The following is a 131,194-nucleotide window of genomic DNA, read 5'->3' on the forward strand; positions in this document are numbered from 1 at the left end:
TCATAATATTCAATAATGAGCTCACACTCCCTTTGTAGCTTCCCAATTTGGTCATATCAATCTTCATTGTGCTGAAAATGATGTTTTCATGTACACAGAAATGCAGCCTCATGTTACAAAATGATGGTTGCACATAAGAAAATAATTGTTGGGTGCGTTCAAGCTGAAAGTGTTTCATTTACATTTTCTGTTAGAATAACATAAGACAAATGAAATAGTGACACAATACTTTAAATCTCTGTATTATCTCAGGTACATCTCCCATTTTTTTGTTGGGTTTTGTTGTTACCCCCCCCCCCCCCCTTTTGGGATTTGAGGGTAACCTCCTGTTATATATGAAGCTCATTTGTTATCTGCTTCAACAGTATACCATAAACATTACCTACAAAAATTCCACTGCCTGGAGCAATACAAGGTTTGGCTATTCCTTATGACCTTCAGCGACCACTTCTACAGGGGGTCCTTCCTATTCAGCTAATTATGCTTCCTCTGGTACTTAGTCCTCCAACCCATGACCCAGAAATCAATTGAGATCCACCATCATCAAGGATGTTCCAGCTACTTAAATGTGTCTCTGAAGAGAGCAAGAGGAGAAAGAAAGGCTTCCAGAGTAGAACCAAATGTGTAGGTGGAAGTTTTCTTACTGCAAACCAACACCCATACCATCTGAATAAACTGATCCAGTCACTGCAGAAACAGCTTCAGAGTATTGTAAGAATGCGTGCCATACCTGACAAAACCATTGCAGCAACAGTTGGGTACAGTATTCATATACATTTATAACAAAATGTAAAACAGAACAAAGATGAATCTAAACCTGTTGCTACTTGTGCTGTGATGATTGTTCTTAGTCCAGTCAGTATTCAGGTACTTACTGTACCAGCAGTGTTACACAAATATCATTCGGTAAATGTCCCTCTTCAGTGGACATGTGAGTACGGAGAATATGGTCAGTCTCCAGTCTCACTCATCTTTTTTGGCTGCTAACACTGAATCTAAGCTCTGATTTTTCAAAAGCATCATCTGCTGCATCGCCCCGTGGCATAGATAACATCGCAGAACTGACTGCCAAATGTTGGACCAAATGCAAGGTCAGGTCTTAGGCCAGTACTGATGAGCTCTGGCAACGCTCAAGATAGTTTTGGCTAAGGTTGGGATATATTTCCCATTTGCTGGCCTAATATAGTTATCTAATGTCTACACTGTGATAATCCCTGCGGGCTTCCTGTATGTCTACAGAGCCAAATGTTGTTGCTAAATGTTTTGGATGGAGTACCCATAGTGAAGCCAGGAACAAACCCAAAGATTACAGAAAGTAAATAATATCCTACACAGAGATCTGGTGCGATTTCTATACACATACGGAGAAATAATATTATTCACCAAGTCAATACAGACATAAATATTCAACTTCTGTCTGGTTAATACACACAAGTTTAACAGTAAAATGCAATATCTTTGGAAACAATCTCAACCTGAATGACAAATGATGACTTAATCCAGATATTTGAAATGATTAAACACTGTATTATTTCATCTCCTATCTGTCCTCCCATTAAATGATGGTGTGTCTGAACTCTCTTTTTACTTGGACACTAATTGAGGTTTAGGTTGGTCACAGACTTTCATTGAAGTGCTAAATTATCCAATGTATCCAATGTTACTCTTCCTAACATGAAAACTTGAGACATGAGAACTTTTTGCTCAGTTTTTTAGAACACCACTTGTTTCCATAACGATTCTCTCCATTTACAGGCACATGTTGACTGCTTTGTCTTGAATTGTCTTTTCAACCATTTTAGCTGAGTGTAGCTGGTATTCATCATAGGAAACCAGGTTACTTTCTCCAAATACATTGTTCTGTACACTCCTGATCATTTCTATGAATTGATTGCCTTTAAAGACAGTGCTACTGCTTTCCTCCTCCACACCCCTCTGTTCTTCCCACATTCCCTTCTCCTCAGTCTGCCAGACTTTTCATGCATAACAATGTGAGACCACGTTTCTGTTCCCACCACTAACCCCTTTCTAAAATTTATTCAGAATTTTTTTCCCCCTTTTTCTTTGCTTCTCATTCTCTAAATCCCCACACTGTATGGGTATTAAAATATTCGCTGCAAAAGGGAGTGAGAGAGAGAGAGAGTGAAAGAAAGGGAATGACACAGGAATGTGCATGCTTATGAGTGTGTGCAAAAGACAGTCAGGATGTTAGAGAGTGAAAAGACGAAGAGATGCCATTTGCTTACGACAGCCTGTTGGAGAGACAGGATGTTCGAGTCAAGGAGGCAGAGTGGGGAGAGGTGGGAAGCAGACTTGAAGCGAGCTCAGTCCTCCCTCGCTAGCTTGTTAATCTCCCTGGACTTGACATTTGAAAACCTCCATCCCTCTCTCCTCCTCCTCTCTCCTCTTCATCACCCCTTATCCCCCCCACCCCACTCCCAATGCACCCATGTGTGTAAATCCAGCGCTACCACTGAATAGACTAAACTTCTCCTTGGCTCTAAATCCCTCCTGAAACCTGGTAGGACAACTATTTCTCAGTGGTAAAATTCACCTTGAACAAATGACACTGGCTTTGCACAGAGACCATAATACTGTAATAGGGCAAATTATAGGCAATGACATGCAGGTAATTTTTGGACATGAGCAGTGTTGCCTTCCAGCCCAAAGTCCTAGAGGAATAACATTTATATTGCAGACTCTGCAGGATGTAGTGTGCCATTTATGTAGAGAGGCAGAAATTAAGGGTGTGGTGGGTGGGATGCACCACATTTAACTTTCATTTTAGAGATTAAAGTTTGCATCTACCACAGACCAATAATTAACTTTATTTATTGATGTATACACACATATTGACATATTTTTTTGGCACCTTAAATGGCACTGAGATCCCACAGTAACATGTAGACTGACCCACTTCTAAAGCTGATACTCTCCTCTAATTGTGTTTATTTCCTCTCAGAGTCTACATTCTGCAGGTCACTACACAGTCACTCATTGTGCCTTGTCACATTTTTTAACTATAGTTTGCGTGTAAAAACGTCTACACCCTACCACACCCTAAAAACGGAGGTACTGTAAACTTAGATGGGAAAATTGTAACTAGTTGTTGTCTATTATAATATTAGTGATAAAGTCTAACAACACATATCCCTGGATGAGCACTTACCGTAACCCTGCTTAATAGCAGTTACCAAAAATGGCTGCAGGGTTTTGGAATTCCCCCCCTAGTACACACACAGAAACATGACGGAGGTGAAGGATGTAAAGTTAGCAAGAGCCACAGAGTAACAGTAAGCTCATTAACTGGAAATATGTGCCAAAATGTGCCAAAGTGCCATAGCCTCCAGTGTTTTGGTACTGTTATTGATCCAATAATATGCATGGTAATTATCTGCTTTTGTTTATAGTACTTCCCTTCAACATATTCTCTCTCTCTGTCTCTCTCTCTTTCTCTCTCTCTCACACACACCATATATCATGTCATATACTAAGGCCAAGTTACTGGCCTTCCATCAGGAACAACTTTCTTTGGAGTTTCTTGCCCAAGGACCCTATCATGTCCCTGAGCATCAAGCTACACTTTTTGAGCCTTCACCTGATGATTTGAAGCCATCATACAAATAGAAAATAGGTCAGATGCACAAAGCAATGCTGTTATCAATATAGGCAACAATGCAAAAGACAGTGAACCACTCCACCTCCATCATCAATCTTCATAGCTGACTCATTCCATCTTCAGTCACATTTTACTAACACTGTTTCAGTGACAGCCATGGTCTGATCTCTGCAGCTACAAATTACACTTCACAGGAATTACTTTTTAACTTTCACTTCATTAATGTGTCAGTTGTCGCTGTATAATTTGTCACTTTACAGCTCATTGCTTCTGAATGAATTTACTGAATTAACTGTTGTTATTCTGTTAGCAGCCCAGCTAAATTACAGACTCAAAGTTAAAAAAAAGCTCTTGTTTTAAGTAAACCCACAGGAGATTGTTTGGATTTGGAAACAAAAGTTTAGTCCTAGAGAGAGCAGACGACAATTGAAACAAGAAGCTAGGTTAGGATTCATCTGAAAGACTTAAAAAAAATAGTGGATCTATCCTTTACAGTTTTATAAAACAATATTTTTTGGTTTAGCTTGGCTCAAGATAATAAAACATTTTCATGTCTATGTGGAAGACAATATTGTTTTTCTGTGCCAATACAAATACAATATTGGTATACAAAATTGAGAACGTGAACTTTGTGCAGAACTCTGCCCACACGTAATGCATTTTCAAGATATACCATAAGTCATCTGTGCAGGAAAAGCATGAAGGCTTTGTATGTGAGCAGAATTTAAAGGAATGCTGATCAGAATCCTGCTGTAGATTCAATCAGCTCAGAGCTGTGATGGGTTATAAGAAGTGGCAGTCAGCCTGAATTGATTCCATAGGTTGCATCTGTGTGTGTGTGTGTGCTCGTGCACGCTTCATCTTTGACTTACAATGACCTAGTTACATAAGCAGCATAATAATGACCGTGAATATTGTAAGGCCTGAATGTACCGTACAACCTGATTGCAATCATGTGACTCCACACACAAACGCCACATCATACACAGCTGTCAGGTACACTACTGATACTGCAGATCTCAAATTACTATACTTTCAGCTAAACTGCCCTAAACTTTCAACAGAGGGATGCTACTTGAGTTAACTCAGTGTCTCTCTGTCTCATTCCGTCTATGGTTTATATCTGCAGCAGCTGGATGCCAGCTGTCAGTCACTCAGTTATCTGGCCTGGTCACATACACACTTAGCTCTGGGTGGTCCTGTGTGTGTGTGTGTGTGTGCATGAGAGATAGATAGAGAGAGAAGCCAGTTGTTTTCCATCCAGCTGAAGTCACTGGCCCTCACCCTGAGACATCCATCACTAGACAGATTGAGATAGAGATCTAGCCAAACATAGAAGGAGACAGAGAGAGAGTCAAGGGCTACTAAATGGTTGGACAGAAGGAGACAGGGGCTGGAAAGCAGAGAGAGAGACAGAGAAGGAGGGAGAGAGAGAGAGAGAGAGAGAGAGAGAGAAAGACAAACACTGAGTGGGACAAACAGTGAAGTTTGTTTACACTTTCCTTGTGCAGTTTAGGGATGCACATTTTTCTAAAGGGTTATTGTTAATAGGTTTCTCTAAAAGTTCAGCTGCAAAGTGGTGCTATCTTCCAGCTGGTGTTTGAAGGACCTAAATGTCATGCTATAAATAACTATTACTATTATCAGTATTTGTGCTAGTGTGTTTGATTTATATGATCAAGCATTCCTAGAGATGACAAATGTTTATCTACCTTGTGTGTACGGGTGAAAGACACAAAGGAGAAGTACCGAAAGAAGTACTTAAGTTCAGAATGAGACAACAACAACAGCTGGGTAATCATGTTTGAATATTTAACTGTAAAACTGAAAGAACATGTTCGGAAATGACCCAAAACATCCGGCTTATTAACCACAGGAGATAGCCAGGGTGGGTTTGACTTAATGACATCAATATTGCACAAGCCTAGTACTTCCACTGAAAGCCACACTGCTCCACAGCTCCCTGTACACTGCACCTTCTTTTGTTAGCAAACATCACAAAAGTATCTCATTGTAGAACCGGAGCAACGGTAACACACTGACCAAAATATGTCTCAATCAAACTGACCTATTTCCAACTACAGAAAAGGACCACATATATAAAACATTTGTGCTGGTTTGTTACATCTGAAAAATTGCGCTCCATCTTATGAAGACATCAGACAATTGCATGCTCCCAACCTACAGAAAGTTTTGAATTATGGGTCCTTAATGTAGCTAGGCAAGTGGGTGCTTTCAAGTCCATTTTCAACAAGCCTTTCAGAGTTAGTCAGCCATTAAAGTGTTTCATTAGTACAGGTGAACCTGACAGAGTTTCAGAAGGTCTGCTGCCTGTTCTGAAACTGTAGAAGAAATAGTTTCATAATGAGGGACGTTGACTTTTTGCTGTCCCCTGAGGCTTTTGCTGCAAAAAGAGCCCCCTTTAAAATCAGGACATTTTGCCTATCATCACTTCAAATGGTAATCCTAAAAGATACCAGCATACCCAGCTGTACTCTAACACTACAAGGGCCAACAGATCTTTTTTTTTGTTTTTTTGTAAACAGTTTTGTCCATATTTATACTTAGCTGTGATTGTTGCCGTTAGCATTTATACATTCAAATGACCATGCTTTGTATAGATTTTCAATAGCAAAACTGTCTGAGAGATTCATCTTTATGTTATATTTTTTAATCACTGGCCCTTTGGCTAAAAACAAACAACCAAAAAAAACTGTTGTACTTTTGTTGTGGCATTTTCTTCACCCATCTGTTATACACGGTGATAGTGTGCTTGTGAAGCAAAGCATGGCTGGAGGAACATGTGTAAATCTGCTTACTGAATAAAAGCACAAAGCTGTAAGACACATCAGGTAAAAGGGCAGACACACACGTGATGCTTTCACTACTTATATCACACCTCACGAGACTCCATAACAATATAAACTTCTGATTCGATTTTCCAATTGACACTCATACTATTCTGGCATTTTTCCTTTAGTAGTGGCTGCCTGACATTTTCTCACAGTCGTTGGCTGCAATGAGAGGGATGAATACTAATGATTTTTTTTACACTGTGCTGGGGTAGTCTGTGTCTCAGAGAAAATGTTGACACAAAGATGAATTAGAACTGATAAAAAATGACTTAAGATAGCTGAATCACTCCTATACTGAACAAAGATTTCTTCCAGGCTTTTGTGCGGGGGGGGGGGCTCTAATGATTTTACATTGTCCTGTCATCTGATCAGCGGCCCATGGCAGGCTCATGTAGCCAACATTGCCGTTTTTATTTATATACTAATTTGTGTGTATGTGTGTGTCAGAGAGCTGGGGAAGCGCGTGACTCCTTATGAGGATCTACGTGGCAGCTTCATAAGTCAACCAATTCCGCAGTGGGTGGTTGTGTTATGGTATTGTGTTACAAACATGACAAATGGCCGACTCACTGCTCGCTAATTGTCCCTTGAGTCTGAAATACAAGTGCTTGTTGTGAGCTAATTGTCACCCAAAGGGAATACACAAATGCACCGAAGTGAGCTGAAACGATACGCGTACGGTTCAATCACTTATTAAAAATAAATCCATAATAGATTACTGATCACCTGAAAACAAATTTGAACCGCTAATCCACAAGGGATCAGATAGATTGTTCAAAGCTCTTACTGTAATACAGTGGGTTTGGATGGATTGACCCTAAAAAAATTAATTGAAGTTGAGGTTGGCTGAACAGTTTCATATAATTTGCACTCTCATTCCAGGCATCTAAAGTGGTAATTAAATGCAGCCTGTTGGGAGCAGCCTTATTGGAAGTAGGAACAGTTGACTTAAATGCTGTGTGCAAACAAAAGCAACTCATCCTCAACATAACCCATGCAAACTGTATGCTGGTTTTAAAGCATAATATGCTTTGAACCATAAGGTTCAAGTTATCATGTAGATGTGATTATTCTTCACCTTTCCCTGCTTTTTTTTTTTTTTTGCAGTCCTGTATTCCAAAAGAGGGAAGCTGTTATATTCACATATGAAATTTTAATCTTCCAATCTGTCCTGTGGATGCAACTGAGATTGGTTATTTAAATAACAGGGTTCACCTTCCTCAACTGAATTATACATCAATTAAAATTACAATAAATATCATGCACACGTACACAGTAAAAAAAAAAATAATATCTGTGTTATAATATATTTTTGGCACTTGTTATTTTCTGTTCTTCAGCCTGTTTTTATATTCCCCACACAATCACTCTCCTCCCTGTAAATGTTGATTTTGACCCTGAGATATCTTGCTGTTTGTTGTTCTTAATAAGTGTGTGGCTGACTGCCTGCATGTGTGAGCGTGTCTACAATTTGGTGGTATCTTGCTGTTAGCTCCTCTAGATGTGAACCTCAGAGTGTCCGTCTGACTCATCACCTCATTAATTATTCGTTGCCATGGCATCCCACACAGAAGCCCCTCTTGATAAAAGTGCAGTTCACTAATTAAAGAATAAACAAAACCACAGGGCTGAGTCCAGAGGCTTTCTGCAAATTGCGACAGATGCTACTCGTTGTGTTACCTTGTCAGACTTTTAGATTCACAAAATATCTGCACTTGTTTCTGAGATTCTGTGATTTGTGCTTTCCTTTATTTCCACAGTGTGATAACATCTATGCTGACAGCAGCAACAAGAGACTTAAATATTTAGGTAGTTCTGATACCTCTTACTTTAACTGATGCAAATCCACATATACTTAAATACTTAAGGGTTTTTACTGATATAATGCATACCTGTAGCCCATACTGTGACAGATACCAAACAAAAACTTCACCTTCCATCCTCAGTAACCTCAGTACCTTTACATGCTTGATATCTGGTAGCACAGGTGGCTGTGATATAGTTCTACATAGAGAGTTGCATTTAGTCTGTTATGATGGTAGAAGCCACATGACATTGTGTCTGTTACAGGAAGACTGCGGAGGGTCCTTATCACAAACAAACAACTAAGGCCCCGTTCACATTGGAGAAAGTCATTCCAGCTAGAGTAGGATTGAGCCCAGACAGCCTTTAAGCTGGATGCGTTCAGACCTATTTTCAAATCTGGCTAGCACACATTTGTGTCCGCACTCAATCCGGCTTAATCCAGCGTGTTTGCTGTCCTCCAAACCACTAGGTGGCGCCTCATAATATACAGAGTCCGTTCAGGCCGTGGTAGGACCACGTGTGCGCATGTGTCGTGCGGATTTTTGTCCTGTGTCGCGCCCAGTGAACCGGAAAGAGCACATCGCTAACCGGAAGTAGCATGACGCTAACCGGAAGTACCACGCCGCTAGCCGGATTCGCTAGCCACATTTGCGTTCACACCTGAGCCACATTTGAGCCAATCGGGCTTGATCCACCTCTCGTAGGTGATGGAAGTGGAAAAGCTGCTTCAGGTGCGCAGAATTCACACAGGTGTCTGCCAGACATATTGTTCAATCTATTGCTACAAGCATGCAGGTTATGTGGCCACCTCCCTGAACATTACCGGCTTGATATCATCCCTCGTCCAGGTAAACAGAGGGCAAACAAGCAAAATCGGGAAATCACAAATAGCAACAAATTCATCCTGCTCCCCCGCTTCAAACATGTTCGCCTAAACTGCTGTTTCTGCCATTGTTTAGCAGAGAAACATCTTCAAAACCTGTGTGTGTGTGTGTGTGTGTGTGTGTGCAGGGCAGTATGAAAAGTTCTAAAGTATGAAGTATTGGCTGAAACAAACTTTGTTTTTGTTCTTGCCACCTCGATAAGACAAAAATCTATCTGTTCTCGTGGACTATGTAAAAAGGCTTAACTTTGTACCCATCACCAGTACAATACCTGTGTAGGACTGTGAATTATTTATTGTATTGCATTCCTTCTTTTACCGTTGGCAGTAAAAAGTTTAAATTTGTCTTTGACAGAGTAGAAATGTTGGTCTGGCTGTAAAAATAAAAAGGAGTGTGTGAAAAAGTAACTTTAGTTAAAGTGTGTTTGAAACACACTAGTGCAGTTGCTTAGTGGCCAGCAAAAGTAGGCAGTAGTTGTTTCGGGCAGTGATTTGCAACTTTACCCTCTGCAAGGACAACAAAGGGTCTTGGAGAGAAGAAAGGGGGTATACTACTGTAACTGTCCATGAACAAAGAGTCAGGCAGAGACAAGGCAGCCAGCCTAAAAGAGATGCACAATAAAGTGGAGTTGCACCACGGTGTCTGCGTTTACTCAGTCATTTTCTTTATCAGCCCCTCACATACATATGCAGGCATGCCCCACTCAGTCATCAGTGAGGGATAAGATAATGACAGGAGATGGACGAAGAGAAGTGCCCCGCTGTGAGAGGAGATGCAGAAAAAACACAGCAGTGTCTGTGAGAGTGTGAGTGAGTGTGTGTGTGTGTGTGTGTGTGTGTGTGTGTGTGTGTGTGTGTGTATTCAATTTGGCCTGTGCTCAGCAGGGGTTATGTCTAAAGAAAACAGAAGTGGTTTTCACACATTAGCCAGTAACATACAACACAGACACACAAGGAAAACACAGGAGGCTTTCACACGTTAACTAGCCTAGTGGAAAATCAGATTTAAGGGGCTGTTTTGCCACATAAAAAAGGGGAAAAACTGGTTTAGCATTGTGATAGTAATTGCTACCTTCGAATTAATGAATTCAGTAACACGTCCTGATCTATATTCTTAACAATAATTTCAGATAGAGAATACTAATTTAGGTTAGAAACAACAGTGATCACACGGTTGCCTATTTGTGTCTCTTCAGGTGTAAAGTGGATTAAATCTTTAATTATCTTTGCTGTTTTTATAAATGATCTGAAATCCCAGCATAAACAAAACACCACACTCCCCCACTGAGAACCAAAACACACTCTTCACACCCTCATACTGATAGACGGAGAGCTTGATACAAGACCATTAGGTGTGTGACAGCTGAGTGTGAGGTCTGCTGGATTTCAAACCCGGCTCGTCGGTTTTGCGAATCACTAGACGGTTTGAATTTAGCCCTTTGGTATTTATTGATGAAGGCAAGAATCCCCCCTAAAGGGAAGAGTGTCTTAGTGCAAACGTCTTTGTCTCTAAGCTATTTGTGATGGCAGGGTTCATAAATACTGACTTGCACTTATCCGGACTGATACACAGTGTCAGCTGAATGCCTGAAAAGCAAATGTGCTTACCATCAGCTGGATGGGAACATACTCTTAGTAAGCAAAGCATCGGTTTGACTTAAAGTGTATGCCTGCTGTGAGTTTTAACACCAGCTGCAGGTGACACAGTAATGGATAATATATACAGTATAATGATATATCAGTGCTGCTTCACACTGAGCCACTTCTTCCTGAAATTTACACACATATATGGCTTTCTGTTTCTGCATGAGCCTGATTAACTGAACTGATTATTACCCATGAGTACTACAGAGTCATTTGACAACGAGTAAATCACACTACTACTGAGAACAACATGGATATGTTGGCAAGTACTCACACGAACCCTGTAATAAATAAGCAAAATGTGGGACCCTGTTTGTCTCATTAGATGCTGTTACGGTTTTGTATACAAAAAAACATAATTGATTTGTCCTGATTTATTCAAATTCACATTATGTTAAAGTAACAGAACCAGCCACAGAAGAAGCCACAAACAAAAGTTTTGTTTTCTAAGAATATGAGAACTATCAGCAGGACTGAGCATGTCCATGGGAATCGAGAACTGGCAACTGTGACCAGATCAATTTGCTAAACATTTACATCTCATTTGTTTCTGGCTTCTACCAGAGGAAAAAAAAAGTGTCTGAAAGCTGCTGTCCTGTAAACAGTCAACCTTTGCTGTAGAAATGAAACAAGTCAAGAGAAACTGAAGAGCGTAAACGAAACAGCTTGCATTCGGTTTACAGAGTGAAACACTTTGGTTCCCCGTTGACAATGACTACCAAATGCAAATAGGTCACAGCTGCCGATTTCTCAAGCACAGCAGCATGAACACACTCTGGGTGTCTTGAAGAAAAAAAAGTGAGGTTGCATTAACGGGGGGGGGGGTCATCATTGTTAGGGATATGTTTGTAGGAATTTTGAGAATAAAAAAATGCCAGTGACAGACCCATTGCTTAACTGCAGTGTGTAACAGCAGCAATCCCCTGTCAATATGTTCTAATTGGAATGAATAGAGGTAGAATGTGGTAAAGGGCATGCTGTGTCTGTGTGTGAGGAGGAGAAAGGCAGAAAAAGTCAAAGACAGAGAGAGAGGAGAGAGAATAAAACAAGGAGAGAAGGAGAGTTGTTATGCAGAGAATGATTCTTAAACTGTGAAATCCAATAGTCAATATTTTGTCAGAAGCCTAATCTCCCATGTCTGGTGAATGTGTGAGAATGCCATTTCGTATGATGTGATGTGCTTTGCTTGCTGTGTGTGTGTGTGTGTGTGTGTGTATGATGGTGGTTTATAATGTCTGTGCCTGTTCTCTCCCTCTCTGATGTTGTAAGAAAGCCAGTTCTGGTCAGAACCTCTTGTGAAAGAGTTTGAAATTCCTGCAAAAGAAATGTTATTTTTACACGTTACTCTGTGTCATTTTAAATAATTAGACCTCCAATGTGCCCGATGTGACAAATACAGAGAGAGTTGCCATTGTAGAATACTTTGATGTGTGAGAATACATATGTAAATCATAGGGCAGCTTCCCGCTGTTTAAATCAGAAAGCATTGGCCTAGTTCTCATCACAGTCTAACCAGCCATAACGTGTTGTTATAGATAAGAGAGGAGAGAGAGAGAAACGGTTAGATGGGAGATTGAAGTGCAAAGGGTGGAGCAGAGGCTGACTTCAACTAGCTCTTTCTTCTTCTCTCGACTTTCTAGTTGAGCTTTCTCAGTACAAAAACTGTTATTAGCATTGACAGGATACGGAAACATTCTGAATCAATTAACAGCTAAATATTATCATAAAGACCTTGTAGAGACCAAAAGCAGAGCTAATACTGAGTGAAAATTGGACTCACCAGGATCCCTGAAATACTTATTACATGCTATATACCGCAACATCCGAAATCACAAGAGATTAGTAAAACGACAATTCAACCCCTAGAACAATGGAACTCAGTCTGCAGGTGAGTGTGTTTGTAGCTTGTGAAGTTTACTAAATACCTTTAAAAAAACCTTCTTGAATCCATGTTAGCAACATAGCTAGTGTTTTTGTCATTTTGAGAAAATAGATGATTTCTATGTTGTTGGCTTGCCTTGTTGCTAGGTTGGCTTGGCTCTGATGCCAGAGGCTGAACCCCAGACAGGGGCTGACCCACTGGACGAGAGAGTGGTAGCGGTAGAATACAACATGCACGTCAACAGTGTTTCCGTAATAGCTTGCTACCAAAAGGGGGAGACATACATTCTGTAGCGTTTGCATCAGGGATCAAATGTATATAATATAGTGACACCCTCTCTATCTTTTTTTTTGCTCTCTATTTTTGCCACACACACCCTTACCCCCACGTTCCTCCCCTGTTTACTCCATGTCTGCTGCCTCAAAACAAGTTGCCTTTCCTTTCTTTTCACTTCTACCTCCCCCTTTTCAGCAAGTGGCAATGTTTCAAGACAGGGTAAAGAAAAAAGTTTTCCTTTTTTCCTTTCTGTCCCTTTTATTCGTTCTTATATATGCCCTTCCACTGCTGCAGACGCTGATGTATAAAGAGAAGTCTAATGCACAAAGTTAGAGTTTGGATTAAATGAGTCTAGAGTGTAGGAGGCGAGCTAATGTTTAGCGTTGTCTGGCTGATTAAAGCATAGCAAACAAGTGATTGCTATGCAGCTCTGCTCCTCACTGCTAACTCATACACAAGGCTGCTCTCTGTTCCCTCTCTTTCTCTGTATCCCTCCATCTCTAGCTTGCTCTCTTTAACTATCTTTGCCCCTTTGCATCACCCATTCTCTCTGTCACTCTGATTTGCTATCCTAAGAAAAAAACTTCAACCAGGTTTGTTCCAATGAGTTCTTTTTTTTCCATCGGAGTGGGCCACCTCCACATGAATTTGAATACATAACAAACAAGTATGGATCTTCCTTTCTTCACATTCTCTCCATGTCTTGGCCTGGTGTCTCATGTTTTTCAGCCTTCCTGTGTTTTTTGGTCTATCTCTGAATTCCATCCCTTTTCCATTCTCTGTCCCCTTAACACGGTCCCAGCACCCTCAATTTCCCCCAGCTCAGTTACCGTGCTGACAGCCCAAATTCAATTACTGCAGACTGTGTGATAATCCCAGGCCACTGATTGGTCACTGCAGGCCTCCATTAAGTGAACGCAGCAGGAAGACGGCGTGACAGGAGAGAGGGTTAATATGCAAAAATATTGAGTGGGGTAAAATGTGAAACATGACAAAGAATAGAGGAAAGATGGTGGGAATGTAAAGCTTTAGACATAGGTTAAAAAGAGTAAAACATATACTGCCCTCTTTTTTTATCCCATCAAAGCCTCTGGTAACCTCCAGGCTCCAGCTTAAACAAACAACCTTGCTCTTAAAAGCCCAGTCCATAATCCCAGTGTAATCACTCAGGCGACCCCAGCACATATACCCAAAACACAAGGATAAAAACTCCAGATATATGTGCTTGTATAAGATGAAATGCCTGGATTTAAATGTAGTTTGAAAGCTGCAGTTTTGTTTCCATCTGAAAAAAAGGAGATTAGGTCATTAAGTCATTAGGATCTTCCAGGAGTCAGTTCCCACAAGGGAAGAGCTTTTTCTCAAGAGTGCAAACTGTAAAAAAGACACCTGTCTGGGTAGATAGATACCCAGACACTGCCTCAACACAAGGGGCTTCAGATGAAGAGCAAAGGTCTGTTCTCTTCAAATACACTTTGAAACACATTTCTACCTTTTGTATCAAAATAACAACCCTCGAGTATTTGGTCTATGACAAACTGTGATGGAATATTATTGTTTGAGTGAAACTAAAATTTGCACAAATGCACTTTGATGGGAAACCACTCAGCATCATACTAACCTGCACCTTGAACTTGTTCCCAAGGGCTTAGAGCTTTTATGCAAATAAACTCAAACAGGACAAATTTGTTCAGAAATCATTTCTACCAAATAAATAAAAAAAAGAGATATAATTTCCTCTTCTTCCTTCAGCTTGAATGACTGCATTCATTAAATATATACCTCCAGGTTAGTGACAATATTGAACATGTCAAGTCAATCCATCCATCAGTGTCTAACAAATTTGTTTTCAATAGGTTACAAGGATCGACAGATTAGTGACACTGAGGCTGTTGGTGCCAAAGTGTGATTTTAACATTTTATTACTGGATCAGATTTACTCAAGACATGCAAAGAGCATAGCCTTCTGCGAAGTATCTGCACATTTCAGTACATTTATAGACAGTTCAGCTGTAAAATGAAACTATTTACAACAGCCGAGTGTAACGCTTATATATTCCCAGATATGACTGTCAGCCTACTGCACACAAAGACCAACCATAATCATGTTTAACCATCAGTGCTGCTTGTGAAAACACAAGCATGCACAGCAACATAACACACTGTACACACCACTAAATTAGTGCATTAGGCAGCAATGTCTGTATACCAGCAGTTAGGTGTTAATACTTTATAACCAAGCAATGACATCACCAAGGTGATGCAGGAAATATCTCTTGCTAAATGTGTCACTTTGTCACTTCCTTTCCAGGTTTTTTATTTTTGCAGTTTTGCAATATTTCTTTTGTTTGAATTGATTTTTAGCTTGTGTGTCTGTTATTTTCAATAAGTCCTTGTGTCTGTGTATTTATATGATTGTGTGTGTGTGTGTGTGTGTGTGCATCCTGTGGGTGGCCCAGCTCACAGTGAATATTCCCTTACTGTTTGGGGTTTGTGGGTCATCGTGTACAACAACAGACTCGTCTTTCGACTCCAGACCTCTCAGAACTGCTGCCTCAGCTGATTGTTTACAACATGACACGGCAGGCTTTCATTGTGGCCACTGCATACAGCATTACTATATATACACATAATGTTTTATGCAAAAATGCAATTTAATGACATGGATAAGTAGAAGGATCATGCACAATTAGGGGTTTAAGAGTGGGCTTGTGGTCAAACGGTAGTGCTGAGTTAAATCATAAGGTAAATACCAACCTGTTGAATGATTTTCACAAAATGCGAGCCATGATCAAGAAAATCCAGCTCAGAGTGCCCTCAGTACATATTTCTGTTTTATTTACCATAGCCTTCTGGAGACATCTCACTTCAGTGTGTCTTTCTTTAAAAGTGTGACTAATCAGCTCAAGCTCACACACAGACACAACTCCATCACACAAGCTGCCTGATAAATTATAACCACCAAGATTTCTGAGATCAGGAGCTTATTGCAGCAGAAAGGCACTGCAGCTTCATCATGACTTACCCAGGACATTAAATGTTTAACTAACAAAGAACCAATTTAGTTCTTGGCATCACTGTTTAGAAACCAACTGACACATTTTGACCCAGCGCCGGTTTTGGTATGTTCTGGACCAAATGTTCTTTCCATAATAAAGCCTTGACAAACTTAAAAAGCAGAAGGATTCTAATGAGCCATCTTGTCAAGCTTGTATGGTGTGTTTTACATGTATGAATGTATGGTAACAATAGTGGAGGGAAAAAAAAACAACTCAATTACAATCCAGTGAGATTCTGTCAAGCAAATATTCCCTGATTACAGCTGATTTACTCCTCCTTTCCTTCACAAATGAGTTATCCAATCCACAGCTGCTACTGCTGAGTCGAGAATACATGTAAATGTAATTAAAAAGGCTGTGAAGTCAGGTGCATTCAATTTTTCCCTTTAATATTGAAAGTAAAACAAGCTTTCGGGTTGCTTCACATAAACGTGCTTATCTAAAAAATGACTCGATAAATCAATGTTTGAACACTTGTGTTTTCTGGCCTGCATGATTTGTTGGGTGAAAATCGGTGGAACAGTTTTATCGTCACTCAGCACTGGCGAGAAAGGCGAGTGTGCATAAAAGCTTTAAAAAGCCATGAAACTCTTCAGTCTTTGAAGCATTTTCTCACTGTCTGCGGCACTTGCGGGCTGCTGCTGGCTTGAAGGAGTCATGGGTGATGTAGCAAAAGTCGTGTGCACAGAGAATTTCAAATACGTGCAAAGACTGATTTATTTATTGAAACTAATTGTAATGTGTCACTTTACCAGACTCCCTACAATGAAGAGACTGTGAACAAAAAGGCTGCAGTTGTTTACATGTTCATTCATTATGGCAAAAACTACCCTCTAATTACATTTGACAACCTGCCCTTTATCTTAATCTAATTATGTCATTTTGCATCCACAGTAATAAAGGCCTGCTGAATACCATAATGAAAATATGTATTCTCATCTACTGTTCCCAGGTGAATGAAGACCTCTGAAAATGAGCCCTATTTCAGACCTTTTTCAAACCTCCACCATTAACACCCAAAATACAGAAATTTACAAAAGAAGCCATTCACGACCAGTTCCAGACATTGCTGCTTTGTAAAACACGTTTCCTGAAATATTTTCAATGTGGAGCTCAAATGAAGTGCACTTTCTGTCGCAGCAAGGGTTTACAGAGCGCGGCAATGATATGATTTCCATTTTGTGCATTGTTATTTTTTATAATAGTCACAAGAACATGCAAAAGAGAATTCTTTTCTATCAAAGTCCAAAACTTTCCAGCGTTTGTCTGTTAAGAAATAACTCACCGTGGTAGCAGATAAAACAATGTACAGAATGTGAATGACACATGTATGACAATAACTCAAAGAAATAATGTAATGATGTTGATGTACTTTCTGTGTAGAAGACAGTTCATGTTTCAGAAAGTGGTGCATGACAAAATGACATTGAGACAACTGCAACCACTGAACTCTGTCTTCATATTGGAGACATGAAGAAACAATATGTCTCCTGAGGGGGGGGGGCATATAAAGTGGACAGCAGACTTCCTGTGCAACCCAAACCCCCTTGGCTTACATGGAAGCTGAAGACTCTGGGGATGTGTCCAAAATCACCCCCTACTCAAAATATATGGCCCTGTACACTATCTTTGCCATTTTGTAGTGCTTTCCGAATGTGTGGTGAGAATGTTTGGACCTTCAATGTATCCCACATTGCATCATGAGAAGTATTGTACAGCCGGTGGTCGCCACATTGGCATCATCCTTTGCGCAGACTGGCAAGAAGAGCAGAAGCGACCTGTCTTACAAATATAATGATCCGTTTAACCAATGAAACATGACCCGTGATGTTTGTTTTATGATTTCTTGCCATGAAGAGTTTTTTTTTTTTTTTTTTTTTAAATAATTTAGCCAATAACGGCACAAAACGGAGATAGTGTCTGAAACCCATCAAGAAGTGTTTTCTGATGAGTTCATTACATGGTGTCCGATATTGCGCTCCTCATATAGGGAGTAGGGAGTGAGTGATTTCATAAACAGCCTGGGTGTATTGTTCTAGCTTTATATGGGTTCATTGGAGACATTTTTTTATGGAATTGGTCAGGAGCAAATAGCAAATCGTCTCCTGGCATGTGTTAAATCTGCTTCTTACTGGGCCTAAGGGGACCAGTAAGTAGGAGGGACCCAATCATCCCCATGGGGAGTTTGTTGTGGATAAATTTAAACTATAATCTCCAATGTCCTTTTGTTTTATACCAAAACATATCAACCTTGTACGCTGTTTATCTGCCTTGGCTAATATCTGTTACAGAAAACAACTAAAAACACATAAACAAACAAACAACTCTATAGTAATGGTAAATTGTGGCCAAACACATATTAAAACAATGCTGCGTGATATTATGACAGAGTCATAAACCAGTTTCCCCACACTTCGTTCCATTGGCTGGGATATATTTTTTAAATTGGACTTTTATGGAGCCAATAGCCTTTCCAAATAAAGAGTGGCCACCCATCCCTCCACCTCCTCCTCTCATTGGCTGCCTGTGAAACTCTAAATCTGCCCTGGCAGCGGTTAGAAGCTGCTCTCAGCCAATGAGGAAAGAGCAACTGTTGCATTCATTTTTACCCTCCAGCAGGGCTGCTGCTGCTGCAGACTGGATTGTGCTGAGAGAAGGGGGCACAGTGTCACAACAAAGAGAGGAAATACGGCAGCCTCAACGCAAGACATGAGCACGATTACTCAAAACACAGAAAGAACATCAAATTGTATATTGTTTCCAACAACGGTCTTACTGTCTTCAAAGTCAGTCTTTTCAAGTGACAAATAATGACTGACAAAACTATGAGGTATTAAGGATTACTACAGCAACCCGCACAGAGAAAGTGAGAGAGGGGAGAGGGTTACTCTAGTTTCCAACGCCCTCCATCGGTAGCGACATCTCTCTCTCTCTCTCTCTCTCTCTCTCTCTCTCTCTCTCTCTCTCCCTCTCTCTCTCTCTCTCCCTCCCTCTCTCTCTCTCCCTCTCTCTCTCTCAGCTGCTGCTGCCGCGCACCCGTTCAGTGTCCCCTCACATCGCTTCCGAGGCTCTTGGAGGGAGAACGGATAAACGGCGCTGACGGTACCGGATTTGATATCCGAAGAAGGGAGGGATGCTACGGTGATTTCCCCACTTTTCTCTGCCGACACCGACTTCCACCCCACTCCATCACTTTAACCCCTGGACCTTATCAAGACGTACCACTACTCCGTTTATCTTTTTTAAGTCATCTTTGAATCCTCTTGCCTGGTTTTGGTATTTCTGCCTCTGCGCTTCAGCGGGGACCTGACTTGGCTCTGCTTTGATTTTTTTTAACCCCCTTTCGTCTCCAAGCGCACACAAACAGAGAAAAAAAAAGAAACTGGGCTTTCAGTCTGTGGATGTTCTGGACATCTGGTAAAAGAAGCAATACTTGAGAGTAGTGACCGTGTCTCTGCTGGCTTGTATGTATTGGTGAAATTTCCTTGGAGAGACGGGCTGCGCACGGAATCTCTCACTTCCCAGGTAAGAGCTGCTTGAGTTTAAGGACTGTGATTTCTGGCCGTTGATACATCAACACAGGCTCTCTGGTGTGTTTTCTCCCTCCTCACTATCCTCACGTCTCTCTCTCTCTGCGGAGGCTATGCTGAGCGCAAAACGGGCGACAGGCAAACCAAGTGAAATGTTTTGGTTCTTGGGATGCTGGGGACATTCTGGCTTCAGTCTGTATTGAGCCAAACACGGGGTTTTCCACAGAAATGCTGCATAAATGTTATGTGAGAAGATGCCACTGTGAGAGGTTTTGCGTAAAGGAGAACTGTGTCATGTAAAGCGCACAGATCCGCTGCGCATTGACGGTGATAACAATATATTAAAACTGGTGTATTTGCTGTGCTGCCGGCTGTAACAGTGCAGACTTTCTTCGGTCCTCCGAGCCACTGGATGACGGTTGGATTTGTGCGGTTTTCACATAACGCAGCCTCTATTTTCTCAAGTTTCAGGCGCAGTGTGCGTGTGTGTGCACATTTGGACTTATTTGGTGTTCGCGCGTCTGCGAGCGCATCTGACTGCGTGTGTGTCTGGCCACGTATAGTGGTTAATCGTAAACTCTCCTTTTATATCTTGGTGCCTCCCGGCAGCTCCGCGTAACGGGCGACGCACAACTTTTCTTGGATCACCGTCAACGCGTGACGGTAAAATCACATCAGTGGGTACAAAAAAACAAGTATTTTAATAAACACGCTGAGACAACGTTACTCATTGGTATGACAACTATATAAAAACAAATTTGATCAAGCTTCTCTCAATTGGACTCATTTGGGCACCTAAACCATCAACTACAACTTATTTAATTCCTTTTCTGTTAATCTTTCGCCCTCTCGTTTTTACATCTACTGCTATTTACAATGTTCATTATCGCTTCGTGGAATTAAGATTTTGAAATGTGAATCCTCTGAGACTCCACACGGTTTAGTATTCAGTCCATTTGAATACTTCAGCACAGAGCTGCGTCCTTGCCATTTCGGTGTGCGCCAGAGCCGGTGAAACTGCATAAAAATTGCATACAGATCACTTGCCCGTAGGCTCATACTAGGCTCGTTCTGCAGTCAATTAGGTCCGTGCGTTTGGCTTATTGTCCCTGTAGGGCCACATTAGATCATTTCTTTTCTAATTGTTGCACACATATCTACTGAAAGTGTCCTCACTGCTTGGCTCTGTGTGTGCAGGTGTGGTATGAATAATAACGGATGGATGGAGCACTGAGCTGCTGCTGTTAAGCTGTTTTAAAGGAAGAGTAAGTGAGATATCGTGTATAAATTGGGCATCTGCAATTCTGCTGCGTTTTAACGGAGGGGAGCAGAGAGAGGGAGGCGTTGACTGTGGGGCTGTATAGTCTTTGGTATTCATGGCACAGCTCAAGATTGCTGCTCTCAAGCAGGCAATAATCTCTCCCCCTCTCACTTTCCACCTCTCTTTCCCTCTGTCTCCCACACTGTTGCTCTATGAAATGTCTCCCCTCTCTGCCTTTTTCACTCCTCACCCTCTTTCCCCCTCTCTCTCTCTCTCCTTCTCCTTCCATCTCTTCATCTTTCCTCTCACTGACTCTCTGAACTCTTCAGTCTTGTGGGAGCCATTGAGAAAAATCATTTGGTGCTGCTGTATTTTATTCGACAGGGGTTTCTTACCAGCCAGGCTCGGCTGGTTAGCAGAGATGTTTCTTGTGGTGCCTTTTGTTTAAGACAAATGTCTGCAGGCAACAGAAATACCAGATATCCTTCTGAGGTATAGCTCCAGTTTGTTAAACAGAAAAAAGTTTTCTCTCTGCTTTTGTGTGTGTTACTTTCAGTGAAAAATCTTTTTTTGGACTCTGTTATCATCACTGTTGCTGTGGTTTGCCGTCACAGTTCTTATGTGGTTACTTTTGTATTTCAGCCCCCAATTAGCCCACAGACCAGTCAACACTGTGGACAAGAAAAGCAGAATTCCCCCCTTTTTTGGGTATTTGAGCCGTGGTTCAGTGGCGACATCACAAGAAAAGAAAGTCCCATTTTTTTCTAGATTTGAATTGCTGCTCCTTGTGTTCATTTTATGAAAGAGCTCATCATAAGGGCCTTTGGATGTTTGCTTAATTCACTAATTAATTCTTCTAGCCACAGTACTTCATTCACATATTCAGTTAAAACAGGAGCTGGAGAGGAAAGGAAGAGAGGCAGGGTTTGAAATGAGGGAGAAGAGAAGGAGAAACAACTGGGCAGATGTTTGGAGGAGCAGAACGGAGAGGGAAAGCATGACATCTATCAGGATATGGGAAGGTGGAGGAGGGTGAGGAGGGCAGCGTGACTTCTATCAGCAGCCTTTCTTTTTATGAGAGCCACTGCTGTCTGAGCTGAAACTAGACCTGCAACTAGAAACTGCCTGTCTTCACTTAGCTATCTCAGGAATGAACAGTTCCCGCAAAAGTGTGGTTTTATGTCTGGGAAAGCGATTGTATACTTTAAAAGCCGGACAGACGCACGAAATTGCCCTGTACCAGTACATCTTTGTGCTATTTCAGGGTTGAGCCGTGCACAGAAAACCTGGCTTAGATGACAGATGAAAGCGGGGCGGGTGAGGTATCAGATTTTTCACTGATGATTAGCCAAGAAATTGAACAGAAAATGTTAAAAGAACCGGTAATGGGAATATCATGCATCAGGTCCGTGTGTGTTATAGTGAGTAAAAGGTGATCAAGCATGCGTCCTTCAGGGCACAGATAGGTGAATGTATATTATAAGTGAAGCTGAGGATTAGGTGGTGCGGACTCCCCTGATCTCTTTATTGAGATGCAGGGACTCTGCTTCCTGCTGCAGTCTCAAAAGAAATCCTCATATGTGCATCTTCTGTATTGCTTTTTTCTTCGTTCACTGACACATTAGATAATCTCATGTGATGGCTTCAGTTGTGCTCAGAGTCATGTTGATGTTTCCAAATTATTGGAATGTCAAATATTGAATTTTTAACAGCCTCGGCTACTGGAAGGAGTTTAAAGGCAACTGCTTGCAAGCACTGCTGATGTAGCTCAGAGAGGCAGCGAGACAGAGGGATTAATTTATTACACTGTAATCATTATATTTATATTTAATTAGGCACCAGCTGCTCATTCCCCTAACTCCTAGCATTGTAAACAAGTTCCTTCCAAACAGTGAAAGAAAGAAGAGATAAAGCGAGATAGAGTGAGAGCGAGCGAGAGAGAGAGGAGGGGGGGAATGACTGAGAGGAGTACATTTCTAGGTGACGACAGAGGGAGCTGTTGGGCTTTGCTGCTGCAGCATCGACTGCTCTGCACTGGTCTTTTTCCTTCTTTCTGCTTTTTTTCCTCTAATTCCTTCCCAATCTTTCCTTCTCTCTCTCTTTCTCTCTCTTTCTCTCTCTTTCTCTCAGAGGGCCGGTCAGAGAGATGGAGAGGTAGTTAGGCTCCCCAGGGATGCAGGATTCAATCTGCACACCCAAACGCACCCACCCACACACACCCACACAAACACATCTACTCTGTCTGGATAAGCATGTCCACTGTGACTGGTTTCTGTTCACATTACCTTCCAGAGTGGGGCTGCGGGGGTGGATTGAGTTCTCTTTTTTTGCCTCTGCACTATTTTATTTTGTTTTCCTCCTGTGTGCATGTCCACACATTTGACAGAAAGCAGAGTCAGTACGAACCAACTGTTTAAATGTCAGCCCTTTTCCCCTCTCTCACTCTTAGACAGCACAGTGGGCAGCCAGGTAGATGTTTCACTGATGCATAATTTTCTATGGCAGCGCGATGGGATTAAAACTCTAATCTTTGGTCTCAACCAGATTAAATGACGGAGTCAGTAATTAGTGTTTTTGACCTCTAATCCCTTTACTTGCCCTCTGGAGGGAAAAAAAGACAGTGGCTGATTTGTATGCGTTTAATGAGGGAGGGGTAGGCGGGTGGGGATGATATCTGCACATGTGAGGAAAACTGAAACAACACAGGTGGTTCAGTGTTGTTGACTCAGTTCCCTTGCAGTAGAACACACAGGGTTTGGATTCCTTGGCCACAAGTATGAAGTTTGTATGTTTTTTTTTCTTCCTTATTTTCCCTGGTGCTCATGTGGTTTCAATTATTCCTTCAGTGTTCCACATGGCAGTGGCTTAAAAATGTTCCACACTAGTTCCAATTCATGCACAATTTTCCCACTTTTCTACCTTGTGACCTGTTTCCCTGCCTTCAACCTTCTTTGGGACTGATTTCAATCTGTGCCCCTAAAAAAAGACATAAAAATGAATGAATGAAATAAACTTGGAAGTGTTTGCAAGGGACAGAAAACAAGCAGCGGCCTGATATGTGTCCCGTGCTCTTATTATTTGATAAGCAAAGTCACACTGAAGTTATTTAAGTAGTGAAGGCACCAGTCAAATGCAAAGACATGAGGACTTGGAGACAGGAAACTGTGCTACAAATAACACCAGAAAACAACAAAGAATCCTCACAGCAATTAAAACAAAAGCACGCGGCGGCATGGCACTCCAACGTCAATTAAGTGTTGAATTTTTACACTGATTTCATTTCATGGCCTCTCATCCTGTGAACATATAGTCAGACGCTTTGGGTTGTGTGTTGGCGTTGAATATTAAAGCTTTGTCGGTTATTTTCCAGAAGCTGCTGAATATCGCTCCTTAGTTTGGGTGACCTTTCCTCTCCTGCAGGAGAGCAGCGAGCCTGAGCAGACCGGGCTGTGTGGATTTACTGGCAGATGATGAGGCTGCGGTGTAGTTGCGAAAACAGTGTTTTGTCTGGATCAATGTTTAATTCAGGATTAATGGGCAATTTCATCGATTCCACTATTGATGATCAGAATACAGTGTTGAAGGAGATATTGATTGGATTACAATGAAAATTGATTACACCAGATACAATGATATTGATCAGAGCACCTTGTGTGTGTGTGTGTCTGTGAGTATGAGCCACTTAAGCATTCTCATCCAGAAAATGCGTGCCTATACACAGTGTGATGTTGCAGGTGTTGTACTGTGTAGATTTTATATGCATGTTTGTGTGTGTGTGTGAGAGCAGATCTGCGTAATCCTGTATAATTTGTTTTCTGTGACAGTTGTTAGGTGCAGTCAGGTGGTTTGTGGTCTCATGACACCAGTCACATAAGTGAAAGAAAAGCAATTTCTTTTTTTAACGGCCATTTTTAACTGCATTACTGCTTTAGTAGACACTATTCAGCAGGGAGAGAGACACAGACACACAGTCCAGGAGAGAGAGAGAAGAGACATAGGATGAAGGTCAAGAAAAGGTTTATCTTAATTATAAATTTTAAGAGATTTGCATTCATTTGGCCATGTGTTTGGTACAAAAGTCATCAGACTGAGGACAGAGAGAAAGGCTTCTGGTTTGACAAGTTCTGTATGATGTACAGCAGAGTCAGTGAGGAAGAAAGAAAGAGAGGCTAGCTTCGGCGTGCGGGTCAAGGAGAGAATTAATGAGTCGTTTGCTTCTCATTATTCAGGATAATAATTAACTGTGTGTGTGTGTGCGTGCGTGAGTTCATTTTCTCGTTCCAGCCACTGCTGAAGTGGTTGTTCATAGTGGTCCTGCCCTGACTGTCCGTCACTTCTCATCCTCTAACTCAGTTAGCATATTTTTTCCCCATGGTGGTGTTTTACTCTTTTCATAATTTATTTTAAAAACTTAAACAATCAGCTGTCAAACTCAAGCTATTAATCTCTCGTCTATTTATCGTTTGTCCTCTGTCACCTCCATCATTCTTTCTCCATTCTATCATTTATCTCCACTAAAGTTGCCAGTACATGAAATACACACATACACACACACTAAAGCAGGTTAAAGTGTGTGTTTGCAGACACTGTGTTGTTGATTACCATAATTAACATGGTTATGTTAATTGTAGAAAGTTAATTTTGCTGATGGAACACCTTTCTAAAGGTGAACTCTATGGGCAGACAGCTATGGCCTCGAGGTACAGTGTGTGTCTGCGTGTGTGAATATTGTGAGTACATATTCATACCGTGTGTTGTTCTGGGCACACGTCGGTTCCAAACAGGTGTGTATCTGCTGTAAACACAATTTATTTAGCCGTGCACATGCTGACAGACAGTGATGTTTAAACCAGAAGCTGTCTGAACATAAACACACACACAGCCTCTGTGGCCAGCCAAAAAAAAGCAAATGCAGCATTGTGCTTATCTGATTATAAGCAGGGTTGGATAGAGGACTCTGCATCGGAGAGGTGGATGAAGAGACGTGCAGATAAACAGACTGATAGTTTAACTACAAAGTGGCACCCTGGTGGCTGAGCGGTTTTAAAAAAGCATGTGACTGTGACCTCCATGTGCCCCAAAAACATTATGTCCCTCCTTGACTATATTTCAGTTCATTTTCCCACTATTTACACTAACAAGAGAATGAGAAATTAAATGGATGACAGCACAGAGGACAGGAATAGCTGCATAATGAACATTCTGAACATATAGCTCCAAGGCAGAACGCACGACAAATTGTTATGATGTGTGGTGCCCATTCATATTATTATTCTCCTTAAAAAAGGCCTCAATGCCATATTATGTGCCTCTGCCTCTTCTTCTTCCCCTAATGGCATTATTAATGACATTATCTATGGCATCTCTAGCTTCCCATTAAGAGAGATGTTGTGACTGATTGTTGCACTTCCTATAAAAGCCTTGAATGTATCTTATTTTGTAAAACCTCTTCTAGGTTGGACTTAATGGGAAAACTCGAGTCATGACTGTTTTGGTGGTGATGAGAGTGTGTTTTGCCTTCATCGCCTGTGTTTAAACGAAATGAAAGTCAGTCATATGCCATTAGAGTCCCTGCTGTGGTCCAGCTAGCAGACGATCCTATCCACATCGTATGAAGTTAAACTGGCTTCAAAATGCAGTCTATCTGTATATCAGTATCTCTTGGGCAAATTTAGGAAGAAGCTTCTTAGCCACACTTATTCAAATATTTCAAAGTGTGTATCTGCATTTTTAGCATTAACCAGTCAGCATGCTGGCAAGGACTGCTCTTGATGTCAAAGTAATGCTTTGATCACATTGGGACTTATCTAGTAGTTCTCATCCACTCCTGTCCTCTCATTCCTTCTCTCCTCATTCCTCCCCTACCCCCCCTTCTCATCCTTCTTATCTGTCCTCTTCTCTGCTGTCCTCCATTTTTCTTCTCCCCCTATCCTCTTCAGTTTGCCTCGGTCCACTCCCTCTCATCTGTATTTATCCCCACTGCTCCACAGTGACGGTTACTTTCTGAAAAAGTTCCAAAAATAAACTTGGCTCGGACAGACATTAAAAAGAGCTTTACACATACATACATACACGCTGACAAAAGTCCTAGTAGCAGCTTGCTCTGTGTCCACTCAAGATGATGTGTGCTAAAATTACCACAGAGAGAAATGCATGCATGAAGGCTATTTTCTCATTGTATTATAAGTAAGTTTAGTAATGAGCCATCCTCCCCCGACACTCTCTGTAGGTCCTAATATATGTGGGTATCAAGGTGTGCTCTCAAACACAACACTGTTCCTGTCTTCTGCTCACACACTCGCAGTGCTGCTTTCAGATTGTATAACCACGATCTTGGTTTTAGACTAAACAAATAAAGGTCTCTAAGGTGCTGATGTATAGTGGCAGATGATAGCACAGAGAGGTGCACGTGACACTGACACATATTGTTGGACACAATTCATGTTCAAAAAGCCTGTTTTCTTTTCTACAAGAGAGAGCATTACTGCAAGCCTGACCTCTTCATCATAATAAGCTCTCTTTCTTTGTCCCCTCTGTCTCTTTCTGTTTCTTACTCTGTTCTCACTTTCACTACACTTCCAGTAAACCCTCTTCCTGTCCTCCTTCCCCCTTTCCTGTCTTCCATACCTTCTCACCATTTTCCTTTCCCTCTCTCTCTCAAAGCATGCTTCATTGACCGTGACACATATAATGGTGCAATATGATTGAATATAACTGCAGCCTCTTCACTGGCCAGTATTAATTTCACTTTTTTCCCATGCAAACGGTTTGACTCCAGTATATTTCTTTGCCCACTTCATGCCCTAATCCCTGATCATGAGTCAGAGCTTTATAGAGCAGCATTTATATATAAAGTAACATCTTTTTCCTTTTTTTTGTCCTGTCAGCTCTCCTCTAAGTTTCTCTTGGTATCTCCTCATTTCTCTCCTCTATCTTTTATCTGTGAAACAGTTTCTGTTTCTGTTTCTCATTCCTTCTCTGTCTTTATCTACCGTCTCTTTGGGTTTCAGTTGCAGCTGTGACTGCAATGACCTTTTCAGTGAAAGGAGAAGAGAGAAGCAGTGAACGAAAGCTATAGCCTCCTCTAGGATTGGCTAATTGTTATTTCACTATATAAGGGCATAGCTATATATAGGGAGCAGTCCAAGATCTGATACAAGGCAGAAGAGGAATTTGTCTTCTAAAATGTAAATGGAGCACTATGCACTTGAACTGATCTGACAAGATGAAAAGTTTCATCTTACAGTGTTTACCATTAATGCTGTGTGCCACTATGTATATTAATATAGTCAGACTACATTATACTATAATATGGCTGCGGCTGTCACTGCAGTTCATTTGAAGTGCATATACAGATAATCCAGTCTGGGTTATTTTTAAATCCAGTGAAGTTGCAACTGCTTTGAGCCATTTTCATACGTCGTATGTGTTTTCAGTGTTTATGTGGAGTGACATCAAATTTGTCACAGCCATGTTTATTTTTATTGCAATGTTATGAAAGCAAATGCCATCAACATTGTTTATATTCTAGTGGCAAGGTTGAACAAACAAGGTCAGTGTGTGTGTGTGTGTGTGTGTGTCACTCCTGATGTGTCCATGCATTGGCTGGGCGTTCTCACATACTATTGCTGAAGCTGAGCAAGCAAGGTCAGTGGTAGTCTGTGTATTTGCGTGCACACTCCCCATGCACCTGAGCACGTGCATCACCTGAACAACACATAAAAGTTGTCCTAGGCGGTCTGTCTGCACGAGTTCATGTCACCAAAAGGTGAGGTCTGTAAGGCTGCCCTGGGCTCTGTGTGTGTGAGTTTAAGCATCAATCTTGCCTTGTGCTCTTATCTTCATGGGAACCACATGGCTCTATGAGCACTGAAAGACCTGGAAAATCCAGACAAGACAAGGTTCTAGTTTTGAATAGTGGACGTTAATGAAGCTTTAGTTGGGGTGTAAGTTTGTTACTGGGGATGCAGTGTGGATTAAGACAAGTGTACTGTAATAGAAGTGCACCTGTGTGTGCGTGCACGCAGGGTTAAACAGATCACTGCTTGTCTAGACAGCTGTTTTGACCTTTTTATGTGAGAAAATAGACCGGATGTTTTATTCACAGAGCATGCTAATATTTTATTCAACAACGCAATGCACCAATCTTTAAGAGCTGTTTAGAGCAATAAGAGCTGAATGTCACCTGATTTCACTCTTAAGATGAAAAGAAATACATCAAAGAAAAAAATATCTTGCTGTGACATTTTGAGGTGAAGAAAAGTGATTTATGAGGATTTCCATTTTCTATTTATATTTTAGATGCTGTATTTTTCTTATGCATTTATTCAAATCTGCTTCATTTGAGTGTGAAAGAACAGGTTCAGATGCTTAAGGACACATGACTGCAGTGCTGCTGATGTGGAGTAGTACACTTATTGCCTTTCACTGCACTTTTTCCTTAAGAAAAAAAACTGTTCTGTGTTTTCACAAAGATGTATTGGAATGCTGCAATGGAGACTTTTTTCCTGTTCACTCAGTCAGAGTGTGTGGCTGTGTGTAAAGATCAGTCAAATATGTTATCCAGGTGATTACCCATAAACAATGGGTAACTATTTTATGCATCAGTTTCAGGGACATTTGCAGCTTGGTATAGATATGCAATTCATACAGGGTCTACGACAGGAGGGAATTTTAAAAGGCAACAGTGCAGGTTTACTGAGGTATGAGATTGCCGCTGAGAACAACAAAGGGTTCTCTGTGTCAACCTGGGGAAAGAAGGGAGGGAACTTGGCTTCACCATGTGGGGATGGGGTTTGAGACGGGGGGGTTATTATCAAGTAACCAGCGTGCATTGGTTTGGAAAACAGAAAATGGGGAGGGGGATGAGAATGCAGGGAGTGAGCTGAGGGGGGGATCGTTTTGCAGGGGAGGATGTTTTGGCACAATGACCCTTGTGTCCTCCAGTGTGTCACTGAGTTGAGTGTTTGTCAGTGGTTTGTGGGTAATGGGTGGGTAATTAGGGTCATTACACATGCATGGTAGATGTAATGGTCCACAACATCGCTGATCAATTTCTACCTCTTTCCTTCATGCCCACTGCCTGTCCCCATAAAAATCACCATAAGCCTTTCATCTTTATCGTGATAATTCCAAAGTTATTAAAAACAGTTACGAAACAACTCACTAAGCTCTTTTTAAAGTCAAGGATTATCAAACCATTTCCTTAAAGTGGTGTATATTTTCAAGCTAGGCACAATGGCCATCATTCAGATCAATACCATGTTGAAATGAAGCCCCTGTGAAGTGTTGTATTTGGTTTATAAGCAACAGATCAAAGGTCAAATCCATGAAGAATTCCCCCATGTTTTTTTCTTCTAAGTACAACCACAGAAAGCAAATGTTTTGTTATCTAAATTTCTGAAGTCATAATTTTACATTCTGGATAACACAAGACAATGATGTTGATTAAATATTCCTGACATTTTAGGCTAACCAACAGGAATTTATTGATGCACATACAATTTATCATTATGAATTTGAAAGTGCTTCAAAGCTATAAATAAATACTAATGACTTCTAGGTGATCATGACCTGTCATTCAGCCAGAGTTTTGGGCCTGTAAGGTCTCCATGGGCTAATTTGAATGTAAACAGTGAGCGTCAGTTACTGGATAAATGGGATGGGGGAGTACATCCCAGACTGAAGGGTGGTCTTTAAAAGCTTAGTGGCATCCACTAAGACCCTGTGTTCTGCCCCTTGCCTCGTCAATAGAGCAAAGCTAATCTGGGTCTGCTTGGGGCTACTTCTTTCGTCTCTTGGGCGACTGTCTCTCCCTCCCTCTCGCTTGCTTTTCTATCTCATTCACGGCGATTCAGTGGCTTGCTCAAGGACACCGACTGGCCACATGGATGTTATGCACAGCAAGTGTTGACCTTTGAGCTGGAGATTCGTCTGTCAAACCACTTGGCAAAAGCATGCTGTTAGTGCACAGAGGTCTCAATGCAACTGTCTGTCTCATTCTGTTAAATGACTGCCTTTTAGTGCAATACAGATATAGTGACCTAATTACTGCTGAAGACTACAATTGTTGAAAACATTCACTCAAATATGAGCTCCATCAAAACAACAGAATGATATGTTATAATCAAAATAAAAGCAGTGTCTCATAAATGTATACATCACTCTCCCTATCTCTTTTTTGTCCCCTCCACTCACTGGCTCCCGAGGGTCATAGTGTCAGGTGCTGGACAAAAGGACAGCTGTATCCAGATCAGCCAAAGAGCTACAAGCCCCTGGGGGTGGGATTAAGCCAATTAGTAGCTGTCAATCACTGTGACATATCATGGACAGCTAGATCAATACTTGGATGCATGGAGGGAGGAGGCGGGACAGACGCATGGATGGTGGCTGGCAGTGAGGGTTAGTGGGTGTCTGGATAAAACTAAGCGGCAAGTGTGGCAGGATGGAGGGAGAAAAAGGGTGGAGAAAGGAAAGAAAGGAGGTCTGTGGGATGTAAAATTGACAACTAAAATCAAGAAGAAACCAAGTATGCATGGAGGGCTGATGGATTACAGTGTAAGATCTTCTTTCCCATGAAGTCACTGCGACAAAACTGATTAAAATAGCATGGAGAAAGAACAGGATCCATGCAGGAAGAGGAAAAAGCACGGTTGAAGGAAGGAGAGAGAAAGTATTCAGAAAAATAAATAAAGACTGGTGCATAACAAAGCTTTGCCTCAGCGCACAACCCCAAGAGATGTTTGAAATGAATAGGTGTGCAAATCAGTACCGCCTCTCTTCTTCCATCTTTCTTCCCTGATCAACACTCACTGCGTCCCATCTGTTTTGATTTTTACATATTTGTGGCTGTGTGCTCTGTATTTGACAAAAGGTTTGGAAGAGAATTTGTTTATCATGTTTGGGTACATCAGAAGATCCCATCTCCCCCAGACAGCTGAAAGGACAACGGTGGGGGAGACAAAAAAAGGCCCCAGCAGTGAATCAATAGGCCTCAGAGAGAGAGAATAGCAAGGAGGGAGGAGGTGGAGGATGATATGGGGCAGTTATAGAGGAAAGGAATCGAGAAATTAGAAAGAGGAAGGAAATAGGGATGCAGATGGTTTATAAAGAAGTTTGTGATCATATCCAAACAGAAAGGGTTTGAGAAAGACGTTAAAAATGCCTCAATACAGTCTAAAGTCAGCTAAGCCATTCGAATCAAGAGAGCCTTGAGGAATGAAAATGACGACATGAGAGGCAAAGGAAGGAAATATTAAAAACTTCTTCTTGCACATCTATCATATCCACAATATAAGGAGATAACACTGAATGGGCATGCTCTCACCAGCAGAGCTACTGTTCCTTTTAAAGTTTTCAGCTGATTGAGCTAAAAGTGAATGGACTGTAGTGTTACAGTATAGACAGGAAAGAGATGGGGCGGAAAGGGAAAGAGGAGAGGAGCTGAAGAGAAGAGGTGTTGGAAAGGAGAGAAAGAAAAGAAAGGAAGAGAAGATGGTGTACGAACATCCAAACAAATTAAGGGTGGGGGGGTACAAGGGTGGTAGATAAGAGTGGAGGATGCAAGTGACACAAAGAGAACAAAAGCAGAAATGGAACAAAAAAATAGAGAAAAAAGGAGATTTCTTAAAAAGCAATAATGATGAGATTGAGTGGAAAATTGCAAGATGAAGACAGAAATGAATAAAAGGCCAGATGAGTGAGAAAAAAGAAGGAAACGGGACAGAATAGCAGGAAAAGAAAACAGAGAAGAAAATGAGAAGGAGAGGATGTTGTATGAATATGAAGCTTGGAACATCTGGTATGACTCTCAAAAAGTTATTTGGTCTTTTGAGTTTGTGTGTGCAAGCGTGTGCGTGAAAAGGATATCGGGGTGGGGGTTTGTTAGTCTAAAGCAGTGATGCACACAGAAACTCTCCAACCAGGCCTGCCACACTCACTTAAATACGCCTGGGTGGACACAGAAAGAAAGATCGAAGGTTTGAGAAAGGCAAGGGGACAACAGCCACAAAAAAATAGGAGAAGCTGGATGGGAGAGATGGATGGAAAAGAGGGGACAGAAAGAGGGAGGAGGACAGATGGAGAGGAGGAGTGGGGGGGAGACCCAGAGCAAGAGATTTGTTTTTGATTGATTTACCTTGCTCTCCAAGGCCACTGAGTCATGTAATCATGGTGAGGATTTTTGATTTTCACTCTTTATGGAATGGATGTGTCATTTCATTCGCATGTCGGCTCAGAGGTGACACACAATTTTCCCTGTGGAAACAGCCACAGAAAATATCAATTCATAGAAATATTCTACTTTTGAATGAAGAAACATGTTTTGAAACTCGTGCGGACTGTAGGTTATCTACATTTTTTATTAAAGGGGATTTTGTGTTCTTCAAACCCAAAGAGTTGAATTTTGCCCATTGACTATTTTGTTGTTTTTTATTAATAATTTAAAAAAAGATCTTTTCTACTATTTCCTGCTTGTTTTCACTCTTAAGGAGGCACTGAATATTTCATGAAGTTTCATCAGTAACATATTGTTCTGTTTTGGTGAAGGAAATACTCCTACACATTATTTTGAAGCTTTTAATTCACTGTATACTCGAGAACTTTGATCAACTTTCAGCGTGTATGTTTTTTTTTTTTTTCTAATTTTGACCCAAGTATCTTTTTTCTCCCTTTCCCCCATTTTATTTCCTTGTATTCTTGATCTTTTTCTCTCTTTAGAAGTGGATTCTGTCTGGTCTTTCAGATCTTAACAAGCATATTTTCCGCCTGTTTTAACCCTTAAGGAGGCGCTGAATAATTCATGGGATTGTGCTTCCACTAGTTTTGCTAATACATCAGTCACAAAGCCATACATTTGTAAATGAGGGTAATCCACCTTTATGAGTCCCTGTGCATGTGTTCTGGCTGTGTGTGTGTGTGTGTTTAGACCGGGCAGGTTCTCAGGTTTTAAGACAAGGGACGTTTTGTCCAACAAGAATTTTGTTTGTGTGTGTGCGTGAGTGCGATTGTGTGTGTCTTAGCCGTCCAGTGCTGCCAGGATTTGTTGCTGTGCTACTACAATGACCCTTTCATCCAAAGAACCATCTGATTTTGTGTGTGTGTGTGTGTGTGTGTGTGTAGGCCCCTTTTCTGTGCGACCCAATCCCTTTTTCTGTCCAGAACAATAAAAGAAAGAAGCCTGAAGGCACGGATGCAAGCGGATGGACAACGGGCACAGAGATAGACTGCAGGATGATGAGCAGGAAACACAACTTACACAAATAGGGGCACATAATTCAAGTCATTGCTGTGCCCTAAATAGACACAATCTGTAATCACAATCTGTCAATACAGGTCACCTACTTCCCTATCTTCTCATTAACACCCCAGTGAAAGTAGGATCCACTAGTAAAGCTGTTCTACCACTGAAGAATATCTTGTCCAAAGGGCGTGCTTTCAATTTTTTTTTTAACATAGAACAGAGGGTCCTAGAGAAATTCCTAGATTACAAACCTCAGCAGCATGCAGGAGGGAGAACTACCAGAGTCAGAGCAGCAGTTGAGACATGAGAGCAACGCAGTGAAGTAGAAAAGCTTTCAGCTGCAAGATAAGAGCATATTAGAGGAGATACAGGTGGGAAAAGACGAGGGGCTGAAACGCTTTATTAGTTCTTGATGAGGCAGGTTTTCAGCCAACAAGAATGAGCGAGGACTGAAATGAATTTGGCTGTGACTGGAAAGGTTGATTTCCACTTCTGGGAAGCTCAACAACAGCCTAGAATAAAAGTTATACCTACTTAAAAGAATGATAACTTCTGTAAATGACTCACAGCCAGCATTTTCTAGACTTTTTGAACACTAAATAAAGAAAAAATACAGAAGATATAAGGGGAAGAGGAGGAGAGACAAGAAAATGAGGAGGGATATGAAGACCACAGAAATGGAAATGGAGAAGGCAAAGAATAGAAAGAAGAAGTGAGGCAAAAAACTGAAGTAATAGTGTGCAGGCTTTGCTTGTTCATCCCTGTGTGTGTGTATGATGACAGTTTCCAAGCTGTGAATAGCTCCGCTGAGACAAACCTAGTCTGACAGCAATCACACACTCAAACTACCTGCTTTTAAGGGGATTCCATTCCAACTTCTTTCTCTGCAGATGTGATTTTTGGCCAACTCAGACTCTATTTTGATGACTTTTCCATAGCTGGGGCCCTCGGTTTCATAGCTTGCATGAGGCTGTGTGTGGTTTTGGTAAATGACCAAGCTATTTTTGGCATTCTTGATTGGTTGGACACGCAAAGAAAAGTCTGGGTTCATTCCGCCACCACTGTGTCTCATATTCCATACATTGTTTTTTCATTCTTTAACTCTTTTTTCGGCCTCCTCCGTCCTGTGTCTGTCTGTGTTTGTACATCATACCTCTTTACTTGTATACTTTTAGGCTTATGATGATGTTACAGTGGATTGATTGTCCCAATTTTAAGTGCATATTTTCAGAGCAAGACTCGATACATAATAATACATAATACATTACACACCTCACACTCACACTGAATCACTTGTTTTATTTATCATAGCTGACTTTAGGCTATTTATGTTGGCCTCAAAAAATGTAACATTTGCATTCACCTTTCCACCTCAGGCCTCTTTCACATAAAGAAAAAAAAAAGCACATCTGGCTTTAGTCTGCAGTGGGAAAGGATGCAATCAGCATCCATAATGGGTCAAAGGACTCTGTAACTGTGTTTGTCAGTAATGAAAACATGGGTGTGCATGAACATTGTCCATGGCCTATCCATTGCTTCTGGGTCTCTTGGCACCATAGCCATCAATTACTACCCTAGGATTAGCATGATACCACAATAATAGACATAAAAAGTTAAAACTTACATAGTCACTTGTTTCTATGCCTTGTAAAACTAAGGCAGGTAAAAGTCAAAGGAATAAGCCACTTTTCTGTATTGTTTAAAAAAACATGCATATATGCAGTTTTTATGCAGTGTAAAATGGAATGGAATTTGCTAAGAAATGCCTTTTACATCTTTATTTTCATTTAATTATTAGCAGGAAGGTTGTGTTGCTATTGAACTGATGTGCTAAAATAACCAAATATATGAGCAGTCATAACAAGTCAAATCACAAGTTACAAAATACTGCAGATATTTGGCAAAAGAGTGGAATACTTCCAACTGATACAGGGTGAGCCTTTTAGGAGCTTGTCCAAATGTCAGCTCTGATTTTTATCGAATTTTTGAATCAGCAGAACAGCCTTTCCAGCTCGCCTTAAACAAAAACAACACAGGAACTTTACGGATGACTGACTAAACTGGTCACCTTATCTGATGTATGATGGCGGAAGCAAACATATACTGAAAAAGAACAGGTAAAGAATGTGTGTTAACCAAAAGCCACAGATTTTTAGACTACCGTAAGTGTATTTCCTCATTAGTGAGAGTACATTGTGGGTGGTCCTGAAGTAGGCGGGGCTATTGTTATGGAAGCAGTGCTTAGTAAAAAACTTCTGGTCATTACATATAGGTGGAGGGTGGATGTTAGAGACAATGCAGTAAAGTAGTAAAGAGTTTTGTGTGTGAGAGAGAGGCCCTGTAACGTCACTCATTTACATAACACTACAGTCGACTGCAGTTAAAGGGACACTTATTTTAATAGTGTGTGTGCAGGACCCGCAGGGAGACACAGTTGGAGGTTACAGAGAGAATAAACCACACACACACACACAGAAACAGTAAACGGCTAACAAACGAGCTGACTGTGATGTAAATGGTTGTTCTTTTCATGGTTTTTTTCATGTCTGTTGTTTGTTCCTGTTGAACGGTCAGTGGCAGCTCTTTTTACCCCAAACTTCACCCTCCTCAGTGACAGAATGAGGAATTTTTGTGACGCGTGAGAATATGCATCAAAATAAAAATGGTCTTCTGCCTGTTTTAATTCTTCTGTTTGTTTACATAGTGTGTTGTGACACATCAGGAAAGGGCACTTCCTGCTCTATCACAACATAAAGAGATGCTGATTTGAATGGAGGTGAACTGCTTTTGTTTCATCGACTTCCTGCTTTTACAAAACAAACTGAGAAAAGGACAACTTATCCTGTCCTACGGATTACAGACTATAGATGTGAGAAGGCAAGATGAATCTCAGAATTTTTTATTATATTTTTTTTTGTCAAACGGTTAATCAGTTTATAAATTGTGTGAACAGAGGCAAACACAGACAGGACTTTGAATGGGTGGGTGTTGCATATGGATGTCATCATACTTGTGCTCACAGGTAATGAAGCCACTCCCTTTATCTTTGTCTGTGTGCAGAAGTGTCTGTGTGTCAGGAAAGTACAACAGAGGCAGACAAAGTAACCTTGTTGTACAAACATACTACATTTCATAAAGTGTGTCTACACCCACTACAAAGAAGGAAAGCAGGAAGGTGTGTGTGTGTGTGAGAGAGAGAGAGAGAGAGGCACAGAGACAGAGCTGAAGATTTGAGGCACAGAAATGTCACTGCTGTTAGAAGACATTCTGACAGTATTCCTTTCCTTTCTATGATCAATGCGTCAATCAATGCGTCATCATTGTACTTGAGAAAAGTGGGCAGTTGTCAATGATCATTTGTTTTTTTTTTTTTTACCCAGAAGGGTGCTTCACAACAAATGACTCCCACTTGAAACGAGCTTCCTTGTTATTTTCTTGGCCACTGATGTGAAACAAGATATTTCACATGACCATGACAACATGTAAATATTCTGTGTTTTATACGGTTGATAAAATGACTTTAGATGCTTTTTTTTGCCTGCCTATCTGTCTCTCTCAGTTTTGTTGTCTGTCTCTAACACATAAATACAACTAATACTTCAGTCTGAACACCGGCCATGACCTCCAGTTGTTGGCTATTATAGAGCCCACATGCTGTCCACTTGTTGGCTTGATTAAATAGGAGTTGTGTGAGGTTGGTAAAAGATGGGAAGGGTTTCTACTCCATGGCTAGAAGCTGAAAATTCTTCCAAGAAATCCCCTTCATCTTCATCTACAAGGAAAACTTTTTGTAACCTTTCATTTTGAGTGTATTTACAGACAAAACAAAACATTATCCAGATGTAAAACACTATGTAGCTTGTAGAGGGATCATAATTACATCCAAAATAGCTAGTGTGCTTGGTTACATTTACAATTTGAAATGGCACAGGCCTGTTTCAATGTTTGCCTTTAATGAAGAACCACTGAGTAGTGAGATTCTTGATTATTGTTTTCTACGCTCGCCAGCATTTTTTTTAAGGATCTTAATGTCTGTGAAGTTGTGCAATGTCACATCTGAACTAAACTGAGCTAAATTGGCAAGCCTAACACAAATAAATCAAAACATTAATTTCACTTTGTACCCTGAAAATGACCGACCATGTAGTACTGTGAACATGCACTGAACCTCTGTTAGATTGGTTTGACCTCTGGTCATGTTTCTAATCAACCTCCAACACTTTAGCCCAATCGATTTCTGGAAGGGCTTCATTTCAAAAGGTTATAGATCCACACCAGCCATCAGGGATCCTAGAAGCCACTGCTAATGCGCTAACAGCATCGCAAGTGTCTCTTAAAGCTAGCTGCCTGTGACTTTTATTCAGATTGTAGCCAGCTAATATCACAACTGGCTAACAAAAGGCACAAAGGGTCCTTTGAGATTTGATTTAATGGTGCACTAAAAATAGACAGTTTGCCTCAATATCTGAGTGGGGGAACAGGTGTTTACCCTCCTAGAGTGTTCTGCCCTGCTTTTTGTATCCTTAGCACAGCCTTCGTTTGCTTATCTACAACCCAGGACACACCCAGCATCTCTCTCACTCTCTCACTCTCTCTTTATCTCTGTCCGGCTCCCTCCCTGGATCCCCTGAGGCTGTTTAGAGGGGATCTGTGACAGATTCTGCTGTGTGTGCGTGTAGAACTAGTAGCTCTAGTAGTAATGACAGACAGATGGGGGTTATTCATCAGCAGCCAAGTCTCGGCAAGCAAAGCAAGCATCCCTCTCTCTCTCTATTTATCTATCTATCTAAATGATGCATCTGAATAATGATAGATAAAAGAAAATCCTCTTTACTTGACTCCTAAGCTCTTTAAATTCTTTTTGTCATAGTTCATCTTACATGACCTTCTGCAGTCGTGTTGTCAGTGCACTATAGCTGTAACTACTACATTGCTCTATTTTTTAACGCTAATAATTCATTATTTGCAGATTGGTCTGCCATTCTTTCATTAGCAGTCTAAAAAAGAATGCTGATGGCTGTGTAAGTGAATTAATCCATATGTAAATGGTATATGGGGCTACATTAAAAGCAATTATGGCCACATTTAGGAGTTGAATGTGTGTTTGTCCGAATCCCAACCCTGCTCTCATCCCCTCACAAACACAGCTGTCTGCAAATAGGTCAAATCCCTTTGACCACAACCATTCAGAGGTCCATTTACGCATACCGCCTAGAAGACTACAGCGATGCACACTTTCTCACACATACACACCCATAGCAAAAAAAAAACTCTTAGAAACCCACACAGCAGCACGCACACACACACGCATGCTGCAGGGCTGCCACAGCTCCATTATTTTTCTGAAGTGGCTTTTCAATTCCATGGCTGATGCTTGAGGGAGAGTGTGTGTGTTTGTGTGTGTGTGTGTGAGATTGTGTGATACTGTGATGGGTTTGGTCGGGGTGGGGGGTGGGGGGGGGGTAGCTTGACAAAGATTGTGACATAAAGCATTTATAGTGCTGCCCTAGTGTTTGAATGCAGGCTTCAGTGGGTGTGTGTTGACGATTGTTGCTGACATTAAATCCTCTGTTCAGGTTAGTTTGGCACATCGAATGATGAGATTTCTAATAGAGCAGGCGAGAAAACTGTGATTACAGCTGGAAAAGGATCATAAGAATCTGAAATAATTTGTTATATTTCTCTCTGACTGTCAGTGTATGACCCAATGAGCAACAATTAGTGACAAAAATTCACCTTACCTGTGGATTCTTCATACACAAACACTTTACGATCTGATCAGATATCATGAGGTTTTTAATTTAAAACAGGCCCCACTCCTGCTGTGTCTACACATGGGGATAGCTCTAGGTTTTACATCACTTACAGTTGTGGTTAACAGGTAGTTAAACATTCGACCTGCAAAACAAACAGGGGAAAAACGGTTTAACAGCAGCCAGTTGACACCTGCAGTGATCTTGGAGCTGTCTTAGACATCTGATGAGTCAAAACAGAGAAAACAATTAGAAGCAGATCACTATAAATCTCAGACACAAATCCATTGCAAGTTGGATGACAAAGTGTCATTTTGGGCTGCACTGGGTAGTGACATTTGTTACCCTGCTGCCATAGTGAAAATGGTAAAAATTAAAAAGAAAGACTATACACGACAGCAGAAGAGACAGATTCTCCACCAGTTGATGTTTTATCATTCCAGCAGCATTTAAGAGTCCAATTGATTACGACGACCCCTATTTTCTGACTGCAGTCTCTTCATTGATCCAGTTACTGCTGCTGCTCAGCTCTCTCCAAGTGATTCTCTCAGTCATTACTGCCAAAGCAGAGGTCTGATTCTGTGGGGCCCACCCAAACACCCTTTAATTCATACCTTCAGTCAACTCCTAAACACAAAGACCTGCTGCTTGTCTTTAAGTTAAAATTCTGGTAACATATTAAGTGAAAATATTGGCACCTAATTATCACCATAGTCTTGAAATAAGAGGTGAGTGAGGAAGGATAGCTCTCCAATTTGGAAAGCTTTATTATCATGCAGTGCTACAGGACAGAGCAGGATCAGCAGATGGATGGATGGATGTTATCATGCTACCAACGTGTAGGACTTTGCACATTTACATTGGCCATGCAGAGAATAACCTTACTGAAGAATAGAACAGTCAATCTCTCCAACGGCATCAATAGACTTGTGTGTTCTGCTACTTTACTTTGAAATCAATTTCATGTTGGGTTACAGTATGTGTGTGTCCTCTAGCAGAGGTCATAACCTCTACCTGCTGACTGGGTCTCCTTTCCTAAATTAAAAGACTGCATCACATTACATACAGTCCTCTCTCTCTCTCTCCCACCAAGACAAGCTGCAAACACAGTGCATACATACACACACACACACACACACACACACACACTAACTCACAGCACATCGTATTACCTGTATAAGGACAGAGCTATTGCAGCCAGTGCAAAAGAAACTCAATAGGCTTTTAACATTCATTTAGCCTGGACAGCAGGGCTTACTATAGCTATACCAACTAGATCTGATAGCACATATAGACCAGGAGAGCTAACAGAGCTGGTTCCAATTTGACTTTATGGTACAACCCCCTTATAGCACTGTGAGAAAGAACAATTGCTGAGATGGGGATGAGACAGATGAGAGTACAGAAAAATGAAGGAGAAGTGGCCATATATATATTAGTGGTATGTTCTATAAGAAGAAGGAGCTGAGAAGGATAGTTTGGGGGGGGTGTAGATCAATTCAATGTGCTCTCAAACTGCCAGTAAAAGCAAACAGTCCACTGAGGTAGATCTGTTTCCAGGTTTGTACAGTAACACGGTGAACTGTCTTGTTTTAGGCTTTGATGATGCAGTGTGGGCAGGCTGGCTAGTTTTTCTTCCAGCTCAATTCAGCATCTCTCCTCACCTACATAAAGTCTATATGATAAATACTGGTGATATTTTTTTTGTGACTTTCTTTCATAGAATTATTCTGATTCTAATATGCTTCTTTTCTGTCTCCGAAGACCTGGCGAATCATGTTAGCACCCACTGCAGCTTCCATGTGGCACAGACATCATTATATGAAAAGATCTGGAACTTGCAATGAAAATACTGGCATTTGCTTGCAGCGCTATATCTGACAGCAGCTTGAGAACATGCCAAATTCAATTTAGTTTGGAGTTTACTGCCTGCCTCGGGTTAGGAGAAAGAGAGGTAGTCACCGGGGGAAGTGATGGAGAGAGGGAGACAGGTAAAGGTAGAGGGGGAGATTGAGAGTAATCGAGGGAGATAAATGAATGCCTATAAACGCCATCCAACTCAACTGTGGGGGCTGAGTGATAGAACAAACATCCTCTTATTTAATAGAGATTGTTTTTTTTCTACTGCTCCAGATTAGGAGTCAACATAACTCAAAAATAGTATGTGTAGGTGTGTGTCTGTTTGTGTAGCTTTAGGCATCAGTTCCAATTTACATCAGCTTGTCATGTATAAACTAGCGAATGAGATGAGAAGAGATTAGTGGGGTGTGGCAGCAGTGAAATATGATAAATTATAAATATTATACATTGTAGTGTGTGTGTGGAGAGAATGTTACAGTGTTTAAATATGTATCTTTAGATACAGTACATGCAGCATGATTAACATTAGGAAAGACAACGTGTGATCTCATAATCTATGATCCAGGGAATTTTATGATCTGTATGGTCATGTTTAATCTCAGTATTTATGATGAAAACATCATTATACACTGATTCTCCTCGATATTAGATTGATACTGTATTTATGAACAGTTGACAATAATAAAAGCCTTACACCTGTGCATTGTAACTTTTGGAAAAATAAAAAAAGACGTATATTTGGTGGATAAATTAAATACCTAAGCAACACTCAGAATCTTAAAAAGAAGGCAGGGCTATCTTTGTAGCATCCAAATGGCAAAAGGGCACAAAAGCTACAAATTCCTTCTTGAATTGATAAGAATTAATGCTGCTCGCAGTTGTTCAGCTTAGCTTTCCATTACTCAGGAAAATGGTGGATACTTTTTGCTGATTTATCAATGCCACAGGCTTTCAGCAGATCTTAAAATAAACGACTAAGACGCTGTGAGCCCGGAAAATCACCAGATGTACACTAACTTTCACATCAAGCTGCTTATTAAGTCTGCATGTTTTCCATGGTTCCAGCTTAGAGCAGAAATCCATATATAACGTTTTGCGACAGCTCTCCCACTTTTTTCCTCTCCTCTCCCCAGTCGCCTTTTAGAGTTGTCATTGGAGAGTGACCTGTATTATCTATCTCTGACTCTCTCTCCCCAGCTCTGTCTCTTTCTCCGTCTGAATGGAGATTTAGATAAGGGAGTCTGAGCTGCAAGAAAGCGGCCGCTGAATACCAAGAGACAGACCAAAGACAAGGGAGAGAACGAGGCCAAGGTGGAGCAGGGAGCGAGGGCCAGATTTACTGAGCCGTTTGCACCTTGTTTCAGACTCATCCTGCGGCTAGAGAGGTTCATGTTATTTATCAAACAGGTACACTGAGCTCGGAATGCACTTTGACTGCTCGTCTTGCTTGTCATGACTGAGCTGCGCTGCTTCCTTTCAAACATTTACATACAAGAGCGAATTATAAATATCACAGGAGGACACAGCATGAGTGGGCATTCTTGTAGAAGTAGAGATTAATGTTCTTTGTGATGTATGGGGGTTTCTCTAAGATGAGATATTTGGCAAATCTGCATAGTTTCTAAGAAACAACAATGGCCTCTGTCTCTCTTTGCTGCCTGTTGCTGTGCGTGTAACCTGCCTGTGTCTCAAATGTCGCCATCTTCCAAAGTTTTTTTCTTTGTGTATGTATACTTTGTGTGTGTGTGTGTGTGTGTGTGTGCATATGTGTTTAGGAGTAGAAGCTTTTTTTTTTTTTTCCATCCGTCCAATTCAACACACACACCGCACCACACACAGCCACCATTTAAAATGTCCCCAAGGTGATCGATGAGGTGGTGATGGAAATGTCATCTGGTGCTAATACATTTATCATCTCTCATCCAGCCTCATGAATTTGTCCCTTTGGTTTTCAATCATTTTTGCTCTTTTAGCACGACACCATTTAAATGCAACGGTTCACAGGACTGTCTGTGCTTTTCTCAGAGGAGGTAGACTAAGCCGCACTCCTGACTGGACTGGTTAATTAGCAGGCAGGACAATGATAGCCTGTGTTTAAGTCTGATATCCAAAACAAATACCTCAAATCAAATATAGTTGTGTTAGGGGTGAAATAAAGTGATTTCATCGGTGACAGCTTAATGAACGCAAAAGGTTTCTCAAAACTCAAAAGTCACAGGTGATTATTTAACTAATTGCTACTAACAAAGTGAAGCTCATAAGTTTTGTGCTACTCAGACAACCTGGATCAATAGTTCGAAAAGGCTGAATGACTGAGTGTATGATCAGAGGGGACCCTTAAGATAAACACTCTTTGAATGTGCAGCATATCCTCCAGCTGAAGAGCTTTTTTTTTTAATCCAAATAACCCTGAAGCACCTTTGAATGAAAACTGATGATTAAACAGACATTCCAGAGACTAAGAGAAGTTTCTCCACAAAATATAATGAATCACTTTATCCCATCATCTATATGTGATGAGGTGTCAGTAGGTGCTACATTCTGATATGTGGATTTGTATTTCGAAGACAATAACGACATCAGCCGGTCTGTTTTGTTATAAACACAGTTGCAAGTTTGCGTCACAACACATTTGCAAAGGAGATGATTATATATTTATGCATATATTCATGCGTGTGCGAACTGCTGGCTGAATAGGTATATGAGTCAGAGAGCATGTCGTACAATAACAAACTATCTAAATGAAAATCATCGACAAGTGAGGCTGAGTGTGCACATACATGCATAAATGGGCCAGCCATGCAGAACTGAATATGTAAAAAGCATATTTATTTTCTCCGCGGGCTTCTTCTCCTCCTGCCTCTCGCCTTCGATTTATCCATCATCTATCTCTTTCCGTGCTCTTTATCCCTCCTTCTCACCCTGTCAGTGGAATGGCTGTGGCTCGTCCCTCTCTGTCTCTCTAAGTCAACATGTCAACTGCAATATATCTCTTCCGTCGGTCACATCATCAGTAACACGTATTGTCATTATCTGTCCATGTTAGCACTGTCTGTGCACGTGTGTGTGCTCGAGGATGTATAATGAAATTAGTGTGTGTGTGTGTGTTTTGCACAACTGTATTCTTTTCATGTTGGGTTTTGATAAGCTTGTGTGCACACTTAGTAGGATTAAATGGAGATTAAGATTTACTTTATAATACGACAATATTCATTAATGATGTTTGTGTTTGTATAGTGATGTTTCAGTCTGAGCTGCTTCTTAACTTCAGATGTTGTATTTTTATTTTCCTTCTTTGCCATGCCTGCATCTCAATGTCCTTCACCTTTGGCACAGAGAATCTCTGTTGCAGATTGTTACTGATATTACACAATACTGTACAGGCAAACAGGCACAGGGTGCAGTGTGGTTGTACAGAAAAAAATGGGCTGTTAGTCGGAGTTCAAAAGACAGAAACCTGAGGTCTATGAGAAACAATTGAAAGTCTGCTATTCACCGGTATGGTTCACCCTCCTTGCTTATTTATACTCTCTGCTCCAAATCAGTTTAACACAACTGCTCTCAAGTGTTGGACTGAGCCCTGAAAAAAATAGCCAGACAAGGTTTTAGCGCACCAATTCTCTGCTTTTGTGGCAATAAATAGTAAAAAAGAGGAATTGCAGATAAAAACCAAACAATGAATATCAGTGCTCTGCACAGATAAGAACCTCAAGGGACCAATAAAACCTTCTTACCTTAAAGCAAAAAAAATGCCAAGAGTGAGTATATGGGGATTTTACATTACCTCATTGATTTTTAAAACATGAGTAGGCTTTTGTAAATAAGCACCAATATCTGTTACATAATTGGATCTATGTGTAATAAAAATAATATGCTGCAATTCACAGTAGCATCAAGGAAAAACAATACTGATAGGTCAGATTTCAGCTAAATTGCCCATCTACGTTATGTTACCCTTTAATGCTCAGTGCCCCATGGACATATGATGCAATTTCAAAGTCTAGGCAATAAAATCAGCTCACAGAACAAGAGTCCTCATAGAGTTTCCATGTCACATTAAAGATTTGCTGTGCCACAATGACAATGTGTTTCTGAAGCCACAGTGGTAAAGCAGCATTTATTCCCAGCCAACAGGGCAACAAAAAAAGTCACATACTTCAAGAATGTGAAATGGAGCGCACAAAGGCTTTGAGGGAGGGCAGTGTTACTTCATCCCACTACAGCGTTGTCCATCTTGCCACGTCTGTTCAGCTCAAACCCTCCTTTAAAAGGCATACGGCCTCAACATGTCTGCCAGTGACCTCAACCCGTGCCTGCTGTTCACACATTCTGCACATTGCACAACAGTTCAAAGTCGGAAAGTTGCATTTATTGCTATAAGGTCTGTGTATTTGTATTCTGTGAATACCAGGCGCATCTAGTTTGCAGCAGACTGATTTGTTGAGCAACAGTGGATTAGTCAATGAGGAAAAAATGCATATGCCACTAACTCATTATCACCTGCATATACAAAATAAAAAGAAACTTGAAATTCCACTTTTAAGGCAAGAGACAAAGTTGGAAAAAATGACCTCAATCTTCCAAGCTTATCAAACCACATAGAGTTATTTCAGAACATCTGACAGAAAAGCAGGCTTATATTTTCAGAGGAGGAAGTGGAAAAAATACATGACTGTCTAGAGCAAGTGTCATAGGAGTAGCACTATTGTGGGAGCAGGGCGTCTGAGCTCAAGCATAAAAAAAAATAGACCTATAGTTACCAGCCAATCCCTTGTAAAATAACTGCCCGCCACTTGCACCTGCATCTCCTGTACAGGGTTTTATTTTAGACTCTGCAGTGAGTCAGAGAAGAGGTGAGAGGAAGCAGAGGAGGTGGAGGCGAATCAGAAGAGGATGCTTGCCTGAAGCTCAAATATATGAAACATGAAAGGAATTGTGGCACCCAAAAATAAGTTACAAGAGTGTGTTTATGGAAGAGCCACATAGTGAATTACAGTGGGTGTTTAACCTACAGACTGGTGCCAGATTTAGACAGGTCTCCAAGATGCGTGGTCCAAACCAAAGTCCCCATTTATTTTCCAGTGTGCCTATAACTGTTGGTGTAGAAACCATGTCAGCAAGTGAACAGTGCGTGTGTGCAGATGTGCATGCACTAGCACATAGTTAACACTTCAGTGGCTTGTACTTGTACAATGGGATGAGCTTGTGTGTGTTTGTGTGCCCATGCACCTGTGAATGGATACTGGTGCATGGATAATACTGACACAGCTGGGATCCACCAGTCCCTGCCAGCCAGTGTGTGCATGTGTGTGTGCATGTGTGTGTGTGTGTGTGTGTGTGTGTTTGCAGCTACCAGCTGCGCCCACTCTGCTGATCCTCAAAGCCGCTATCGCATTCTGCTTGCATCATTTCACAACATCAAACACATGATGTTTCACATGCTTACAGTCACTCACATCCATGTGTAGAATCGCCTTCTCACGCAAACACCCATTTGATGACATCAGATAGGATTATTAATTTGCAGGTGTGCTAAGCTGCTTGCTATCGAAGATACTGCATAGTTTCAGAACAGTCATGAATGACAGGACCCTCTCAATAACCATCCATTCCTGTCAAAACATCTGCAAATGCCAGCGTGCTCCTTAAACTCAGGGTCAGGAATGCCTTCAGGCCCTTTAAATGTAGCCAAGTTACCGCACATAAAGGTCATCAGTTAAACTTCCCTATAAAACCAGAGAGCAGTACCTGGATGAGGAGTCAAATATACTAAAATACAGCTTTAATTTAGTATCTCCCACCCTAACGAGATATTAGAAGTTACTGTGCCTTCACACAAACGGATAAAATCCCAATTGGCTGCTATTATGGAATAAATCCCAGCATCTTGATTCCAAACTAGATGAAACGGCAGATTTTAATCTGAGAGAGTATAATGTGTTTGAATAGAGCTCAGCTAGAGGGCTGTAATCAGAATAATTATTCTGGTCTCACTCCAGCTTCAGGCCTTTTAGCTAATGACAGACACAGCCCTAATGACTAGATTTCAAGCTGTCTGTTTGCATCTGTACATGACATGCATTTGCACATATTGTGTGTGTCTGTTTTCTGAGCAGGCAAGTCGGCATGCAACATAAACAGTCAAGTTTTGATCCTGTCCTGGAAAAAAAAAAAAATGAGCCGCTAAGCTGAGAAATGATGCCTGTTTGTATCCTTACAAGACCTGCTTTGTGGCAGCCGCAGTCAGTGTCACTTCATACTTGCTTTTGTGCTCTAGTTGAACAAAACTCACATAACATTGTGTCACACTAAGAGAGAGAGAGATTCAACCTCTCACAAAACACAATGAATACTAAGGAAATTTTTTTTTTTTTTTTTTGCCGCTGGGTGCTGCAGCAGGGTTTCTGTAGTGATTGCAATGTATAGATTCTTATGACATGCACTAAAGAGGCCCATTAAAAAACACAACGCAGACCATATTCATAAAAGCCCAAACGCACATCTGTACATTCATGGTTATGCAGTCATACATCACAGTATCTTCTACAGGGTTCTCTCTTGATTGTTATGGCTGAAATAACATATTAGATTCGTGGGCTGTCCTTGTGTTTATTGTCAGGAAAAGCACTTTTCAGGAATGAATGCAATTCATCAAAAGGATCAATTCAGAATATTATTGCTTTCTGGAAGCCTGTGTGCATGCAGTGAAACATGTACACAACAGAGTTGTTGGCAGTGGCATATCAATCAATAGAACTTTATTCATGCATTTCACATTTCACATGAGAACCTAGTCAAACTGTGATAGTATTGACAGTATTGTCTCAGGGTCCCTAGCAATACCACAACATGGTAAAATCCATTTTCCCCTCATATAACGAGCCGTCATTTTCTGGGTGGAGGGAGCTCAATTGTCTCCGTTTATAAAGCAGAGATTTAGCTGCAGAGCGATGATAGCAATGGCACAATTGTGATTGATATGATTCCACAGTGTCATTACTAACATCGCATTATGATGATTAGAACAGAGCTTCAAAACGCATCCCCCCATTTTTAAAAGCATCTCCGATGAACAACATAAGGCTTTGTCGCCGTCAACAATGTGTGCCGTGTCAGCACGTGTTGCTCCAGACACGCTGATAAAAATCCATTTTTTTTTCCTTTAACAAGGTGAAAGGGAGTCAATGTTCTCTGCATACAAAGCAGGTTGATCATCTACACCATAATAATAGCAAGATGATGATTAGCGTTACGCTGGAGGGATATTACACTGAATGATGATGATGATGTCCTGTTGATGATGAAGCTGTTTGTGGCACTTTTAATGGGACTGTAAATTTTACTTGCACTGCTGTTGTCACTCCCATGTAGTGCAAACATGGTAAATCAATCCTTCCTTGTTAATCAGATGTTTCAGGAGGAAACATAAGGAAACCAGAAACTGTGTTCCCTAAATACACCTTGATTGACACGTGAGCGATGCCTACCACACGTTTCTGAAAAGAACAGATCCTAGGACAAAAATTGTCAAATTGCTAAGAATAACCGTTTTTGTAGGCACCATTGTTAATCTCAATTTTAATCTCAATTTCTTGGGGACTAGTGTTAATCTACTTTTTTTTTTGTCTGAAAATTTAAAACATGTTTTTTATTCTCTACTAAAGCTACGTGTGGTTATCTGTAGCTCCTGTAAAAAAATGAAGGGGTGGTTAATTATTGCAGTCTCACTCTTCAGAGCTGTGTGATCTCTCGCTGCACATTTATGAAGATGTGGATAAAAGAAATATGGCACTGAAGATAAAGGCAGTTTTTGATATTAGCCGTTACATTATAAAATATCTCCCTCGCAGTATTTTTCTTCATCTCTACGCTCTTGTCCCATCACACCCACGTAATTACTAGATGGTAGGGAGAAATCGTATGCTGTTAGACTGCTTTCTACATCTTTTTTTTTTATCCCTCAAACAGTGAAGGCCTACACATATCAGATTTTCTACATTCATGTAGAGGGGTTGCTCTGCACAGCCACTCAGAACCACCACAGGCCCTCAGCAGCTCCACTGGGACTAGCCAGGGTTAAGTAGCCTGCTCAAGGGCTTGTCTTTGGTAGTTACTGATGGAGGCCTGTTCTATTCCCTGCACAGATAACACCACAGGTGATCTGGGATACATAGAGGAAGTGGCTTGTGTTACAAATTTCCTCAAAACCATTCAGCCAGTCCTGATCTTCAATCATGTCACCAGTTGGTCTGAAAACCATAAAAACCGTAAAAAAAAGCTGAAACTGTGGTCTGTTTGTGTCAGTGTGTCCACTCTGCTCACAAATCATCTTCAAAGTCTCGAGCAGCATGAACAAGACAAGTCATCACATGAGTTAAATATATTTTATGTATGGATAGCACACTTCAGGCATAGCAACTGTATAATAGCTTCTATAATACAATTGGTTTTGGAAGACAGCATAGAAAAGACAAACAATGTTTGAATATCTCAGATCTCTGCAGCGTCTCTGCAGGAATGCTGTCAGCTTGCTGCTGTCTTTGTTGATGCAGTTATTTAGTGGAATGAAAACATTTTCTCCAGACTTGGAAATTCATTATCAGAGTTTAAGACAGGAGAATTCAAAGTAGTATCTGACAGCTGTAGATGTATTCTGTGGTTAGTAGATATTCTGAAAAAAAAGCTCATTTTATATCTACAAGTCAAACCCCTCACTGCTTATTTGATTTATGTCTTTAAAAAAAAATCTAAATAACTTCATGCACAATATGTCAACACACAGCCCAGCTCATTAACACATATCCCCTTACATCATAGTTACATAATACAACCTCTGAGCTGTTTCCTCGTGTGATTAATGTAAATGTTCTCTCTTGTTTTTCAGGTAGATCAGCATTGCCACACAGGGAAGAAAGCATTCATCATATCCAGCACAGTGATGAGCTAAAGGTGTGTTCCGCCATTTTTCTATGTATGTATGTGGCACTGACACACTGACCTCTTTAAACTTGATCCCTCATACTTTCTCTCTGTCTCTGTCTCAGTAATAATCTATGTCCTTCATGGTTAATATAAAAGTATTTTTATTATTGTTTAGCTTGTATTTGCCTACAGCAGCCTGTTAAAGAGGGCTTGTAAAAATTCAGATTTTATATGATCTCATGCCTGAAAAATGTGGCTTACAATGCATTTGCCCTTTGGGCACATGTTCCCAAAGTCACCATATCATGCACCTCACATCTCCCATGCTAAGCATTTTCCTATTCGCTTGGAAAAAGTTGAATAGATTAAAGGCAGATCTAATCGATCCTGAGTGTGCTTATCTGTGGCTGGCAGGCTGACGAGACGATTTCAGGATGGCATAGTCTAATCCTTCAACTGCAGGCTGGAAACTGGAAAAAGACAAATACTGAGAAAGACTTGCATACTGTACAATAGGTCAGATGAGAACTGCAGAATAAATTCACTCCTAAAAAAAACTGGTGGAGCAAAAAAAAAAATAAAATCTATGAATATGGATACACATATTAACTATTACAATCGTCCATTCACATGCCAGTTACTCCAGCAGTGTGGCCTGTCCAGCTCTGTCATCAGTCACAGATTTAAGCTCTTCCTCCACCTGGTTTTGCCTGGATTATGCTTTGTGACAGCCAATGAAATTCGAAGATGTCTTTATTGACATCTATTGATTCTTCTTGTAGCTTATTATTATTCTTGGTTTCAAAAGGTTTAGCTTTGCTGTGCGCTGATTGGATGTTTAACCTTCTGACCTCAAAATGGGGATTTGACCATATATCCCATAAAAGCAGGCATTCATCCAGCTGACCTCCTCTGTCACTGTGACAACTTTGTGGCAGGAAAACTGATAAAGAGATTCCGTGTGTATTAACATTTTAAAAAGAATAGAAAAGAAACAAAAGAGCTTATCTGAACTATTCTCAGGGGTTATATCAAACCCCCCCCACCCTCTCTCTCTTTCTGTCCTCCTCCCTCCCTCCCTCCCTCCCTCCCTCCCAGATTACTGCATTTTCAGCTTATTGCTGCTGAACATAACAAATGTATTGTCCTGTGAGAGTTTATATATCTGGACATGGATTTGGAAGCCCTGGGCTACGTTTTTCCGTTATTTCCTTCTATACTGCTGCACATGCATGAGGACATTAGGACTATAGCACTCTATAGCACATTCTTTCCTTTTTCTTTTTTTTTTAATGAAATGGTTAGATTTTTCTAAATTACGCTCTATTTCAGCTGCACAGCTTTGCCTCAGAAAAATGCTTGAGGCTTGGTAGAATAAATCTTGTAAGGCAGCAGAGATGCACATTTCAGCTGCACAATCATCAACACACTAGTTTTAGGTTCGATGAGACAGACACTTTTAACAATTAGTTCATATTTCTTTCCAATGTGAGATAATTGCACACGAGTGGGGCAATGCTGATGTTATGTCACTGCTTTGGATTTGTTTACATGCACATCACATACTACCTAATATTGAGCACTGATTTTTCATGCATTAAATACAGTGAGATGTAATGCTTATAACAGCATCATTGCAGATTAAGTGTAGCTGTGGTGTAACGACGCCAAGACATGAAAATTCCCCTAAAACTATAGTATAGTAAAAAAAAAAAAAAATCAGTGCAGCTCAAACATCCTGTTTACTGATCTTGTAATAATCTGATTTACTGCGTATTCTATACTTCAACTTCAAGAAGTACATCAGTTGGATTATAAGTGCCCCTTTCAGCATTCATGGCTTGTTTTGTGGGTATTTCATGTGATGTGTTATCAGACCCGGAGGATCTTAATTAAACTGATTGTGTTGCCATATATATAATGTATTTTTAACATGCATATGGACTTACTGATGCAAAGATCGATAGAAAAAAGCAAGAAACTATAGACATAAATCATCTTAAGCAAACGGATCTGGTAGGTCAAACATGATCACATTAAATTCTTTACATACACACAGATCAATCTTTGTGTAATGTCACACAGGCATAAGAAATTAAGCTCTTTGCCCATAGAGAAAAAATGTCTGACATTTGCAAAACCTGACAAACAGAGGTACAAACAAGTGACTATTAACACAACAAGCAGAAACTGCAAAGTGCAGCAGTTTCCTGTGCATACAGTATTAACACATAAAGTCACTGGAGGGAGCAACAAGGTGCTGTTAAGCCTTTCTCAAGAGTGTAAAGTTGAGTAGCAAAAAGCTGGTAAAACTCATTAACTATCAGGCTCATATATCTTTAAAATGTGACACTGATGGGTGTCTGGTAGGATAGATAAGGAGCAGGAATTAGGAGAAGATTTTTTTTTTTTTTTCAAGGGATTTACACAAACACACACACAGAGTTTTAATGCCCTCTACCAGTATTGATTATCCAGCAGTCTGACTGATTGAGAGCCAGATATAGAAAAGCTCACATCAATAAAATACTCTGGAAAGACCTGGGAAGAGTTTAAAGACAGTGCCCCCGCTCCTCCCACACACAACACCTACAGCTAAGCATGCAATTAAACTATTTTAGCGATCTGCTGAGCTCCAAAAAAAAAAACAAAAAACAATACTCTCCTTTTGACAGACTCAAGGTCACTTCTTCAAAAGTAGGCCAATCAAAATTAAACAATCCATGTTTTCTCCATCCTGGGCTATGGTTTCTGGGAACTGCGGTTTTTAGTTGTGTGTTATTGTTGGTGTATTTGTAGATGTTATGAGGCTGGAGTGCTATGGAAACTACCAGTGGATGCGATTAATTGGTTTTGAATAAGAGTGTCAGCTTAATGCCTAAAAATGAACATGAGGAACATTATAACTGAAGCTTTGGAGACAGACCGTTTCAGCTTGAGATTAGTTTCAACTTCACAGAAAATTCAAAGTGAGAGGCTTCTTTTCTCTCCCTGAATGACACAGTAAGTAAGAAATGATGAAACCATTGTGTGGATTGATGTACTCAGAAAAGAGCATAATTGCTCATTTCACTCGATTTCATTAAATAAAATATCAATTTGAAATTCTTTCACTGACGGAGCTAACACTTGTATTACCATTTCGGCCTTTTCGACTGAAAAATTACACTCTGAATTAACTGAAACTATTGACTTCTATAAAACAAACAATAGTTTCCTTTGGACAAGAAGTGAAGTGTCATTTCCCAAATAGAGTAAAACCACAAAGTCTTATTTACAGGTATTGGAAAACTTCTCCTATGTTTGCTTATAAAATAGCAACACAGGTGCTGATGTAATCATCAGAGCTTTGGGAAGCGCTGGATGATGAAATCAGGTAACAATGTTTAATTTAAAAGCTTAAGGGATCTACTAGCAGGACAGAATGGCATTTCAGAAAGAAAGGAAATTGCTTTTAGGTGCTCAAAGGACTCAAAAAAAAATGAAGTTATCCTCCAATATGAGATTACAGGCTTGGCTTGATCAACCAAGCCTACTGCCATGAAGCCACCTGCGCTGGATTTCCACACAAAAAAAAATAGAAAAGCACTACTTTATGACCCAAATGTGCTGCTTTAAGGTTTTTTAAACTTTGCTAAACCATCACATGTGGATCAAATGGGACAGACAGCCACACTTATGCATTAGAGTTAAGACATGTAGCAGTATGTTGCCTATTCTTGAAATGCACGTCTTAGATGAATGTCATTTTATTGTGCTTTGCCCTGGTCCTTATCTGAGTTAGTCTAATTTCATTGCTGTGTTTTGTTTAGTCAGTACATTTCACTCACAGTTTCATGCATAGATCAAGTGTAAATATCCCACAAGCATCATCACACTGCTCAGAGGCCTGCTGAGTAAAAATAAAAAGAGGTAAAGAATGAAGAGAAAGAATGAGCAGATGAATGTGTTTGCAGTAAGATTACCATGCCTCATAAACCCATAAACCCTGCAAGGAATCAGAGGGATGGAGGGGAGAGCACAAGATGAGAGAGAGAAAAGACCGGGATTCAGGGATGGGGGTGCTTCAACAAGAGAAGGAAGGATATGAAGGGCAAAAATGAAGAAGACATGCAAATATGGATGATAGTTAACAGCACAGTCAGAGCAGAAAGTCACAAGTGGAGGCAGAGAGTGAAGACCAGGAGGGAGCAGACTGAAAGTCAGAAGGCAGCGACACTGACTATGGAGAGACAGAGTGAGAAAAAACAAATGTAAGCCCCCAAGGATTAACTCTCTCATTTCTCTTTGGGGAAAATGGAAAAAAAGAGGATTTCCACCTTCTATCCTCTCAGCCTCCCTTTGATATCTCTCTCTCTTTCTGTCTCATATTCTAATATCTTTAGTCTCTATTCATCATGCTGGAACAGACTCCGTGAGCTCGCTAAAGCATGAACACACATGGCTAACCTAGCTGGACACAAATCCTTTTTTTCTGTTGCTCTCTTTCTTCCTCTTTTCCTCCTACTGCTTGGCAATTTCAGTTGATCTCTTCATTCTTCTGCTACCATCATCCCATTATTTGTTTCCTCATAATGGCACTTGTTTGTTGTGGACTTGAAGGAGGCATCAATTTCTTTTTTACCTTCCTCTTTGTTCTCCATCTGTGCTGGTTTGGCAGCTGTGTAACTGTTGCACGGGGCCAATAATGCACAACAGCACTCATCATTGCTGTGGTCGGTTTAACGAGCTTTGCTAATAAGATGAACGAGCTTCCTGCTGATCAGTTAATGGCACATTCACTGGTCCGCAGCAGCACACTGATTTACAGTTTTCACTACATACGCATAAATACTGCACAAAGGGTGATCTAAGCAACACAGTAGTACCAATAAACACACACACAATCAACAGATTTACATCACCAGTACACAAGAACACACTTTTTTTTCTTTACAAGACAATCATTAGGCTACAGTTTAATTATTATTTTTCTGATTTCCAGTTCTGTTGCTGGACTTTAAGGGTTTTATCTCAACTCATTTGTTGTCTATTTTTTTCTCCATGCTGTTTGTTTCAGTTAGTAAAAGTTGTGTTAGTGGGAAAACTTCTTTCATCTGTAACAAACTTCTCCATTCTCAGCAAAATATAGTTTGCTGCCTGAAAGCCAGGGACTGACAGCTTGGCTACAGCCCTGTGAAAGACATTTTCTGGAGCCTAGTGAATCTAGTGGACTAACCTGCAAACTTATGTGACTGTATCACATATCTTGGACTGGGTTCAAATAGACTTTTATAAGCTCAAAAGTGTTACAAGGCAAGCTTCTTCCATCAAGCAAAAAAAGCTTCTCTATAGTGCTATAGTCGCACAACTATCATAACATGTACTTGCATCTATCAACAAGGTAACAGGAGAGTGCATAACTACATCAGAAATCCAACCGTTACTATGTTCTTTGCGAGTATACAATGAAATAGTGTGTTTATATGTCACATTTTATTGACGCTTGATTCCCCTGTTTCGTTGTGTTGGTATTTTTCAGCAATGTTTGGATCTACTTGTGTTGAGAAACCTTCCCTACACGTGTCGGGATCCCAGTAGCTGTCAATGAAAAGCTGGATGCTTACACATTGCTGTTGAAATTGGATAAAAGATAAACAGTTTTACAGCTGTAGTGTGAAAGAGGTTTTAAAGTGAATCTCAAGCCACTGCAGCAGTGTCTCAAGTTACTCACCCCTCAGCTCCCACCCCCACCCCCCTCAGCCCCCCCCCCCCTCAACCTCCCTTCATTTCTACAATGCTGTAATTTCCATTCCTTCTTGTCTCTTGATTTCAGCATTTTTCACAGGCCACAGTGTTCTTTTTTTCCTGATCTGTGGTCATAACCTTTCTCTACTCTTACATCTATGTCTGCTTTGTGAGGTTGTTGTTGATAATCTGCAGATGACGAAGGGATCTTTTCAGAGTTACATTCTCACATATGGCTTCAATCACCAACTGAACCAGCTGATATTTTGGACAATCTAATGGTATGAATATGAGGACATCTGCCTATAAAAAAGGAATACAAAGCCACTTAAGAATCACAATCTAACAAAGCATGCATCCTTTTATCGTTGTTGCATTAGAAGACGTAAGCTGCAGCACAGACCACAGATTGCTCGGGACGACCTCACATACCTTTAGTGCAGTGGTATAAATCTTTCTTATACCCCCCCCTGTTTTTTTTTGTTTTTGTGGTAATGCGGCCTCTTCTTCCCTCTCGCCTACCTTGCTTCATTTCTTTGTGGTCATCTGTCCCTGCTGCACAAGCCTTTAAGAATTCAAAGCATTTTATTTTTCCTTTAGCCTCAAATCAATTCCAGACGCCACTGTTTCCTGCCCCGTCTCTTTCTCCCCCCTCTTTTAGGGGCTACAGCCCAAAACCACACACATTTACACACAGGCGCAGAACACACACACACACACCCAGAGGAAAGGAATCAGAAAGAACCAGAGGCACAAAGTCTCAGTTCATGAAATATGTTTGCATATGTGGCTTCTTTTTTTGTCACCGTTTGTCACTTTTTTGACCACCTTCTGTTGTGCTCATCTATTTTTTTTTTAATCTCTCTCACATTAAAAAGTAGCATGACAGTGTCATGGATCTCTCATGGTGTAGAGAGAGAGAGAGCATGTGACTAGGAACTCTGAAGGCCCGCAGATGTCCTCGATGCATTCTTTTTTGAAAAAAGCTTCAAGTGTTGATGCGTACAAACATAAAGAAGATAATGGCTGATGGCGGAGCAAGAAAATGTCTGACTCAGTATGAGGAAGAAGCCATTTTCTGAAAGTGCAGAGATGGAAAGTGGAAAAAGGATAAAAAAGAAGTGGAAATGAGACAAACCTGTGGATTTCTGCAGCACCATGTGATTATCCATCTTTTTATACTTAAGTATATTCTTAACGTTAACCGCAGAAATTACAGTGTCTTTCTAACGCCGCAATCCAAAGATGTAGCATAATTGCTATGACGGATCTTGCTGGTCTGTGACAGAAAACAGAGAAATGGATGGATGGATATAGGAAGGCAAGAAAAATGACAAAAAGGAATTGAGGGAAGGACAGAGGAGGACTTTTAATTTTCACTCTTTTAATTCCATTATTTGCTGTTGTGGAAATTACAGGCCAACTGTAAAAATATCCGATGCGGGGTTCATGTGTCTTATTGGCTGTACAAAAAGGACTAATACTCACAAAGTTAAAGACCATGAAGAGGACATTCCTATGCAAACCAATGGCCAATAAACAGTGGTTAGCAGGCTAATTAGAACTGCATTGTCTTGCCTCAAGCTTAACTGCGCCTCATCAGCCCGGCTGTTGGTTTTACAGTCTATTCTGGCTGCTCATTTAAAAGAACACAGCGAGCTGATTGGTTCAGTCATTAACGTGTTTTCAGCTCAGAAGACTTGTTTATGAGTTAAAAGGCTAAATGAGGAACAGCGAAAACATTCGCACAATTGTCTGCTTTGTTATTGTTATAACAGTCCTCTTTCCTGATATTTTATTGTTCGTTAGCCGTTGTGCTATCCAGTAATGTCAATATTTATGTTCAGTATAAATACGTTTGCCATAATCGTATACCTCGGGAGGAAATGTGGTCATGTGTTGCAACTGATGTGTTATGTTATATGAACACATGATGTGGGATTATGAGGCAGCTGCTGTGATAGAGGTGAACTGTGGTCACAGTGATTTAAAACGGTAAATAATAATAGAGTCCTTCAGTCTGTTAAAATGCACAGAACATGTTTCCTAAATTGTTTTAAAAAGCAACCTCAGTCTCATTAGCAGAGAAAAAAAACACATTTTGATTGCACATAATTTTCCACAAATTGCATATTATTTCCATACAAATTAGTGCGATTCTCCATAATTGAGTATGCTAATGAAAATGAGCAGAACAAAATGTTCTCAAAATACACATGTAAAACGAGTTTATTTTTATGAAATAAAGCCCTTTCAACAGAACAGTTTTGCTCTGCATGTGAATTAGACTTTCCAAACAACAATTGCAGAGTTAATTAGGTGCTAGTTCACTGAATGCATCAAACAAACGTTTTTGTTGTCATCTTCTTCATCAGCGCATTTGTTGCTGTAGCATGCTTGAAATTTAACTTAGGTTGAGGTTTAACACTAGGTTGTTGCACCAACAGCAAAAATGGAGTTCATGGATTGTTTAGTTTTAACTATTAATGGTCTCCAGCATATACCTGAATAAACAGAGAGTATACTGGTAGAGAATAAAACAGGCATACTAAAAAGTACATTCACATGTTTCTATATTGCTACACAATAGACACTACCATCAATAACCTCCCATCAATGACATCTAATGCACCAAAGAACGGACACTGTGCCGGATAACCAAAGCTTGGTTACAGGATAATCGCTACCTGTAGCTGAACTGTTCCAGTGGGCAACATTAATACAGCTATTTTTCTTGAAATCGCTCACCTGACTCTTAAACGTGCTCGCTGTTCTCTAACAGACACTACACAAAAGCAACATTTGACTCATTCCTAGCAAAACTGGGACCATTTTTATTCACAATAATCCTGCTCCTTCCGCACAATGACATCAATTTCCTTACAGAAGATGCTTGTGTCTCCTAAGAGGAAACAGATTTGCTTCGCTGTGGAAACCGATCCTTTTCACACCGTTCTCTCCATCAAAAACCTATCAAAGCTCCATGACACAAAGCACATTAGCTTTACAGAGATTGATAACAGGTGACAGGATTTGGTTGTGACTAATGCTTATCCTTACCAAATCTACTAGCAGGGTATGCTTTTCACTGTGCCACGCACCTCTATTATCAGTGACTTTTTTTTCATGTGCATGGCATACCATGTGCCATTGACTGGGCTTTATACTCTGTTCCACAGGTTTAGTGAAAGAAAAATAGGACAGAAGATATAAAATCTCAAAACACAGCTGCTTGATTTTTGTGCTTTATAATCTCTAACCCAATGGCAAATGCAGAGAAACTATTTTAAACAGATAAAAGTAGTAGACTGAAGTAAAGATCATGGGAGAAATTCAGGGAAATACCATAAAATGAAACTGAGCAGTGATTGTGTTGCATGTTAATTACTGCGTATTATTTACGTTTTCATGATCAGACCACTAAACAACAGTTAGGACCTTCAGTACTTCATTCTTTTTCATGTAAATGGACACGATGATCTTAAAGCGAAGCTGATTAGAGATAAAAACATAAGGAAATTCCGTGTGTATTGGTGTGTGTGTAAGCAGCGGGCATGGGGCCTTGTGGGTGGTAATTAGCACTTGAGTTTCACTAATGGCTTAATAGAAATCAGCAACCCCTACACACATTGCATACAGCGCAAAGACCTACTCCTCCACCTACTGCACATCTGTGTGTGTGCTGCTAGCCTCTCATTAATACCTATTTTTGTGAATGCTGAGAAAGCTTTGCAGCTTTTTCTTTGTAATTGCTTCACTGCCCACACACACACACACACACACTCCTATTAGTTCCTCTAATTGAAAGGCAATTAAGCTTCAGGTTTCGTGGTGTGAGCTAAACGCTGGGTGTCTGTTTTCAGCACCACTCTGTTTTTAAGCTTTTAACAGACCACAAAGAGCCGGCCACCGAAATAAGACACCCAAAGTGAACCTTAATACACTGACTCTCTCTGTCTGTCTTTTGCCTTTCAGTTTGTGTGTGTGTGTGTCCCCCTCTCTCTCTCTCTCACACCATTCTATGCAGCCTCCATATGAAGTTATATTTAAATAACGTATTTGGAAAAATTGTTAAATCTTTGCAACATCTCAAGAGTTTGTGTAAAATTCACTTGACAGCTGGACTGAAACACGAATGCTGTGTTTATTTCCATTTGTTGTTTTTTCTCTTATTCCGCCTTCCCTGTCCTGCTCTCTAGTTGTTTCATGTCATTCATCCCTCATCTTATCAAAACCTTCCTGGTGGAACATGTCACTTCAAGGAACCAGACATTGCAAAAAAAAAAAAAAAAAAAAAAGCCCTTGCAGTCCACAAGCTTTGCATCTACCACAGAGTAGCTTGGGGATTTGTTTTGAAGAGTAGGAGTGGATTTTTACAGTAACAGAAAATCTCATTTTAAACCTCCCATGACCCCCTTTTCTCATTTGAGCCTAAACATGAAAAAAAATACACCACATCTGGTTCTAATTCTAGTGTGTGGAGTTACAGGGGAGTCCAGTGGTTACAGTTCGATCATGGCAATAGTTAAAACTGTTGTGTGTTTGTGGTGTCCTTGAGTGTGTCTCCTCAGGCAAGAGCTTGAACCTGTAATTTACTGTAAATTACTCTGGCTAAGTTGTACTTTCAGATCAGAAAAGAAAGGCCACAAAACATCTTGATGGAGTGATGATGAAGCAGAGCAACGTAACATTCTTAAGCTGTTTCTAATATACAAAAGACACGATTGACAATCCAAGCAAACAAAGAAGCGGCAAATTACACAGCGTCTATTTTTTTCAGTGTTGTTATTGAGCTGCCTCAATAAACGTAATAAACTATAACCCACGTTTTTATGCTGTATGGCCATGTCCAACTAAAAATAAATACACAAATAAAATGCGTCAAGAATGGCAAAAATAAACATTGATACAGTGTCAATGAGAACAAAGAGAGGACGAATGTCGCCTGTTAAGGTTGTGCTGCAGGATCAGACAATTTCAACAACTGTTTCTGTTGTTGTTTCTGTCGGCCCCTCGGCTAATTCAGACACAATACTTCAGTGTCATGGCTTCATTTCCATCTAGGTCAGTTCAGAACAAACAAACAAAAAACTTTGTCCTATTGTCAACAGGTATGTTGGGATATTTTTTTCCCCATGAAACACCAAAATTTCAAAGTTTACAGAGTCTGTTTGGTAGTCTAACCACATCATAGGAAAATATTCTCTTTCCTCACCCCATACATCATCCTTTTGTATATAATCGTGTACACACTTCTTATACAAGGCACAGTGAAGCTGGATCCATACTCCGCGAGACAAAGACATTTTCCCCCCCTGCAGACGTTACGCCCACAAAATGACGTCATTTTTTGTCTCTGACCGCCCGCTGATCCGCACTCCTGTGCACAGGGTCCGGGCCGAACTTTGTCTTTCAAGGCTGTGCGGCAACCATGCTGTGATTGGTCGGAATTTATTGTGGGCGTGATGAAAGTGGAGAAGCGCAAGAGCCTCTCCAGGTATATAGGTAGGTGTATAAACAGCGCTGATTCAACAGATTTAGATAAGACCATACCGGTTTTGCATGATGAGCAATAAAAGAAAGAAAGAAAGGCAAGTCAGGGTGATTTGTCACCAATAACTCCAGACAGCCATTCACACATACCAGATGACTGTTATTACCATTCTATATACTCCTACATACCCGGGCATAATAGGCTCGTTAACAATGTCTGTATATCTTTGCTATTGTTACTTTTAATGTCGCATCTTCACAGCTCATCACCGGACAGTTTGAAGTATCGCAGGCACATTGGAACACAGTAGATGTGCAAATGTGGTCATAAAGGCACAAACACTGAATCTTTGCTATTGTTACTTTTAATGTCGCATTTTCACAACTCATCGCCGGACATCTCACGCTGTTGCAGGCACCCTCTCTGTATAATGCCCTCTTGCCATGGCACAAGTCCTTGTGGTGTGTTAAAAAACTCAGTAAAGTCTTTCCTTATAGTTTAGTGGGCGGGCCGTATGAGGAGTTCTGCACACACGCGTCTCGCGGAGTATGGTACCTCAGTGCGGAAAAGACCTTTTTTTTGTATCTCTTACCACCCGTGGAGCGCGTTCTCCGCTCTTTGTCTCGCGGAGTATGGATCCAGCTTGAGGCTTCTGTTCGTTCATACCTCTCAGACACAGGCAATGTGGGGAGACAGGGGGGAGGGGAGCATATACACAAGACACACTCAGACACACACACACAGACACACATACTGCTACATGTGCAATTGCACACCACGTGGCAAGGCAGACAGGGATATATATCACATTCATACATGAGTGAATCATCTTTATTGCTACTGACCCCTAGAGAGAGGAGGAGACGGGAAAAGTTTGAGCAGAATGAAAAAAGTGTTAAACTCTGTTTTTCTTTTTCATTCTATATTTTTCCAGTATTATTCTGAAGGTTGCTGTTGGAGGTTTGGCACAGTGCATATAACGACAGATAAATAGGAATGGCAATATATGAGAGAAAGAGTTAAAAATAGTTCGAGGGTGGGGTAATAGAGGCACGTCTCCCACCTGTCTAAGATTTGACTGGTTTACAAGCAAAGTGTAATGAAATCATCTTTTTAGGAAAAAAAAATACTGTTACTGACATTTTATTGGTATTAAACACTACCTTTTCAAATCCCACGCTGACCTTTAATTATTTTGGAAAGGTATATTCTTCTTGTTTGCTTTTTTATTCAACATAAGCTTCTTGGCATCAAATCACATTTTCAGCTTCTTTTTTTTATTACTGAAGGCAGAACCTATAACAACAGAGGTTTAAACTCAAGAAATAGTCTCCATTTCCCTACAATTGGTGGAGTACTCGTGTGCTTCCTTTTAGCCCTGAAGATACTCAGTGGGACTGCAGTTGTGGCAGCCATTACAGCTACACTGACTAAAGAGTCACAGCATGAAACACAGATACAGACACACAACAAAAGAAAAGCAATTTGTATTCAACATCTATTTACCTACTCAAAGAAATATACTCAAAAAGTTTAACTGTTTGCTAACCAGGAGGAAAGAAGATTTGAGAGGTAATAACAATGCATTATAATGACGAGCACGCACGCACTAAGATGTACGTTTACAATCACACGCAAACCATAGAAACATATAAAGACGTCATCAGACACTGTCAGACAGGCAGTCACGGTTATTCACCCTCTAATGCACACATGCTGTGTGATTGTTGGAAATGTCAGCCACACATGCCAAGCTGACTTTTTTTTTTTTTTTTTTAACCCTACTGCTCTGACCTCTGTGTGACACGCTCTGAAACTCACGCAGTGTGTGTCTAGTTAGTCTCTAATGTTAGCCACTGGATCACAGTGGTCTACTCAAACAGTGGATTCCACAGCATTGCTAGGGACCTTAGGGAACAACATACACACATTCAGTATTCTAATGTGACTCTTGAGTCATGTATTCAGACGGAGGAAGTGGTCTGGCCAAAAGGCATGCTTGCCCTGGGGAGTCATTATCACTGTCTGTTTCTGAGATGTCTGTCCCTCGCTCTGTGTAGCGCTAAGAAATCAACAAAGGAATGTTAGACATAGAGAATAAGAAGGGAAGAATCTCCAGTCCTCTACCAATCTGTGCATTTCTGACAAGTGTTACTTTAAGAAATACATATGTTATCAAGTATGTTGTGTAACTGTAATCCTGTGAATTCAATAGTCATAGCAGCAGCAGTTTTAAAATAACATTATTCATGTAGACCTTTTCATTGGAATATGCACTTGGCATCTTCTGACATAGCTGCAGTCAGGAAACAGGCTGGTTGTGTTTATCTTCACAGCAGCAGCAGCAGTTTTGTTTTCTTATCTCGGTTCTGTTGTATATCTTGTTTTATTAAAGCTACTTTTTTTCAGCTCTTATTTGCTTCTGATTTTCCAACAGTAAGCTGATTTTAATGATAGCCGTGTTCATCAGTTAAATCTGGAGACAGCATCCCCATCTCCCTCTGTGTGTAGGTGTATGACTGTAAACACAAATTAAAAGCAACAAACACTTACTGTTAACATAAAAGTCACCTCTGACTGATTGCTGTAGTCAAGCTATGGCAGTGCCAGATAAAAAGGAAGCGTTTCAAAAATCACCAAATTTCTTTTTAATTTCCCAGCTTGTATGAGGAAAACTAATTTTCTTTTTCACATTGACAGTGGGGTCATTTCTTTGTCATCAAGTCAAGTCACACACTATCACATTCACAGTCACGCTGAGTGTTTACCGAGACCGTGACTCCGTACACTGCTTTCAATCAGTTTTATTATTATTGTGTTTTTATGTGTTTGGCTTGACACGCATCTGACAGTTTCTCAGTGAAATAACAGCAGACCTGTAGCAGCAGAATCAGCACAACGGGGAAAACTATTTATTTTGGACTTGCATTATTTTTATTTGTTAAATAAAGCTGACACCTAATTTGACACATAAATGACAGTTTGAGAGCCTGTTAATAGATTCTGCATAGCAGGTGTCAGCTCCGCACAACAAGTGAGCAGCAGAGGGTTTTTTTTTTCCTTTTTGGGGGATGTTTATAAATCTACTTTGAACCTCATGCACCTGCAAGTGACAACTAGAAGTGGATAGTCCTGATTTTATTATATATTTTTTTCTTCTTTTGTTAAAATTGTGGATATTCTAATTCTGTCAACTCAAACCTAACAGTAATTTCATCATTTTACTGCTTTTACTATTGCAAAGTTTTGAAAGAAAGATTGTCCTGTCATAGTTTTGCCTTCTCTTCTTAGCCTTGGCTTTTACTCTTCTAATTTGCAGTAATTCCTCTTCAAACCTTTCCTCATGGTGATTTTAGTTGCGTCAGTTGGTCTTATTGCTGCAGCAGTGGCAGAGAACAGGCTTACATAAATGAACACATATACACACACACACATAAATCCACCGCTATACTGTCTGCGTGTCAATCAGAGGGGTCTGGGATAATTACCCAGATGATGAGCTGTGTGAGAATAACTGTCAACGCTTCCTGGTTGGTTGGTCATGTGATCAATGGGAGCCAAAGAGCCCATTTTCTCATCTACTGATCTAGTGAATATTTAACACACACTTGCATTGCACAACTATTATTATATTATACTATAAGAATAGCAGAGTTGTTTGTCAAATAAATCACTAATCCCAGCTCTATTGTAAAATAATACAGTGATGGGCTGTTATATACATTGTTTTGATTGATGTTTTCATAGGTGTCAAGATTCTTGTGTCTTGTGGTAAACAGTCAATGTATTGAGTTTATTACTTTATGGGAAGTGTAACCGGGTAAACTGGTGTCAACAAGGTTGCACCAGTTGCAGCACAGTAAACTGAAATGCATTTTAGGTGCAATCCCCAAGATCTTAGCATCATGAATTCCTCCATTGCAGTTTAATTTCTTTTCCAACATGCTCATTTGCCAAGACTTTTTTTCCATTGAAATTGCACTTAGGGCATTTCTTTGACATTCATCTAAAGTTTCTTGTAATGAGCAAGCAGTTTCTTAGCTTCACAGCTCAGGGCTGTTGATGGACACTTTGGGTTTTAGACAGATCAAATTTTGTCCAAGTCCTGCTGATTCATTCACTGCAGTGGTAAAGATCCCTGAATCATCAACTGCACAGTAATCAGAGTTCTGTTTAACACATCAAACTGTGAAAAGCATCCCAAGAGGAATACGCTGTATTTTTATGCAGCTTTCCATGCATTTGGCTGAGCAGTAAATAGAACACTTTGACCTGGTGTTTTCTCAGCTGTCCCCCCTTCAATGTCTGTGTCTAATTGAATTAAAGCTAATGGGTTTACAGACAACACTGTCTTGTGTAATTAGTACAATGTTCTAATTAACACAACAACCATTTGAGACGTCAGATCTCCAAGTGCAGTTAATGAATTCAGCATTTTTCCCCGAAACCTTTAACAAAGCACCTGTTTTCACTCTGACACTGTCACTGACCAAGATGTTTTCTGTTGTTCTTTCTTTTTAGGCTCTTTGACTGGAAGACAGAAAAAATTGAGCAACAAGCAAAAGACAGAAAAGCAAAGGAAGGCAAAAACGTGGTGAGCTGGTGATGAGTATCTGCAGGCCCCAACTCAGCCCATGAACTAGGAGGTACATCAACAACATTTCGTTAGAAAAAACAGGATACCACCTCAGTGGGAGCGGAGCTCCACTGAGAGGAACCAGAAAGCAGGGGGCGGAGTGAAGTGTGTGATCGCTCAGGTTGGGCAAGATGGCGATGTTGATGATGAAGTGGCAGGGCCTCGGGCTGCTGAGGATCTTTCTGATGTTACTGGGAGTGTCTGTGCTTTGTAGCGTCGCATTAGAGACCCGGAAAGGAAATGCTTCTTTGGATCACAGGGGCCACAAACACAGACATCCAGGTATGATAATGAAGCAAGCCTTTATTTTTTATCTTTAACTTGTAGTATGCCATGATCTTTTAATTCTCACAGCTAACAGACTGAAAATAGCTCTCTTATAAGTGGGCCCTTATTGTGGTTTTTGTGTGGGATCTTTAACAATAATCCAAACATCTTTGGATAATTAAGTCCTCAAAACATTTACAACCAGACTATCCAATTTGTAGCCTTTTATCTTTAACATTTACATAGCTATTTAATTTCCTGTTTACCATGCTTCAGTTACAGATGGTCAAACATGGCTGCTGCTCAGTCCTACCACAGCCTGCCCTGCAACAAACAGAGGTTAAGTGCCTTGCTAGAAGCTAGCCGAAAAGCTGCTTGTTAAAAGAGTATGACGTTCATACAACCCACCCACATTTTCTCGGCTGGGATTTAAACCAGTGACCCACAATGCAAAAATAGGCCTCTGTGTTCACAAGGGTTACTGCCTCCCACCCGCTTTTAAGTTCAGTCTCTTGGAGAAAAAAAAAGGAACTGCAGTTGTGATAATTCATTCATACAACAGGGAGTGAAGAAAAATAACATTTTAATTTTGCTATTAATGTGTTGTAGACGTCTTTAAAGAAATGTATTGTTGTTTGCAGGTCATCTGTCACTGCACAGACACCGAAACAGAGCGGGGAAGGAAGGACAGGTACTTCACAGGTCCAAACGAGGATGGGTCTGGAATCAGTTCTTTGTCATTGAGGAATACACTGGACCTGACCCAGTGCTAGTGGGCAGGGTGAGTCAACAACTTCCCTCTAAACAGATTAAGTATCTGAATAACATTTAAATTAATAGCCTGTTTGCCCTTCAGTGACAGGGGGCATGTTAGGTGACAGCCAACTTGGGCAGGATTAAATGTGCTTTTTCCCATTTATCAGAGACAGAGAGAGAGAAAGAAAGAGAGGTCATGTTCACATTCAAGGGTGAAGATGATTGGTGGTACTCCTCCACAACAACACCATCACTCAAACCCAGCAGTGGCTTTCATAAAAAACAACAAATGATGTTTACAATGCATCATATTTCATAGTCTTAAGGGCTGTAAAGGAAGAACAAGTATTTAATTAAATGTTAAACATTCTTAATTTTTCATGACAATATTTTTAATCTCTTACTTATTAGTGTTTGCCTGTTTAACAGAGAACATGTTGAAGCCTGTCTGCTAGTTTTTCAGCTGCAATAACCCAGTCTGTACCCCTCTATCTGAAATCCAGATGTTGGTTTTGCCTGTTCGTTTAACTCACTATCCTCTGATATTTTTTTTCCAGCTCCACTCAGATGTAGATTCGGGTGATGGTAATATCAAGTACATCCTGTCTGGGGAAGGCGCAGGAACAATCTTTGTTATTGATGACAAGACGGGCAACATCCACGCCACAAAAACCCTGGACCGCGAGGAGCAGGCCCAGTACACTTTAACAGCACAGGCCGTGGCCAGAGACACTAATAAACCTCTGGAGCCTCCGTCTGAATTCATAGTGAAAGTGCAGGACATCAATGATAATCCTCCAGAGTTTCTACATGGGCCGTATTATGCCAGGGTGCCTGAGATGTCCAATGTTGGTGAGTAGTGCAAGAAAGGGTCGGGGGTGAGGAGGGGAGGCTAAATCTAAAATGTATCAATTTTACCTTGAATGACATTTGTTAACGAAGTCTTGATAGGGTTTATTGGCAATGTTGTTTGTCTGCAAAACAGCCTTTTTCATACATTATTAATAATCCTTGAAATGTGAACACAGGAAGTGTGACAGGGAAGTGAATGTCAGAACACCATTAGCTGACACATCCAACTCCTGTTTCTGTTTTTCCTGTATATATTCCAAAAAGCGAAAAAAGGGCTCAAACCAAAGCAGAAATAAGAAAATATTTAGCACAAGGTTGGCACAGGAATGACCTTCTACCATCTCCTTACAGTCTCTTTTCCTGGGGCTTCTAATCTTGATAGATTTTCTTTCCAAATGTTACGTGGTCTTGAAGAGTCTTTAGCCCCTCAAGGCTGACCTGAAATGAACCACACTGGCAGTGGTACAGCCAGAGAAATCCATTCTTTGAATGGACTGGACTTCTAAAGGAAGGACTTCTGAATGAGTTCTGTTCAGGCTTTTTTCCCACAGATTTGTTTCAAAAAAACTGAACCCTGAATACAGATGGAGGAGCCAGTGAGCCAAATCAACAGAAATTAAACTTAAAGAAAGGCTTGGTCGACATTTGCATGGAGTACAACAGTGGTGTCACATGGTGTCACGTGATGAACAGCAACAGCCATCGTTTTAACCTGTGCCACGCAGAGAAGGGATGTAACATCTCCCCTTTAAAACTGCAAATGCAAATGTTAATCATCATCATTTTAGACGAGGGAAGAAATTGCTTAAATGTGCACCACCTGCTGGGATTGAGCAAGCTGCAATTACAGCTGCATTTTTTTTTGTCTCTGTTGAGGCTGTTTGGCTGAAGATGGTGATTTGCATCTTATTTTAACCAAAGCATGTATTTTGGTTAAATATGGGAAATGTACTGTATGTATTTGGAATTCAGCAACTAATATCACGGTGTTCAATTTTTATTAATAACTTGGATGCAGAGGTGGAGTATTTATACAACTTTTCTTGAGTAGGCTGTTGTGGAACTGATCTGTTAAGATTGATACAGCTCTGACAGCAATTTCTTAGTAAGTTAGTTTTACGAGTTGTGTCACATCTGAAAAAAAGAATTTCAACAATTATGCAAAGTTGATCGAATGTGTTTCAGACTTCTGCAAATTTAATTTACTTGGCCTATTTGCTCAGCTTAACTGTGTCAAGTGCAGTTAGGAGATTTACTGGAAGTCAACACTGTTGGGTGAAAACAGCCCATCTTCAAATTGTCAGTTTCTTTACGGGGACTAAGATAACCTGCCATGTTTTCAGCTCAGCAGCTGTGCATTTTTCAGATTATCCAATGTTTGAAAGATTTTCATAAATTCAGGGGGTTGATGAACTCTGTCAGCTCATGGAGGAATTTTAATGTTTTATTTAAAACATGAAAATCACTGAAATTGGAGACTGGATGTTTCCATCAGGCAATGATGAAATGCAGAGAAATAACAGCGGAGACCAGCCTCACAGGGGTCTTTCAGCTGCAGTGTCAGGACGTTTTTTTTTTTTTATCCCTTTTTCCATCCAGGCGGCACAGGCAGGTGAATCAGCACAGGCATTGTGACAAGCTTGTTTGTCAGACCATTCTTGAACTGCATCACTTGAGGTAAAGTTATCTCCCCCTGACTTGTCTCTCATGTCTGTTTGTCTGTCCTGTAGGCACGTCGGTGATGCAGGTGACAGCTACAGATGCTGATGACCCCACCTACGGCAACAGCGCCAGACTGGTGTACAGCATACTGCAGGGACAGCCTTATTTTTCTGTGGAGCCTCAAACAGGTGAGGTAGAAAACAAAACCCTGGTCTGGCCCTATAATCATCTACAACAACACCAGGCTCTATAATCATCTACAACACCATCGGGCTTATAGTCTGTGTGGAGAAGCTGAAATTGTAGCATGTAACGAGCATTCTCACATTTGATGCCATCAAGCCATTTTTATTTTGTTTCTCATCTCTCTTGTTTTTATTTTCCAATAAAATTTTGAATGCACATACCCAACTCATCTAGGGGTTAATAAATTACCAAATCAATATAATTAACAGACTGAATTCATAGCAGATATTGCAACATATCCGGGTATAAGATTACATCGATCTCTTTTGAATCATAATAAAAAAAAAACAATATAAGTATGAATTTGCATCATGCCATTGTAAACCAGAATTCTTAACCAGAGTCTCTTGTAAAAACCGCTTGTTGCCATTTCTCTCTGCAACATTTTCATCTTTTCCCCACTCTGAAAGTAAAAAGCTAAGAACTCACAGCTGCAGGGATCATGTACCAGCACATCCTTTCCACTCAAATTGGTGAGGAAAAGAAGGCACTGTTGTTAAAAAAAAAAAAGAGGTCCCAACCAGAGGACATTCAGCTTGGTCCCTGCAGAGCCCAGGCCTAATATTTGGGTTTGCATTAAAAGTAGAAATTGGATGTAAGGAGAGAGGTTAGGGCAGACATGGAGCTATGTTAGGTCAGTGAGAGAGAAGAACTGAAAGCGAGAGGTTAGAGTAGAGACGGGAAGAGAAATTGGTTTAGAGAGTGAGTTCATGGAAAGAGAGCGGCTAGGGCACAGAGAGGGGGGAGAGATCTGGGCAGAGTAAATCTTGCTAATCAAACCAGTGTTGGGTATTTGACTGGCTCAAATCCATAGCTCACATTTCTAATTGGTTTGGAGATTATCAGCTTTTCATGCTGTCACACACACATGCGCGCACACACACTTGGCATAATATGACAGCAGAAAGCCTCCCTAACACTGCAGCTACACATGCAGAGAGAAAAGGAGAGATGGAAAGAGAGTGGCGGGTGATGAATTAAGCAGAAAGAAAAGATTACTGGGGCTTGAAATAGATAAAAATAAGACTTCACAACTGTTCTACTAGAGTTCTTATTTATTTGAACGATGAGTGATGATGTGTTTTCTTCCAAAAATGAAATATCATGAGATAAATGTTTACTCTGAGGAATGCAAATCAACAGTGTACTACATTATTGTGAGACCCTTTTGAACTGTATGAATGTTAGTTAAAAAATATAAAAATAATGAAGATATGCAGGGCAGCCTTATTCATAGACAGACCAAGAATACTGGTAAAAAAAATATATAGCTTTAGGCTATAGACCTACTATAGAACTAACTACAATCTAAAAAAACCTTCCATGTCTTTGCAGGTATCATTCGTACTGCCTTGCCAAACATGGACCGTGAGGCACGCCAGGAGTATGATGTTGTCATTCAGGCCAAAGACATGGGCGGTCACATGGGTGGGCTGTCAGGCACGACCGAGGTGAAAATTACTCTGACAGACGTCAACGACAACCCTCCAAAATTCCCACAGAGTGAGTAAACATTTCAATTGTAATTATCTATGTACTTTAGTCACATTCGCTGATTTATTGATGGAGCGAGTGAAAAAGTACTTACTGAATATATCAAAACTATATTAGTTTGAATGATTCTATTCATAACACATACACAATTTACTTGTCAACCTGGCTATAGTATTGGTAATATATTTACCTGTACTGTACTGCACTGAATGACAACAACAACAACAAAAGGTTGAACCTGATTGACACAAGAACAGACTAACTGCAGAACAGCACTTCACTGTTTTCATCCAGTCTTTTCCATTTAGAACATCTTTCTGGCTCTCTTCCTTCTCCTCGTTCCCCCCCCCTCCCCTCCTGTAGCTGAGAGCAGAGGGACTCCTGGCAGAGATTCAGCAGAGTAGCTGCAGGAATGGATGGAGAGAAGAAGAGAGGGAGAAAAGAAGAGATGAGGGATCAGGATTTAGCCTGTGGAGAAGCTGAATAGGCGAGAAAAGAGACGAGACAGGGAGATGCACTGAGAGAGACAGAGAGAATGTCAGACCATCACTCCAGTTCCTGTATTTTCCAACGGGCTGTCAGTGTTTCATTGTCTTGAATTGCAAAGCTAAAACCTGACATGAATACGTGCATAGGCCAGGGTTTTACAAGCAACAGTGCTTAAAAGGCAAGATGTTTCTTCTGCAGGCTGTCTTCAGCATGCATGTTCAGTATATTGAAAGTTCAATTATGGCACATGCTCTATGACATTATAATGAGAACACAAACATGAAGCATATGTTAATACCAGGTCTTAAGCACCTAAAATGTTAAGTAGTTGATGATCTAAAGATCCGATTTTGATGGCAATATAAAAAAACATCAGTTTTTTTTCACAAGTGGACAGATAACAACAAAAAGCACGTCTTTATTACAAAATATTATCACTAAGTATTTACAAAATTCCTTTTTGTCTGACCTCTAGATAACAGTCATGCATCACTGCCAGTTTACACCTGTGATGCAAGTAAATTCTCCAAATAGCAATATGTTGTGGAAGTAGGTACGCGTGTTAAAAAAAATGTAGAGGGAGTACAACCACCTGCAAGAAAAGTCTCCCAGATGGTGTGAATGAGGACAGTGATTACTTATTCAGTAGTTGGGCAGAGTGAGAGAGCAGAGGAAGAATAAAATGGGAAGAAAGAAAAATGAGAGCAAGAGAGAAAGGTAGAGAAAAGATACAAAAAATGAAGCAAAAATGGAAAAAGATAGAACAAGGCAGAGATATATAATACATATATATGACAGCTATAGTGTCTCCGGCAGTGTTTCAGTTTTCATTCAGGCGGCTGATTTTTCACTCCCAGGTGTGATCTCTCTGTCTCCCTTTCACCTCATTATCAAACTGGTTTCGTTTGCTACCCTGAAAATCCATCCCGGCTCAGACAGGAATGAGAGCACAAAAAGAAAGGCAAATAACAAGTGATTGTTCTTTAACTCCGTCTGACTTCAGTCTTTATTAGGCTGACATGACAGAGACAGTTTAGTTAAATACTGTTAATATGTCAGCCGCAGCGTTTCACAGCTGGCTCCGTCTCATTCCTGTTTAAATAGGAACAATGAAGAACAAAGCAGATGATAAAAGGAATTTTGAAGCTGTGAACGATTCTTTGGTTGGTATCTACCAACCTTCTATTTGCAGAATCTATCAATTAAAAACTTCTTACATGACTTAAATCGGGATAATAAAATCCATCTTCAATTTGAACATATTCTATAAGGATTATGCAAAGTGATATGTGAAAAATTGGCAACAACATATGACTTTCTCAATGTCTATTGCTGTTTCATATGGTGGATTAACCAGTAACTTTGTGATAAGCAAGTGAGTCAGACTTTACATGGCAATGTCCATACAGAACTGAAACATCTTTCCCACTGTAGTCTTTCACTGTAACATATACATTTCCTTTACATGATGTGCAGTATTTTTGCCAGCAGCCAGGTGTTCCAGGCTGCCTGTGTGTTCTGTCATCCAATGTTTAACTCAGCTGCCAGGAGCAATTGAAGTTAAGCTACTTAGGAAAAGCAAGAATAGAATGACAGCAGAAGAGAGGTAGGAAAGGGGCAAAGAAGGGGGCAGGGATGAAATAAGCTTTTAGCCAGAATGGGACAGAAAAAGAGGAGGATCTGAGGTAGACACAGGTTTGAAAGAAATAGGGCAATACAGGGAGGAGAGGTAAGGATAAATGTAGAGATTTGAGATTTGGAAGTACAGTAAGGCAAAAAACCAAATGAGAAAGTGGGGGAAGGGGGGGGGGTGCTAGAAGAAGAGAGTCAGACAGCATGAAGAGTTTAAAAGGCAGAGAAGCAAACGAAAAATGGAGAGGTGGGATTTGGTGAGGATCAATGGTGATGTGGTGAAGAAAAAAGTATAGAGCTGAAGGCTGGCGGGAGGGATTTGGGATGGATGGATCAAGTCCTGTGAATCACTCTCCTCTTCCACTTGCATTTGTTTGGAATCCACATGACCGAATGAATTTCATGACTCACAGCACTGCTTCACCTGGGCGCGTGGGGAAACATGCTAATGATGTACAACACACAAAATGATGCGTCTGCTGTGTACTAAATGCCTAAATTGTAACACGGGGTTAAAAGGAGGACGAGAAGAGAGATTTGGGAAAAGCAAGTAAGATGGGAAAAAAGAAGAGGATTTGAAAATAAAGGAAATATACATGAGGAGGACAGAAAATATTTTATGGGACAAATGAGCAGAGGCTAAAGAAATGAAATAGGACAGAATAGTTCAGAGTATTGGAGGGCGAGGTGGAAAGAGCACATGAGAGAGAGGGAAAAAAGGGAAAGAGTAGACATATGGTCCTACTGCTCTCATTCTGAAAACCAGGTGTCTACTACCACACCCCCACACATACACACACCTGACACTATAGGGGATATTAATATCCTTTGGGCCATACGAATATCCCTTGAGCGCCATGAGACAGATGGTATAGTTCATGATAATCCCACTCTGCCCTCCAAAACTGACCCTGCCTCAGATAGTAAACACGGTGGCAGCTAGCCAGGAATTCTCTAAAGACTCAAGACTAAAGAGTGTTGAATACCAAAGCGACCTGTGACCAGAAGATGACAGAAGCCATCACCAACCAGCCAACCAAAGCTAAGAAAAATCTCTGCCTTTATTTTTCTTCCTAGGTGTGTATCCCATGTCGGTATCAGAGGATAAAGTACCAGGAGAGGAGGTGGGCCGCCTTAAGGCTAAAGACCCCGACCTTGGAGATAACGGAATGGTGAACTACCGCCTGATAGATGGAGATGGAATTAACATGTTTGAACTGACCACTGACTCCGAGACCAGAGAGGCTGTTATTAAACTGAAGAAGGTAATAAAAACTCTTCACTTTGCAATTGAAACAACAATTACAAACCAGCTAATAATCAGGTTGAATTTTAAATCCACCTGATAGCTACATTTGTTCTCACTGATAACTAATGACTAAAAATGTGCTTCTTTAGATAGTTTGTTAGATTAGTCGGTGCTTGTTCACTAGTTAGTCACTAACCATGTGTCTTGTGGCTTAAGCAGGATCGGAAACGCTATAAAAAAACAGTGAGAACAAACCAAAATAGAATAGGTTGGATAGGAGATAAGGTCAATTACACAGGCTAGACTTAATGATAGTTCTATGGATTATATCTTATGTTTCATGTTTAGAATAAGACACTACCTAAAACAAGACAAGCCTTGTGTAGGACCTTCTGGTGAAGAATGGGCAGGCCACAATTCTGCTGCTTGTCAGTGGCTGCTTCAACAGCTATCTCTTTTGGAAACTATGCGTGCGTCATCACCCACTTTTTCAATTTGCCAGCTCAGAAATGTAGTTGAGACGGCACTTTTTTCTTTAGACAAAGCAGTTTAGTGTTAGCCGCAGCCAGCCCAGTCAGCGGCCATATTTGTGTCTTAATGTAATGCACCAAGAAAGAACAGGACAAGCAAATGAAAAATCAACCATCAAGGAAGGTAGATTGTGCTCCCTTGACAACCCTTTTAGTTTTTTTGGTTAGGTTTTTATGTGTGTTTGATATGAACATTGAGTTCCATGGTTGTGTGAGTGAGCGAGAGTGCATTAACTTTCAATGCTTCCCTAGGCCACAGAGCTCATCTACTGTGACTGTAACCTACACGTGCACACACACACACACGCACACACTACAACTGTGGCTTTCAGTGATCTAGCTCGGCACACACAATTACTTTTTCTCACTCTTTCTCCATCTCTCTCTCCCTCTCTAATGCACGCACACAACCAGTGTCTTATTCTGTTATACACACAGTCGGTCCAACACACATAGCGCTCTGACAGATACACACAAACTCACTCATTCCTTCTTTTTTTCAGTCTTACACACGCACACAGATACGCACTCTGTTGTATGTGTAGCTGCAGGTCAGGATTATAAGCTGAATCTTCCAGTGAGCTGTGGTAGCCTGCTTTTTCCTCCCAGGTCGTCCAACCTCTGAGTCTCTCAGTTAAAAAATAATAGCCTTTGCAGTCACCCTATCAATGTGTGAGGGAAAATATATCAAAATCTCTTTTTTGAAATGACTATTAAGGAAATTCCTAGAGGATATATTGTAAAAGCTGCAGACTCATGTCTAAACCCAACCCATATTCAAGTATGTAATTATATGCTTGCACAATGTGTGATGGCATTTGTGGTGTTGTGTTTCCTGTCCAGACAGTAGTGACGCTCAAAAAAGCAGCCAACCTTAACCCACAGTTCATTTTTACTGATAGTGTGGGAAAATCTCTGCCTGAATTGATCAATACAAGTCAGATTCCTGTTTTTCCCCCCTTACAACTCTACACGAGGGATTACGTTACAGCTCAGAATTGAAGTATGGCATGAAGGTTGGAATAGTTAGGGGCTTTCTTCCCACCGGTGTCAACAGGACTATGTAGGGTAACGAGTGAGCAATGGTAATGGTCCTAACTGCTCTCCCAACTACATACAGTCAACAAAGAAAACTGTGGTTGGCTTTGCTGGAAAACTCTCACATGGGGCTTTCTGAATTTGAAAAGAAATTGAAATACAGGTTGCTTCGCATTCACATGCAACTGAAAGCACATTTACACATGTGCACAGTATTAGGGCCTTTGCAAAAGTCTACACATTTTAACTGTGTAGACGGTTTGTTGCTGATGTAAAGACAGTGCCTGTCACTATATATGTAAGAAAATGGACAGAGAGAGGTTAGACGTTGAGGTCCAGAAATATCCTAAGGCAATCATTCTACTGCAAAAAGACAATAGCAGGAGATTGGCTTCAGGTGTTAAGTATCAGTACTTGTGTTCCACACGTAATTTTAAACTACTCTATGTTTGAACAATGTTGAAAACATAAGGCGCCATAAGGTTTCAGCTGGCAGCTCTTCTTAATCTTAGATCAGCATCTCGACTCAGATGTGTGTGTGTGTGTGTGTGTTAACAGACAAGTGAATGTGTGTGTACGAGAGAGATTATTGGGTCTTGATGCCTCCTGGGGGAAATCAAAACCTTTTGCCCTGTGAAGGCAGTGCTATGCAAAATTAAAACCCAAACACACAGACTCACACTCTCTCACACACACACACGCATCCTCACACCTAAACACACTTTCAAATCAGCATCAAGTGTAGCCTCTACTAATCTCTATTCTCTCACTCTCCTCCTCACACACAGACAAACACACACACACAGGGATGAGCTTTAATCAGCTATTCTCTTTCAACTGTGTCCTGACGAAAGCAGTCCACAGAATATTAAGGAGTGTGTGTGTGTGTGTGTGTGTGTGTGTGTGTGTTACAGAGAGCAATAGGGAAAGGGAGGGGCATTATTGTGAATAGTATTATTATCTTACACTGATTACACAAAAAGGGAGAGACTGAGCAGAGAGTGAATCTACAGAGAGACAGAGAGTATGCATGACGAAAAAGGGAGAATGAAAGAACTGGGTCACATATATTCCACTACAATCGTACCTGTCATCATTGCATTAAACACCTTCTCTGACACCACACAGACAAACTCTGCTGCAAACACAGTGTGTGTGAAGGTATTACCTCCTGGCCTCAATGTTGGATTACAGGGTTCTGTGCTATAATCATGATTAGATTCATAACCTCTAATCAATAATAAGCAGGGTTTTTTGTCTACAGTGCAAAGTAAAGGATAGCCAGCAGTTTAAATACAAAATAATTACAAACAAGTTTTGGTCAAATGCATCAATCTGTAAGAGCTTCACTCTGCTTTCATCACTTCACATTGGGCTTATGAACCCAATCTTCTCCCACTAGGGTTTTATTAACTGATGGGATCCTTGAACTAAAAAGATCCAGCTCACTCTTGGGACTACCAGTTTGACATCCCTATACCAGCTGGGAAAATGGTGGTTGTAGTTGTATAGCAGAAGGGGGAAAGTGGGTATTATCTGGGTTTATAATGCAGCGATGATACCAAGAAGAGTGCTAACTACTATGATTATAGCTACAACAAGGTTGCAGATGACGTTGCTGCCAAGTGCTGTTGGCAATGCACAAGTCCTCATAATCATAGCAGAGAGCACCTCATGGGTATTACAGCTTTTATAGACAGGCTGCCAACACATTTGTTGAATTAAAAGTTTTCTATGCAATAGTTGATGCATAAAGAGAGGCATCAATAAAAAGAGGTAGAATCCTTACATGCTCAACACCAAGCAGACAGAGGGTCATCACTTTATAATTGCTGTGTTACTTTGTGTAATGACTGAATGGAAGTGTGATGTGTGAGAAATCTGTTAATTTGGCGTTGAACAGGATATCTTAAAGAACACAATCAAATCAATTCAACAACGATATTATAAGTCGATGGGTTTACTCCCTATATAGAGTAAGTGAACAGAAACTCAGCTCAACATGGGTACACTTCCCACTGACCTACTGGTGACTTGAAGTATTTTCAATGTATGTATTAGGTTACCAGTCTGTATCATAAACATGTGGGCGAGAAATCAGATTGAAAAAAAAAGTCCTCATGGTGTCAGATTTAAACTTCATCTTGTGACTGAAAGAACTTTTTTTTTTATCATGTGGTGTCCCAAACTCCCAAAACTAATCCAGTCTCATTAAAAACAGACAGCACTGTTTCATCTGGTAATGAAAACAGACAGAACATAAACAACTAAATGACTTGCTCTGCTCCCAAAATAATCAAATCATAATATGCTATATCATGCAATACAAAAGATCTTAAGACCAGAGTTGGTATTTCGGTTACTCCTGGTGGTGCTGGTTTATAATAGTAGTGATAGTAATACAATGTGCAATGTGCCGTTTTTTCATTCTTCCATTCATGTAGCAAGAGCTCCCCCTACCTGCAGCCATGGTCAATGCATGCATTTCACAGAGCCAATACTGCCTATGCAGTTCTCCAGCACTACAAAAAGAAGAAATGCTATTTGAATGTGTCATTTTACAGCAGTTTTCAGATGAACTTTCTTTCTCTATTTCACAGCCGGTGGACTATGAGACGAAAAGGTCATACACTTTGAAGGTTGAAGGATCTAACCCTCATGTTGACCCTCAGTACCTCGCCTGGGGACCTTATAAGGATGAAGCCACAATAAAGGTAAGGACATAAAAGATAAGCTGGTAAAATTATGTGTAAAGTAGAAATGTTTTGTTGTATGTGTTTTATAAGCCAAATATCAGAGGAGCCCTTCAGCAGCTGCATATATTTATGTGTGTGTGCAGATATCGGTGGAGGATGCAGATGAGCCTCCTGTGTTTGTAGCTCCCAGTTACACTTTTGAAGTTGAGGAGAATGCACCTCCAGGCACCCTGGTTGGAAGAGTTCACGCCAAGGACACAGATGTTGCCAACAACCCTGTCAGGTAACAGACGTACATGGTATAAACATGGTATATGTCAGTAAAGAAGATTTATGCAAGAATTTGGATATTCACACTAGTGTAAACAGTTATCGAACTTTGCCAAAAAGAACAGCAACAGCAATTCTGAACAAACAATATCATCAAGTCTTTACTTAAATATATTCTTAATCATTTTCTCTAGTTAGATTTCAGATAAATGTCCTTATATACGTATTTTTTTCTGTACAGGTACATGATCCCCCGATACACAGACGTAGAGCAGTTCTTCAGCATAAACGCAGAAGATGGCATGATTACCACAACAAAACCCATGGACAGAGAAGCGCAGGCCTGGCATAACATTTCTGTGTCAGCCACAGAGATAGGTACGTATGAAAACAGATTCATCAGGGTATTTCATTCATGTTGTCTCAAATATAAGCTTCAAACACACATACACACACTTGCACTTCATCCTCATGGCACAAGCAAAAAAAAAAGTCTACCAACTAAAACCTATTGCATATGAATGTAAAGTGGCACAATGTCTTTGAGGCTGTCAGTGGTAATTTACTGATTTTTTTTTCAAGATATCCCAGTAGATCAGTAAATACAAGAGCTTGATTCTCTATTTTTTGGTCTTTACTGAAACAATATATACAGCATATATTGATACAATAAAGGAAAAGTAACAGGGAACAATCACTGCTAGCGATCAGTCTATACATTTGCTGGGATCTAAAGCCCAGACTGTCAGTCTGCTGTGCTGGATACACTCCATGACATCTTATATAGAGACTGTAAGTGGATTCAAGCTGCTTGATTTAATTTTGCTCCCTCTGGTTGGGAGTAAAGTTAGCATGATTGCAGTCAAGAACTGCCTATATCTAGGTAAAGTAATTATATTTCGAGTAAAGACATTTTGCAGTTCACTGTGCAGTCAGTGTTTGGTGCTATTACTTTTGTAAATTGAATCAACTTATGACTGCTGTTACTGTTTGTAGGGTGTCTAATATTAGTTCATCTTACAGTTCGGTTTGTATGTGACCAGGAATAATCATGCACAGATCTGCGGAACAGCTCTAAAAAAAAAAAAAAAAAAAATCTATTTTTATTTCATTTAAATGCATATGTGAAAAGGAAGGAAGAAGTAGATAATAAAATAATAATTTATAGTATCACTGAGGCGCCACCATGATTTAACAGTTTGCATTGAAAAATAAGTGAAAAGTTTAAGTAAGAACAGCTGAAGTGCTACTGAAACTACACTGAAAGAGTATGGGGAGAAAAAGGGGAGGATGCCATTCAACCAACAGGCCCAACGAAGCTTTCTCTCCCTGGCTTCAACCCCACAGCTCCTCTTGCAAGCCACAGTAGCCCCACCCTGGTATTCTGTGGTTGGGGCTCAAACTAGCAGAGCGCCGAGTGGTTTCCCTGTGGCGTGCTAGACGCCAGACGGACAGATGGAATTGGGCTTGCCGCCCACAAAGCTAGGTCCATTGCAGGCTACGCTAACCACTTACAGACCCTGGGAAGCTAAATAAATGTCTACTAATGACAGGGTAGTGGAAAAATCTCACTGACTAGAATTGCACATATGCAACCCAGTACAGCATTGAAATGGATATTCTTTTTGAAAGTGTAAAGTACACTCAATCATTCTAAGTTAATATTCTGTACAAATAAGGACACCAAGTTTTTTGATGTATTTCTTCTTCTTGTTTAGCCATTGTTCTGTCTGCATCATTCCATTTTACTTTACTTTAATCTTCTGCAGGCATGAATCAGCATTAAGTTTTGGTAAAATACGTGGGAGCTGCCACTAACTGAGTGGCAGCCTCAGAAACTTGTGTCTATAATTTTCACAAATCAAAATAACAAATAGCTGGCTGAGTGGCTGACTGACAGGCAATCTTGCTGGGAAAATATCCAAAGTTAGCTTTGTGACGAGTCAGTGCCAAACAAACATGGATTATAATAGAGACACACAGGCAATCACAAATACGTTCAACAACAGATGTCATTCAGTCCTTAATGACTCTGACACCACTAGGCATTTTTGTAAGCAATGGGATTGCTGATGATTTTGTTCTGTGTGCATGCAGGAGGTCACCACCAAGACACCAAAGTGCGTGTTAACATCAGAATAAAAGATGTGAATGACAACTCCCCAGAGTTTGCAACCAACAACGAAGTCCTCATGTGTGAATCTGTCGCACCAGGAAAGGTACGTCTGTCTGTGTGAGGATGAGCCTCAAAAACAACCCACTGTGCATATTTTCGGTAGGATGATGGTAAACAAACATCTTGATGCACTGCCTTCTGATTTGTTTGTGTGTGTTTTTAGGTTATTGAAACAGTGAGTGCTGTGGATAAAGATGAAATGGCTCACAGACAACATTTCACATTCAGCCTCGCTCCAGAAGTCGCCCACAACCACAACTTTTCCCTCAAAGACAACAGAGGTAGATGACCTTTCAAGTATTTGTGTATTTTTAACCCTCCTGCTTCTTTTATTTTCTTTTAATTTCTCTCTTCCTACCTATTCCTCCAGCCACCCTTACCACTTCTTCATCTGTGGCATCTTTCTCTCCTCCACTTTCACTCAGATTAGATCAAAGCATAACCAGATGGAGGCTTACAGTACCTTGTAGAAATCAGCAGGTGCTCTGAATCTCTCACGCACACACGAATGCACACATGTCCTGCGGGCTGTATTAATTGCAGTGGGGTCTCTGTCCGTATGTACATATATCTTAGGGGGCCAACTGATTGAATTAAGTTTTGTGAGCACTGGGAGAGACACTAACAGAGAGAAAATGAGAAGGCGAGGAGACAGTAGACGAATATTGATAGAGAAGAAGAGGCTGTAAAACACTGATGACGAGTTGAAAGCAGAATTATATACCGTGTTGGATATGTAGTGTAATCAGAATCATATTTTGGGAAATAGACAAAAGAAGCTTGTTTCCTGTGAATCGCCTAGCCCTGTTTAGCCATATTTAATATGTAAGACTGTTTTGTTGGTGATGTAGCTTCTGAAATGTCTGTAAAACACCTCATGTAATCCGTTGTTTGCATAAAGATTATATTACATTAGAACAGAACTGTTTGGATAAGGAGAGCCGCAGACACAAAACGATGCTGTGCTGCTTTTGATTACATTTCCTATTCAACAGACAAATGGACCCTGTATTAAACAGCATATTAATAATACCAAGCTACACAACATTGGCTATTCGGACTTTGCAGATGTCACTGGATGAGTGTGGGTAGTTAATAAACAAAATAAATAATAGATAATAAACAAAAGTGTGTGTAAAAAGTTTTTTGTATTTGTTTTTGTAGTTTAAAGTAAAGAACTTTCTGCCATTTTCCCTGCTCATCTTTTTATCTACCGGTACTTAGCAAACAGTTTTTTCCATATCTTTGTCCACAGATAGCACGGCCAGTATTTATGTGCTTCGTAAAGGATTCAGCCGCCTGACGCAGGATGTTTACTATCTTCCCATCGAGATAAATGACAACGGGTTCCCCGCTATGAGCAGCACCAACACCCTGACCATCAGAGTCTGTTCTTGTGACAGCAAAGACACCATCCTCTCCTGTAACGTAGAGCCCTACGTCCTCCCTGCTGGTCTCAGCACCGGGGCCCTGATAGCTATACTGGCCTGTATCGTCATTTTGCTCGGTAAGAAGCTAAGCTTTGCTTAGAATTGCAGATTTGTTTGTTTGAGAACACCATCGGGGATTACTGATTTACATACGATTTCCTCATTGCAACATGAAATTTCAATCTGATGCCTTATTAAGGTTATCTAGCTGTGTGTTTACAGAACACACTGTTTTTTAAACTCTCTTGTGTATTAATGTTACTCTCATACTTAAGCCCTACAAAATCATTTTACTGTAAGAGAAACAATGTGGAATCAAATTCAGTGAATTTACAAATGTACTACTTTTGCATGTGTACAGCGCAATACAATGGTATAAATTAAGCAATTACACCATTTCCCACAGTGCATACTAATTATCTAACGCTAGCTTTTATTTCCCAAAGTCTGTGTGGAGATTACACATTAACTAAATGCAATACAATGCTTAAATTGTGTGTTTCTCTTTGGCAGCAATAGTGGTGTTGTTTGTTGCACTGAGGCGTCAGAAGAAGGAGCCTTTGATAGTGTTTGAGGAGGAGGACATCAGGGAGAATATTATCACTTATGATGACGAGGGAGGTGGTGAGGAGGACACAGAGGCTTTCGACATTGCAACACTGCAGGTAAAGAGGGAGGGCACCAAACATCATTGTATTGAAGATGAAAGAAGCTGAGGATTAGAAGGGAAGGGGAGGTCCTTTGACTTCACTACAAGTGGGTCAAACGCTGTTTGTATCTGTCAGATTCCACTTGATTATACTATACTATTTATTTTATTTATTCTATACTAATACTATTTAAAAGAAAGATCTGCAAGCAGCCATGCTTTTGTCAATAGTTTAAGGGAAATAACATGCTCTCTCTTTTGCACTGTTTAGAATCCTGATGGTGCCAATGGTTTCTTGCCAAGGAAAGACATCAAACCAGAACTTCAGTTCCCTCTCAGGCCTGGCATTGGCCGTCCTGCAGCCAACAGTGTTGATGTCGAGGACTTCATCAAGACCCGAATTGCAGAGGCCGACAGTGACCCAACTGCACCTCCTTACGACTCCATTCAGATCTATGGCTATGAAGGCAGAGGATCATTGGCTGGGTCACTGAGTTCCCTGGAATCTGTCACAACAGAGTCTGACTTGGATTATGACTATCTGCAAAGTTGGGGGCCGAGGTTTAGGAAGCTGGCAGATTTGTACGGGACCAAAGACTGCTCCATTAATGATGCTGATGATGGTGAAGACTCTTAACAGTGGTCTTACTGAATAAGTGAACGCCCCCGCTGATTTCTGATTTACTGATTCCACAAGGATTTCTTAACTCCGGGTTAACGCCTGTCATTTTCCCAATTGTTACCAACTGATTCCGTTCATGCCAATTTGTCAACCAACGTTAGCAGCACTCCCTCCTTGCACCTCCCTGGTCCTCCAAAATAATCTGCTGACGGACACATAATGAATGCTTGGACTTGAAATCCCTTCCAGTATTCCCAAATCTCTCCTCTCCTCCCCATTTCTCCTTTTCCTCCCTCTGTTTCTGCAGACTTGAGCATTGCAGGGATGGGAGATTTGTTATGTCTGTTTGAAAGTAATTTGATGGAAATGTGTTGCTGTATGATCAAATGACTTATAGCAAAATGTTTAGTTTATTAGAGGTTCTGTATACTTTTGTGGACTGGATTCACACACCTCCTCTGAGGTTCCTGAGAGAGATATTATTCCCTCAATGGTGGGGAATTTCCTACAGTCGCTCTCTCAAATAAAGAAGGAGTGTTGTATGGGATCAGAACAGAAATGAAATATATGTCAGTAGGGTTGAACAGTTCAAACTAAATGATTTTTCAGATACACTGAGTGTGCCGAATTCAGCAGGTACTGTTGTTTAGCTGGCATGACTGACTCTGGGTTGTTGATACTCTGAAGACGTGCACAGCATCTTCACAGTATGGTGGCCTTATAATAATTAAACAACAACTCCAGGGGTAAACACAACAAGAGTAAAGATTGAGACCGCTAGCTTCAGTAGCTACACACAGACAAATGAACACACATGGACTGAGTATCTGTGAAAAATGCTACACAAACACCATTTTCTACTCCCAAAAAGAGACTCAACATGGATACAACTACAAAACTGTGGATGAGTTTTTTTTTTGTTTTCATTCTTCACTGCAGAGAAGACTTGAAAAGAAAAGTCGCCCTTCTCCACGCCCCATCTTCATTCATCCTCCCCTGTGTCCCCATCTCTCCCTCCAACAATCACTTCCCATACTGAGTCCAGCAATGAATGATCACATCCTCATTTGGAGTCCACCAATGATGATCAATCACAATGAGTATAAACCTGTGAGCTCTAAAAATCGCCTTAAACTTAATGGACACTCTTGCAACGCAGTGCATTCTCTTTTTTTCTCCTTTTATTTCTTTTTTGTAATTTGAAAAGTATATTCAGAAAGCAAACTCCTCTCCATCTTAGGTGTGTACAGAGCAATGTGCAGACATGTGATATATCACTCTGAGAATCCAACCTGCGCCTCATGCACTCTCAAAATAGGATGTGTTCTGTTTCTGCCAGTGTGGTAAATGTAGACCGGCAAAATGTGCATTGTGGTTTTTTTTTCCCCCCGACACCATGTATGTTGGCAGCATCACCTGTTGTATCAACATGTGTTGCTATTTAGACACTGCACATTGGAAAACAACACAAGGTGTGTTTTATGAGCCGCATATACTGAGGGGCTGAAGACAGAACATCCTTTTTAAAGTGTGTAGGTTCTTGTTCAATCTCTTTTTTAATGTTATTATATTATTATGATTATTATTGTTGTTTTCTATTATTATTGTTATCATTATTATGATAATTGTTCTTTCATTGGCTGCAGCTACACAGGAACAAATTAGAGTTTAACTCTTTGCAGGGCTCCTACAGCTGTCTAAACATGGAGAAAATACAAAGTATTCAAATTTTCATTTCTGGGCAGCTGTAGGAAATTTACTGCTAAAAGTTCAACATCACCTTTTGTTTATGCCTGTGTGAATACAACCTCTCATTTCTTTCGCTTTGGTTTCTTTTTTTTTCATTATTTGGCGTTTCTTCGTTCTTTCTCCCTGTTCAAGAGGAAAACTAGCAATCTGTGTTTGTTGCAGTGAGAGAACGCCTCGTTTTTATTCTCTGTCAAGTTTTATGGTACCGATTTGTACAATTTTAAAAGTTCTTATTTTAGTATACATGCAGAATATTCCAGTATTACAACAAAAACATGTTAAGAAGATAAGATTAAAAAAAGTTACAGCATCACACTTATATTTTCTGAACATTGTACTGTTGCTTTACTATGTGCTTCAATCTCCGAAGCGAAAAAAAAAAAAAAACTTTGAAATAAATGCTCTTTTTATAAAATGATATTAAACTGTGTGTAACTTTGGTTTGTGTTGGTCTCTGGTGATACATTACTATTAGCTAATGAACATGACTGGCTGAGACACATGAGTATTATCCACATGAAGGGAAATAACTCTCAGGCCAGCATGGTAGCATGTATTTGTATCAAAAAAACGGGAAATCGCAAGAAGCCTACATTTGTGAAAATAAAGCTCTATTTGCTACAGATGAAAAAGGACCGCCATCCTGACTTTATTGTCTGCTTTGTGGTCATTATTTCTCTTCTTGTGGATGGGTTTACTAAGCTGAACAGCCAATCAGAATGTTTCATCCCATCAATGGGTCCCACCCCAAAATATACATTTTGCCCAAACAGAGGTTTTACTATTACCAACTCCCAACCACAGTGAAAAACACGGTCCGATGAGAAGGACTACAATCAAACAAATGCATTATAATATATAAAAGCACTGCAAACAAACTGTTTGATATGTTACTCAAAGTGGGTATTCTTGATTGCATTTCAACCCTCACCAATACATAAAATATCATCTTGGCACTGATGCCCTATCCTGCATAGTTTCAACTCAAGGAGGACTCCAATGCTGGTTTTTGTTTCCAAATCCCTGCCAATCAAAAGAGCTTCAGCCTTTACACAGTTCCACCAATCATCATGCGGAAGCCTAGTGTCCTGGCCCGCCCCCCCGGTAAGCCCACTTTCCATTCACCTTCAGAGATGCTCAGCATCCATGGGAATGATGATTTTCTGCATTTATCCAATGAACACATGGTCTTACTGCATTCAAAATAAGAGCATCAGACGTTTAGCGTCCGACTGCTGTGCGCTCAAAACAATAAAATGTATTATTATTAGATAGATTGATAAAGTCATGAAGGTAAACACATTCTAGGATGCTGTTAACAGTGCATATTTGACCATTTCTTGTGTGAATTGTCTCAGGAATGCCCACTGGTTACTCCTAAATATGGCACATTTGGTAATTATGGCAGACCTACATTTGGTAAAAAAAAAAAATACAACAGGAGGAGAAATGGCACATGTATGTACAAAGACATACACACAAACTATACACTCACACACTTCACCAACTCCAAAGGGAGTAATGCTGGAAAAGGTCAGACTGCACTTTGGATGAACAACAAACGAGGTGATGTAGTCTGAACTGTGAGAGGATGCAAAGGAACATGACAAAGAAAAACAAGAAAATAGATCAAAGTGAACAGTGAGAGAGAAACCTCTGAAGGATGAATGATCTAGTGCAGCCGAATAACATACATTACGCTAAGAATATGTGGTAATGATGTAGTGAAATATCACTGCACACAGTTTGAAAAGAAAAGTCTGATAAACTGCTGTCTGGGTTGTTTAGGTGACCAAACTTCCACTATAGTGGCAGAATGTCTGTGACTCTTTTTCTCTCCTCCCGTTGGTGCAGTTTGTGTATGAAACTGAGTGTGTCCTATCCTCATTATTTAAATCTTTAAATACCTTAACTCCATTAGTCTCCTGGGAGCCAGACTCTATTCTGCTCCACAAAATCTCATCAGTGATGGACACTGCGAGTGTATTTGGTGAGTGTGGGTATAGATTCCTCTGCACTCATGTGTTCCTTCGTGATGTTACTAAAATGATTTTGGAGTAATCTGTAGCTTATACTATGTTTCTGAAGCCTCATGTGGAGAGCACACCGCTGCTTTGTCTCTACATGAGATTCCAGTGTGGGTTTGTTTTTGAGGCAGGACTTCTATTTCTGTTGCAACCAGTTTTGGTTGATGGAAAATGAGGGCAAGTCAAGAAGAAGAGTCAAGTCAAGAAATTGTTATGGATAGAAACATACTCTATATCAAAATGAAACAATGAAGCTATGTGCTAGAACTACAACAGTTAATGGAGATGACAGTGAGAAGCACGTTTTCAGTATTTTTCAGTGTGTCAGGTAACACAAGTGTAAAGGCCATTGTGTGTTGCCAGCCTTCAGCCACTACTTGTATGAATAATACCAACATGACAATTCACTATTGTTGGTTATCTGAGGATTACTCCTCTGATCCATTTGTTCCCATGTAGACTATCATCTTGAAAGGGTACAAAACTTTTAGTTTAAACAACCTTGATGTCAGCACATTTCATTACACTCATATTTCACAACAAAAGGTGTGGGGAAAAGTATTCCTGATGAATGAATCCCTAAGACTTAACAGAGAAAGTATTACAATGACTATGTGACAAATCACTTCACCTCGGAGTAATAATTGCAATATTCAGCTGAGGAAGAACACACTCTGTGTTGTTCCATTTGCTTCCACACAGCAGCTCATTCCTTGTGCACTTGAGCATTGTGGGAAGAAACAAGAAAAGCATGATTCAGCAGCTTGCAAGGGAGCAGCCTAGTAAAGCCAGCAAGCCGTGCTTCTTTCATGCCTCGTCTTTTGTCCATCCACTGTCTACCTCTAAGCAAAACTTTCCAGCACAACTTTTTGACCTACATGCATATTTTGCATTTGCAAACAATTTACAGTTGGTCGACATTTTGTAAATTAAGTAACACATATATCAGCCAAGAAAAGTAAAAATATCACTTCATTTAAGGAATGTGTCAGTATCAGACTAACTCCTTTACAGAACTGCACATTCTGCCCCTTTGTTTATACCGTTTAGCTTCAGTTTTATAATCTTTCTGAATCAGACAGCCCTCCTGTTTTATCTCACTTCTTTTCTATTTTCCCTGTGACCACTTACCTTCCCCTCACAGTAGTCTTTTATCCTCTCCCTCTCGCTCTCTCTCTCTCTCGCTCTGTCCATGTCTCTCTGCCTCTCACTTCTCACTCCCCTGTTAAGATAATTACAGTTCATTCTGTGTCAGTGTGTAGGGGGATCCCAGCCTGGCTGAAGCCTGATTAGTTTTTAATCATGAAGTGGCACTTGAGTAAACAGGGAAATATTCTTCCCATCACTCCAGAGAGGAGAGATGTGTGTGTGTATGAAATAGTTTGTGTACAAGCTGGATGGATGTCCTTGGGTGCACTACAAACAGACAGACAGTAAGTTAATTAACCAGTCAGGCAGCCAGTCAGTAATGTAGTTATTCATTCAATTTGCCAGTGAGTCTGTAAGTTGGTTAGATGCATGGGGAAATGTGTTTTTCTCTCAGCTGGATGTCCTTGAATGCACTGTAAACAGACTAAGCAACCATTCATGTGGAAAATGAAACTATCAACCAGTTAGATAGTTAATCAGTGAAACTGAAAGTTTAGTCATTTAGGCAAGTTATGAGAGATGTTTAGATTGGCAGATCTTTCAGCATGTGATATATTCCAACAAGCATCAGACAGCTGGTCTAAAGCAACCCAAAAAGCACTAAAATAGTTTGTGTGGCCAAAAATGTGTTCAAATATCTGTGTGATGTGCTTTTTGACAAAGCACACACACGCAGTGTAAAAAATAGTAACTGCTGTTAACTTTTTCTGTTTTGTTAAATCATAGATAAATCATAAAATTACCAAAAAAACAATACATTTACATGACGAAAAGACGGAAGTGTAAATGGTCTCCACGTCAAGCAGCACAGGCATTTTTACAACTGTAAAATTACCTACTTTGAACTGTGACAAAATACACTTTTTATTAAATTAAATTATTAAATTACAATTTAGTTATATCGCAGAAGAATTGTTATTTTAGATGTAAATGTATTCAGATGATGTATTTTATCTCTTAAACTAAACCTTTACTGTTACAGATACTTTCTGCAAAAGTATACATGTTAATAGAGTTCTTTTGAAACAATTGAAAACATAAGTCAAAAACATTTTCCTAACTATGGTTCATTTCTTAATGGACATTAGGGCCGGGCGGTATACCGGTTCGAACAGAAAACCGGTGTTTTTTTTTCATATACCGGCAACACCAGTTTAAATGGCCTACAATGTCCGGAACTCCGGACACTCCGGAAGTTGTTGGTGATAATGGATGGGGAAGTTCTGAACCATGAGTGTGTGTGTGGAACTCTTCACACGGCTCTCCCACACAGCGCAAATTGCGCTCACACACACACACAAACAGGTTTTGACGTGCTGAACAGCAGCAGAAGCAGCAGTTTAGGTGAACAAACATGTTGGACACGGAGGAGGAGTCCGATGTTGCTACTGTTTGGTATTTCATGGCTTTGCCTGTTTTCCCAAATATCTCAGCTTCATACATGTTCACCTGAACTGCTGCTTCTGCCGATGATTAGCAGTGGAACCGCTTAAAAACCTGTATGTGTGTGTGTCAGCGCTACCTGCACTGCAGTGGAGAGCCGTATGAGGAGTTCTACACACTCATTTCTCATGGAGTATGAAAAGTCTGGTTTAACAAGTTTAAGTCACGTCACTCCGCCTCCTTCATCTACGTCTGCGTTTACTCGAAGCCACGAGTGAAGCACACACACACACACTTCATTTGTAATTATTTTTAAATCAATAATGGTCGTTCATTAATCATAATTGAGGAAAAACCCTCAAGTAATGTACTGGATATTAAATAATAACCCACAGCCCTATACTGTATTACATGTAATACTAATGTGGATTTTTTTTGTGTACAATTCTCATGACCTTGGAATAGGGTAACCACTGTACTGCAGCAATTCTTCTCACAATCAATGCAGTTAACACGTCATGCATAAGGGGAAAACATACCGTCAAATACCGGAAACCATTATAATAATATAAAAATACCGTGATATAGAATTTTGGTCATACCGCCCAGCCCTAATGGACATTATATTTTTTTTAGGTTTTTCACTATTGTACATACAAAGGCCATGGATTGGCTGACACAACAAATCGGGCTAACAGATATCTGCCCAGAGGCTTGTGTGCAACCATCAAAGTAATAAAAGAAGGTTTCCATGCCATTTAAAAACAATAATAATAAAACCTATGTTAGCAAATAGTTAAGTTAAACGCTTATCACCAGTTGGACTATTATGCGTCAAAAATCTGTGTCAAAGAAAAATTAAAAGGTCCCAAACCAGTCTATCGACAAAAGCTGTTAGTGCAATTACTTGGAAAATATCTCTCCAAATGGTGCACGATACATGAAAATTATTGTCATAAAGAAGTGTGCATCCTTATTCAATTTTACAGGCATAGCCATGTATTTATCTAACTATCCATCCATCACCTACTGTTTCCATCTCTTTACATCCATCCATCAGATATACAGGTTGAGACAGTTTCTGTATATGAAAAATGAAAGCCATTTACAGAGAGCATCTTGCAACAGCCTCATATAGATCTATGTCTGGAGGTCATCATCTTCATACACACAGATAATTGCCAGCAGGCTCTCTTATAGCATAGCATAGAATAGAATAGAATAGAATAGAATAGAATAGAATAGAATAGAATAGAATAGAATAGAATAGACATGACAAAGGATGATTGACCTCTGGGGTCTGGGGAAACAAACAGTATCTCTGATGGTGTGTTTTGGTTTGTGTATGTGAAGCTGAATATAGCAAAGAGAGGTTACAAAGAGGGCACCTTTACACGGGAGAGACAACAGACACAGCAACAAGACAGAGGGGAGAAATGTATGTGTGTGAGGAAGGACAGAGCAAACCCGTGTGTCTGTGAATGAAGGTTATGTAAAAGCAATCAGTGGCCTGTTTAATCTTTCAGAAAGAGAGCTTGCTCATTTCCATAATCATCATCTCTCTTCCCCTGATCCTTCACACTTCTTTGCTGAAGAGCTACCAGTTCCAGACAGTGAAACAAGTCTGTGTGGGATCTAGTGAGACAACCTTTGTCTCTCCTCTGGTCCTCCTCTCCCTTATCTGTTTTAATAATGCCCCCTCTGGTGTCATTGGCCAGCTATACCACTTGAAGGTGGAGTGATTCAATAATCACAGACAGTCTGTGGTGGTATAAGACTGTAGAAAAGAGCCGCTTACTTCGACAACCAAATGTCAAAATAAATGGTTCAACATTAGATAAACCGCTCAAAGTGAAGATGAATAGAGATTCAAATCAAATGCCATCCCCATCTCTAAAGAGACAAAAAGAGATTACAGCAGCTACATTTGTAAATAACAAAATACATATACATTGATATGGTTGATTAAATCATGTTTGTCTATATTCAGGTAGGTATTTGTGCACCATTTGACTTGCATGAATCATTCACACGGAGGCTCAGCAGGAGTTTATTTGAAACTTTATGCAATGCTCCAAACTCATTGTCTCCCACTGGCACCTGCACAAAGATAAGAATAGGTATGCAAGCAACTTGTCTCCTATTCGTCTCTTCTGTCTCACATAATCCAGCACACAAATTGCTTGCCTGTCTCCTCAGGAAACAACTGCCAGTCCTCACAAAAAAATGTTTTTTTCCCCTCTCCTTGCACTAGTACTGGATTTCCAAAACAATATATCCAAGGAATATAGTTTCCATTGTGATAAGGAAGTCTTGGTACTGTTGGTAAGTAAACCTACCATAATAGAAGACAGAGCAGGAACAGATTTAAATATATTCGGCCGAAATATTTTTTGGCAAAGTGAGGCCACACTGCAATTATGGTTGGAACGGCACACTGAAAATTATGACTTTGCCAGCATCACCTAGTAAATTTACACATAAATATAGCATAATAAAATGAACAATTCGTGTGGTTGAAGGCGGGCTGTTTTGGGGGGATTTTTTTTGCCCTTGCAGAAATATCTGAATGGACAAACAAACCACATCTCTTATCTGAATAGAACAATAGCTGGATGTGCCAGATTTGGTTTGAAACCAAAAGCCTTCTAACAAACAACTGGGCAAATGAATATCTTTGCTAGATGGACAGGCTGAAAGGACACCTCTGCATGATAATAGTTACAGGACACCGATTTTGACATAAAAGAAAATATTACAGTCATTTGAGGGCCGAACCTGCTGGCACCATTAGGAAAGAAACAGCAGGAGCAAAAGGGTAGAAAAATATAAATATAGAGGGACAGGAGAAAGACATAGACACACACACAAACACACTTAATGCATCTTTTAATGAAGTGATTTTTAGAGAATGTACAGCTGAATCGGTGTGTTGAATCTGCTGGTTAGTCATCGTGCTAAAACTGACAGTTGCTGTGGTGCATGTGTGTGTTAGGAGATCATTGCTGCAGTCATATGTGTACGTGCCAGTTGTTTTGGTGTGTGTATTGGTTTAGGTTGTGCCATGCTTGTGTGTGGCTCACACAGATGGGTTGGATATGCAGACTGGGCACAGAGGGGCTGGCTGAGCAACATGCCACAGCAGCCAATAGCGTCATTACTCACAATTAGACCCTAAACAGATTAAAGAATAGGGTGACAACCAGCCAGCCAGGCAGTCACATAGAAAGAAAGAAATGGTATCATTATTGGCCCAGTTTTCAGTCTATATAGTTTGTGTACGTGTGTGTGTGAGAGAGAGAGAGAGTGAGAGACGGAGAGAGTGTGTGTGTGTGTGTGGGAACCCAGCATCAAGAAGAGTGTGTACTTGCATAACGTGCTGGATATGCCTTCATAACTTTGACTTTACCTCTAGACCTTGAACTTCACTTCTAATGGTTACACACGAATGTAGGCTGCACCCCTCTCTTGATATTAGTATCATCAGGGGGAAGCTGGTAATTTGGTTTTGCCCATGCACCCTGGTAATTTTAATCAGTCATCCAGATGGTAAAATAATTTACTGTAGGTTTATGACAAACCAGGGACACTGAACTCTACAACACCAACAGTAGAGAGAAAGAGCAAAAACTCTATGGCTGCTCTACCAGGCCACTAGTTTTACTTTATGACTTCATAATGCAAAGGTCAGTCAAAGTATGAAATACAAAACCAGGTGACCTGGATTTAAAAAAATACTAAAAATCAGCATTACATTAATAGACAGGGTCTTTATTATATAACCAATCAGTGCCTGTGATTGGTTATATAATATAGTAGTACCAAACTGGAATTGGCACCTACCTTACAACTGTTAAAACACCTCTAATGGTGTACTCTGCCTTATGACTCTTATGCACCCTGGGGCATAAAAACACAGTTTTAATATCTTACACTGGCAAACGTGTTTAGATCGCATAAACTCCCCTTTCAGTTATAATGTCTGCTCAATGTTCAGTTTATGTCAACAAAAGTAAAGCAAAAAAATATTCAGTTAGAAAGATTAATTGAGTACATGGGGATGTCTCTGGAGTTTGTGGTGTGACAGGTTATACCGAGGTGCATAATTGAAGCTTCAGGCACACAGAAACTGCAGTTAAGACATAGCTAATTGATTTGTCAGAGGAGCTGCAGAATGAATAAAAACTACAGCCAGGACTGGGTAACAGGACAAGGCACAGACTTCTGTATGACATTTTAAGTGGATTATAAATTATTTTTGAGGAGATTTAACTCACACTTATTCTTTTATTAGCTTCTTAAAAAGTTAATAGTTAGGCTTGATTTGGTGGCACAACAAATAATGGACTGATCACTTGATGCTGCAGTTGGGATTGGGTTGTGTTTCACAGAGCATGTCAAGAAGCTTGAGTATATTGACATAAAATATGACACAAATGTAAAGTCAAGACCTTGTTCAATTGCAATGTACCCTGATTGTAATGATTCATTCAAGTGTGTGTTTTCATCTTTCTAATGTTTACGACTGACACTATCTTACTGTTTAGAGTTCAGCTGTCATTTCAGTCAAGACTCTTAGTCAAGATACAGAAAATAACAATCTAGTAATGCTTCTTGTAGATTAGGCACTGTTTACCTGATACTGTTTGTTTAATGGATTTTTTTTCGTAATGCCTTCAGAGATCTCAGATTCATTTGCCATTCTCACACTGTGTCTGAAATTAATCTGTGTAAGCTAGAGGCAGTGTAAAATTTTTAAAAGTTATTTATAACAGCATAACATACAACATGGTATACTGTACTGTGCAGTGCACAAAACCAGCAGGCAGTTTATTGGCAAGTGTTTGGCAGGATGTCTGTGTGCAAACCCCAAACCCCAAAAGTCGCTGCCATGTGGAGATTCAAGCTGTGAAGCAGACAACATGGGCAGTTGAAGGTGTAACGTTGACACCAACAGTAAACAGTTCGACATAAAGTTTAAATTCCATAATTCATCATTACCTCATTAGTTTGTTACATGCCGTAGGTTTTTTTTTTGAATGGGATTGTATTTTTCTAATACATTCTGGATAAATATTGCAATAATGTGTATGGAGTTCAGTGGCTCGGTGACTAATAATTAGAAAAATTGAGGTAACAGAAGGGGCAGAGGTATCACTTCACCTAAATCTCTCATCTCCTCTCTCATCTTCATCATTTTTCTTCATTACTTTCCTCCTATCCCTCCTTTTCTTTTCACTAGATCCAAGATTGTCCATTTTCATATTTTCTTTTCTCATTTTCACTTCTTTTTCTTCTCTTCTGCACAACCACATATGCCCGCCTTTCTCTTTCTTTCCCATCTCCTTCCCTCTCCTCGACATTTTCCCCTCTCCTCTTCTCATTCGCTCCTCTCCCTCTCCTACTCCTCTCCTGACAGAGCTATGAATAACAATTAGAGGATATACAAGTCACAGAGAAACCGTTTAAAAGTTTGAAATCACTTCTCTGTAAAGTATCAGCCTGTTTCAGCCTGAGGGAGGGAGGATGGGGTTTTTTGGCTAAACCAGGTCCGTTGCTGGGGATACTGAGAGAAAAAGGGGGAAATTATTATTTCTCCTCCGCCCTGCTATCTGCCAGTCCTCAGTAAAGAGGAGATTATTTATCAGCCGTTCCTGTCTGGTGCCCAGAGAGTTCTAGTTATCATGTGAGAGGCGCTTGAACAGCAACACAAAGAAACTCCTCTGATTGTTGTCGTCATGCCGCCACGGCTTTAATAACAAGCTGGTAAAGAAATGTTTTTGGCTTGCTGCTTATTAAACAAGCTGCTTTGACAATGCACATGACGTTGAGGTGAAGGCAGCTTTATTTTATTTTTGGGATAGCATCTGTTGAGCAGTGGCACACCTTCAATGTGTGAGCAGAATATATTATCAGGTTTGAAAACAGGTAGTTGTTGGCAAGGATTTTTTTTGATTAATTTTTTGATTTAACTTATGTATTTTAAACCTGACAATTATAATAAATAGGATTTTGTTTTTAAATCATGTCATAATTGGGATAAAATTACCTTAATATTGTGTCAAAAATGTTAAATATTCTGTCAGTGGAAAAGCCTTAATTATAAAAATATTTGCAGACCAGATCACATTCCAGAATTGTTTTTCATCTGTCATGTAAATTTAGTGGGGCTTCTATTCCCTATAATTTTACCCGCTCGCCTCTAAATGCTTTTTTTCCCCTGTTTATAACTGTTAATCATCTGCTGATTTGCTATATTTCTGCACTGCCATTTGGCGCGTACTCTATTGTTCAAATCTGTCAGGCTTCTCTGCATCAATACATTTTTGTGTGCAAGATATGAATCACTTTAGAGTCTCTTTTTTAATGCAAAAGTTTTGGGATCTGATGACAGGACACACATTAGAGCTACAACAGTAAACACAACTAATCATAACAACAACATTTCCAAAACAATGTGGGATGAAGTGAGAGCAGATCTGGGACAGGCAGTCAGTGCTGGTTTGGCATCAGTATAGCGAGAGTAGAGCTGCTCAATTTAACCTCAACCCAAAGGGTGGAACACGATAAATTCCCTTCCAACATCATCAGTGTTGTTTTGTTGTTATCTGGTCTTTCTCACATTTAACATTTCTTTAACAAACTATGGTGCATACTTCTTATACATCTTCATCCTATTTTTACTTTGTGTTTGTGTTGTCTGTCAGATTTAGCTAGCCTACTTGAAGCTGTGCTAATTTAGTGCATCTCACCTCCTCTCTAACTACATTAACTCCAGTGTTCCTGGCATTTTTTTTCTCCCTCAACGCAAAGCAACACACAAATTCTGCTTATTTAAAAGGACTGGAATAAAGCAAAAATAGAGCAGCTTACTTTTCAGAGCCGTCCTGCTTGATGCCAAGCATCAAACACCCCCCCCCCCAACACCTATTTTTGAATCCCCCTGCACTAACCAATTTCCACCACAGTCACCTCTGTCCCCTGCTTTGCTTCACACTGGCTAATTGAAATTGGCACATTTAATTTTGCCCCACAGCCAGCTTCATTCCAGTGATGGATGGCAGTGGATGAATGTAATTGAACTTTGGAGAAAAGAGGAAGGAAGCAAAGGAGGAGACATCAATTAACATAACCTGACTGGCCACTTCATTTATCAAGAGGGACTGAGGGCTTGGCATAGAATAGAATAGAATAGAATAGAATAGAATAGAATAGAATAGAATAGAATAGAATAGAATAGAATAGAATGAACAAGTCTTAACTGTCGATTCGATTTAGCTGGGTTTTTTCACTTTATTTGTTTTTGCAGTTTATTAAGAGAAAACTCCAGGGGAACAATTCAAAATAGGACTGCTGTACTACTGACAATTAAGACATCTGGATTCCATTTCATCTCTCAACAAAGGAGGGTGTGTTGTTCCTGCCTTGCCTTGCTTTTACATGAAGTTTTATTTTTAGAGCATGAATTCCTGTCAAGCCACTGCTTCTTCAAGACTCCATGTGTACATTTTAATACTGTTCCGGTTTTCCTCTTTTGATAAAGTTTTCTTGATTTTTCTGGCAGAGACTGCCAATCAGACCACTGTCTATTGTATAGGTGTGCATCTGCGTTCATAAAAAGTATTATTTATAGACTTGATTCAAGCTTGTGCTTCACAAAACTGTTAACACTGTTTTATAATCGACATCCTGCTGCATTCTACATCTCAGCTTTTGCAAGAGTTGAACCAATAAGTGTGTTAGCTCTGTTTTCTCTGAATTTACAGGAAAGAGATGTTTAAAATACATGTCTTTATATAAAAGAAAAAGAGAAAGAGAACCAAGTCTGTGTCCAGATTTTACAGCACAGCCATAGGCAGTGGCACAACCTAGCTGATGTCATTTGGATTAAATTCAATTTAACTAAGTCAGGAAGTACTTCACAGCAACACATGCAGTGTTTATGAAGCTTCCAGGCAAAACATAACTTCCCCCTTTCTGTCTCTACACCTTCTTGAGATCTGTCTCACTCCATTTTTACACCCTCTTTTCTTTTTCCCTCTCTCTGTTCTGCCGCTTCCCTTTTTTTTGTTTCTTGCATCCTCTCTTTTCTCTTCCTCTCTCCTCTAGCTAATTAGATCAAGACATATAACGGCTGTGTGACAGTATTCTCCATAGAGCGCAGGGGCAATATGAATAATTGAGAAGCTATTATCCCTTGCTATTACACCCTGAACAGAGCAACCGGGTTGGCTGACACGGATAATACTTACAGCCACCATCATTTGTCATCATTTGTGTCCACTGCTAATGAATAAGGGGACATCTGTTTTCTTTTTTTAATCCAAATTATTATTATTAGCAGGAACAGTATTCTTGTCACTACTGGTATCATTATTCCATTTGTTACTGCCATATTAGCACAAACAGGAGCTACACCACTTGCTGTCATTTCTAAAATAATTTGTATATTTTCATATTGACTCATACTTTTAACTCCCAAGTTCATCAAAAATGTCATAAAGAAGTTATTTGTTACGTTTTCCATCAGCAAAATACTATAAAAAATAGGTAATAATTTAGTTACTGTGTAATGCTAGCATTTCTTCGGGGACCATTAATGTTAAATATCTCTGCCCACATCACCATTTTTAAAGCATTTATCGCCAGCAGGCTGTAATAATTTGGCAACACTAAAAACTAAAAATAAATACATAGGATATAAAAAAGAAATACTGGAAACAGAGAGGTCTGGATGTACAGACCAACTGTATGTGTTATATACTGTCAAGACATTAACTTAAACTCATTAACCTTTGTGAAAAGAGCACAATGTCAATGCGTCCAGCACACTGAATGGTGGCAGGTAAAACACCACCAAGAACAAGGAGCGACAAAGAGTAGACTGGGTCACTCAAAAGTGGGCTTAGGTGGGCTTAGAGTATACAGGGTCTCTGTATGCCACCACATTGAATTTGAAGTGATACGTAACCACACAAACCCTGAATATTTTAGCCAACCTTGGCACTGGTTCAGGTGGAGAGTAGGGTGAGCAGGCAGCCATGGTCAGATAGACGGTAAACGAGACTCTAGATGTTAGGGTCAACCAGCTTAATTGAAGAATTATCCATGTGCTGAGACAAAGGGAAATACAAACTACAGCAAATATAATGTCACCTCACAGCAAGAAGGTTCCTGGTTCAACGTTCCTTCCTGTGCCTGCGTGGGTTTTCTCCGGGTACTCCGGCTTCCTCCCACATTCTAAAGACGTGCTCGTTAGGTTAATTGGTCTCTCTAAATTGCCTGTAGGTGTGAATGTGAGTGAATGGATGTTTGTGTGTATGTTGCCCTGTGATGGACTGGTGACCTGTCCAGGGTGTACCCTGCCTTTTACCAATAGATCGGCTCCAGGCCCCCTGTGACCCTGCACAACAGGACAAAGCGAGTTCAGATGATGGTTGGATGGATGGATAGTCCACAAACTGTTAAAGAAACTACTTGTTCTATAAAAACAAAATTAAATCTCTCTGAATTAATTGAACATTTAACTGTAGCCAAGATAATAATTACAAACAGTCCAAACAAATTCATTCACCCTCCTGAACACAACATAAGCACATGGGTACTTAACCTGCATGATGTTCATCATAATCAAAAGAGACTCAGGTTTATTCATATTCACGCACATCGGGTAAAGGGTTGCAGAGCGGCTGGTTGGGGCTAACAGGTCTATACTTGGTTCATTCATCACACAAACTAAAAAGCTTTTATTATTTTTATTTATTTATCTTACACCACATCATTTCTGTCTCTACATGGTCGTGCGTCTACAATGAAGATGTGGTATGCTTTGGATCAGGAGTTGTTTCTCTTCTTTTCTATACTTTTATCTGTCCGCCATTCTGGCATAAGTTCATTATGGTTTTATCATTTCAAACTGGGGATTTTTTTTCAGGTGTTTTTCTGTCTATCATGGACTTTCTGTTCTTGAGTCTGAAAATTGGTTTGCAGCTTGCTGTGAAGCTTCTATATTAACATTCATAAAGCCATCTCTTGACTGTAGACTTCGGCATTGACACGCCTACCTCCTTCAGGGTGCTCTTTACTAGATGTTATGAAAGAATTCTACTTAACCACAGACACAAGTGCCATCCACTTGAATCCATAGTCGTTTGTTGTTGCTGAACTTTCCAGTTAATTCCTTTTGTTGTAAGAAGTGCCACTGTTTTACTGACTATATCTCTGATGGGTATATTTTGTTTCCGACTTCAGTGTTCAGTGTTTAATTTCATAATCAATGTGGTGGCGTACAGAGGCCAAATTCCCAAAAACTTATCACTGTTCCAATATTTATGAACCTGACTGTATGTCTGGATATATTTTAGAAAATTGCTTTATCCATTCCTGTGAAAAATCAAAAACAGGATGCAATGGTTATATTTACATGACATTAAATTTACCTGCTCAAACTCGTATGTCACTTGGGAAAAGATGAAAGTAGGGCAACCAGTGCTAGTTGCACCTGCCTCTGACTACTGAAACACAGCAAAAAACGATCTGTGCGATGTGAAAGGGTTATTTCTGTCATACCACAGGAGAACAGCTGTATGAAAACAATTAGTCTCATTTTTGCAGGTTTGATTAACAGTGTACCTAATGTTTAAGCCCGCAGGCCTTAAGGCCACAGGAGACGGCACTAATTAAAACATATATCCTCAGCCTTTCAGTGCTGGCTAATTAAAACATATAGCACCTTCAATCCTCAGAAATAACTAATTTGATCATATTATACTTTCTGTGTTGGTTCCTGCCTAATTAGTTCATATTACCTTCAGTAATCATTGTAGGCTAATTAAAACATATACCTATGTTCTTTCTATTTGGGTGTTCTTATGGAATACTGATGCTTTTTAAGGTTCTGAGTCACTGGGTTATTATCCCAGAACCTCTAAGCTTTCTTCTTACTTTACTTAAAAAAGCAACTGTGTAAAGATAAAAAGGCTTAATTGAAAACTAAGAGTAAAAAGAACTCAGTTGACTGTGTCAGTTTCCATTAGCAAGGGTCAGTGTCATATCAAATGCACGGAAAAACATACCATCTACTGAAAAGGACTTAGTTTTGATACAAATGTGAAAAGAGCTCTCTTTGAGGTAATGTCCAAAAATTGATTTGGTGGTTGTCGTTAAATAAAAAAGAAGCTAGTCATAGAAAGAGTAGGGACAATGTTAAACAACTGTTGAATTTTTAAACCAATTTATAAACTAAATACATTTGTACAGCTGCCAACTTAAAGCAAAACTGACCCAGTATTTAAAGTGAAAAGATCTAAGCTGCAGATGGTGTTGTCAGTTTTCACAATGCTGTAATCTGTCATCCTGGACATTAGTACCCTGGCCAGCCATACCCATTCACTGTGTTAAAATTCTGTGTGTAAATGGGTCTGGAATCGTTCCTCTTCCAGTCAGTAGAAGCCCTATTGCAGCAATTGTTTCCATTTATCTACATTCATTCATTGTTGTAAAATATTTGCAAATTTGCTAATAACACCTGTCGATGGCAAAAATCTTATAGATTAAAATTGTTTCATATTAGTCAATATTGACAGCTGCTACTTTGCAAGGGTATGCTGGGAACATCTGGTAGCAGAACCCGTCAGAAAGGTTTTCAACTCCTAGCAGAGCTTTAACCCCATCCTGGGTGACGTGTGGGACATTGAATCAAAATGGGCCTTGGCAAGGTGGCTAACTAGAGCTGCAGCCGCAAGACTTGTAGCAAGTTTGTACCTGACAAAGCAGCAATCCTCAAACCCGACACCTTGTGTATGGGAGTGCATCAAGCTGAAGGAGTCATATCTGCTTAGATCCATTGTGGTGGAGAAAAAAACAGAGCCAAAAGGCTCTTTACTGGTCAATCTACATTTCTACCCTAATGGCAAACAGCTGTGGGTAGTGAACAAAAGAAAAAGATACAAATAGCTGAAATGAGTTTCCTCTGCAGGGTGGCTGATCTCTTCCTTAGGGACAGGGTGAGAAGTTCTATCTGGGAGGAGCTCAGTGTAAAGTCACTGCTCCACCACATTCAGAGCACGTCCAACAGAATAATATTATATCTGCCAAAATATTTTACTATATTATATCATGCTAAGGATTTATTTTGAAAAAAATGCTTCACTATCAGTTACTCCTAACTAACAGAACTCAAATATAATGTTTAATACTCTGCTAACTCTTTATGAATACAGCCGATTGATAAGAAGGCTCTTAAATCATAATAATTCTGCTCTCTAAATGTCTAATACTAGTATGACTGCTTCAATGATAGGCACTGTAGTTTCCTTCAAGAAAAAAAAAACATTGAATTATTCATAAGATTCTTGAATTTAATGCCTCCAGTGGCAATTCTATCCTGGATTAATCCTTTCTGTTTGTTTTTCAGGGCAAGAAATTCATATCCACTGTATTGAAATTAAATGACGAAGCGAATGAGATTCTCTTCATTCTTCCAGTTGGCTGGAGGGCTTTTAGTTCTGCGACTGTGCTCCCCATTCATCAGCTAATCACATGCTGTAAATCACACGCATTCATTCTAATATCGACACTGTCCTCATGAAAAAGAGACAAACCATGTTTATCTAAAAGCTCTGATGCACTTGGAAGTCACGTGTCTCTGATTTAAAAATTCATCAAATTATTCCAAAGTTTACACAAGAACAAAAGAGCAGGCTTATTAAAATATTAGTGAAATCTTTGTATAACATCAGTTTAATGGCAGTAAGAAAAGCATATGCTAATAATAATGCATTATATAGCTTGCAAGGTATCATTCCTAACCTTGGAACCAGATCTCAGTTCACATTTATTGTGCTTGCTGTTCACACAAGATGCTTGAAAACGACAGACCTATATTTCACAAACGCTGTGTAGAATGTCTTAAACCCTGTGCAATCCAGTTACACCTTTCAAAAAGACTACTTGAAAAAGAAGTTGATTTAAATAACAGGGTTAAAAATCTGCCATTATATGTCCCTAAGGGGAATTCAGCTAGCATTTTCTCTAAGAATAGTGCTCATTACCCTTTTCTCCACTCTTGTTTTCTCTCTGCACACATCTCCACTTCTGTTCCCCATCTTCTTTACCACAACTTTCTTAATTCATAACCAGCTTTGTTGCTTTCAAAACATAGCAATGGATCAGTGTTATTTAGCAGTTCTCTACCATCAGAAGAAAACAGAAAACAGCACCAAGACATTGATATGGTGAGCATGAGACTTTGTTTATGTAGAGTAAATCATTTCATGTGAGCTCTGTCTCATATATGAGTATGAGTAACCAGAACTACTATTGTTCAGACAAAAACAGGTCTGTGCCCTAAAGTATTATGGGTCCCAAGCAAGATAATTTAATATCTGAAAGAGCCCATTTTGTGCTCTGATGTGAGAACTCCCAACAGCAGGTGCACTCTTAATGTTTGGTTTAATAGGAGCTTTGTCTCTTAAAAGCACAGCGCTGACTTTAACAGTCATGGGGTTAAGAGGGTGGCATGCATGAGTGCACGAGACAAGCCAAACAAATCCTGGATTGACCTCTTATAGCATGTCATTTCCTACATTTAAGCAGGCCTAATTACAGTGTGTGCTACTATATACCAAGGAATTCATGCAAGATGATGTCATAAACGATGAAAAGTATTTTTTGATGATTTCTGACAATGACTTAATATTCATATTGATGAGCTAGGCAGTTTTCAGTGTCTGACACAGCATATTACTAGCCAGGTAAACGTTGTATTTTATTAAAAAGATAGTCAAAAAGGTTAAAACTGCAGGAATGTGGTTTTCAACTGAGGCAACATTATGCCTTCAAGTAAGGTCACTCTTGCAAAGAAACTAATTTGCATAAACAGACGTCTTTTTAAACAGCACATTTTCTGTCCTGTCGAACAGCTATCATTGGGTTATTCAAAAGAAAGCACTGTGTTATAGCCACATTTTGAGGAGAACCAATTGTCATCACTGAGCTAAAACCTATAGAAACAAAACTTTTTTTTGCAATTTGCTAGGGCTTTCAGACTATCAGTTAAAACCTACGATGGAATATTTAAATTATTACCATTAAATAGTCTGGGGTCTAGTTTTATCCAGATGGAAAAAAGGTCTCGTAAGAACACCACATTGCCAGATGGATACAAAAAGAAGAACAGATGCAACAGCAGATCATTCCACACATGGCTGGTGTGTCTGAGGAGAATCTTCACAAACGCCACATTCATGTGTTTTTCAAAGCTAGCAAATTACCATGAAGCTATGCTTCTTTATCCTGTACATCAGTTTAGTATACACAGTCCAGTGGAGTGCACACATCTACGGCTGCAGGCAAAATATTGGTTGTGGTAATGAGTGTCATAATATATACTAAAAGCACGGGTAGAAACCACTGTTCAGTAAACAAGTTTAATCTGATGTGACTACAAAAACACAGCTTTTTGTCTTCTGACTCTTACAAACTGTCTGCTGCAAACACAAGAGAAATTCTCTTTCAGACACGCATTTGTCTTCCATGTGTCCCGCATGTCCTCACGTCTTCTGATACTTCTCTCATCTTTTATTTTATCTGTCCTAGCATGCATAAAAACAGACACAGATGCTTCTCACATGTGTAACAAATCATGGACTGATTATGCACAGCTTTTTATCTCCCCTCCTCTCACTTTATTCCTCCCTTTCCCAACTACATACAAACACATAGACAGGATTTTTCACCCACCACCTTCATTCCTCATCTTGTCTCATTTCTTCATCATTTACTTGATCATTTTCAGTCCTGTCCCATCTGGACAAACCATGAAACATCAAACAGACAGATACATCTGGCCTTGTCATGCTGACATCTGTACCGTCTGTCTGTCTGTGTGTGTGTGCATGTGTGTATTCTGTCAGTAGTGATGATTAATTGTAGCATGTATTGAATCGATCACATTGTCAGCACATACACAGAAACACATGAATAGAACATGCGGATCATAAACTGAGCCTGAGCGCAGAAATAACAGATTACTGCACAAATCAAGACACACACTAATAGCAGGTACTGGACTATCTTGTACATGTCACCAATTTACATGTGAGGATTTATTACCCTGAAAGTGAGTGTCAGCTTTGGTATTAAAAAGGGAGTAAAATATTCTATCAAGCAACAACCAGACTTCAGTATGTCTATTTAACTAAACAGTTTTTGTTCCTCCATGTTCTTAACGTGTTGTCGAATGACAAACAAATGAACTTGACTTGACAAGAACACACATATGACCATCTACTACTTCCAGCCCAGAAATGGTTTGCAACTGCACCATTGATGGCTTAAATTAGAAACAAATGTCACCTCTTCTGTACACACAAAATGGGTTTTCTAAAATAAAGACATGCACATTCTGTTCTCCCGCCTCTTAAACCTCTGTCTGCCCCCTCACCTTTCTTTTCTTAGCTGATGCATAAATATGCAAATTAAATATTTCTGTCAGTAGTACCATTGAATTGAAGCTCTCTCCCACAGCCCGCATGGCATGCTCTCTGTTGTGGCTTTTCAAAGTAACTGCCAGCAGTAAAAAGCTAACTGCTCTGTTATTGCTGCATTTCTCAGAAGAAAATACATTTATGGAAGTGGTTTTATCAACAGGGCAAGTTAAGAGGACTCTGTTATTGTGTTCTTTTGCTCACTGCAAAGCACTGGATTGTTGCTTGGTCACATATACATTTAATTAGAATTAGGAAGGAACACTAATCAATATAATTTAGAAAAACATCAGATTGGTGACAAATTGTATAAGGGTGAATTTACATGATTATTTATGTCATAACATTACCAGGAAATATCCTGTGTGTTGATGGAGTTGATTTTAAACTTTGCCGCCTCCTGCTAGCGCTCATCTGTTAGAAGCTTGGTGGGAGAGAATGAGAGCATGTCAAGTGTTGTGCATGTTGAGGCTGATTCACATCCACTGTGTTCAAAACATATAGGGTCTTAGCAAAAGGAACTCTGCAAGCTCCAGCAAAGTCACAGCTGGCATTTTCTTCAGGAAGGAAGGTTTCTCTGCTGTCAGGCTGCTGACAACAGAAATATACACACCCATGTTTTAGCAATCCTTCATACTGAAGTCTACTGGTTTATCAATAATGATGCCAGTCAACTTAGAGATTCTAAAATGAGGTCTGCAAACAAGTTTCATTTTGTATGGTTAAATGGGTTTGTTTATACACCACCAGTTCCAAAATTCTCAATGATTCGCAAATCTCACAAACCCATATTTTATTCCCAAATAAACATAAAGAACATGTCAGATGTTGAAACTGCAGCATTTAACCATTTCATGGAAAATATTTGCTCATTTTTAAATTTGCTAGCAGCAACACACTGGAACAGTGGCAGCAAAGGGCCTGGAAAAGTACTTGGCGCAAATAAAAAAAAAAAAACATTTGACAACTAATTAGGGTAATTGGCAACAGATCAGTAACATGACTGGGTATAAAAGGAGCATGTCAGAGAGGCAGATGTATGCCCTCTGCCAATCTTGGATGTAACCTGCAACACACTGCATCTAAAAAGTGTGGAACAATTTAGGAAAAATGTTCCTCGCCCTAAAATTGCCAAGACTTTGAAGATCCCACCATCTACCATACATAATATCATCAAAAGATTAAGAGAATCAGGGGGAGTGTCTGTGCAAGGCTTTCTGAACTGGCCTGCCTGCAGCCCAGATGTTTCACCAATAGAAAATATGGCGCCACGCAAAATGAAAAAAAAAAACAGCAACAAAGGTCTAGGGCTGTTAAATGTTAGAATCCTGTTCTACTGGGAATAAAACATGGGTGTATGACATTAGCCAATCATAGGTTTGTCTCACCTCAGAAGTCCTGCAGTGAAGACATGTTCTCTAGCAATTATTTCATTCAAACAATCATTATGAAAATATGTTGATATGTGGTAATTCGTTTAAGAGTAGTTCAAGAAATTGCCTTTGTTCTATTAGTGCTTTGTAATAATATAACAAGCATATTTTTTTGTTTTGGGTTTTCTTTTTGCTTTTTGTTTGTTTGTTTTTCTAAGATTAAGAAAACCTTTATTTGTCCTGCAATGGGAGGAACTGATGGTGAAAAGATACAGAAAATTTTGCTGCCATCTGATTTTTGGCCAGAAATATAACAGTGATTTGAGCGACAAGTACTATCCTGCTTCCAGATATCATCTTTGATTATCATGGCTCTAGTGCTTTTGTTTACACTACAGTGACTCCGGCAATATCTGTGAGGAAGATTTGAAGATTTGATGTGAAAGAAATGACATGAAAGTAGTTACATACTAAAAGTGTCTCATAATTGGAGAATAGTTTAATTATTTTTTTTGCGTGTTTTCTCTGCTCAGGCATAAAATAACCATTTGGATTTTATAACAAATACACAATTATTGTTTCCTGCCCAGTGTAGAAGTAATGTATCTGAGAAATCAACTTTGTGCATTGGTTCTGGTACTCCAGAGAGGATCATTGTTGATCATACAAGCACACACATTGGACAGGCTAGACAGCTGCTGATGGGGAAAGGCAGCACAAATGTTTTACTGATCTTTAACTTGGCCACTTCTGCTACATCAGACTTTATAATTTGCAAATCTTTTCTGAATTCTGTATAAAGATGATGTCCAAGTTGAGCTTTAGCTCTAGTCCAGAATAACGTCTAAAATGCAGAGTCAGTTTGGGACGTGATGCTTGCTATGATGATGAACACTGTCAACTGACATATTAAGATCTATAGGTACAACAGTCGCACCGTTCATCACTATAAGGTGAGCTGTCTCTGTGCCATGAGGAGCTTTGCAGCCACCCTGAAACTTTTCAAATAATCTAACCTCAAAGTTTTTGTATGTTTTATGTGATATTAATGAAGCATCCAGAGACACGACCATATGTGTATATTCTGAGTGGGCAATCCATCTTCCTTTGTCTTGCTTACATATCTACATGTACAAGGACGGGACTATGAAGCAGCCTTTATATATGATACGCTACTTCTGAGGTAAAACAAAAAAGTTTCTTTGAATTGACATGCTGTTTTTCTTTAATGACAACATAAGTATTTCATTATAAAAGAACATTTAAACATTTGATTTAAACTACTCTAAGGCCATTTAATATTTTTTTAAAAAAAAGGATCAAAACAAAATATATATTTTAAATATCATTCACCCATTCAATGCAGTTTCACCATGCTGTGCTACATTGGGTTTCTTCATTGTGCCTCTCTGTTTGTTTCTGTATTACACTGGTTATAGTAATTAACTTTGCTGATAGCATCCTGAGAGCCTGGGTCCATGTTTAATGTGTTATAATAAACATGATAAATGCCCTAGGCACAGGCACGGAGGAAATCATAAGTAATTTTTACAGAAGTACATTCTTGCACATACACAACACAAACGCACCATGTGCCACCATTTGACCGCTAATTTGTTATTGCTTCACCTGCCTCCATGCTGCCGCTCCGATGTCTAAAGCTGAAAATCTTGGGCCACAATCCGAGGGTGTGTGTGTGTCTTTGTGTGTCTGCTCGCCACACATTCCCACATCAAGTACCAATCATCCCGCTACAAAACAAGGCAGAGAATCATTCTCCACTGCAAACATGTTACACTTTTAGGGTTGTTTGATAAAGTTTATGAACATGACGTCCTTACGTGACAGCGCAGAGAAGCAAGCAGAGAGAGAGAGGGAGAGAGAGAGATATTTCGATTTAGCTGAAATACAATGAGGAATTTGCATGCTGTTGTGAAATTCAAGCCTCTAGTCAGGGAGAAGCGATGGCATCTTGTTGCTCACTCGTTGCGCATCTGAGTGGGGCTGTAGCTGCAGCAGACCTGTCCTCACATGTAATTTATTTGATTCAAAATTCAAATTGTACTTGTAGGGACTATTGTCGCAGGACATTTTGAGTTACCGGGGGTAAAAAAATACCTGCAGAACCCAAGTCACGGTATTCCCATATGCTGGGGTAAAATGTGGAGGGCGTTTGACGGTATCGAAATTTGGATACCACCCAACCCTAACTTGCGTGCCATGCGATGACGTCACTAACGAACTGTTGACAACTAGTCGACAGTTCGTTAATTTTGCCATCGAATATTAGTCGACTAGTCGACTAATCGTTGCAGCCATACTTGGTTCCTGCAATTCTCCTGTACCACCTCAGTGTCCAAACTACTCTGGTCAGTGGCTCTATAAGTATCAGAAGGGAGTGAAATCCTGACATTTTCAGTGTATTTTTGGACATGTTCGCCTGCTAAACCATAAGTTGTATAATGTGACCTTTTCTTTTTTGGCACAGCGGAGTTTGTTGTTCTATCAATAACAAGAGCTGTCAGAGCTGTATTCCTGTAAGCCTGCGAGGTACAGTAATACTCTTCTGATAATGCCTGCCACTGTCCCGTGGCCTGTCTTTTTATTTGTTTGTCTGCTTTGTTTCTCTCCCTCTTTATCTCTTTCTCTCCCTTTCCTCCAGCTCCCCATCTGCTCTGCTATAATTCAAGCCTCATCTTAGGTCTAGAAATTAATCTGAAGTTTCCACAATGAGCTTAGATGGCATTACATATGCAAACAAAAGTCTGATATTAAAAATCCAGCTTTACCACTGAAGGGCTAAAGAAGAAAAGATTATTTATTTCAAGCAATGTAATGTGGATTCTGGATTTACATCTGGGGGAAATGAAATACTTATGTTTCATGTGTAATAACCTACAGTATTGGTAAATGCCCCAGTGCTACAATCATCCATTCATTCTGCAAAGGTTAACATACAATTGTTCTTTTTTGCATATTTGTTTTTGGCTCCTGGTGTCTTCATTAGCAGCAGTTTGTTTTACTGGAGGAACAGACAATTTAAATAGTACAGTAAAAGTAAAAATAAGGGCCCAAAAGGACAAGCTGATTTAAGGGTCAATTCATCTACACAGTGTAGACACAAATGGAATATCCTAATGCTTGTCATAAGATAAGATTACCTGCCATTCCAGTCAGAAAAGACGATGACAGATGATGATGATGGTCAACTTCCATCATCTTCCTGTAAAGGCATAGAGCTCTAAAGGCAGCACAGCACTTGTGTGCAGAACATATATCAGCTTTCATGTCAGACCCAAAAGTTAACCATGAGGAACTGACAGTGAAAACATCAAACAATAGGTTTGTATATTTAAGGACAAGGTTAGCAGTATGAACAGTTTCTTTGCTAAAGCCCATACACATGCCATAGATTCTTGTATACTCTGCAAAAAGGCTGAGGAGAAATGGGTGTGTGAGAGCATTCATTGTTCAGTAAAGATTCCTATTTGTGTTGATTAATTGCAACTTAAGGTAGATTTTAATGAGTGCAGAAACTGTTTCTTTGACAAATTATTCAGCTCTCGTTTCATATGTGATGGAATTCTGGCACGTGGGTCAGTAAATATGGTGGCTCATGACTTAGTAATAAAATAAAACTCAACAGGAAATTGATTTGGAAGGAGAACAGTGCTCACCCCACTCTGAACTGGATTACAATTAGAGAGTGCAGAGAGAGAAAGAAAGGAGGAGAGCTGTGTTTGCATATCTTCTCAACCAAGTGTACAAATGTGTGTGCCTATGCCTATATGCGTGTCTGGCTGATTAGGTCTTGGTGCTAATGCATTTATAACCATTAGTTCACACATCCATCGATCACAGCAAACATATGCAAAATTAATGGCAGAACTGTGTGTGCATGTGTGCATTGTCTTTGTGATTTTGCTTAGGAGTGTGCATAGAAGGAAATAGGGAGGCAGCGTTTATTCATTAACAGCCTCTCCCCACTTTTCCTAACCTATTGTTATGTTTGCATGCTGCTTTCTTTTTAGATATCGATGCAGTAAGAATAGACTATCAGTTCAAGAAATGTAATAATCATCAGTTTACATTTCTTTTAATTCTGGAATATTGTCAAACACTTTTGTAACACCAGACATACTGTTAAGAGCTCAGAGATGGCATTATGGGTAGGGCCGATCCGATATCGGGTTTCGATAGCAGTGTAACTAACAGATCTGAAATGGCCACAGTTTGCAGCCAGCTAGCAGGCGAGCATCGAGCACTGTGAGATACACGCATTTCAACAAGTTCACACGCTCACATGGTTTTTCACAGGAATTCCTATAGACTATCCTATAAACGAGTCAAAGGCAGATTACTGTGCACAGCTGTGTACAGCTGTCTAGAATTAGCAGTCTATCAGCCAATCAGAAAATAGAATTTCTAGTTGCCAGGTGAGGTCTGCAAGAACGTATTCCATGAACGCACAGCGGATGTACCCTATGCTCTGAATTCCAGTTGTAGACGAGCAGGAGGTGGAAGAGAACCGTCAGGGGAGGGACAGAACAACCACCACTGTTCAAGGGGCCCATTTGGGGCTATATGTGTTTTTCTTTATTCTTGTCTTGGATGTAATAAATACCGTATCTTCCGGACTATAAGTCACACTTTTTTCATCCTTTGGCTGAGTATGCGACTTATACATTAAAATAAATAATTTCACGTTTGTTATTTTCACACTGACAGCCACTAGAGGGCCCTCTAGGCTTGTCTACCTCCGGAGTTGGCAAAGTTGTTCAGAAGTGACACCGAGGATGAAGAATTCAATGGATTTAGTGATTTTAAGCGAGATGGAGAGTTTGATAAACTTGTTTTGTTATGTTATTTATGCTATAGTTATCTGAATAACTGTTATGTTACATAAAGGACACCTATTGAGTTCGTTTTTATGCTTCATGTAGCTGAATAGCCATCAATGTGTTACGTTAGCATGTTTTTCTGACTTTATACTTACCTCAAGTTGCCCTTTGGGACATGCATGCATGCAGTTGTACAGATCATACTTAAGATAAGATAAGATAAGATAAGATAAAACTTTATTAATCCCGAAGGAAATTCTTGTGCCAGAGGTACTTGCCTTTAGAGAGAAGTTTATTACAGCCTCATATACAATAATATAATAATATTATATAAATAATATTAAAGCAAACAGAGCTCTGGTATCGGAGTATTATTGGTATCGACAGATGTCTGAATTTATTTCATCTGATCTGGCATGAGATTGTCCATGGACAACAAACTAGACTTTTTTAATGAACAAACATACAAGCAGAAAACTAAATTTCCTTTCAGTCCCTTTAGCTTCAGGTCAAAAATGTAAAGTTGCAAAGAAATCTGTGCTTTAGTTCTGCCATCTGCCACTGTGTTGTGTTAATCTGTTTTTTTAATTAGTTTAGCCCTGAAATAAATATAGTGAAATGAAATGAAAATATAGTGCAGTTGATCTCCTGCCCTCTCGAACCATTTCCCTCCCTTTCCTATGAGTGACTCTTCTGTCGCCTTCTATCCAATCGATTTAGCCAGACAAACTCTCCACTTCACAACATAGATTACCTCACTAAGGGTCAACAAAAAACTCTGTGTCTTCCCTACCACACCACCAATCCTACCTAGAACCAGGGGATTACTCACTGAAGAATAGCCAGTGGGGCAGATAGAGAGGTGGAGTGAAATAAAATGAGATGTCGGAAGAAGAGAGTGAGTGTGAATGGTCCAAAAAATATGAATAAGGAGCTATAAAGAGAGTAAAGGAGACATGGAGAGAGGGCTACAGGCTAAGGGCGAGGAGAGGTAATCCCAAAGATGCAAGGCTTTGCACAGTCAATCATGGATGCATGGTTAGGAGGATGGAGAGAGGTCAAAACACAGATGAATGGAAGATAAAGTAATGGATAAAAAGGGGGAAAGATGGAGTCATAAAGGAAGATGTGTGTAGAAGCAGGAAGAGAGAAAGGGGAATAAAGTGAAAGATGGATGGATATAGGTAGAGAGAAGGGAACAGTGCTTTAGAAAAATAGATAGAGGCCAAAGGACCACCAACAGCTTTTGGTTCTCCTAGTCTGGATTTACACCAGAAGCATTACAAAAGCGCCGCACAGCAGCATGTTTTTATCATGTCTCTAGAGCGACATCAATCCCACAAGATTCAGAAAGTAGTAGTCTGTCTGTTTACCTGATGGTTAATGTTCTCTCTACATGTATCAGGTCGGGTTACAGAGCATGTTACAAACCTAAGTTCACAGGGCAGCTTCTCACCTTCCACTATGAAAACAGTTGCTGCTTCTCCTGCTTCTCTCCCTACCTTGTCCTTTCTGATATTGTCCATCTTAAAAAGATGTTATATGATAAAAAAAAAAATGCCGTTTCTCTACTTCCAAAATGAATCTCTCGTCGTACATGTCTGTGTTTTTCTGCCGGTTGCTATGTTCACATCAGCGACAGTTAAGTCTCACGGTGTCTTATTTTAAAAATCTAGAAACTCTCTGGTGTTCTGGTGCCTCCTGTCTGCTCTATGTGGTTGGTGCAAATTGACACGTCTTGGGCGTTAAAATAGAAGACGTATCTCTCGCGGAGCAGCGCAGAGCTACACTTCTGGGGCGCTTTGCTACGCGTCTGGTGTAAATGCTGTCATTGACTAAAATAGAAGTGTTTCACAGCAGCTCCGCTCCTGGTGTAACCCTGGATTTAGAGGATCACTCTTGGCTGCTAATTCTGCTTTAATCCAACCCTTCTACAAAGACTTTCACAACTGAAGAAAGCATGAGAGCAACAACACTGCAAAACTGTATACCAATTATTGAGTTTTTCAATAAATTTGCATGCATTCTGGTGTTCACTGCTTCTAGAGTCATTTATTGCTTTGTAAATCCTAACGTTGGTTTTGACGAACTATGGTAGCAACTGAAAACGAATCTTTCCTGGCTTTGGGAACCTGTTTGGGCAGCCATGAAAAACAAACAGATTGGACCCACAAAGAAAGTAAAAAAAGATTCTGCCTCATAGCAGATGTATTTATCTTTTGGGAGTCTTTTATTTAATCTTTTATTGGGAGTGGTTCCCTGTGATTGTGATTAGAGCTGCTAGTTGGCCTCTTCCTTGTGTCTGGGTTAAAATGATTTGTCCACTGGCATATCTTTGCTCATTTACTTGTATTGGAAGCCATCCATCTATGGCTAATTAGATGGCCTCTCACTGTTACTGCTGCTGGAATTCCCATCAGAAGGAAAATCCCTACATAATAGGACAGAGAAGAGACGCTAAAAGGAGAGATTACCAGGAGGAGAAAAGGTTGTGTACTTGGGGTGCATGTAGTATTTGTGTTTGTTGCACAGAAACAGCTAAAGGTTTAAATTACTGTGTGTTTGTGTTGATTAAGATTAAAAACTCATGTGGCCATTGCGTACAAGTGCAAGAGGTTTTGTTTGTGTATCTCTGTATATCCTTTTTTTCTTATTGGTATATGTAGTCTGACAGACAAGTATAGCGTAGATAAATGAGCCTTAAAACACCTCAGAAAAAGGACAAGCAGAAGTTACAGATAGGGGTTTAACATTAAGTCTTGTTTATGCAGTGGTTTCCTTTCAAAGAAGTGATTTAAATAATGGAGTTAACTTTAACAAAGAGGCTTAAATTATGTTAAAGAGGATGCAACTGCAGCAGTGTCAACAAGCATCCTAAAAAACCTAATCACAACTCTTAAAACGAGGTAAAATTTTATCATAACTGGTGCAATGAGAGACAGAATTGCAGCAGAACAATATATGATGTAACTGCTGACCTTGTTTGTCTTCAAAATGACAATGCATGATGAGAAAATGCATCAAATATATTGGCAAACAGATCCAGAAACACAAAATATGTCTGTGTAGCAGGTGGGAAAAGGGCAACATGTCACCTGACAGAGATAGAGAGTGCATAATTGGACAGCATTCCAGCAGAAAACTGGCAAATATCCCCCATACAGACATTTATTTAGCTGGTGACCTTGGGGATACCGTGATGGCTTAGAGAGGCAGAAACAACATAAGAGCTTTTTTTCCCCCTCAGATAAGCCTCTCTTTTGCTCCCCGTCCTCTTCTTATTTTGCATTGCGTTGTAAAGTGCTACTGGGTGATTTTTCAGCTCCAATTGGAATAATAACGCCGCATCATTTTTGGTGAAAAACACCCCTAATTACTGCAACCTTGCAGTGCAAGAAAAAGGGCAAACTACTCACTATGACTACTTTGACACTGAGTAGCTCTTGACTTACAACGATCTTGTGCATGAATCTGCATTCATATTTGCTTGTAATGCAATGATTTGTTAGATTACAAACAGAAGGATACGCTGCTGTTCCTTTCATCAGTTCATCTGCAGCAATCCCATAATAAGTGTTTTTCAGAAGGACCTAAACAAGTAGAAGAATCTCTAGTTCTGATACCACAGACACAAAAGTTAATTATGAAAAGCTCTTTTGATAATTTAAAAAAGGGATATTTGTGATATATTCCTTTCTCTACATTGCTGAAAAGGCACAAAGCAACATTAATTCTAGGTTCAGAAGGTTGAAGCAAGGCATCTAGACTTGTAGGGATTTCTTGAAGACATTTCACTGCTCATATAAGCACATGTTAATATTAGGTTGTTGCTTTTTATCTACCAGACAAAACATCACTAAATGCCAATGTCACGTTTTGTTGAAGACCACATATTACTATTGTGAGCACAGTGACAGAGAGCAGCAAATTTAACAGTATTTTTGAGACAATTTACACAAAAATCAGAGAATGTTACTCTGATATGTATTCTTTGCTTTTTTGTCAGTAAAAAATTAAGGGAAATAGTGGTGGTCCTCCATCGGTTGCCCTCTACCATACTGCATGAACAGTGAAAAAGTCATGCCAGTTCTTTTGAAGTGCAGCGCTATTCATCCCAAAGCTGTTGGGAACCGTCTTTCCCTGTCTTTTTCCTTGTCTCTCCCACATGTGAGCTTTCTCTTTCTGTCCCAAACTTCTCCCCCTTAACGCTTACCACAATCCACTAGAGATCAAAGATTCTCACACTCGCTGAATTTTTATTTGTTTGTAAAAAGATTTATGTGACCAATAGGAATGGGCAATATCTTACCACACGTGATATACCGCAAGAATAAATCCACACAAACATCGCTTGGTGATGTATTTTCATGTGCGATGCATTAGCACGTGTGGAGCTAACATCTCAAAAAGAGGTTCCACTTCTAAAGACGTGGTTTGGGTATGCCGTGTGCATTTCACATTTCAAACTTGGCTGATTAATCATCATTACTGGCTAAATGCCAGAAGTTGTCAGGATAAAAAAAATTAGCTATAATCTAACCTAGTGACCAATAAAACAAAAACTATGTACTTTAAGTCATTTTGGTCTTGTACCACATGAGAGCACACTGTTGAATGGATATAAAGTATAATGTGGAGGTATTGTATTAAATAGATTTTTTTTCAAAATGTTGTTTATTTAAAAAACCAACTTTGTATCTCTGGGTGATGCTTAACTTGCATTTTGCTCATCTGCTCAAATGAGTCAAACTAACTGCTCCAGAGTTCAGACAAAAAGCTCCAAACAAGCCACCCGCTGACTTGCTTTCAGTTCCACCACCCATCTCTTCCTCTATGCCTCTCCATCTATCTTTTCTCCACTCGCTGTCTCTCTGGATAATAATAATAACCTACCACACTGGGCTCATTACAGCATCAAAGAGGGTCTCCATGAAAACACTGATCACCGTGTTGGGAGCGTAGCACTCAGCTTTGATTCCCTCTAACACCCACATGAAAAGAAACAGCTGAGAGAAAACAACAAAGAGAAAACCAGTTCAGAGAATATTATTTAACGGGAAATTTGTGCCGTCTTTGAATTTGATTAACGTTCATACCCTAGTAAGAGTTGGGAAACTCTGTATCAGTTGCACTTGGTGGTGGATAACTCTTCTGTGGAAACAGCAAACTGCATTCTACAGTCACTGCTTCCTTTGTTAGCTATACTATACTATACTATACTATACTATACATTAAGGGTAAGGGATGTCATGATAATCAGCACCAAAACCAAAATTAAATCAAGGCAACAACACTGTAGATGATGTAGACAATGGATATAGGGTACAGTAGCCTGCTGAGTATCAGGCACAACAGCTGCTGCAGAAAATGTATTGAACTAAATTTTGTAACCAAACAAAATGCTTTTGTCCCTTGAGGACTTTGGACTGAAATGAAGCTATGTGTTGCATAGATATATAATTAGTTTAAGTATGCACTCATGTCTAGCCTGCATCTACTGCGTATTAAACTTAACCATAGATCTATAGCCTAATCACAAGGTTTTGATTCATTTTCTCTCAGAGTTTTATTTTTCAGAACAAAAGAACAGACAGACCTTTAAGATGACATTCTCTTAGCTCAACTTGACTCTTTTTGCCCTTTTCCAACCCTCCCCTGTTTACTCATGTGGAGGACCTTAATATTAAAGACAAGCCATATTGAAATTCAGACCAGACTAGTGGAAAACAGTCTTAGGGCTGCAATTTTCAAAAAAGCTCTTTGAGAGTGCAACAGTGTTAGGTATTTCTCTCACACACACAGAAGATCACACTTAACATACATCAATCCCTTACTGGTGCTGCTAGCACTTAAAACTACCTCATTTATGCACACGTTTGTGTCTGTTACACATACTGGACTAGGGGTGGAACGGTTCACTAAATCCACTGTTCGGTTGGTAACAGTTCGGTTGGTTTACATTGTTGAGGTTTTTTCTACTTTTAACACTCTGGAAATACCAGATGAGCATAAAATTCAAAGCCTATTTATCCAACATTTAACATATTTAAGAATCAGTTCAGTGTTTCCCCATCATTATATCAGGTCAAGTCAATTGTATTTCTTTTTAATTTCTATATAGCACCAGATCATAACAGAAGCCATTTAAGAAAACCTTTCCTATAGAACAGGTCTACACCTTGTTCCTTTATTAAACAAAGTAAACAGCTCATGTCATTTATCTTATTTGCGCGGCAGCATGTCTATTCTCTCTGCACTGCTGTCTGCGGACAGAGGCCCGATGTGTGTACACACACAGACACATGCACAGACAAACACACACAGACACAGACCATCGGACAGAGAATGTGTGCTGCTTTGTCCACCGTTGCTCATTACATGCTAGTTGGATAGACTGAACTCTATGACTACACTAGGTTAAGCTAACAGTACTGATGTCCGTTTTTTTTTTATTTTTGCCATTGAAATATGCTATTTACATCCTGCTCTGTAAGCACTGACGGGACCTTCGGCAGCTTTGCGCACAATTGGATGCAGAGTGCTGACGGTCTCTCTGCTCTGCCTGCAGCTGAAACTGCTGCATGAAGCTACAGTGAGAGTGACCGGCTGTGAGTGGGCTGAGGCGGTGGAGGAGCTCACGGCCACTGCTTGTCGAGGACAGTAGCCTGACGGCAGAATTATTTCACGTCGGTCTCCAAAAGTCACCAGAGTCACTAGTAGCTTTAGATTAAAAAAAAGTTTGAAAGCCGCGAAATGTAGCGAGAGAGTTGCCAACACGTGTACTGAACGGTTCGGATTTTTTTCCTGAACCGTCCCATCCCTATACTGGACAGAATCACATGCTTAGAAGTTGTTAACCAACAGTTGACGGACAGAGTCAATAATAATATTCTGGACAACTACTAAATATTCACAAAAAAAAGTTACCTTTAACATGGTTGTCATGTTTATTCAATTGTTTTGGTCTGTGTCTTTACAATAAGTAGATCTGAAAAAGCTTCAGTTTAATACCTCAAATGGAAATGTCTTCTGCAAATAACTGATTTCGCAGGCAACAAGCTCTTCTCCATGTCTGCATTATTATTACACCACAAGACCATTGTATTATGCATGAGAGTGATTATGCTTTAGCAGATTACAAGCTGACCCCATTGCCTTTGCTTTACCTGGAGTGTAATTTGGAGTCGGGAGAGACGTGATGGAACGTTTGCACCATCAATCTCCCCAATGTCTGGGGATTGAATGCAATAGAATAGAATAGAAAGGGTCGGCTCTTAATGACATCCTGATATCATTTTAAAACGGAATGGGACAACAACATGATGAAAATGCTTATTTCCTTTGCTGACAACAAAACCAGTACAAATGGTGCAGCTGCACACACTTCTTCTCTCTCTCTCACACACACACCCTATCAATGTTTCCAGTAGAAATAGAGTTAGCATGTGTGTACGTGCCACAGTGTGATGTATTTTAAAGCTCATGTTAAGGGAATGGATTTCAACTCACTGAGAGTGCCGATTGGATGTGGCACAGTGAAAATGACCTCCACTCTAACTCTTGCTGAGCTGTGTTATATTTTGGGTTCTTTGTTGTCTCCATTCATTGAAAAAAGAAGACACTACTACCTCCTTTGCAGTTTAAATTCTTGGAGAAAGCTTGTTGCTGGTTTCATCATCATCTTCTGACTGATCATTTTTGGTCTTGGTTTTTTTTTTCCCCCCAATGTAACATCTTTAATTATTAATTTACTTGTAGACAGGTCTGAATGGTCTGGGTGTCAAACTGTGTTCCTTATCATAGGGTATTCGGAATTCAACATAGTTTTCATAAGTAAAGGGGCAATATAATTCAATTCAAGAAGTGCCATAAGAAACAGATGTATTTTAGGTATTCACAGATGATGGCAACAATAAGCAATTTGATTGGTTAAAGTTACTCTGTGACAGATGGATCATCCAATCACCTGCCAAGTATTTTGTGAAAGTGCCTGCTCTTTTCCAAACAGTTTCCATGGACGACTGTCCAGATGGTTCTACGTAACAAACCATCTGGTGCACCAGGTAAGGATTACCCCTCCACACTCTGGTCCTCCCATTCCCCTGTTCCTTCTCTAAGGATCTGTCTCTTCTGTTTCCCTTTCTAAAAGGTCTAACTTTTTTCCCCTAATTTGCACTTCAGCCACTTAAAAGGACTTGAGGCCTGCCGTTTCAATGATCACTTCAGACGGTGGCATATACACAGACACACTCTCTCTTTCACTTTATTCAAGGTTAGGATCAAAAGGCCAGTTTCTACCTGTCCCTTTTCTCTCAAGTATGTCTCTAATGTAGAATATTCAGAGCAGGACACACACACACGCACACAGTCACTTATATACACATGTATCAGTGCACACAGGGCATAGAGATCAAAGGTCTGATGTCCAGCCTGCCCTCTTTGTCTGATCCAGCTTCAAACAGTCACATGTTGACAGAACAAAGCTGGGTTAGAATGTTAATCAGATATTACAGAATGGCAACACTGAAAAAGAAAACTTTTTTTTTTCTGCAAGTCAATGCAAACACTCTGCAGTACGTTTGTACAGTATGTACAGTAGATTAACTGGGGAATGTTTAATTAAAAGGTAATGTTATATAATCCAAATTATAAGAGGTGTTCACACTTAGCCAAAATATGTCCTGCATCTAACGTCACTGCTACAAACCCTGACAAGTAGTGACAGTGTTTATTTACGTATCTCTCATTCCCTCAACCAAGCACGAGGGTGCTGTGTGAATGAAGAAATAATATACAGAAAGACAATAGCTTTTAAAATGTTTGTTATTTCCAGATGAGTACAAATTCAAACTTGTATTTAAAATTTCTTGACTGTACAAAGTTTATGTGGAAGTTGTCAGAAGACTAATTATAACTGTATTAACCAAACTTCAAAGGGTTTGACCAGGAATGATGAGCACTTTTAAGTAACATTATAATAAACCCTCATATCATAATTTAGACTGCTCAGCTGCTAAATAACACAAATAGAATGAATAGTATTATTGTTGCAAAATAATAAAAAAAAAATTAAAAAAAGGGAAAAATCCAAAAACACTAAAAAAAAAACAAAAAAAAACCTAATTTCTGCAGGTGACATAAAAGACAACCTGGAGGTGTAAAAAACACATCTTACACCACCATCAGAGGAAAAACAAGCAATCAACACTTGGCTCAGAGAAAATTGATATCAAAGGTCATGTTGGCAGGACCAGACTGGAATAATGCAAAAATCAAAAGTTGAGGACCAACAGATGTAATGGGATTACGCCAGTTTTTCAAATAAAGTGGCAAACTTGCTTTGCAAAGATTGATTTACTGATTCTGCAGCCAGGAAGCCGGAATAATAAACCCAGTGTTCGCAGAGTAGTGCTATAACATTGTCAGTCACCACATGGAGTATTATCATTATTATTATTTGTTTTATTCAGCATGGCTAAAAGGTTATGTCAAGTACAAAGTTACAGTACACTGTTTCTTTTATTATTATTTGTTATGCTATGTAGCATTTAACCAAAGTCACAGGTCACTATCAGGAGCATTCTAATGGAAAAGCCCTGTTTTTCTAGCCCCAAGTGTGCAAGTCTGGCCAGATTCCAGCTGTCAGGATTGCTGTGTCCACCACAGCCCGGTGTCCCCTGTCTCTTGACTAATTGTCAGGGACAGGCTGGTAATTCGGCAGGTAATAGCAGAGCAGCCCTCTGCTAATGGATTCATGCCCAGGAAATGAGACTTTGGAACGACCATGACAAGATGACTGACAGCTAGATTAGAGCACAGACCGGAGGAGGATGGAGCAAAGAGAGAGAGAGAGGGACAGAAACTGTGAGGGATATGCAAACAGCAAATCTAATGCAAAAAAGAGATGAGATGTAGAAAGTTGGGACAAAACATAACACAAAAACGTGCCTGATGCAGTGGTTACATTTAATCATCATGATTTTAGTTGATGTTTTTATTTTTTTTATGATATCAATTTCCTTCTTCATTTAATTAGTTTGGTTGCCCAGTATGTATGTATGTATGTATGAATGAATTAAAGATGTTACAATATTAAGTTTTTGCTACAGCATTATTAGATCCATAGTCACAGTATTGTCCTACTTTGAAAATACTGCAGAAAGGTTTGGTAAAAAGTGGTCATATTTGTCATCTAATAGGTCAGGAGGGAGAAAAGGCCGTCAAGCCCAACATTATGATAACTCTGTGCTTTAATCTTAATGTTTCATATCTCTGAGCTAGTTCTAATTATTAACTGTTTATTTACTCTTACTGTCTGCAGCACATGTAGCAGAGTGCATCAGAGCTGAGCAGACGGACGAATTCAAGTGGTGTCTTCATGAATAGCTTCATTAGCGTTAAGAGTTTGTGAAATACACTGATGGAAAGTATTGTTTCCTCTTTTAATAGGACAGTTTTTTCATAGGCAGAATTGGGTGATGTTGAGCGTTAAGGCCAGCAGTGGAGTAGTATTAGTCACAGCACAGATTGATACACCACAGTAGACCGCTCATTATGGAATTATGTAATCTGAAGTATGGAGTGGATTTACACGACCACCAAAGAGGTAGAGATCAATAAATAAAAAAATACATTTTAAAAATGGCTGAACAATAAAAGTTCTTTGTCATGTGAGACAAGTGGTTGACAAGTGGCAGATCTATAGCCTAATCACAACAACTTGAGGTGCCAGGCCATGGTCTCTGAGGTCATCGAATGCAAAGACAGAATCCTCAGTCAGCCTCGTCTGCCTTCTGCCATCCTATTGGCCATTGGAGGCAGGAGCAGCAGCAGGGTTCGAACTAATGTAATTGAGGCATTTGATGTCCGTGCAAATCACTGGATGAACATAACAAACCTTTCTGAGCCTCGTCGCAGGTATCATGGTGCAGCCTACCTCGGTGGGTATGTCTACTGTGTTGGTGGCTTTGACCAGGTGTCCAAAGCCACTGATAGTGTGTGCAAGTTTTACCTGAGCACACAGACATGGCAAGAGGTGGCACTGATGCACTATCGCCGCCGTTATGCGAGCATGACTGTGCTGAATGGGTGCATCTACGCCATGGGAGGCTCTGATGAGCACACACCTCTCAGCAGTGCTGAGTTCTACCAGCCAGAAACCAACCAGTGGCATGAAATTGCACCCATGCATGAGCAGAGGAGCAACGCCAGATGCACAGCACTCAACGGCAACGTGGGTGGAACACAATGGAACATACCAGAAAACAGAAAGATCTGTTTACGAAACACTGCTGCCAGTTTGAGCCAACAAAAATGACCATTTCTTATTGCCCCCCCCCACCCCCCTTTTTGTATTCAGATCTACATATGTGGTGGATTTGACAGGAATGAGTGCCTGCAAACAGCAGAGTGCTACAACCCAGAGACCAACCAGTGGACCCGGATCTCTCCCATGAGCAGCCGGCGCATTGGACTAGGAGTCATTGCATACAACAACCATGTTTATGCTGTAAGTGCATGAAAGAAATGTGTGACCAGCTTTCATCAGCGGTTTAAAGCAGCTAGTTTTTATGTGACAATTGAATTGATGCATCTTCTTCTCATCTTTGACTCCAAAGGTTGGTGGCTTCGATGGAACAGCCTGTCTGCAGACCGCTGAGGTCTACAACCCTCACACCAACACCTGGCACAACGTGTCCTCCATGAGGAACCGCCGCCGCAACTTTGGCATCGAAGTAGTTGAGGACCGGCTCTATGTTGTTGGGGGCTTCAATGGCTTCATCACCACCTCTAAGGTTGAGTACTATGACAGTGAGACGAATGAGTGGTCTCGGGCCTGCGACATGGACGTCGGCCGCCGTGATCTGAGCTGCTGTGTGCTTTCTGGTCCTCCCAACATGGCCGACTACACCATCCCTCGTGATTCGTGATTTCTGTAAATCTTGTATAAATTGTTTTTATTCTGTGATTTCATCTTATGTAAAGCACTCTGAATTGCCTTGTGTATGAATGGTGCTATATAAATAAAGCTTGCCTTGCCTTAAAAGGCAGGCTTGCGTTAGGTTGGTATTGTTTCCCTTAACTAATAATGTAATTCATTAATATGTCGTCTTATTTAATATGGGCAGGGAACATTGAAGAAAGGTATGTTAACAAGTAAAATCTATTTTATCCTCAAAGAAATACTACTTTAATCTAAATGTTAAGGTCTCAAATCAGACTTATTGCAGTTGACCTATCCTACATTTAAAAAGTTCCACTGCCTCTCATTTCCTCTCTGCCCTAATGAGGCACTTGTTTCTAACGGAGTCGTTGTGCCTTTGTAAGAGGCTTTAATGTTTATTCCTTCTTAATCTCCGAGTTGACAGGCCTGAGAGGCTAAATGCCACAAGGAGAATTTTACTCCACCTTGAATGGGGAAGGCTATTAACACTCTGACATAATTTGACATCAAATTGTTTGGGTGGAAAGGTGATTCAAGGGGAAGCCTGGCTTTAAACAATCAGCACAACGTTCCAACATCAACACTGATTAAACAAAGAGACATAAATTAAAAAAGGTTTAAGCACAGCCATGCGGAAAGAGAAACATTTGTGAGATAGTGACAGCTTTGTATGTGTCGAAGCAAAGGTATAGTTTCAGGTTTGAATAATGACATGGAAATGATTCAGTGATTTCTTTTGGCCTTTGAAGTTGAGTTATTTGGCTGTCAGCTCTCATGATGTGGTAGGACGTCCCTCATAGCTATTGAAAGGTATTTTCCAAACACTGTGACAAAAAGGGGGATTTTCTGGGGATTGCTTCAGTGAGCTCCAGAGGGTGAACACTATTACTGCTAGGACATCATTCAGACAGCAACAGATGGAACATGCATTACAGTAAGTCCCAATACAAGCGTTGACTTGTGTAGGTGTGTTGTAACCGTGATTGGGGCTTGATTGCTTTCTCTGCCTGCAAAAAAAGGAAATGACAGCTAAAAGCAGCTGTACATCTAACAAAAGAAATCAAATATGGATGCTTTCAGTTGAAATCCTCCAAGCACAAACGTCTGTTTTCAGGAATTTTGATATAAACATGATAATGCTCAGACTAGCCATCATCTTACTGGGAAGCAGGATTTGTTTTGCCAATTTAACAGCCTTCACAAAGCCAGTGTAACAAGGACACCAAAAATAATCCCTTTTTTCAGTATTTAGAGCATGTATCTAAATTCTGTCTTTGCTCATAATATTTTCTCTCCACCCCTCTACATTCAGCCTGTCTTACCCTGCTGCTTTCCCTATTTGTACCTCTTTGCCGATGAGACAAGTTTTACTGTTTCAGTTTTATGCAGCCTCTGGTTTTCTGCCGCTCCTTTTTACAGTTTTCTCTCCACTCTGTTGACACTCACTTGAAATTTGTGTTTGCCATCTACACTGGCCTGATTTCTGTCTCTGATTGTTGTTGTCTTTTATTGCTACTCTTTTTTCACTTTTCTTTCTTTTTTCTTTCTTTCATTTCTTTTCCTATTATTTTTTTTACCAACAAAGAAAGAGGATATCTTCTGGTCCTTTTTTTTGCTTTCTGTGATTTTCAGTCAGTTTTTGATATTTCTCTTCTCTCTATTGCTGCCCCCTCTCCTCCTCCTCCTCCTCCTCCCCCCTTCCTCGCTCTTTCAGTTTTCTGTGCTTAGATGAAAAGATCACTTGTCTTGTCTGCCGTTTGTTGTTTTCGCTTAGAGTTTTTCCTCTGGTTCTAAGCCACATGCTGCTAGTCTGACGGCTCAGGTCAAATGAACTGACCCACCATGCATTGCTAATGTGCTCCAGGGGAATCGATTAAATTATGCTCACTGCGGGGGTGAAGATATACATAACATTGGCATCAAACTCCTCAAGGTTATGCAGTATTCAGACCTATAGCTTCCACCTGTTTACAGAAGATGAGGCATGTTTTGTCACACACAGGTTTGTGTGTATTAGACAGGAGACTGACAGAGGTCAAATGTTATGGTTGTGCATTATGGTTGCAGGTCTGAGGAAAGATGGAAGATGATGGTTTGTCGGATGGGACCCAGCTAAGTAAACGTCACTGTCACTGACATGGAAAGAGGTTTATTTTAAACACTGACCAGATCGGAGCCACATTTAATGATCTCAATGTTATGGCTCTGGTTTTAGTCCAACATAGCTGGAACCAATTCCAGTTTTTGGAAAGACATTGCAATCCTTATAGGAAAAACTGAAACTTTACTATTTACTTTTAAACAGAGTAAATCGGTGTCAGAACCACAGAGCAAAGACTGACTGAGGTTTTATGGGCTTTTACTTTGCTATGGTACAAAATGAGAACAGTCATAGTTATACATCACTGCTAAGGAGTCACTTAATACTACTGGCCACTGCAGAATTCTGACTTTTACCTTCACAACACAATAAACAGACACACAAGATGACAGGCAGATGAACAGAAATAGATCAACAGACCGACCAAGAAGAGCAGACGTGAAGCCCTGGGGAGGTGAGGTTTTACAATGTGGAACATCACAACACATCCATATCAAACATCAAGAGGATTTCTACCAGGACTCTTTCTTTCTTCTTTGTCATTTCTCTCTACCACCCTTTTGCAAATCTTCCTGTTGCCACCTTTTGGTCACATCTTTCCTCTTTTATAAGACAGATACAGTGTTATCCTATACATTCTGACGTGGTAATGTTATATGTTAGACCAGGACATTTAACACAAAAGAGTTTCACCCACTGTAACTAGGATCACAAACTGAATTTCTCAACTATAAATTGATGCCATTTAAACTCCACCCCAAGAAAAGGGGCAGGATCTGTTAAATGAAGAAATAACTACTCATTTGAAACTAAATGAGATTAAATCCCCTAATGACACAATGTTATTAAAGAGGAAATGAGCAAAAGAGAAAACGGCCCTTGCTAGTGGTCTAGCCAGACCCATCATCATAGCGCTGTCTTTGGCTGCAGCCTACAGAATGTGGTGTGGCTTCTCCCTCACCGGTCACTCCCTCTTGTTGTTTTTGTGCACTGTTTTCAGACCAAAAAAATATATATACAAATAAATATATAATGTTGTTGGTAAAAAAAAAAAGTTTTTTTATTGGTAAGACTATCGACTACCTAATCCTCACTGGCTCTCAGCAAGAGAGTGAGAGTGAGACGAGCACACCCACACAGACGAACCTTTATTCAGTGGTCTTTCAAAACTCTTTTACAATAGGCCTGTTCCTGTAGCTCTGCATATAAAATAAAGAAAAAGAAATGCTTGTGAAGTGGTATAGAAAAATAAAAATCACAACTACTGTGTACACATGTACACGACCTAATTATCACATAGCAGTCTCTCAGCTGCAGCCCCTCCACAGTTCTCCTCACTGCTTCTGCACTTTTGGCAACAGTTTCACTACAGCACTGCTGCATATGTTGTGAAAGCACAGTCACAGCCCTGGTACATACACAGCATACCCTGGAAAAGCAAGTACTGTTGTGTATTAAGAAATGGTATCAAAAGCTACTGTAAGTATTGGTTCTGGTGACATCCGTGATTTCAATTGTATGATCTTTTCTTAGACGATGGTAAATATTGACTTGCCCTTCTCTTTCTAGGCAGCACTGATAAACACAATAACACATAAAACACACATCTCTAAAAGACTGCTTGTACGTGAGTCATATGATGTCTTCAACATCCATCTTATGATTATATTTTTTTAAGCGTAATATCTAATAATTTATACATACACAGTGTGTGCAGGCGTGTGTTTTCCGCAAATATCTAGAGTAGAAATGCTGTCTGCCTGTGCCTGTAAGTGAGTGACAGAGAGGGAGAGAGAATAATAAAATACCAGTGCTGTCAGTTACACTTAGCCGAGAGCCCAGTGATGAGTTCTCCACAGTGGTTGCAAGGGGCACAACCCCATTATACACAGGTCACACACTGACCCCTAGTTTGAGATTTTATGGGAGTGAAAGCCCCGTTGTCTAGATGTGTACTTTATGGGTGACATACATTTTGTGTGCATGCTTATGTGTGTGAGTGTAAATATGATTCATTAAGATTTTTTATAAGATTGTGTTTAATAGGAATGAGACGGTTCAGGAAACAAATCCAAACCGTGCCACTGGTCCAGTCATGGCTTACAGAGCAGGATGTAAATAGCATATTTCCATGGGGAAAAAAACAGTGGTAGTTCGAGCAATTTCAATTATTCAAATTATGCAATGATGTAATTTAGTGGGACAGCCAATAGCTGCTTTTCTTACTGAGGAGTAGGCAACACTGGAGCATCTCTCTGAAGCACTAACACAAGCAGTGACCGAATGAAAACTTAACGGAAACAGCAGCAACACAACGTAAAAACTGATGATTAAATATGGTACATTTTGGATAATTAGGCTATGTATTTATTGCTGATCTATGGTATTTCTAGAGTGTTATAAAAGTAGAAAAAAAACTCAATTTAAGCTAAACCAAAAACCGTGACCTCAGAACCATGATACAAACCAAACTGTGGATTTCGTGAACGGTTCCATGTGCTTAAGTAATTTCAACTACCGGTAATACCGATGCATTGAGTACTGTTAAATTTAAAAAGAACTACAGAGATAAAAGGACAGGTAATTGACTGGCTAATGAGGATACGTTGATGACTTTTATATGCCTAAAACCCAAACAAAACTAACAAACCAAGCTAAGGTCATGTTGTCACATTCTGTCTACCAAAGGACAAACTTAGTAAATAGAGGTAATTTAAAAATGCTCTTATTTTATCAAGGACTAAATTAAGGTAAAAATGGATCTCAATCAAGGATGCAGGCTAATTAAAATATACTAGGCCTCTAATCACTTGGGGACTTGTGATTAGAGTCATCATCTCTCACCTGGGGCTTGTTCAAGGGGACATTTATTTAGACTTCCCTTAACTCAAACACTTTCTTTCAAACTATTTTCTGATGCCAAGAATCAACAAAGAACTCAAAGCAGGTTAAGAGAAAGATTGGAAGCATACAAATTATTAAATTAGAGTTAAGAGAGACTTAGCTTATAATCATTTTACCCAAGTTCACCTGAGTTTCTTTTTTGTCCTTTATAATGTACTATATTTTAACAATATTCAATACACATGCACATAGTTTTCTATCTTTACAAATGATCTTCTTATGGCAGTATTTTATTTTTTTTGTACCTGTAGGACATTTTCAATTTTCCAGCTGGTGACTCGCAACAAAGCCAAAGATTTCCTTCTGGAAACTCTGCCTCTGCTATTGCTGGTTTTGGTTCAAGAAGTACAGTGCCAATCCTTTTTCATCTCCCCTTTCATTTGTTATATTTATGTTCTAATGAATTCCGTTGCTGTACTGTAGTATATAAATGAATTAGGATATAAAGTCAAGGACGAACTGAACAGGCCTTCTGTACAGAGAACATTTTTAATCAAGAACTCAAATTCTTAACATTTTTTCCTTCAGATTCCAAACACTGGAATGTGATTTATTTCATGGACAGCCAGGTGGAGAAATCTGATCTGACATCAAGAGTTAAGTTTTGAGGATATTGCACAAATGACAAATGACATCCACCTTTCTTCCAGTGTTTAAGTCTAGTTTTAATTAACATGTCGATGCATCTGCTTCAGGAAGTAAGTAGTATACTGAACAAAAACGTGCAAGATATCTTCCAAAATAACAAATTGTTAAGTATTAATGAGTTTTAAGTTTGTCTATAGGCTTTTTTTTACTGTGACTGTGTTATGGTAAAGAAATTCTGATTTTTCTTCAGCCATTCCTTGACAGTTAGTTACATTTATATTAAAATATTAAAACATCTCCATTCAGAAGACTGAGGGAACACACAAATGTGGTTTATTACATTTTTTTAATTATCATTTATTAATAATTATTATTATTAATTATCATTTATTACATATTGCTAATTTTACAAATATCCATTTTCATATTTCCTTTAAAATCAGTTTCGGCTTTTCATGTAAGAGTGACGAAGGAGGGAAAAATATGGAAGCCAATGTGTCTCCTGAACAGAAACGGACAACAGGAGGAAAGCAAGCAGGTGCAGATGAGAGCAGTGACACAGACTGACAGAAAGAAAGGCAGACAGAAAGAGAAAGTCAAAGAGAGAAGCCAGCTAGTGGCAAATGTACAGACTACAGAGAGAAGCATAACTTAAGAGTGCCAGACAGAAGAAAAGGACAGAACTGAGAGAGACTGAAACAGACTGAGACGGTGCACATACTGTGAGATGTATATATATATAGATATATCCATCCTGGTGTAGGTCATAATGCCATCACGGCTTGTATTTTGAGCTGTAATTTCTTAGTTCTGTACTGCCATCTAGAGTGAAAAAGGTTTTTTTGTCAATGCAAAACTTAGGTTATAATAAAATTTGTATGTTTGAACTTATAAATAAGAAACATTTTTATTTAGTTTTCTCTAGTCATCTCTTGTCTATAATAGTTTCAAGTTAAGCGATATTCTCATGGCTGCTAATGAGCACAGAAATCAAATCTGACAGATATTTCTTACCTGGGGAGTTTTGTCACATGAACAGGAATATCAGAGGAAACCAATAAACCAGTTGTAACTTGCTGTGGTCATGAGCTGGCAATGAGCCAGTTTTGTCTTTAAGGTTTCTTATCTTATCTTCTTATCTT

General features: G+C 39.9%; 1 protein-coding gene across 1 annotated transcript; it reads left to right on the forward strand.

Moving 5' to 3' along the window:
- Positions 1-18,685: 18,685 nt before the first annotated feature.
- On the forward strand, positions 18,686-86,672 carry cdh11 (cadherin 11, type 2, OB-cadherin (osteoblast)). The gene is made up of 16 exons (XM_028422949.1): positions 18,686-19,549; positions 50,553-50,617; positions 66,333-66,729; positions 67,356-67,495; positions 68,028-68,322; positions 70,053-70,172; positions 71,566-71,733; positions 74,923-75,110; positions 79,263-79,376; positions 79,502-79,641; positions 79,870-80,006; positions 81,726-81,847; positions 81,968-82,085; positions 83,060-83,311; positions 83,748-83,899; positions 84,155-86,672. The coding sequence occupies exons 3-16, from the start codon at positions 66,579-66,581 to the stop codon at positions 84,518-84,520; spliced, it is 2,463 nt and encodes an 820-aa protein (XP_028278750.1). The 5' UTR covers positions 18,686-19,549; positions 50,553-50,617; positions 66,333-66,578; the 3' UTR covers positions 84,521-86,672.
- The last annotated feature ends 44,522 nt before the right edge of the window (positions 86,673-131,194 follow it).

The sequence above is a fragment of the Parambassis ranga genome, chromosome 15 (genome assembly GCF_900634625.1).
Source record: "Parambassis ranga chromosome 15, fParRan2.1, whole genome shotgun sequence".
NCBI lineage: Eukaryota > Metazoa > Chordata > Actinopteri > Ambassidae > Parambassis > Parambassis ranga.

Coding starts and splice junctions, on each gene's coding strand:
- cdh11 (XM_028422949.1), top strand. CDS start 66,579: ATGGCGATGTTGATGATGAAGTGGCAGGGCCTCGGGCTGCTGAGGATC. Junction 71,734..74,922: donor CCCTCCAAAATTCCCACAGA/GTGAGTAAACAT, acceptor TTTTCTTCCTAG/GTGTGTATCCCATGTCGGTA. Junction 80,007..81,725: donor TGTGTCAGCCACAGAGATAG/GTACGTATGAAA, acceptor GTGTGCATGCAG/GAGGTCACCACCAAGACACC.